Below are 130,786 nucleotides of genomic sequence, written 5' to 3' on the forward strand. Positions count from 1 at the left end.
TTCCAAAGAAACGCATTTTAAGTTCAGAGGCGGTCCTAGTCTCAAAGGTGGTACTGAGTCGGTCTAGGATCTGCTCAGCGGTCTTCCGCTCTGACTGGGGCCAGGACTTGACTTCCCGGAGCGCAGCTCCCTGTAACTGGCAAATCAGGATTTCCACTTTCTGATCCTGTGATACAGGATATAGCTTAAACGTGGCTAGCATTCTATCACGGAATTCCCTGTGAATGGGGTTCTCCTTAGTAACTTGGGGGCCAGGTGGCATAGTGAGAGGCATGATGCAGGTGGCTGCCGCTGCTGCTGGTGGATCGCTGCAGTCCAAGTGGGTGCTATCTTCGTTGTCAGACATGGCCCTTGATACCCAGTACCAGATTAGAGGAATTAGTACTGGCTACAATGCAATTTAGATGCAGGTTGCTATGAGTGACTGCAGCAGAATTGGTGCGTGGCTCCTTTAAGAGTCGCTGCAACTGCTCAATTTCGGGAAGTAGGGTGCTCTGGCAGACAGATTATAACTCTTTAGCAAGGTTATTTGCACAGTAGTACTCACTCAGATCCAAGAGCTGGTGCTTCTCCAACATCCAATGCAGAAAAGACTATTTTCCCTTTTTCAAGATGGCCGCCGCTTCACTTCCTGTATGGGCAGCGATTTCTTTGTCCTCCTGGGAACTTGTATTCAGCACTTTTGTTCCTGCTACTGTAGGAATGCTTTATCTGTGGAGGCGGGCTGTCTGGTAGGGTTGCCACCTTTTCTTCAAGCCAAACACTTTAGCACCTCGCGGCAATTTTTTGGTATGTATATTTTTTTGTAAGTATACACTATGCACATATTTTGTAATGAAATAATAGATGCCCCCCACAAAAGATGTTACTGGTTACCTGTGGCATTTTTTTATGGGGGCATATTTTATGTGCAATAATAACAAGTGCCTTGCTCGGGGCAGGCAAGGCACTTGTTCGTATTGCACCTAAAACATGGCCCCATAAAAAAATGCCACAGGTAACCAGTAACATCTTTTGTGGGGGGCATCTTTTATGTGCATTAATACATATCATCCAATACAGACATCCAAATTTCATGTTAGTGCAAAATCCATTTTATTGATAGTTGTCGTCCAATCAATTAATATTTTTTATTAAAGGGTTTCTGTCATCAGAAAAAACGTTGTTATGTAGCTGACTGACATTAGCGATGTGCTGATGTCAGCAGTACATAACTGCCTGCTTGCCGCCGTTCTATTAAAATAAAGACTTATAATATGCTAATGAGCCTCTAGGTGCTATGAGGGCGTTGCTGCAGCACCTAGAGGCTCCGTCTATTCACCCTTTGGCAGTGGCACGCCCATGTCCAGTTGATTGACGTCCGAGTTCTCCTCTTCGTCCCGTAAATCCCGCGCCTGCGCCGAATACTAAACGGGACGAGGATCGTTCCACTCTGAACGGCCATAACATTAAAACTATCTCTACCAATGATGCTGCCACCTGCTGGTGGACCTGTAAAATTACAAGGAAAATTTACATTTAACATGGTTTAGATGCACATTTGTGGAGACATAATGCAAATTATATCTGATGACCATATAAAAGCTCTTAAAGGGCAGTCGCGGGGTCGAGGCGTGTCGTAACACAACTCTGGGGTGTTACACACACGCGGTGTTCAGCCGAACACTGTTATGTGCCGAGCATCGTGATGCTCGAGTGAAATAAGTGTTCGGCCGAGCATGCTCGCCCAACACTGGTATTAATTAAACTTAAAATAAGAAGTCTGTAGTTAAGGTCCAGATGAGTATTACCAGTTGGAGCTGTGTCCCTGCACTGTCTGACACTGGCAGCACTGACTGGTTGCTGGCAATTAATTCATAAGCTTCTAGTAGGAATAATAGAGGAATGGTGCAACATACTGTAGAATCATAAGAATAGATGCTCCAAAATTTTTATTGCATGGGAGAAGGCAAGTAGTTACTAAAACTAAGGGACCTTGTTAGGGGGGATGGTGAGTGCCAGGGGAGAATGGGTGTATAACAAGCCACCCTTCTTTGACTAGGGTACTTCAATATACCAAGGTATGTACCATCTCCCTGTGCCAGTGGTCTGGCGGAAATATTGTTGCAAGTTTCATTTATATGCCAAAATTTACTTTCTTTTACTCCAGTTTTCTTTCTCTTTATTTTCAGTCTACGCACTCGGAATCCCAGAGGACACGCCTAATTTATGTGTACTCATCAACATGTATAAGGCCCATCCTCCGGCAGCACAGGGAATATCAGAGACTGACATAAAATACCGGTCTGTGATAACTCTCCCCCCCTATGGGTTTTGCTTCATGTCATTTCTTTCCATCTGTATTGGGACAGAAGCCATGGTGGCTGGTGGGTGCTAAATCTGTCAGAGAGGACCCTACAGCAATAAGATGCCGGTTCCTTACGAAGTCCATGTTCTCCCAGTGACACATTTTGTGAAAATCTCACCGTTATAATCAGCCAGTTCACTGTATAAAATGACAGCTTTAGAAAGGAATAGATTTCTAGAAGCTCATCCTGTACAGTCCTTATCAGGCTGCAAATCTTAAACTTTCTGGGACTTGTTGTTCCACAAGAGCCGCCCTCTGTGCAAAGCAAATAGTCTCAAAGCCCAAATTTTAGCAAGGAGGAAGTGTACCCCCTCCCACGTCAGGGATATGTTGTTGTAATCTCCGTCCTTATTCTTCACCCCTCCCCTGCTTCCTTCCTCCCGCTTCTTGTACAGACTTGGACACACTTTGGAGATACTGCTGATCATTTGCTGTTCTTTATTTATTTTATTATTATTATTATTATAATTATTATTGTCAGAATGGTAAAATCTTGTATTCCTTGTGCCTGGTCGCAGGAGCAGTGACAGTCTGGTTGCAATATAAACATGCAGATATACCGATTTTTTTCAATTCTGGACGTTTGTCCCTATTTCCCCTATGCGATGTTGTCAACTCCTGACTTTATTTCACTTTAAAGGGTTAATTTGCACTGACTTATACTGTTTAAAGGGCATCTGCCAGCAGATTTGTACCTATGACACCGGCTGACCTGTTACATGTGCGCTTGGCAGCTGAAGGCATCTGTGTCGGTCCCAGGTTCATATGTGCCCGCACTGCAGAGAAAAGTGATGTTTTAATGTATACAAATGAGCCTTTAGGAACAATGGGCTCAGCTCACTCTGCAATGACAACGCCCCCGTTGCTCCTGGAGGGTCATTTGTATATATTAAAACATAATTTTTCTCAGCAATGCGGGCACATATGAACATGGGACCAACACAGATGCCTTCAGCTGCCAAGCGCACATGTAACAGGTCAGCCAGTGTCATAGGTGCAAAACTGCTGACCAGGGCCGTCTTTAATATTGATTGGACCCTGGGCAAAAATTTACTTGGGCATCCTGGATCCCACCTTCCCACACCCTTGCATGCAATCACGGCCTCCACCACAACACACACACAAATAAATAAATCCACACACCTGGTAGAGTACAGTGAATGACTGTAAATACTTCCAGTTCTGAAGACTGCAGCGGCTCAGGGTCAGTGCTCTGGGCAGCTGGGCTCAGGGCTGTAAGTGGGCACCGCTCTGCAGAAAGGAGACCGGGGCTCGGCTCACCCTAGCGTTACAGTGCACCCCACAGTATGCAGTATAGCACCCTATAGTATACAGCACCCCTACAGTATGCAATCTGTATAGCACCCTATAGTATACAGCACCCCACAGTATGCAGTATAGCACCCTATAGTATACAGCACCCCACAGTATGCAATCTGTATAGCACCCTATAGTATACAGCACCCCACAGTATGCAGTATAGCACCCTATAGTATACAGCACCCCACAGTATGCAGTATAGCACCCTATAGTATACAGCAACCCACAGTATGCAGTATAGCACCCTATAGTATACAGCAACCCACAGTATGCAGTATAGCACCCTATAGTATACAGCAACCCACAGTATGCAGTATAGCACCCTATAGTATACAGCAACCCACAGTATGCAGTATAGCACCCTATAGTATACAGCAACCCACAGTATGCAGTACAGCACCCTATAGTATACAGCAACCCACAGTATGCAGTATAGCACCCTATAGTATACAGCAACCCACAGTATGCAGTATAGCACCCTATAGTATACAGCAACCCACAGTATGCAGTACAGCACCCTATAGTATACAGCAACCCACAGTATGCAGTATAGCACCCTATAGTATACAGCAACCCACAGTATGCAGTACAGCACCCTATAGTATACAGCAACCCACAGTATGCAGTATAGCACCCTATAGTGTACAGCACCCCACACTATACAGTAAACAGCACCCCACAGTATACAGCACCCCATACTATACAGTAAACAGCACCCCACAGTATACAGCACCCCATACTATACAGTATACAACACCCCACAGTATATAGTAGAGCAGTATAGCACCCCGCAGTATACAGCACCCAACAGTATACAGTAGAGCAGTACAGCACACCGCAGTATACAGCACCTCACAGTATACAGCACCCCATACTATACAGTATACAGCACCTCACAGTATACAGTAGAGCAGTATAGCACCCCACAATATACAGCACCCCACAATATACAGCACCTCACAGTATATAGCACCCAAAACTATACAGTATACAGCACCTCACAGTATGCAGTATAGCACCCCACACTATACAGCACCCCATAGTATACTGTAGAGCAGTATAGCACCCCACAGTATACAGCACCCCACAGTATACAGCACCCCACAATATACAGCCCCCCACAATATACAGGACCCCAAAGTATACAGTAGAGCAGTATAGCACACCAGAATATGCAGCACCCCACCGTATACAGCACCCCACAGTATACAGTAGAGCAGTACAGCACCTCATAGTATGCAGTAGAGCAGTATAGCACCCCACAGTATACAGCACACCACAGTATACAGCACCCCACAGTATACAGCAGCTTACAGTATATTAGTATAACAGCCCCTGTCACCTTTTCCTGATGTAATCTTCACACAAAAAAGCTCCACAGTTAAGGCAAACTTCTCATGCAGCAACACTCCTGGTAGACAGGACCTTTGATGACCTCATAGACATGTGACCAGTAATATTGCTAGGTTACTGGTCACATGGTGATGATGTCATCTAAGGTCCTTTCTCCTAAGAGAATCACAGCTCTCACAGTTCGCTGCCTGAAGTGCCGGCAGGCAGGCATGGCATGGTAGCACCCCCTGTGCAGCTGACAGCCTGACACCCGGGGCAGTGGCCAGCAGGGCTCAAGAGGCAGCTGCCTTGGACCCCTCAGGAGCAAATGGGCCCAAAGCAGCTGCCCCTTGTTAAAGACGGCTCTGCTGCTGACAGATGCCCTTTAATACTGTGTACCTGCATTTTATATGTTTGCTGTGATATACACTCACCTAAAGAATTATTAGGAACACCTGTTCTATTTCTCATTAATGCAATTATCTAGTCAATCAATCACATGGCAGTTGCTTCAATGCATTTAGGGGGGTGGTCCTGGTCAAGACAATCTCCTGAACTCCAAACTGAATGTCAGAATGGGAAAGAAAGGTGATTTAAGCAATTTTGAGCGTGGCATGGTTGTTGGTGCCAGACGGGCCGGTCTGAGTATTTCACAATCTGCTCAGTTACTGGGATTTTCACGCACAACCATTTCTAGGGTTTACAAAGAATGGTGTGAAAAGGGAAAAACATCCAGTATGCGGCCGTCCTGTGGGCAAAAATGCCTTGTGGATGCTAGAGGTCAGAGGAGAATGGGCCGACTGATTCAAGCTGATAGAAGAGCAACGTTGACTGAAATAACCACTCGTTACAACCGAGGTATGCAGCAAAGCATTTGTGAAGCCACAACACGCACAACCTTGAGGCGGATGGGCTACAACAGCAGAAGACCCCACCGGGTACCACTCATCTCCACTACAAATAGGAAAAAGAGGCTACAATTTGCACGAGCTCACCAAAATTGGACTGTTGAAGACTGGAAAAATGTTGCCTGGTCTGATGAGTCTCGATTTCTGTTCAGACATTCAAATGGTAGAGTCCGAATTTTTGCGTAAACAGAATGAGAACATGTATCCATCCTCTGATGGCTACTTCCAGCAGGATAATGCACCATGTCACAAAGCTCAAATCATTTCAAATTGGTTTCTTGAACATGACAATGAGTTCACTGTACTAAAATGGCCCCCACAGTCACCAGATCTCAACCCAATAGAGCATCTTTGAGATGTGGTGGAACGGGAGCTTCGTGCCCTGGATGTGCATCCTTCAAATCTCCATCAATTGCAAGATGCTATCCAATCAATATTTCTAAAGAATGCTATCAGCACCTTGTTGAATCAATGCCACGTAGAATTAAGGCAGTTCTGAAGGCAAAAGGGGGTCCAACACCGTATTAGTATGGTGTTCCTAATAATTCTTTAGGTGAGTGTATATAGCCTGTTCATTTGCACTGTGTTTGCACGGCACTGCGGAAAGGTTTAGTTAATATTGAGAGACTTTTGGGATTTTCTAGCTAATAATGAGAAGCTGGTATTTTTCACAGTTACCATAAGAGTTAAGGGGTTATTTACATCTCAGACAATGGGGGCATATCACTAGGATATGCCCCCATCGTCTGATAGGTCTATCTTGCAAACACAACCAAAAACGAAGCCGGCAAAGTGGTGGCTGGCAGTGCAGGGTCCAGTCACCACCAAGTGTTCCTATTGGCCCGCCGAAAATAGCTGAGCAGCACGCTCGGCTATTTTCGTAATCCCATAGAAATGAATGGGAGTGCACCGCTCTTGCGCGGCCACTGCTTCCATTCTCTTCTATGGGGCCGACAGAAATAGCCGACGGCTATTTTCAGCGACCCCATAGAAATGAATGGAAGGAGGCCTTCATTTTGCTGACTGCATTTACGAGATAGGTGTGGGTCCCAGAGGTGGGACCTGCACTTATCAGACAGTGGTGGCATATCCTAGCGATATGCCCACATTGTCTGAGCTGGGAAAAAGCCGGACTTGTTTTCCTCCAAAACCAGACAGACTGACCTTTTGGATGTCTGGTCTACCTATGTTATTATGTCTTAAGACTTGTTTTTGTCTGGAAAAACTGCTGTGTCATTGCCATGAGGTATAATTAAAGTCGATGACAGATGGGAATATTAACTTTTTATTTGTTTGGGTTGTGTTTCTCCACTCCACCCACCCCACTAGAAAGGTCTAGTTTAGCTAGAAACTGTATATAAGAAGAGCAGTCAGAGCCCCTAGTGTTCTGCAGTTAGGGAACAGTGCTTTGAAGAAGAGACTCTGCCAGACTGCATGAGTGACCAGAAGAAGACACTGAGATGAGAATGCTGAGCTACAGATCATGGGTCACCAGCCCTGTGACCAAGGAGCCAGCTGGCCTACTGAGCCTCAGACCCTGGGCCACCAGCCTTTGGCCAGGATACCAGCCTTCTGAGAGGGACAGCTATCTCAGGCCTTTCCTCAGCATGAACCCTTCTTCTGCCAGGGAAGGACTGGAGAAGCCAGCTCAGTTCCTTGCCTGTATTGTTTAGTACTTGAGTTCCTCCAGTAAAGAAGCACACTGGTTTACTGCAGACCCTGACTCTCTGGACTTATTTCCCATTGGGGTGCACCATGCCTTACCATCCCTTCTGGAGAGCAGCAACATATGGTGACACCTTGACGATGCCTGGGGGACCCAGAGTAGCATTGGAGCCACCTCAAACCCGGTGTCACGGAAGTGCCAAGACATACGGACTTCCCGGAGACAGTGAGTGGCAGGAGATCTGTGAGACTGGCAACGCGTGGTTTGATCTGACAGGTTTTCCTTGTGAATCAATAGGTGTCTGTGTTGTTTCTGGTATGGCCACAGCCCTTGCCTCCAGGTGTTGCTTATGTGGTCATTTAACCTTCCTTATTCATAGCCCCTTTAAAGTTAAGTCTTTCCTTTCCATTTTGTATTTTGTTTGGGTTCTGTGTGTTGCATTTCCCTATAGTTTGTATTAGGCCTGAAGTAGACTCCTGTTCGTCCTTCCTTTTGGAGGAACAGGTAGTCTTGTCCCTGCCATTGGTACCAGGGTCGTATAGGGCTAGATAGGACTAGGTATTCCTGTGTATGAACTCACCTACCTTTGGGGTCTGTTCATACTGGTAGTCAGTCAGGATTTTGGTTAGGGTTTTCACTAGGAGGTGTCCATCTTCCTTCCCTAGTTCTCAGGCCTGATTCCCTGTTTCCCCCTTCCCTCCTATGCTCGGTGTGGTGTTTCCCTCCCACACCGAAGCATGACATCCAGCCACTGCAGTGACAAGGTGGCAATGAGGGTGCTAGTAGTCTTCACAGTGCCTAACCCTGCTCCATTTCTCCCCCAGGCCGGGCATGCAGTGGAGGGATGCAACCTTTCTTCCCGAGGGGTTCCTGCCTGATGGTGGCTGGGTTGCCCTTGGTGTTAGATAAGCAGCGGGTGCAATTTAGGAGAACAGGGCCCTGGGTCGAATGTGCAGACAAACAGACCAGGCAGGCTTGGTTAAAGCAAAATATAGTCTGAGTGGATGATGGATGGCACAATACAAGTAATGGGCACAGTAATCAGATATATCACAGGGAAAAACCATGTATAGGGCGGGGGTGGAAATGGCCCTCTCTGAGTCTTTCTCTAGCAAACAATACAATCTTCCCAAATGACCAAAGGTGTACAATTTTCTCTCAGTCACATGTACTACAATGTCCAACAGCGATGACCAGTCAATTTCAGTAGTGTGTCGGGTGCCTGAAGCAATATAACCCAAACCACGTGCAGTGAAGTCTGCAGCTGTAAACGTGCATTACCTTCACTGGCTTTCTTATCCATGCACTATTCCTTTTGATGGTCCTCAATGTTCTGTACAGCTTTAATGCTTCTTGTCCCTCAGAGGTTAGCTTTGAACACAGTTGCTTTTCTGGCAGCTTTTCACTAAGAGGGATGGCGTCTCCCTGGATAAGGATTCTCCATGAGTTCTATTACAGCAACACATACACAGGATTCTGCTCACACACCATTGTCTGCTACTTGGGCCTAAAACACTAGCAACAACCATACACAGCTTTTCACTAGCTTATTCAGCAGCAGCTCTCTTACCAGAGGGGTCGGGCCAGCCTACCACCTGGCAACTGTCTCCAATTAACTATTCTTTTCTCATATACATCCTTTTGAAATACTGGTGTATAACAAAGCCATATTATTAATTTGTACTGCTGAAAGTGCATAGTCAGCATACATTAGCAAAATTAGTAGTGTTGGAGATTTTAGCGGTAAACCACTGGGTCAATGCATATAGAGGGTAAAGCCTTCCCTTGTTGTGAATTACAATGATATTAGACATTACATAAACCCAACAGCATAAAGCCACATGCAAAGTGAATTATACAAGTCATGGAATCCATAATTTATGGTAAGGGGTATGTTATAATACACACCTCTGCTGCTGTAGAACCTCTTTTTGAGGGTAAGGGGGATGCCTGCCCATTAATGACTGATATGAAACTCCCTTAACTTTTCAATAAAGAATTTCTACAGCAGCTAAGGTGTGTATTATGATGTCCTGCAGCAGTTGATTGGTGTATTATGATCTGCATCAGCTGAGGTTTGTATTATGATGTTCTGCAGCAGCTGAGGAGTGTATTATGATGTTCTGCAGCAGCTGAGGTGTGTATTATGATGTCCTGCAGCCAGGGCCGGACTGGGAACTTGAAGTGGCCCTGGGAACAATATTAAAAGTGGCCCCGTTTTGGAGTCGGGTCCAAATTGATGGAAGGCAGGGCCAGCAATGCCATATTGTGGCACATTATACCACCCCAACAGAGCCAAATACCACAGTCCATCACAAAATACTTCGAGCAGCATAAAATACATTCCAAAAAACTTCCACTGAACAGCCATGAGGAGGGCTCAGGCGGCCCCCTGGGCATTGGCCCACTGGGAAATTTCCCTGTAAGGTCTATGGCCAATCCGCCCCTGCCTGAGGTGTGTATTATGATATTCTGCAGCAGCTGAGGTGTGTATTATGATATTCTGCAGCAGCTGATGTGTGTATTATGATGTTCTGCAGCAGCTGAGGTGTGTATTATGATGTCCTGCAGCAGCTAAGGTGTGTATTATGATGTTCTGCAGCAGCTGAGGTGTGTATTATGATGTTCTGCAGCAGCTTAGGTGTGCATTATGATGTTCTGCAGCACCTGAGGTGTGTATTATGAGGTTCTGCAGCAGCTGGGGTGTGTATTATGATGTTCTGCAGCAGCTGAAGGTTGTATTATGATGTTCTGCAGCAGCTGAAGTGTGTATTATGATGTTCCACAGAAGCTGAAGTGTGTATTATGAGGTTCTGTAGCAGCTATGGTGTGTATTATGAGGTTCTGTAGCAGCTATGGTGTGTATTATGAGGTTCTGTAGCAGCTATGGTGTGTATTATGAGGTTCTGCAGCAGTGTGCATTATGATTTGCTGCACCAGCTAGGGCAAAACCTGTATCATACACACTTCAGCACTTCAGGACAGGACTTCATGTCCGTCATTCAGTGTTGGGCACAGGGGAAGGAACTTCCTTAAAAAAATGATCTGTGACAGACAGCTTCTACAAAAAGAGGTAAGCAGTGTCTATGTAACCCCGCTCTACTCCATAAAACCTTTAAACTCTACAGATCCTAAAGCAAAAACTCTGCACGTGCTGCTTCTCCCGTCTTCTCGAGCTCCTCGTTCCTTGGCATGTGATCTAACAGATGGGATTCTCTCACTCCCTTATTTTACTAGTATACTCTGCCAGTTCCTACTGACACAGGAGGCGGCCATTTGTAAGCTTCTCCAGTGCTCACAAAATGCTTCATATTAACTCTTATTATAGGACGGATTTACATTTCTTGGGAATGAGGTAAACACTGGGAGGAGATGCGTTGTAAATCTTGTGACCACACACATACCAGACTTCTGCAGTTATAACTGGACCATGAATCCAATTTTCCATCTCCATTAACTTTTATGGGGGAAAATCGGCATCTGATGGAGAATTTTTTCATATGAAAGCAGGCTTGTACTGTGGGCTGAGGAAGGTCCTGGGGAATACTGTTGTTCTGAATGAAGACAGTGAGTTCCTTGCCAAGTTCAGTTAACGGAAGTCGTTTGAGGAGCGTATTTAGTCTGAAATTACAAACACAATATCCTGTGTGCCCTCACTCTGTGACTTCAACCAATATGCTGTGTGCCCACACTGAGGAACTGCAACCAATATGATGTGTGCCCTCACTGAGGAACTGAAACCAATATGCTGTGTGCCCTCACTGAGGAACTGCAACCAATATGATGTGTGCCCACACTGAGGAACTGCAACCAATATGATGTGTGCCCTCACTGAGGAACTGCAACCAATTTGATGTGTGCCCTCACTGAGGAACTGAAACAAATATGATGTGTGCCCTCACTGAGGAACTGCAACCAATATGATGTGTGCCCTCACTGAGGAACTGCAACCAATATGATGTGTGCCCTCACTGAGGAACTGCAACCAATATGATGTGTGCCCTCACTGAGAGGCCACAACCAGTACACTGTGTACTCTCACTGAGACACTGCAACCAATATGCTGTGTGCCCGCACTGAGAGACTGCAACCGATACCATGTGTGCCCTCACTGAGAGACTACAACCAATATGTTGTGTGCCCTCACTGAGGAGCTGCAACCAAAATGCTGTGTGGCCTCACTGAAGGACTCCAACCAATAACACGTGTGCCAATAACACCAAAATGCTGTGTGCCTTCACTGAGAGACTTCCACCAATACTCTGTGTGCTCTTTCGACGTGACCACAACCAGCACACTGTGAGCCTTCACTGAAAGACTGCAACCAGTATGCTGTGTACAGTGCCCTCACTGAGGGACTGCAACCGATACAAGGTGTGCCATCGCTGAGAGACTGTGCTGCATGCCCACTAAGAGAATTCTGGCCAATCCTCCTGGAATGGCCGTAAGGCTTCCAGAAGAGCTGACAGATCTCCTGAGCACGACATGGGCACTGCAACCAATATGTTGCAGCCGTCCACGAATAAAATTGGATGTGGTCACGAAATGGTGGCGTGATGTGTTATGAAGAGAGTGGTCTATGAAAGTGAATGTGGTCAGAAAAAAGGAGCATGGCACTCTCCTGCTTCCTGTGCCACTTCTAAGGCCTCTTTCACACTTGCGTTGTTGGGATCCGGCATGCACTTCCGTTGCCGGAGGTGCCTGCCGGATCCGGAAAAACGCAAGTGTACTGAAAGCATTTGAAGACGGAACCGTCTTCCAAATGCTTTCAGTGTTACTATGGCACCCAGGACGCTATTAAGGTCCTGGTTGCCATAGTAGGAGCGGGGAGCGGTATACTTACAGTCCGTGCGGCTCCCGGGGCGCTCCAGAATGACGTCAGAGCGCCCCATGCGCATGGATGACGTGATCACATGGATCACGTGATCCATGCGCTTGGGGCGCCCTGACGTCACTCTGGAGCGCCCGGGGAGCCGCACGGACGGTAAGTACACTGCTCCCCCGCTCCCCACTACACTTACCATGGCTGTCAGGACTTTAGCGTCCCGGCAGCCATGGTAACCACTCTGAAAAAGCTAAATGTCGGCTCCGGCAATGCGCCGAAACGACGTTTAGCTTAAGGCCGGATCCGGATCAATGCCTTCCAATGGGCATTAATTCCGGATCCGGCCTTGCGGCAAGTGTTCCGGATCTTTGGCCGGAGCAAAAAGCGCAGCATGCTGCGGTATTTTCTCCGGCCAACAAACGTTCCGTACCGGAACTGAAGACGTCCTGATGCATCCTGAACGGATTACTCTCCATTCAGAATGCATTAGGATAATCCTGATCAGGATTCTTCCGGCATAGAGCCCCGACGACGGAACTCTATGCCGGAAGACAAGAACGCATGTGTGAAAGAGCCCTAATTGTAACTACCAAGCTCTGCACCTTCAAGAGACTATGTAACCACCAAGCCTGGTACCACTAATACTTTGTTTGTAACTGCAGCGCATGGGGGTCAACATCCATGGGATCCCTTTAAGATGAGATAAATGTTTGTCGTGACGCTAGTTGCATTGAAGCAAAAAGGGCACAAGGCCCTTTTTAGTGATATGGTGGTACCCAGGGTAGAAATGCCAGAGGGGTGTAGGGTGGCCTAAATGTCCCTTAATGGTGTTGCATGTGTCACGGTGTTCCTACATGACGTGGTCGTGCAAAGAAAATCAAGGGGTGATTGATGGAAGGGATGGAGAAAGAAATGGAGTCCAGATTTTGTATAACGTTGAACAGCAGCTTTACTTTGGTAAACGTTCATAAGAAACAATCTTCCAACTTTGTCTTGGTTACCAGCAGGCTTTGGCATTAGTTCTGGCAGGAAAACACACTCAGCTCTGCTACATCTGTTGCTCTCTGGCTCTGCTGTGCTGACAGGATTAAATAGGAATCTTTTCCTTTCCGCTGTACTTAACTTTCTGTAGTCTGGTCTGTCTCTAACTTTATCCAGGGAACTTTCTTCCTGGCTTCTGAAGCTCTTGTACTGTGGCCTCCACATCCAGCAGAGCTGAAGGTACTCTGCCGGCTTGGACACAGCCTTTCCCTAGCAGGGGGTACTCTAGACTCGACCTCTCCCCTAGAAGGGGTAGGCTAGACAAGCTGACTAACTAAACTCCTCCCTCTCTCAGAGAGAGCTAGAATGGAAAGAGGGGTTCCATTCCAGGTAAACTAACTCTGCCGTTATGCCGCCATCTGCTGGTGAATCAGGTATATTACACTTAAACAGTTACATAACATTATTATGAAGGCACATTTTGCAGGATCTAGAAATGAATACCTATGATGACATTATGTTAACCATAGGAGATAGTATGGAGGTACAGAAGGTGGTAATGCACCTCTGGGGCGTTATATAAACACCACTTGTTGTGCCCCTGCTGGAGTAAAGTTATTCAAGTTCTCCGCCATGTTTCCACCTCTTTACTGTATCAAAGTCATTCTTGAGCGGGATCCCGAAATAGGATCAAGGGCCACACACAGACCTGACCCTCTTACACAATACTTTCACTACCGGCATTTCGATGCTAGAGGAACAATGCAGCGGCATATGGAGACCCAATATCGTGGCCCAATGGGGCTGAGGGACTAAATGCATGAAGACTGTGGTGAGCAATCATATGCTCATTCTTAAAAAAGAAAAATGTGCTCGCTCTGTAATTCATTGAAAACCAGGTGGATTGTGAGAAGAGAATTTGATGCCTCCATACACACTAGATGCTAATCACCTCCACTCTGGTGTCACTTTCAATGACAAATATTAACTAACCCTATTAGTGTGAACTTTTACCAACTGCGGGGGCGAGTGTAATGTATGCAACAACTCTTTCCGAAATGCAACGTTTATGCTCTTTTTGTGATCTCTGCTGGGTCTACTTAATGAGACATTACAGTTTGATCGTTTAGTTCTGCCGGCACCAAAAATCATGGTTCCTGCACAGCAGATCGCGCTGTCTAAACGACGTTCTGCTGCTCAGGAACAATCGTTTTCTATGGTCTATGGAGACAAGCGATCACTGTATATATATCGCTCGTCCCCATAGATTTTTAGGTGATTGATGCATGTAAATGTTGCCCTCATCTCCGCTGATGATCAGGCAATTATGGGGAAAGTTTGCTTCGTTCCCGATAATCTGCCAGATCATTGATCGGTGTCAAAAGACTATTAGGCCTTATGCACATGACACAGTTTTGGTCCACGTCCGATCCTCATTTTTTGCGGGTCGGATGTGCAGACCCATTCATTTCAATGGAGCCGCAAAAGATTCAGCTCCATCTGCTGTCTGCATCCGTATTTCCATTCCGTGTTCTATTCTTGTCAGAATAGCCATTTCTAACAGAGCTCAGGATGTACCGATCCGAAAAATGCAGAACGCACTGAGGCAGTATCCGTGTTTTGTGGATCTGTGATTTGCGGACCACAAAAACACATACGGTCGTGTGCAGGAGGAAAATGCACCGTTTGGCTTCCGCGTCCGTCATCCGTTTTTCCAGTCCGTGAAAAAAATAGGACCTGTCCTATTTTTTTCACGGACAACGGTTCATGGACCCATTCAAGTCAATGGGTCCGTGAAAAATCACGGATGCACACAAGATAGTCATCCGCGTCCGTGATCCGTGTCCGTTTTTCCTATCATTTTCAATGCAAACTTGACTTAGTTTTTTTTTTCACTTTTCATGTCCGTGGATCCTCCAAAAATCAAGGAAGACCCACGGAAGAAAAAACGGTCACAGATCACAGAACAACGGAAATCCGTTTTGCGGACCGCCAAAAAAAACGGTCGTGTGCATGGGGCCAAAGACAAAAAAAACACCACCTAATAAAGCAAACCGGCAGTAGAATTTTAAAAAACACTTGTGTGTCCTGCATTTCATATTTCCCATAGACCTTCAGCTAACATCTGGAGCTAAAAAAAAAAACACCAAAAAATGCAAAGGGTCAGAAAAATGCCAGCAGAAATCTACATGTGCACCCACCCAGCTATTTTGCAGGACCACGTCTTTGCGCTCTGTTTCAGAATAAGGCTAGGTCTACATGACGACATTTTGTCGCACCAATGTCGCGCGACAATTTTTATAATGGCAGTCTATGGTGTCGCGCTGCAACATGCGACATGCTGCGACTGCGACGCGACAGACGCAAAAAATCCATTCGAGATGGATTTTTCCGCGACTGTCGCGTCGCAGTCGCAGCATGTCGCATTGCGACACCATAGACTGCCATTATAAAAATTGTTGCGCAACATGTAGTTGTGCATTATCTGTCGCGCGACAAATGTCGTCGTGTAGACCTGGCCTAAGAATGGCGTGTGGTCATTAAGGGGTTAAATAGGCAATCCTAGGCTTTGGCTGGAAAAAATAATTGCATCAAAAACTGCATCTGTGAACCGGTTATACTGGTTCCTAACCATGCAAACGATGACTTTTAATAAACCGCTCGCGACTTTTTTTTTCACCTCGTGATGCATTGGCGGTGTAAAAGTTGCACATATACGTGCGACACAATGTGTTCGTATGAGATCTACAGAAAAAAAGAAAAAAAAGTCTGTGTCTAGCCCCAGCCCAAACTCTGTGACTCCTCTCCTGCCTCACTAGCTGCTAGACACCACCCCACTCTCTCCCTCTCTCCAATCCGCACAGTCTACCACCACCCCCAGCTCTGGTGCTGTCTCTTCCTGCCTCAGCCACAGAGCCAACCCTCCTGCAGCCACTTCCCACCCCACCCGTCTCTAAAGCACCAGCCAGCACCCATTCACACTGCACTCTCTGGATCTTTCCCCTACTGCAAAACTTTTTATTTCCTTCGTGGACTGTGCGCGAGGCAGAAATCTTAAAGATGTCAGAGCAGGCTGATGTGGAGCTCTTTGTGAAGGTGAGGACTTCCAGTGGTCTCTTTTAATGGTATCTGATCTTGTGACTAGTCCTCGTTCTTTTGCAGCAGGTGACAATAGCTGAGTGATGATGAATATGTCTGTATAGCATTGTAGATAAGATCCGAGTGGTCGCAACCCAACTTTACTAGAGTCCTGAAAAGCCCAATCTAATCTGTTCCCTTACCGTCACCATATCTCTTCTGTTCTGTCCATTTGGAAACTTCTTGAGGAGCAGTAACGTTTACTGATGTTCACCCAGCTTTCCCAAAAACTTTAAATTTTAGCAATTTTTAGAGAAGGAAAGTCCACGACTTTGCCCCATTTTTTTTATTTTAAACTAGCTGGCGTTAATTCTTGTCCCGTAATGTATGTCCATGGGTGTACAGATATCTATCTACTGTACTGATTCATTGTTATACTGTTTGGTGACATTTTTGTTCGTTCGTTACGTTTGCGATGGGCATGTAGGAGATAATGTGGCGATTACAGACGTACACATTCTCCCCAAATCTGAGCCAATGCCAGGGCCTAAGGGGCTTGGTGGTGGACCTATGCTGGAAAACAAAAAACAAAAACAAAAAACCGCCTAGCTGTTGGGGGACCCATTGCAATGATACGATCCTATGGCCCACGTCTCCCTTGGGCCAGTTAGGTCATCTTTCAGCTTTCCTTCACCCTAGGACACTTGTTGTCCTAGCTCTGTATCTAAAAAGCCTGGCGATCGTGGCATGTCCCTCGGCAGCTGGCTCCTACTCCAGTTGCATTGTCCCAAAATACTGTCTTATGTGAAGGTTTATATAGTAGTATGTATAAAATTTTTAGATTATGCATTATTTTGGCGCGTGCGCGTGTCAATAGCTCCAGAAGATGCAAACTGAGATGCAAATGGATTCTTTTTGTATGTAAAATAGAACCAAAAATGGGTAAAAAAGAAAGAAATTTGGATGCAGCCCGGAGTGTCCTTGCGGATCCTGGGCAAGATGATTACTAGGAGTGTAGAGGAACAGGTTTAGGTTGTAAGCGGAGGGGGATGGGAGATGGTAGATCATGGTAAATATTGAAGAAGCAGAGTGCACTTCTTTCTTCGCTTCTCCATAGGACCCAGCAGGTTAGGTTGAAGGCCTCGTACGCGGAGCTGCTGTCGTATTCCAGAGGGACTGTATTTACAGTAAATATTCTGTTAGGTGTTGTACGTAGTTCGGTCAATTTCATGAGCTTGTAATGGTTAGTGGAAAATCATAAATGTCAGAACAACCAGTGTGACGGGTGTTCGGGTTGTATTGGCAGGTTGCGGTTAGATCAAGGTTTTTGAAATGATTTATTGACATCTGCAGCAATACCTGGTGTGACCGTAATTCGTCACTGCCTCAAAAACGGTGCTAGAAATCTGCCGTCGAGCGTTTTATGACTGGTCTGTCGCGTCACTGACGTTTTGTTGAAATTGCCTACAGTCATGGATGATGACCATCGTAGACTAAATTTGAATTGCCTTTGCGTCTTGAGTAGGTCTTCTGCTCCCAGGGGCAATGTGCTATGAGGTCCAGCAGTTGAAGGAGTTCTTCTCCGCTAATAGGCCTGGGGCTACATGGTGATAGCACGACTCGCAAGCAGTGGCGACCGTGACCTCAGAATATCAAAAAAATCCACACCTGCTTCCTTTTTATTTTTTTTCCCGCGATACTGGGGTTGCAGGAGCTAGCGAGTTGCGCTGTTTCTAGAGCTACACAGCAATCCTTGGTTGCACAATGGGCATCACGACCAAGATCTCCATGTAGCACCAGCCTTAGGCCCCTTTCACACGAGCGAGTTTTCCGCGCGGGTGCAATGCGTGACGTGAACTCATAGCACCCGCACTGATTCCTGACCCATTTATTTCAATGGGTCTGTGTACATGAGCCGTTTTTTTTCACCCATCAGTTCTGCGTTGCGTTAAAAAACGCAACATGTTCTATATTCCGCGTTTTTCACGCAGCCCTGGCCCCATAGAAGTGATTGGGGGCTTCCGTGAAAAAATCTGCATTCGCTTCTGGATGCAATGCGGTTTTCACTGATGGTTGCTAGGAGATATTGTTTGATAACCTTCCTTTTTTTATCACGAGCATGAAAAACGCATCAAAACACATTGCACTCGCGTGGAAACAGCTGAACGCAATCGCAGACAAAACTGACTGAACTTGCTTGCAAAATGGTGCGAGTTTCACTGAACACACCCTGAACGCATCCGGACCTAATCCGTCACGCTCGTGTGACCCCCACCAATCTGACGCTGATGACCTATCCAGATGGATAGGTCATCCGTTAGACATAGACCTCATGCACACGACCATAGTTATGGTCTGCATCGGAGCCACAGTTTTTGCGGCTCGGATGCGGACTCATTCACTTCAATGGGGCCGCAAAAGATGCGGACAGCAATCCGTGTGCTGTCCGCATCCGTTGCTCCGTTCCGAGGCCTCGCAAAAAAAAAATATAGCATGTCCTATTCTTGTCCGTTTTGCGGACAAGAATAGGCATGTCTACAATGAACCATCCGTTCCGCAAATTGCGGAAGGCACACGGGCAGCTTCTGTTGTTTGCGGACCGCAAAAAAACGACACGGTTGTGTGCATGAGGCCATAGTCAGATAACCCCCTTTGTTGGTAGAAATTCTCCATCCTACAGTACTTAAAGGCCAACTGTGCCATCTTTACCTCTGCCATACATGGCCAGCTGTAATGACTGGGTGAGAATCAGTTGTTCCTAGAAGGTCAGATGCGATGATTGACCAAGAATGATCTTGACTCTTGACTTGATCTTGACTTGATGATTGACTTTCCAATATAAAAAGAAGCATGGTGTTTATGGCTAGAAAGTCCTTGAGTGGACAGAGAAGTCTGCAAGCTAAGATGTTGGCTAGCTACGGCATCACAGGTCTCCAAATTGTCCAAACTACAACTCCCAGGTGAAGGCTCTTTGGACATGCTTGGTAATCACTGTTCTAAATGGTTTGAACCCTCAGAAGTCTGTCTAGGAAATTGTGAATGGTTATTTCATCTCTTACCTCCTGATAAGTTACTGTGATATTTCCCTATTTGTCTTGCTTGGATACCAGTAGGTTGAGCTTGTCTACTTACTGCAATGTGGTGGTAATCATAGGTGAAGCTACACGAAGCCAAATGTCCCACTGACTGTAGGGAGGTGGGGCGCACAATGACGCTTCTCTAGTTTTTATACTCGAGGCCTAGTCTTGGGTATATCCTTGTGAAAGTCATGGAAAAACTTTGCATGACCAAAATATGAGCGAAATTTGCAAGTAGTAATGGATAAAGGGTGGAGGGTAGATGAAGAAAGTGAGGACCCGAGATGGAGATCTGGAGTATGAGATTGTGAGTGTGGGCGATTTCAAGTAGCCTTTTATTTTCTTCATAAGCCATTCCAGGCTCAGGAAGCTGACTGTCATGTTCATTAAAGAGAATCTGTCACGTCCATAGTGCCCCCCCCCCCCCTCCCCCCCCCAAAGCCCACTGTACCTTAAAGCTAGGCTTCAGAGGCTCATTGAGCAGGTGAGATTCACAGGTGTGCTCGCTCCCAGGAGTCTACACTTGTGCAAAATGAGCCTCTGAAGCCAAGTACAATACAGCTGGGAGCACTGCGCAGGTGCGGAAAACTATATCATCGCGGGCATCACGCCCAAAGAAAGAAAAAAGAGCTGTCGATCTAGAGTGAAGGAGGCAGGAAGGTGGAGTGGGAAGCTTGACTTGAAGCCTGAAGGTCGCTGCCCCTTGACTTCAAGCTGCTCACTTAGTACACAGGGCGAGGGGAGGGGGATAAAAAAAAACTTGCTGCAAATTTAGCCATCAGATCAAATAGCAAAAAACAGCATTGGAGACAAGATGCCTTGAGCTTTAGGGTACTGCAGGCAGTTGATGGGGCTTATTGCGAGTGACCAGTTCCCTTTAATGGCGATGACTAACATGAAGTCCAGAAAAATCTCTGCCCCCTACTACTCTCTTAGGCCCCTTTTACACGGGCGAGTTTTCCGCGTGGGTGCAATGCGTGATGTGAACGCATTGCACCCGCACTGAATACCGACCCATTCATTTCTATGGGGCTGTGCACACGAGCTGTGATTTTCACGCATCACTTGTGCGCTGCGTGAAAATCGCAGCATGCTCTATTTTGTGTGTTTTTCATGCAACGCAGGCCCCATAGAAGTGAATGGGACTGCGTGAAAATCGCAAGCAAGTGCGGATGCGGTGCGGTTTTCACGCACGGTTGCTAGGAGGCGATCGGGATGGAGACCCGATCATTATTATTTTCCCTTATAACATGGTTATAAGGGAAAATAATAGCATTCTTAATACAGAATGCATAGTACAATAGGACTGGAGGGGTTAAAAGGGGTCTTTCTTCAGGACCTGGGTAAAGGACCTGTGATGACGTCACTGCGCTCATCACATGGTCCGTCACATGATCCATCCCCATGGTAAAAGATCATGTGATGGACCATGTGATGAGCGCAGTGAAGTCATCACAGGTCCTTTACCCAGGTCCTGAAGAAAGAAGACAGAAGTAAAGCCGGGCTGCGCGAACAAGTGGATTAAGATGAGTTAAATTATTTTTAATTTTTTTTAACCCCTCCAGCCCTATTGTACTATCCCTTATAACATGGTTATAAGGGAAAATAATAGCAATCTACAGAACACCTAACCCACACCCAAACTTCTGTGAAGAAGTTCGGGTTTGGGTACCAAACATGCAGATTTTTCTCACGCGCGTGCAAAACGCATTACAATGTTTTGCACTCGCGCGGAAAAATCGCACATTTTCCCGCCACGCACCCGCATCTTATCCGGGCAAAAAACATGACTCCCGTGTGAAAGAGGCCTTACTCTCCAGTTTTGATGACCTACAACAGTGGTTGTCACTACATGAATAGTATTCCCAGGCTACTGGGAATTGTAGTTGCACAGCAGCTGGAGGGCCACAGGATGGAGACCATGAACCGAGAGGAGCATTTATGTTCATATTTGAGAATGGTGTCACCAGCTTACACGTTTTTCAAATTTTGGTTCAGTGGGCCTTCATACTCTAGTGAAAGTGCCTCCAACCTGTTGGGAAACTACAACTCCTGGCAAGCTCTGGAAGGTCTTGCTGGAAGCTGTAGTTTCCCAATAGCTTGAGAGCCACAGGTAGGAGACCTCTACTTTGGGGTCTCCGGACTGTATCGCACTTGCATTATTCAAGACATGGAGATTTGCAGCGTTATTGGAGAAGAGGTGATTCCCACTATGTCATATCCTTCTGGTCACGTCACGACTATATCAGGCTGCTTCACATTCGTGTTTATTTTTTGCCACATTTTTTACTTTACCACTTATCTAAGTGGATTGGACAGCCAGTGATAACATTTAGCATGGGTGTTCATTTCATTCATTCACCATTGTACGTCTCATTACCTGTGAAAGGAGGTATTTTCAGAGTACATTTGGGACTCTCGTCAATTAGCCAGGAGAGAGTGACCACAAAGTGTGCGTTTCTCTCTGGAGGACCCGGCATATCTGTATTTCATCCAGTTCACCCATTGATTTCAGTGAACACCATGCAATACTTAATCTCACCTGTGGTGGTGCTGCAGTAAAACCTAGCACTTTATCTTGAGGATTACAGTCGATCACTGGGGTCCTAAGAGCTTGATGACCAGTTTTTTTTGTTGGCTGACCTGTGCCAACTATTTTAATAATTGATTGCACAGTGGCACTGTAAAAACTGAGCCGCTGATCACTTATTCCAAGGCTAAAAAACTCTATATTTTAATGTAAAGGCAGCTTAAAGAGGAACTACAGCTCCCAGCATCTTATGACAACCTGTAGGATTGCACATGCATGGATCGTGGCTTTTTCTGCATTTTTTTTATTTTATTTTTTTAGTACTGCACATGGGGCCTGGATTTTGGACTCTGTTTCCTCACCAATAACACGCTCTGTGCACACAGAATGTGCTGTTGTGTTACAGGCATACTCCCCTTCAACAAATATTAACTTGCAAAACCTACAGTGGTGCAGCAGATCATGGTCATGGTATACAGCAGGGATGGACAAGTTACAGGAGCCTGTTTGACCTCTCCAGGGCTCAGATTTTATTTTTTATTATTGACGGGTCAATAAGCAGTTTCATACCCATAAACGGCATACAACCCCTACTCTGAGGATGGGTCTGGTCCTGGTATACAGGGCTGCAAAACTTTACTATGATGATCTTCCATGGTGCTTGGAAGGGCCTGTACCCTGGGAAGGAAGCATATTGTTCCTGAATGACACAATTTATAAGTAGGGGGGGGGGGGGGTCTTGTGGCTTGAGTAATGGAAATCTATGGGGGGAGATAATGGGACCACTTCCTGTGAGAACAGCTGCCTGAATCCTGCAGGAAGTGTGATTTATCTATAAACATCCTGTGCTTGCATACCAAGACCACTGTCTGAGCAAAGTACTGCAGCCACGGAGCTCATTGTGCCCTTTATTCTATGGTTGCGTACATTGCATACATTTTTCTGAAATTTTGACCATTTTTAGGCCACTTTGTTGCTTATTGCAATGTTTTTAAAGCTCCACATTCCCCTATTTATATGATAAAAAATTGGGCTACCTGAAACCTCCACTAGGGGGAGTTTACTGTATTGCATTAGATTCATTCTTTGTAAGCTCCCCCTAGGGGTGGCTTCATGAAGACAGAATTTTATCATCTAGCTTTATAGCTAAGAGAAGCGGAGCGGGGGGATTTGGAGCTTTGTAACAGAAAAGCAAACCTCCCAACTCCTATAAAGATTCATTGGCACAGAGGTTTGGACCTATTTAGATAAGGTGGTGGTAAAGGTTGTATGTTCATTTTTAGCTTTGGACATGTAAGGCTTTCTTAGTTATGTTCATAATGGAAGCCCCGACTCTGGGCCCAAGCCATCCTACAATGGATCCCAGTGGTGCACACTGGATCCTATCGAGATATTGTGGGGTCTGTTGAGGTTCCATCTTTTTGATAGTGCTGTTCTTGCTATCAAGCATGATGGAATTGCCACCAGAGCCTCCTGAAAAGAACAGTGGGGCCGAACTGCAGTTCTAGACACGGTCCATGGACAGGTGTGGCACTAAGAAGAAGCAGCCATGTTTTTTCTAAGCCTGGACAACCCCAATAATCTTCAGCTTGAGCTCTATGTCAGGTCCATAAACACTTAAAGGGGTTCTCCAGGCTGCAGATATTGATGACCTATGGCCTAGAAACCTAGATCATCAATATCAGATTGGTGAGGGTCCAACACTCGGTACCCCCACTGATCAGTTGTGTTGGGCTGCCTATGGTGCCAGAAACAGATCACACTGTGTCGTTTCTGGGAAGCCGGAGACACTGATCAGGATTGAGAAAAATAAGTGGAAACTATGAGTCTTTCAAAGTGTTTTAATGATGTATATTTTAAAATTACACCACCCTTACGGCCTATTATGCTATATTATGTGGATATGCTATTAATGTACTACCCTGGAGGAGCCCGTGTAGTCTGGACTGCTGTAGGTGCACAGGTTATAATCAGCCGGTGACCTCAGGTTATATCGGAGAGTATTCCACCAGAGTTATTAGTGACTCCTGGGAGTTTCTCTTGGAACAGAATCTGGGCTGGTACAGTCATGACACAATTCGAGAGATTTATATTAGTCACCAGGGGTGTAACTAAAAATGACTGGGGCCCTATAGCTTATTTTTAACCGGGCCCCCTCCCAGCAACTTCTCCGCAACACCCCTCTTCCCATGCAGCCAGTCATTGCCTCTAGCGGTCACATGCCCCAAGTCAAAATGGATGTTTATGCAAGGAGACCCTGGACCTGCAGTGCCGGTGATGGAGCTGAAACTCAGCGCGGAGGATCAGGTATGTATGATCACCACGGTGGCCAGACTCTGCATTGGTGCTGTGCTCCTCTTCTGGTCCCAAACTGTTTCCAGATGGGGCGGGTGCTGAACAGGTAAAGAACTTCATTACGCTGGTTAGCATCATGACATGGTTTACCAGGTCCTCCTCCTCTTGCGGTGTAGCAGATACCATCGAGCAGGTCCTGGTCTGTAGTCACTGCTATTATGTCTGGGCTCAGAATTCCTACTAAACCAAATATTGTATCTGTATAGCGCTACCTGCTGTTTGGTCTTTTCCATATTTCTCCTTCCACCTCATTTAAGCAGGCAATACACGTTATACATGTGTCAGACGAACCTTCGGAGAATGGTGGGTTCAGCTGACACACTAATGTGTGTAGAGCGCTTTGGACTCTCCCGATAGATGTCGGGGGGGGGGGGGGGGAAAAAAAGTTTTGGGCAAAATGAATATTTTCGCCCAGTTCTTTTGTTCTCCGGGAAGATAAGAACTCTCTGGCAGTGGTTTTCTCTGCTCTCCCCATAGCATACACAGACACATTCGGCCAAGCTGAACATGTACGTGGATGATGGGGGAGATGGGAGAGGTAGCTCAAATATTCAGCCAACAGTTATTGAATGTGTATGGTCAGCTTAACATTGCTGAGGTGGTCGCACATGCTCAGTTCATTCTTTCAAATGCCACCAGCCGGGTCTACTGTTAGAAGCTGTGGGAGTTGCAGCCGAAAGGACACACACCCTGAGCTGTGATAGGGAGAGAGCTGTAGAAGAGAAGACACACCCGCTGAGCTGTGATAGGGAGAGAGCTTGTCACGGAACCATGAACCAGACGTACAACAAGAGATAAGTGAAAATAAGAAGGCTTTATTGAAAATAAAGCTGTAAAGCAAAAGTCCAAACGAATGGTGAAACCGAAGCAGAGTCTTGAGAGGCCAGAGATCAGGAACCAGAAGGGTAGTCAGACGAAGCCAGGATCAGGAACCAGCAGGGTAGTCAGACGAAGCCAGGATCAGGAACCAGCAGGGTAGTCAGACAAAGCCAGGATCAGGAACCAGAAGCAGCAGCAGTCTTAGAAGCATGTGAACACAGGAGGACCAAGCAAGGAACTGAAGCCACAGACCTCCTATATATATATGAGCTAGGCATCCAGCTCCTCCCAGTGGGAAGGAGGAGCCGCAGGGTGGAAGGCTACAAGAAACCCAGAAACCAAGATGGCCGCCAGCACATGTCAAACGAAGGAGAACAGCAAGAAGGTAAGACCATGACAGAGCTGTAGCAGAGAAGACACACACCCTGAGCTGTGATAGGGAGAAAGCTGTAGCAGAGAAGACACACCCCCTGAGCTGTGATGGGGAGAGAGCTGTAGCAGAGAAGACACACCCCCTGAGCTGTGATAGGGAGAGAGCTGTAGCAGAGAAGACACACCCCCTGAGCTGTGAGAGGGAGAGAGCTGTAGCAGAGAAGACACACCCCCTGAGCTGTGATAGGGAGAGAGCTGTAGCAGAGAAGACACTTTAGCTTTGTTAGAAATAGATTGTCACGTATTATATGATGTCTGATTTTTACCTTTTCACGTTAATCATGGCATTATCCCTCTAAAATATTCTCAGTCGTTGTGTAAACCTTCTTAAGGCACCTGAAAATCCAACTTATAAGAAGGGGCTATTTCTTTCTCCTTGTATTGATTGGAGATTCCAGGTTGCAGGGGTTTCTTTTTTTTTTTCTTGGAGCTTTTGGTGCCTGTGTGTGTGCAGTACATGCTATGGAAATGATCCCGTGCAAGGGGATTATGGGAAATTCCTATGCCGTGCCTGTGAGCGGCCAGGTTGTGGCCAAAGCTTCCTGATATGTTGATCATTTTACTTTTTCCTTAAGGACTCTTTCACACGACCCTACGGGCTCTGTGTCCGTGCTGTGGACCAATGCACAAATCGCGGTCCGCAATGCACAGGTACCGGCCGTGTGAATCCCATATTGCGGTGCAGACTCATTGACTTGAATGGGTCCGTGATCCGCGAAAGATGGGACATATCCTATCTTTTGCGGTGCGGAGGCATGGACCCGAAAGCCCACAGAAGAGATTCCTATTTGTGCCTCCGCTTCGCAAAAGATAGGACATGTCCTATCTTTGGCCGTATCTTGTTGATCGCGGACCCACATCTGCAGCACGGAGTGAACACAGCCAGTGCCTGTATATTGCGGACCCGCCATTTTCAGTCCGTAATACGGGCATGGAGCCCTTACGTTCGTGTGAATGGGGCCTTAACTATTTCAGTTCCATAAAATGAGATACTGATCTGCCTTTTATGATCCCTAGCATTTGGATCCCAAATCAACTGGAACATCTTAAAGGTGCTGACTCATAAAGACGGCTCAGTTCGATATGCTGAATTGGGGAACATGAATATCAAAGAAGGCGTTGTCCTCTCAGGACCCAGAGAGCCCCTCACATGCTCAAGTCATACATTTATTACGTGGGCAAGCATTCATCTGAATGGCCACCATCGCCTGACCCTCAGAAGCTTCCCATGGAAAATTCAGCTGTTTCCAGGGACATTGGAAGCTGGACCAGTGGTGATCAGCAGATCAGTCACACCGCCTATATGAAAGTGTCTGTCCCTCATGGTGCAACCCTTTTTTGCCCATTTGAATAGACTTTTTTGACCACATGCTTTTGGATGTGTGTTTTTTTTTACACTGCAGTTTCTGAATTCTGTGTTCCAGAGCAGAATGTGTTTATGCATTTTATTTTTTTGACCACATATAAAGAGGTTTTCCTGAAATGTCTGTTTTAGTAACTACTTGCATTCCCCACGTTCTAACAAATCTGGAGTATCTATTCCTCTATTATTCTAGACTTATATACAAAAAATGTATCTCCATGCACCAGGTATGTGTGTGCAGAGATATGTCACACCTGTTATAAACTTATTTACCACATAATCCATTTGCAGTAAAGGTTGTCTGTGCATGGACACACCGCCAAATGGTAACTCCCAGCTGGAACTTCAGTGCAAACTGCTAGTAATTCATTTATAACTTCTAGCAGAAATTACAGAGAAGTAGCATCAGGTTTTGATTAAGAATATCCCTGACCAGTCTCCTTGTCCCAGCCACTGAAAAACACCCCCACAGTATGATGCTGCTACCACCATGCTTCACCGTAAGGCCTATTGCACACGACCGTATGGCTTTTTCAGTGTTTTGCGATCCGTTTTTCACGGATCCGTTGTTCCGTTTTTTGTTTCCGTTGTGTTTCCGTTTCTGTTCCGTTTTTCCGTTCCGTTTTTCCGTATGGCATATACAGTATACAGTAATTACATAGATAAAATTGGGCTGGGCATAACATTTTCAATAGATGGTTCAGCAAAAAACGGAACGGAAACGGAATACATACGGATGCATTTCCGTATGTGTTCCGTTTTTTTGCGGACCCATTGACTTGAATAGAGCCACGGACTGTGATTTGCGGGCAATAATAGGACATGTTCTATGTTAAAACGGAACAGAAAAACGGAAATACGGAAACGGAATGCATACGGAGTACATTCAATTTTTTTTTGCGGAACCATTAAAATGAATGGTTCCGTATACGGACCGTATACGGAACGCAAAAAACGTCCAGTAAACGGAAAAAAAAAACGTCCGTGTGCAATAGGCCTAAGGATGTTATTGGGCAGTTGATGAGTAATGCCTGGTTTTCTCCAGACATGATGCTTCAAATTAAGGCCAAAAAGATAAGTCTTGGTTCCATCAGACCAGAGAATGTTGTTTCTCACAGTATTTGAGTCCTTTAGGTGCTTTTTTTTTGAAAACTTCATTTGGGCTTTCATGTGTCTTTTCCTGGGGAGAGGCTTGTTTCTGGCCACCCTGCCATAAAGCCCAGATTGGTTGAGTGTTGCAGTAATGGTTGACCTTCTGGAAGTTTACTCCCATCTGCACACAGGATCTTTGGAGCTCAGCCAGAGTGACCATTAGTTTCTTGGTCACCTCTCTTACGAAGGCTCTTCTCCCCTAATTACTTAGTTTGGGGGGGGGGTGGCCAGCTCTAGGAAGAGTCCTTGTTGTCCCAAATGTCTTCAATTTTTAAGAACTATGGAGGCCATTGTGCTCTTGGAAACTTTCAATGCAGCAGAATTTTTGTACCCTTCTCCAGATCTGTGCCTCCACTTAATCCCATCTAGGAGCTCTACAGGCAGTTCTTTTCTCCTCATGGTTTGGTTTTTGCTCTCATATAAATTGTCAGCTGTAAGACCTGTCAGCTCATGTCCTATCAACTGAATTTACCACAAGTGGACTTCAATCAAGGTGTGGAAACATCTCAATGATGATGAAGAAAAATGGGAGGCCCCAGAGCTAAATTTTAAGTGTCATAGTAAAGGGTCTGGATACTTCTGTCCATGCAAAATAAAAAAAAAATATTTCTGTTTTAATACATTTTCAAAAAATTCCAGCATTCTGTTTTCACTTTCTCATTATGGGGTAATGATGGGGAAAAACTCGATGATTATTATTTTTTTTATTCTAGTACAAGGCTACAACATAACAAAATGTGAATACAGTGAAAGTGTCTCAAGACTTTCCGAATGTGCTGTATATACAGTACACAGAACCGTTGTTGTAGAAGTGATGACACATCACTGCTTCAAACACTATAGCCTTCTACGGATTTATTCACATGTCTCCTCCAGGACCTCCTCCACTCCATTAGAATGCCCTCGGGTTACACCAGGTCTCCTATGCCTAGATAAGTCACTTGGTATTTATGACTTGGTCCATGTGGGTTGTCTGGAGTTGTCCTTGTGATGTAGTCTGACTCATAGCCTTACTGCGAAGCAGTTATCAATGTGATAAAGAACCTGCATCCCTTGCACTGCCATAAATGCCTCTGATATTACTGTACCTCTATGGGTGTTTCCAGTCATTAGTGCAAACTTACGGTATGTGTAGGAGTCTGCTTCTTACTCAACCATAATGCTTATACACACCCTCATTGTCTCTAACTACTGTGACAACCTCCCTGATTGTTTATCAGCACTTCCTTTTTTGACTCTGGCTCCTAGGGAACTATACATATGTAATATGATGTCATATGTAGGCACCATACAGTGACACAAGGATACCTGAGCAGGTATGAGCACCAAAGTATTGTTTCTGTTGGTGGTTCATGTACATAGAGGTGACCACCTTAAAGGGTTCTCCGCTTTGGGCACTCCCTATTTGTTAAGGCCCCTTTATAGGAGTTAACAATCTGGGCAATTATCGGGAAGGAGCATTACTAGGAACACTTGTTCTTGATAACTGATCCATCTAAAGGTGTCGCCGTTCACCCAATAAACAAGCAAACGCTCACTCGTTGCCATCCTTGTTTCTGGGCAGCATCTCATCCCCATACAGAGACTATGATTGTTGCATGTACTGTAAATGCAGCTTTCACTACTTCTGACCAGCGGTCACTTATTGGGAGCAAATGGTTCATTTCTGAATTGCTTGTCTGCAGAATCGGTCCATGTAAACGGTCCTTTAAAAGGATCTCTTGATTGCTCGGGCCCTTAGTGATCATTCCTAATCTGTGGGGAAATCTACTGGAAGGTATTCAGCGCCTCTACAGGAGAAATACAGCATTAAACAGTGTCCATTTCAATCAATGGGTTGCCTATGTAATGTAGGACAGGTTTTCCAGAGCAATAGATGCTCTTTGTAACTGCTCTCCACTCTGGCCAAGAGATGATGGACCTCAACAGACCTCCATCAACTCGGAATTCACAAATTGGGTATAAAAGCACGGGTTTTCTCAATCGGACACCCCCTGTTAACATCAGCCAAGGGCTACATTTTAAGACTTTGTTGACCATCCGATGATCTCTAATACCCTCGTTTGGTTTCTGTAGAAACTCCCCTTGACTCAACGGCTCATTTTTGGTGGGGTTATTTTATACTGAGGGGAAGAAATTCTAGCAGCATGTGTTAACTGGTCTCTTTATGCACAGGTGGCATTCAACTAGCATTTCACATTTGTACATCCGACTAGGTGTAAACCTTGGTGTGATATGTTACCATATCGAAAGGGTTGAGTTTCGCGTAGATCTGCGCAGGGTTCATGCAGCAGGACAATATGTACCAAACTGATCACATCGAAACGTTGGACAGAAATGTGTCGGCTTCTTTGGTGAACAAGTCAACAACCGATTTGGTGCAGCTCGGCCACATCATGTGATCCACCTACATGGGTGGTAAGGTTGTTCACTGATCTGGTGGGAACATAAGCCTCTGTATAGACAAGGTCTACCTTGGCACACTGCTATGTCATGGATTAATTTTGTTCAGATTTGTAATATGATGCCCATGGTCTTATCTGTGCAGGGTATTGCCGTATGTGTACTTATAGCTAATAACCTGGATCGATCTTGCAATGGGATATTTATTATCTGGATGCAGTGTTGGCATTGGCACCATTAGTCTATTTGCATTGTGGCACTATTTATCTGGGTGGGTGCTTAATGGAACTCTCTATCTGGACTCTCTGGATTAGACCTCATGCATGTAGGCCATCTATGCCCTTATTGCGGTCCACAATGCACAGACACCATCCATGTGCCCGCCATTTGCAGATGCGGACCCATTGACTTAAATGGGTCCGCGATCCGCAAGATACGGTCCGCCGCACCACAAAAAAATAGGACAATACGGGCACGGGCGGCCTACATTCGTGTGCATGAGGCCTTGGACATAGATCCAGTTTTTCTAAATGTACAGCCTCCTAATGGTTCATGGGGTTATGTTCACACATTCCAATAGGGTATGTACTGCATAGGGTTGTTTTGATACCAAAATCTTGATTCGGTTTCGATACCATAAAAAAGTATTGCGATACTCGATACCACGCGAAAAAAATAAAACTCCAAAAAAAGCCGCGTGCATTCCGCATTTTAAGGAACGTCCGGCCCATAATAGAACAGTCCGATCCTATTTTTTGGGGGGACAAGGGGACTAAAAATAATGGAGGAATCGCGCAGGTTTTTATTAATTTATTTTTCTGTTACGGTGCTCACCGCATAGGACATTTTTTAAAAATATTTTAATAGTTTGGACTTTTCAGACGTGGTGATATGTTTATTTATTGTTTATATATTTAATATTTATTTTAACGTTTTTTTTTTTACTTTTTAATAATTTGCCCCCTTAGGTGCCAGAACCTGGGATCTTTTAATCCCTTGTCCTATTAACCCTGATAGAGATCTATTAGGGTGAATAGGATCTCACACTCTCCCTGCTGCCCTGTGCATAGTGCACACAGCAGCAGGGAGCCGACTATGGCAGCCAGGGCTTCGGTAGCGTCCTGGCTGCCATGATAACCGATCGGAGCACCAGGATTACACTGCTGGGGCTCGGATCGGAACATCCACTGCACCACTAATGAGGAGGAGGGGAGGGGACCCTGTAGCCACTGCCACCAATGATTTTAATACTGGGGGGGCGCACTGCGCCACCAATGATAATATAATAATAACATTTAATACAGGAGGCGGGTGCGGCACCTGAGGGGTTAACTGCCGCTAATCGCAGCTCCCCGCCTCCGGAATTCTACTTTCATTGGTGGCGCAGTGCCCACGCCCCTCTCTCCTCATTGGTGGCAGCGGCACAGGGGTGAGGGAGAGAAGGCTTCCTTCTCCCCTGTGCTGCTGAGGAGAACACGGAACGCGCTGAGAGCAGCGCGCTCCTTGTTCTCTGATACTAGACTGCGCAATATCGAAGCCTAGTGTCGAAAAAAGTCAAATCCTGGTATTGAGGTCGATACAAGGCAAAAGTATCGATTGGGTATTGAAAATTCCCGAAACAACCCTAGTACTGCACAAAGACTGGTGATCCACAATTCTATGCCTTGGTGTCATTATGTTTTTTTTTTTTTAAGTAGTTTTAGGGAAAATGTTACTGCCTCTGTGGAAAACCACATTACAGTAGCACTGGCTTAGTCTTCCCAAATTGAAGTCAATCTGGAACCAACCACAACAAAAATGTGATTAATCTGTTTGCTGTGATTTTAATGAACACTCTTCGATCGCAGTTGTGTATTTTTGTTGTAATAGGGCTGTTCATTTCTTGTATAATTTGACTTCGTGATTAAAGGGAACCTGCCATCAAGTTCATGCCGCCCAAACCACGGGCCACATGAAATCCCAAGAGGGTCCTTCATGACAGACGGCTATGTTTTTACTTTGGAACGCTGGGGTGTTCCAGGGACAGCATAGTTTAAAAATGATATTGGAACAGGAGATGAGCCTGCTGTGCGGCTTCTTACTACCACCCCCGATCAGCTTCACTGACCGTCTCTTCCGATACACAACCAGGGAGAGAACTACCACAATTAGGCGGGGCAGGGAGAACCGTAGACTGGGCTCGCCTCTCCTTACCTGGGCTCGCCTCCCCTACTATTTTTTTTTTTCCCAAAATGTTTGAGTCTTTCAAAATAAAACTGTTCAGACATGAGGAACCCTGTTGGGATTTCAGGTTCACTTTAGTGTCATCAAAACCATTGCCTACCTAGTAGTGTGTGTGTGTGTGGTGTGTGTGTGTGTGGTATATATATATATATATATATATATATATATATATATATATATATATCTCAAATCTGAAAAAATAATATTGAGGGCAATGGAAGCCAATGCCGACCCAGTGACAGAACTTGTCCATGTGGTCGCTTCGAGGACACTTCAATGAGGCAATGTTGCATGTGGGCTGAATCAGGGTGTGTCAATTGTTACCAGCGTTGCTCTAGGTAGAGGCCCTCGGGCAGCATAGCAGTCCCTGTGTTTGCACAGTAACGCGTCGTCACCTTCTGTCATGCACAAATGTTTACTAAACCTCATCACTGGTTGCTCAGATTGATATCCGATTCAAGAAGGACAGTTTATTTGTGCTAATCCCAGCCTGTTTATTTTTTATTTTCGACATCTCGTAGTTGTCAGTTATCCCTAATTTCCTAGGGCGATCAGATGTCTTTTGGGGGTTTTTAGTTCGTGGAACCATCTGAAAAACTTACACAGGAACTTTTTGTAGCAAAATTCTGTAAAAAAAAACAAAACAAACTATAATGTAACACTATTTGTGACTTCCGTTTTTTTTTTTTTTTTTAAATCTGAACTTGTTTTTTGAGTGAGCTGAGTTACAATTGTGGTCTTTGTCCATAAATTGCTAGAACCCCTCAATAACTTGGTTGTAGTGATGGTTGGATGTCTTGGAGCACTGATTACCTTCACCTCCATGTCATATCAGAAGATATTAGAAAAAAAATCTGCACCTAAGGATCCTTGCCGGTATAGAGAGTCCATGTTGTGTATTTGTGTGCCACCAAAAAATGACTGGTGGCCTGCTCCATTGTATGGCACATTAGAGGGGTTCTCCCCTAGGAATATCACAGGGGCGCTATAGGGTGGCATGGGGGTGCCTAGAACACCTGCAGATATATGTAGATTCATGCCTCTTTCTCCCAGCAGTCCAAAGAGACTTGAATCTATAGGGTCACACATGGAGTCCGTTCCAAGGGCCATGGGTCCATCAGATGAAACTGTATGGACTCCATGTGTGACCGTATAGGTTCCCATCCCCTTGGACTGCTTTGAACAAGAGGTATGAATCTACATATATTAGCAGGTGGGTTTTGTATTCGATTTTGCCCATTACAATGGGGGAAATCTGAGACCTTTCTGTGTGACCGAGCCTGCTGAGGAATTTAAAGGATGAGAGACAGAACCTGCTTTTTCCCCGTTACCGCACCTCATCAGTTGCATTGGTTGTGTTCAACCTCAATCATTTGCTTTTTTATCGGATCCCAGCTAGTTCTGCTTTGTTCTGATCACTTTTTGAGTAAAATCCCTCGCCTACCAGAATTAGATTTGTTATATTGTAAGGGAGGCGCAGATCTTCCTGTTTGCAGCTCATTTCCTGACCCAACTGACTATTGCTCGTTGCCTTACACTAGGCTTTTACCAGCCCACCTCTCTCCCACCACCCACCATTGACGTCTAGAAGTTGCAAAAAGTGTTGATCGGTTCTACTTGCATCACTATAGAATGATAATCTAGTCCTCATATTGCCGGATTATTGGATATTGCTTACCTTCATGGCCATGTAGTGTTGATTTGGTGGGGCTCATACCGTTATCATAGGTTCCTTGGAGGCGGACTACACTCTGGCCTCTATTGCCTGCTTTCTCCTGAAGACTGGCTCTGTGACCCAGTGTCTCTACAGATCAGCGTCCCCATGCTGGCCACTGAAGCTACCACGCTCTCTTCCCCTGTAGCCGACAGAGCCACATTTATGAGGGACCAGTATGTGCTCGACCACAACTACCCCGCTGGAGAGCGCACTGTCTTGACCTTTCAGTACATGTGAGCCACAGGCTACCTACCGCAAGATACTGTACCGCCGCCCCATATATACAATGCAGGAAAAGAAAACCTATCAAAAATACACTTTCCACCCTCCTTACATCTATATAAAGTACTGTGCCAAACCATATTACAACAATGTACCTGAGTTGAGATAAATTAAACTTATTAAACTAGCTATATTGCCTGCTATGGCTGACCCTGATGAATAAGAACCTTCCGATCCGTTGCTGCGTTTAGGAGAAATGTGTCTTTAAAATATGCAAATTATGGATTAAGTGCACCAAGGGTGGGGCCAGACCATTCAGTGCACCTTAGCTCCTCATCACTGCTTCCCTGGACACTCCCCTCTCCACCTGGCTGCCTGGCCCTGTCAATTAAATGGAGGATGAGTGTCCAGAAAAGCAGTGGGGAGGAGCTAAGGTGTGTGGAGTGGCTAGTGCCCGCCCTCAGTGCACTTAAGCCCTTATTTCTCCTGGGGGGGGGGGGTACTGTATGCTTTTAACCAGTCAAGTCTAGTCCTACTAGGCATTATGGCACGTTTAATGTGGTTGATCCTTCTTTCAGATGTTCTTTAGTGATGACCTTATAGAGATTGACACTATATATATATATATATATATATATATATATATATATATATTGCAAAAATTAGGGCATTCAAATTTAATATATATCTATTAGATATCATGATGAGCAATTAATCATGTAATAATTACTACGAACCACCAGTGGGTAAAAAAGTAGAAAACATTGTTCCTTGGATCCCAGACGTGGTTGTCCGTTGCAGTGCAAAATGGGTAGTTAACTTGGATAATGGAGGAATAATTGAGTCCAGACTTTGCATGTATTTCCAAAAACGGCTTTACTTGTGTAAACGGTAATCCAAACAGTATACAGACTTGGTCTTGGTCTCCAGCAAGCTTTGGCATGAAGTTCTGGCAGGCAAACACTCTCAGCTCTGCTACATCTGAACTCCTTCAGCTCTGCTATGTTGGCTGGCTTAAATAGGAACTTTTAGGAACTTAGCTTTCTGTAGTCTGACTCTCACTGTATGGGTCCATTCACACGTCCGTTGTGTATTGCAGATCCGCAATACACCCGGCTGGCACCCCCATAGAACTGCCTATTCTTGTCCGCAATTGCGGACAGGTTCTATATTTATTAAATTTTTTTCCGGAGCCGCGGACCGGAAGATTAAGTGCGCGCTCCAGAAATGCAGATGCGGACAGCACACTGTGTGCTGTCCGTATCCATTCCTGCCCCACAGAGAATGAATGGGTCCGCACCTGTTCCGCAATTTGCAGAATGGATGCGGACCCATTCTACGGCCGTGTGAATGGACCCTAATCCTAGGAACTTCTTCCTGGCTTCAAGCTTCTTTAGCTTGGCTTTTAGTCAATGAAAGCCCAGGAGGGGACATGCAACCATGTATAAACTCACAGGCAAGGCCTGTCCAAACAGGACAAGGCCTGCTTCCTTCCCCAGCAGGGGACAAGCTGGACCTACAACCTCTCCTCCTGAGGGATAGGTTACACTGACCTACACTAGCTAAAACTCCTCCCTCTAGAGGGGGATAGAATGGAAGAAGAGTTCCATTCTATATAGTACAGCTCTGCCAACAATGCCGCCACCTTGTGGTAAACCAGGTAACTGCATGAACAAGAACAGTTTCATAGGAATAAATATGCACATTATTCAGGGATGATGTAAAATACATTCTGGTGACATAGGTTAGCGCGTTGGAGACAGTAGCAAGGTGCAAAAGAGTGGTAATGGCACTCTGGGTCATTACAAAAGCGCTGCTGGTAGTTTCCAACTGACTACGTCCCGTGTCTTTTGTGGTTTTGGCAGACGTTGCCTTACAGAAAACAGATGCCGTTCTCAATATCTGCCAGGCTTAAAGGGGATTTCTGCATATCATTTCACTCTGCCATAAACCTGTCATTGATTGGGTCTGACTACTGCTAATAGTGATGGTTCCCAGACCCCCAGTCTTGCAAAGTATGTTACCATCATCGTTTTTAAGTAATTACTGTGAAAAGCTGATCCATTGGGCCACATGGTTTGCCCATTATCCCTAACCATGTGAGACTGAGAAATTTCAATGACCATGGGTTGATTGGTAACTGTGTAGAACTTGGAGAGATGGGTCAACACAACAAAATCCTTACATTTTTGTATTCTTCATCCATTCTCCACCATTTGGTGATCCAGTTACTTTTAGCCTGCCATAGCTTTTATCCATGAAGATACTTTAAGGGAATAAGCCTTGGTCAGATGCCTCCGGCTTCTCTCCCATATGAACCAAGGACCATTCATGTTAAAATCCATCATGGTCAATGTGTTTTTCCCATAACACTTCATAACGTTGGCCGATCCAGCTGAAATATGGGCAGGTTTGGCTGTCTTTTGAATAGTATATGGGCGCCTTTTGTGCACTTGAACACTATCCACTGCTGGCTCATTCCAACCATTTGGTGATGTAGTTGCTTTGACCACTTGGGTAAAGAGAGTTTTTGTTGAATGAAGTTCAGAAATTGAACGGAACCCCTTATTCATTCTGACTGAGGAGATCTTGGGACTTTATTGACTTCTGTGTTGATCTTGAGCAGGTGTGGACTTCTTAAACCGTGACTCATAAGATACTGTTGAAGACACTTGTGTAGACCTTGGCAGCCAAGGAGAGGCTTGCTTTTGATGGTTTTGGCATTCAGCTGTCCAACTGTTAGGTGATCTCCATGAATAACCCTGCACATCATAGTCTGTCGATACCCGTAATGGTCCCTGATATACCCTGCAGTACAAGAAGAGAAGGTCTTTTTTTACTTTGCTCTCTCATGATCTCGAATGAAAGGAGGTACATTTGGCTCGGGGGCCAGGAAAGGTGTAATAAGTCTCTTCTTGTGGGAGGGGGAGTCCCTTTTTAAGAACTTTAAGCACTGACTTGCCCATGCCTATGGGAGGAACCGGGTGATTTGGTGGGACACCACCCAATTCAAGATTTACTCAGTGACCTCATCTCTTTGTAGGGTCTAGGTGTGGTGTGTGTACTTTCTGGCTCACAGCTATTTCTGTACGCAGATGATTATTTTTGTAGAGCACAGAAGGCATTTCTACGTCTCTATGTCTCGGAGCTATAATACCATTAAGATGGCACTGCGTCCTCCTAAAATCCTCTTAGTAAAAGATATTCGATATAAACTCATGGCAAACCTCCAACTCCACTGGCGACTGTTCTCTTCCACGGTGGACACGACTGAGTGACGTCTATGTGAAGCCCCACAGATCTGGATGCTGGCTTGGTCCGGTTAGGTCACTTTTGCATGTCACGCAAATAAACCTAACCCTGTGAGTTAACCAAGGTGTGTCCAACTAAAATAGCTGCATTCCTTTCCCTGAGATTAATGACCGGACACGTGTAAGAAAATATTTCTCCATACAAAATGTTGGAATTTATTAGACGTTCGGAGCGGATCCGTCTGATGTTTCATCAGACGGATCCTCTCCGATAATGCAGACGTTCGCATCCGTTCAGAACGGATCCGTCTGCATTAAAACTTAGAAAATGTTCTAAGTGTGAAAGTAGCCTGAGCGGATCCGTTCAGACTTTACATTGTAAGTCAATGGGGAACGGATCCGCTTGAAGATTGAGCCATATTGTGTCATCTTCAAGCGGATCCGCCCCCATTGACTTCCATTGTAAGTCTGGACGGATCCGCTCGCCTCCGCACGGCCAGGCGGACACCCGAACGCTGCAAGCAGCGTTCAGGTGTCCGCTCACTGAGCGGAGCGGAGGCTGAGCGCTGGCAGGCGGATGCATTCTCAGTGGATCCGCCTCCATTGAGAATGCATTTGGGCCAGACGAACGCTAGTGTGAAAGTAGCCTTACTTTTACAGTCCATAAAAGCTATTTCTTCATAAAATGAGACGTTTTACGGTTTCTAAATATACTTTCTGAATTGGGGCACGTTCACATGCTGTGGATTTTTCACGGCAAAAATTGCGGGTGAAAAATCCACCAGCAAAGTGGATGAGATTTTGCAGCAGAAACGCAGGAAAATCCACCTGTCCTGCAGAAAATAAATCTGCTTTGTGTTGGCCATACCTTGCAGTTCTCAAGGTTTTTAGGATCTCTGCTTGCTGTCATTCATGGATAGAACTCTGTCCTGGTCATGTGGCAGACACACGGGTCCACCGCTCTGATAACTGTACGAGCCTCGCACCTGTGTGTCCATCACATGAAGCTGGTGGGCCTATGAAGAAGACACAAGTCCCTTGAAATATCAGGCAAGAGTCCACATATCTGAGGACAATGTCAACTGCATTGTGCGAGAAGAACTTCTAGTAGGTTCTACTTTCCACATGTAGCAGAGCTGGATTTGTTAACCATCTTTTTGGGTGCTGCTTTGCGCATCATCGTTACTCTCTGATTAAAGATAATGAAGTGGATCGCCCTGCAGTCCTGTGTAAACCACTTGATGTGCCTGAGGGTTACCCAGCTCTGCTACATCTGTTCTTTACAGTCCCTGCCTGCAGTTTTAATTTAAATCCTGTTAATGTTTGCCCGCAGTCTGTATTCTTTCTTGACGGATTCTCCACACCCTTTGTGATCCTGCTTGCCTTCATCTCTGGTCGTTCTCCATTTAAAGGGAGTGTGTCGCCACTAGACCTAGAATATGTAGAGACCTCCTGTCTTTTGAGATGGTCCATAGACACAATGGTCAGGAGGAGACCTTATTGACTTCTATTGGAGAGTTTACTACTAGGCATGCTCCGTGACCTGTGCAGAGGTCAGGAGGGAATAGATAAGCTGTCGTATCACCTATTGTCAATGCTGGATCTATACATAGAGGTGTTACTTGTCATTGTAATTCTGCCTCTGGTGATAATGATAATAGCTACTGAAAAGTTACCTGCATGAATCAAGACCTCTAATTGGGCCTAGTGGCCAGTATGAAAATTTATTTTATATACATAAAAAAAAAAAAATGGATGACAAGGAAAAGATTTTTAAAAGTCAAAAAGAATTCTAAAAATTCTATGTTTAATATAAAAAGGTAATTTTCTGATGACCCGTTCCCTTTAAGCCTGCACCCTGTTCTGCCCAGAACTTGCATTGGCACTTTCCCAGCTCTGCTAGGTGTCCTCTCTCCAGCCCTGGGGCCTGAATTATTTCTTATTGTGGCTGCTCCGTGCCAGGGTTAGTAAGACATGGGTGTGCCCCCTTTAAAGCTGAGGAATTTACTAGGATGCATGTGCCAAGTTAATGGAGATGGGACTAGAGCTCGCCTACTCCATGTTCTCCGCACCCTCCTCAGCAGACGCCTTACCCTCCACTTTAAATAATCCACTTCTCCACTCCTTGCTCTTCATTCATTCTTCCTCATTATTTGCTCTGTCTCTGGCTCGGTTCCTCTTCTCCCCCCCCCCCTCCCTCTCCCGCAGCCGCTGACTTTCTCTGCCTTGTTCTTCTCTTGCACAACATGTGTATTGTTAATGTTTAACGTAGAGATGAGACGCCCATCGATGTGCTGTGTGCTCCTCTCCCTGTTTTACCTTTTATATAAAACCCCAAATTTATTTTTATTTTTTTCCCCCCTCCAGGCGGGCTCTGATGGACAGACCATTGGGAATTGCCCCTTTTCCCAGCGCCTCTTCATGGTCCTCTGGTTGAAAGGAGTCACATTTAATGTCACCACGGTTGATATGAAAAGGTGAGGAACGGTTGGTAACTAATTTACCACGGACCTAATGTATTCTTTACAGGGATGGATTATACGGAGGTCATGGAGGGCCTAAGGGGTCCCCACCACCCACCCCTGTGGCCCAAGGGTCAACGATGACTGTTTGGTGATCTATCTAGCCGAAAAGAGGTGGAGAGGTGGTCGCTTCTGTGAGGATCTGCGGCAGAAATCTGAAGGCCTCAGATTTCTTCTGTGGATCCTGCAGTAGATACCAGAAGGATTTGCAATATGCTTGGTTATGTTGAGATCCCATAGATAAGTGAAGAAAGTGACATGCATGCGCAGCAACCTTTCCTATAGGTAGCTGAATTGGGGTTATACGAGGTCCAAGTATCATAGGTAAAATGGAAGCCTCCACCAAAATTTTTGCCCCGGGGTCTCCAACGACCTTAATCCAGCTCCGATTTGTTTCTGTGCTGGGCATCCAGATTTTTTACTTACAGCACCTGGAGTTCAGTATATGTTCTAATTACTTATTGCTGGTTTCAATGCCTTCATTTCCTGATGAGCGGTGCTGCAGTGTAAAGCATAGAGAAACTAGGCAAGAGCCTTGGCCATTGATCAGACAGAGGCCACAAATATTGCAGGAGCTGGAGTAGCAAGAGGTGCCAGAATAAAGTAACATTTCAATAGTTGCTTGACAAACACCCGCCTGACTCCCCTGTACACATGGATGCTTGGCGGGAAGGGGGCTGTGGCGCACCCATACACATTGGACAGTGGGCCGCTCTTGCCAGAATTATAATTATTATTATTTTATTTTTTTAATTCCGCAACTCTTTAAGGAAGACTTTAAAGAGCCATCAATTTAAAGGGATGTTCTCAGGAAATTTGTTAAAAATAACGGAGATGCTTCCCCCGCCCATCCCCATCCCCCAAGTGATTTCCCCTACCTCTGCAGTTCGGTGCTCACTAAATTAGGCTGGATCCTCTGCACTTTCAGTCCCACTTCAACACATCAGAAACACTAGGGAAGACCAAAAACTGGCAGATCACTGATAAGTGATTGGCAGAGAAGGCCTTTCCTAGTGTGGAGGCGGGACAGGAAGTGCAGAGTGGTGAGGACTGGAGCAGCAGTGGTGGGGGATCGGCGGAGGAGAGTAGAGATTAGTTGATATTTTCAACATGTTCTGGCCCGATTGTGTTTTTTTTTTTTCTTTCTTTTTAAGCTTAGCTACACATACACATTACACGTATCTAATAGCTGATGTCTGGGGAGATGAGTATGGAGCAGATTCAATGGGAACGATGTTGTCCGAGTAGTACACCGCTTTTACAGGATGACAATAATACGCACAAAACCGAAGATAAAATCAAGTTTAGACAGAGGAAAACTTGTTAGGAAACATTCTTTCCTGTATATTTACTTGTATATAAAGTGCAAGTGCTGCCAAAAATTACAAGGAAGAGGCACTCCGATACAACCTGTATATCACATAAAGGAGGGCCTCATTCACATTGTGGTACAATTGTTCAGGTAGTGGGACTCCTACACCAGGGGAGCACCCAGGAATTTTGTCTAGGGGGGGTCCGAAAGGCAAAGAAATGTGGCATGTGTAGTGCGGGAAGGGGGGGGGTGTGGGTGTAGTGTGTTGCGCTGATTCTTTTTACTTGGCCATTTCTAACAATGCCGCCATTTTTAGCCCCGCCCATTATTAAAAGCCCCTCCTACATATAATAGGCCACTCCCAACAAACACTGTACAGCTGACATTCTATAGTTGCGGCCTGTCTCTACACATCATACGGAGAGGGGAGGTCTGTCCTGGCTGCACTGCCTGCTTATATAACAAGCTACAGCCAGGAAGCTCCTCCGCTCTCCTCCCTCCCCAGATCCTGCTCAAGGCTTGTGGTTCCCCCCCACCATCTGCCACCCGCCCGTGGCCTGCTGCCCCTTTGGCCGTCCTCACCCAGCTCTGAATCCTCCTTCTGCAAATTGCAGGGAGAGGAGCCGGAGCATCTCCTCTCCTACATAGCGCCCCATACCTCTTACATCCAGTGATGTCACCTTTGTTGTAGACGTTCTCTTTCTTTATATTCTCCATTCAGACCAGACCGCCATGAAGATTTTTCTGCCATCTCCCGTCTCTGCAGAGATTGACAAACAGACATTAGTTTCCCACATTTCCATCATCTTCTGAACACCCTTTCCTGCAACCCCCAATACTATACTGCAGAGAAAGTCCCCCTGGAAATACTGCTACCACACAGATAGTTCCCCCAATACTGTGCCCGCTGTGCCCCCAATACTATACTGCAGAAACAGTCCCCCTGGAAATACTGCTACCACACAGATAGTGCCCCCTTCAACAATTATTGGCACACAGTGCTCTAAAAAATAACTGCGCCCAGACACTAATAGTATAAAGATAATGTCCCCCAAAAATTATGATACTGTGCCAGGGTGCCCCCCAAAGTAACAGTGCTCCCCAAAATCCCACCAATAGAAATAATTCTCTGCCAGAGCACACTTAGTAGTAATAATACCCCTATAGTACCCATACTAGTAATCATGTTCCTCATAGACCCCCAGTAGTAGTAAAGCTAATACCCCCTAGTAGTAATAATTCTCCCTATAATATGACAGTACATGAAATACCCCCGCTTAGTGCCCGCAGTTGAGCTAATGTCCCAGTATAAAATACCCCTATATAGTGCCCCAGTAAATGCCCTCATAGTTCTCCTCTCCCCCTTCCCCATAGTGCCCCCATAATATGCCAGTAAAAAATGCCCCTTCCAAGTGCTACCATATGCCCCAATAGTGCTCCACTCCCCCATAGTGCCCCCAAATAATGCCCCATAGTGCCGCTCTCCCCTATAGTGCCAGTAAAAAATGCCCCCTTAGTGCCACCAGATGCCATAATGCCCCCCATAATGTGCCAATAAGAAAAAAGGCCCCTTTAGAGCCCCAACTTCCCCATAGTGCCCCTAAATAATGCCCCTATAGTGCCACCAGATGCCCCATAGTGCCGTTCTCCCCTATAGTGCCCCCCATAATGTGTCAATAAAAAAAAGCCCCTTTAGAGCCCCCAGATGCCCCTATAGTGCTCCTCTCCCCCATGGTGCCCCCCCCCATAATGTGCCAGTAAAAAATGCCCCCTTAGTGCCACCAGATGCCATAATGCCCCCCATAATGTGCCAATAAGAAAAAAAGTCCCCTTTAGAACCCCCACTTCCCCCATAGTGCCCCCAAATAATGCCCCTATAGTGCCACCAGATGCCCCATAGTTCTGTTTTCTCCTATAGTGCCTCCCATAATGTGTCAATTAAATAAAAAGCCCCTTTAGAGCCCCCAGATGCCCCCCATAGTGCTCCTCTCCCCCATGGTGGCCCCCCCATAATGTGCCAGTAAGAAATGCCCCCAGAGTGCCACCCCCAAAAAAAATTGGGCTGTAAGAATTGTCAGATGCCCCCATAGTGCCAGCTTCCCCCCCCCCCCCCCCCCTCTCCAAAAGAAAAAAAAATAGAAAACACTGATATTTACCTCCATCAGCAGCGATGCGATGCAGGCTCTTCCGGCCTGTGTCCCTGCTGTGTGCTGCCCGGCTCAGGCGGCGCGATGATGACGTCATCGCGCCGCCTGAGCCGGCCTCTGATAGGCTGCAGGCATTAGTGCCTGCGGCCTATCAGAAGAACAGGGGAGGGACACGCCTCTCCCTCCCCTGCCGCAGCACAGGATGGATATGGAGATGAACGCTTCCACAATGGAAGCACAGCGCTCATCTCCTACTGCCCGCCGCCGCCACCACCGCCGCTGCCGCAATTAAATCCAGGGCCGCGCCGCCTGTGGTGATCGGCGGTGCGGCCCTGAGGGATAAAAAAAAAATTGTCTGGTTGTTCTAGGGGGGGTCCAGACCCGCTGGACCCCCCCCTGTAGGTGCGCCACTGTCCTACACTCATAAAGCCTATGCACTAAGTGAAAGGGCTGCCAAAAATTACAAGGAACCGGCACTCCAATACACCCTTTATTACACCTAAAGGAGGGCATCATACACAGTCTTGAAAAATTGATTGACAGCCTGCTGGTGACCCTCCAAAAACATTTGGAGCAAGGGCCTGCTGATCGGACCATCTAAAACCTTAGGGGCGAGGGCCTGCTGCTGCTGCATTGGTGACTCTAGATAACCTGGGGCCGATCACACGTGCCCGTGACGGCAACGATCCATTTGGATGTCTGCCCTATCAACTTTCAAAGTTATTTTCAGCGAGAACCACGATCACCACAAGTAGCAGGGAATCGGGGTTTGATTCCGGAGAGGGAGCCTGAGAAACAGATACGGCTACCACATCCAAGCAAGGCAGCATGCGCACAAATTACCTATTAGGTATAATTAGGTGAAGGCCTGCAGGTGAGCTGACCCTGTAAACTATTATATTCGAGGGCCTGCTGGTGAGCTGACCATTGAAAAAATTGACAGTGTTCAAAGCCGGGTCGCCTGAATACTTCTTCAGCTAGGAATAATGGAATAGGACTTGGGTTCTATTTTGTTGGATTTCGGAACTAGGGCCAAGATTAAGAGGGACGACCGGGGCCATCCATATTGCGCCACTAGAGGTGAAATTCTTGGACCGGCGCAATGTTTTCATTGATCAAAAACGAATGTCGGAGGTTCGAAGACTATCAGATACCGTCGTAGTTCCGAACATAAACTATGACCACTGGCGATCTGGCGACGTTATTTGCATGACTCGCTGAGCAGCTTCAGGGAAACTGGGTTCCGGGGGGGAGTATGGCTGCAAAGTTGACAAAATACACTGTATGTCACAGATACATTTTTGAAGCGCACATGGTACACAGGAGATGTGGCGCAGCTAATGTCACTGTCCGCAGCGGACACAGTCTACGGAAAAAGTGCACTGGATGTCACAGATTTTTTGGATGCGTACACTTTACACAGGAGATGTGGCGCGGATGATTTAACTGTCCACAGCAGCCTATTAGACGCTATTTAGCGCAGGATGCGCTAAAAACATATATTGCTGCTGTCGCACACAATAGTCCTTAAAAGGACTTTTGAGTCTCTGAAAAGTTTTTCTAATAAAAATCTCCCAATAAAACTCCCTACACTGTCTATCCCTTCCTATTCTCAGCTCTCCCAAGACTGAGCCGAACACGTGTCATCGGGTACTATATAGCACCCGATGACGCGTTCCGGCCAGCCAATCACTGTAATGCCAGTAGCCAACATGACTACGGCATTACAGTGCATGCCAGTACCTCCACGGAACGTTTATTGGGTGCTATGCAGCCAAGAAACGTGCGGGAAAGAGACTCGAGCATTGCGCTTGAGCACATGCGGTACTCGGCCGAGTACCGCCATGTGCCGAGCATCGAGATGCACGAGCCGAACAGGTGTTCGGCTGAGCATGCTCAATCATGACTACTGACGGCCAAACAAGTATTCGGCCAACAGTTTTCTCAGGTGTATGAGTTCCCCCATTAAGATGACTTATCCAAAGGAGTCTGACCGCTGCGGCCCCTGACAGTCACTAGAATGGGGACCCATGCTCCATGTTTAAATGCATCAGCAGACACGCATGCATGCCCGCCGCTCCATTCAACTCTCTATGGGACTGCTGGAGATGCCAAGTACAAGCGCTCTCCAGCATCCCCGAAGAGCTGAATAGAGTGCCAATGTCCGTGCGTGACTGCCCCTCCATTCAGCTGGGGAAAACAGGCTCCCATGCTGCGGATAGGGGATAAGTTGACTCAATTGGACAACCCCTTTAAATCTCTTCTATCCATTTTCTAAGTTGTTGCATACAGTCTAGTGTTCCCTGTTATCAGCCTTTTTCGGGCACCGTAAAATCAGTGTATAGACAGGGTGGACTGTATGTGATGAGACCTCTGTGAGTCACCGCTGTCCCTGCCCCACCACGTCTTACGTCTTGATAGAACGTGGCGTCCTGCCATAAGGAGAACATTTCTGGCATTGCTGTTTTCCTTTCCACACCCAGCTTGCAAAATGCAGGACGTAATAGATGTTAAGTCAAGGGTGTGTCCACTTTTGCATCCTTTTTTGTGTGTGTTGCTCCAATGCATCTAAAATGAAGAAGCTTTGATAAAAAAAAAAAAAGATAAAAACCATGTTGCGTTGACAGCTCCTGTGCAGACCTAGGGGTCACCATGGTTACAGACTACAAACAAGCAAAACTGTAGTCGTGCCACTGCCCCTCGTGATGCTAATCTACAGACTGTAGAAAAGAGGGCAGAATGTCTGTTCCCTGGGGAGATAAGCATTCAGTAGTTTCTGGCGTCCGCTTATCTCCCTCTCATCGCAAAAATAATCATATGTGATCATGGAAAAGTCAGGGGAGATAGCTATTGGTTGAATCTTATGTGTATGGCGGGATTTACCCTCTGTCCGTTGCTCCCCAACCATATGGAGAGGTGACTGCGCGTGACTCTCTCCATTCAAATCTATGGCGTTGTAGTAGGTACCTCCCCAGGCAGGGACCCCAGTTCTCCCAGTAGGTGGGGGCTCAGAGATAAAACCCCCCATCTATTGGCCATTTCATTGATCTGGTCAATGTTGGCGGTCACTTTCAGTGTCATTGAACTCACGAGATGCGGTATTTCCGGTTCCGGAGCCTGTACGAGGCTTGGGCTGATATCCTCTCCAGTACTTCTGCTCTAATTATTCTAATTTGCCTATTTTTTTTAGGAGGCCAACAACCCTGTTGGCTATCGCCCCTGGAGCTCAGCCCCCTTTCCTCTTATTCCGAGGAGAGGTCCGAACAGATACCAATAAGATCGAGGAATTTCTGGAAGAGACTCTGTGCCCCCCAAAGTAAGTGCAAAGTTCACAAATGGTTGTGTTCTCACAGTTACAATCTGACACAATGAAATGATATTCGGGAGCCTGTATTATTCTCCAGAGCTGCATTCACAATTCTTTAGGCTCCAGAGCTGAAATCATCCAGCATTCTCTGTGTTCATTGGCAGACGTTTAGTCTTTTACATCAAGGACTACTGTACAGTAATCTAATGGTGGTAAAACTAACGGTCTCATTGCATTACTAGAGCTTAGCAAAGGGTACTTTCACACTAGCGTTAAAGTTTTCCGGTATTGAGTTCCGTCCTAGGGGCTCAATACCGGAAAAAAAACGCTTCAGTTTTATCCCCATGCATTCTGAATGGAGAGCAATCCGCTCAGTGTGCATCAGGATGTCTTCAGTTCAGTCCCTCTTACGGTATTTGGCCGGAGAAAATACCGCAGCATGCTGCAGTATTTTCTCCCGCTAAAATTCCGGAACACTTGCCGGAATGGCGGATCTGGCATTAATTTCCTTTGAAATGTATTAATGCCGGATCCGGTACCAAGTGTTCCAGAAAACTGGATCCAGTTTCCCGGTATGCGCATGCGCAGACCCTTTTTAAAAATGTGAAAAAAATAAATACCGGATCCAGCATTTCAATGCATTTGTCAGATGGATCCAGATCCAGAAACAAATCCAAATGGATCCGGCAGGCGGTTCCGGCAAGTGTGAAAGTACCCTAAGTTGTTAGGGTCGTAACTACCAACCAACTTGCTGACCGTTTTCAATGACAATTGTGAATGCAGCACTGCGGAGTCATATAGGATGAAAATCGGGATAAGACCGGTATTTGTAGCTCAGCCACCCCCCCACTGTATGGCAGGGGTACAGCTAGTGGCGATGGCAGGACGTGCCGCAGGTGCTGAGTGTCGGGGTCACCAACGAGCCAGGGCCAGAGGATTTAGATCTAGAATAAGGGCAAGGGACTGAATCTTTGTCCCAGGTGCAGGAAAGCTTAATTAAAGGGGCTATACCAGACATGACATCGTATCTACAGGATAGGTGACCAGTGGGACCCCCATAACATGTACCCCTACAACATGAGACCCCAGTTTAAACTATAACTTCCATACGCCCTGACAAGCCATGCAGAAAGGGGTTGTATAGCGGTATAGAAACCCCTTTAATAATGCTAGCAAACTCCATGCATAATCTACAGATGTAGCAGGGTTAATAGCGTCACCCACTGTTAACTAGATGTGATAACTCAGCAAGTGTGACTGTTAACTATGCTACATCTGTATAACTGCAGCAGACCTGCCATTATGTGACAAACATGCCAGTTTTGTGCATAACCCTGGAATATTTGCCAGTTTAAAGGATAAAGGGCTAAAAAAAAACAACCCCATCAGCTGAAACATATGCACAGCCCCAGCAGACAAAACCCAACGAAGCCCCCTAATGTGCTTACTCAGCCATAACGATTTTAATTTGCATCTGACCTATTGTATATCTCTTGCTCAGATACCCAAAGCTGGCCGCCAAAAACCCGGAATCCAACACGGCCGGACTTGACGTCTTTGCCAAATTTTCTGCCTACATCAAGAATTCCAACCCTGGTTTGAACCAAAGTAAGTGCAAAATGCTGGAAGACCGGGGGGACGCCATTTATCTGGTGCCCCCAGCCTGGGTGGGCGGCATCACTAATTTTAAAGGACCCCCCCTGCCTGATGCAATAGCAGTAGACAGGCAGCAGTCCGGAAAGCTTCACACTTTGTGCACGTAGAAGATATGGAAGCCCCGCCGCTGTCAGTCCCAACCACAGCTTCCTCCCTCTGCTGGTGTTTGCTGACTGCACACCACTTCCGAGGATTGTGTGAAGCATGAGCTCATATCTAGCTTGAGGGAGTTTCCTCCATTGCAGAAGCACCGAGAAAAGAGGCAATACTTTAGGCCACATTCATACAGTGCAGATTAAGTGCAGTTTTTGATGCTTTTTTTTTTTTTTTTTTTCAGCCAAAACCAGGAGTGGATGGTATAAGGGGGCAAGGTATAAATCCTTCCTCCATACTGTACTATTTTAAAGACCCATTCCTGGTTTTGACAGTTACACAGTTGTACTTAAAAGGGTGTATAATTCTCCCCTGGTTCTACATGTAGGGTATATAATTCACCCCCTGGATCTACTTGTAGGGTATATAATTCACCCCCTGGATCTACTTGTAGGGTATATAATTCTCCCCTGGATCTACTTGTAGGGTATATAATTCTTCCCTGGTTCTACTTGTAGGGTATATAATTCTCCTCTGGATCTACTTGTAGGGTATATAATTCTCCCCTGGTTCTACTTGTAGGGTATATAATTCTCCTCTGGATCTACTTGTAGGGTATATAATTCTCCCCTGGTTCTACTTGTAGGGTATATAATTCACCCCCTGGATCTACTTGTAGGGTATATAATTCTCCTCTGGATCTACTTGTAGGGTATATAATTCTCCCCTGGATCTACTTGTAGGGTATATAATTCTCCCCTGGTTCTACTTGTAGGGTATATAATTCTCCCCTGGTTCTACTTGTAGGGTATATAATTCTCCCCTGGTTCTACTTGTAGGGTATATAATTCTCCCCTGGATCTACTTGTAGGGTATATAACTCTCCCCCTAGTTGTCCTGATAGGGTATATAATCTGCCCGCTGGGTATGCCCTCCTTTCCCAGGACCTTTTTTATGCTCCATTGTATCTAAAATAAAGAAAAAATTAAGCAGCTTTCTGATAGCCTTGCGGCAAAATTTCCTGTATACAGCTCCTAAGCAGATTGGGTCTCCATGGCTACAGACTACAAACAAAGCCTGTGTAGTCTGATTGTGCCGTCATCTTTTACGCCAGGCCTCCTTTCTAAACTGCAGACAATGGAAGAGAGTGAAGAAGTGGGAAGAGGGCAAATGGAGTAACACATGCTAGTAGGATCGGACTACAAAGTCTTTGTCTGTAACCATGGAGACACATGGGTCAGCATAGGAGCTGCATACATGGGGAAGTGTTGTTTTTTTTTTTTAGTAAATTTTATTTCTAATTGCTACTGTCTAAGTAAAATATCAAGTATTGCTGGAAGTATAAAATCATTCTGTGCTTGTAATGGAAATCATCTCTTTCTGGTGCGCTTTTACGTACTGTATATAGACAGCATCCAATCTGAACAAGCAGAGCTGCAGTGTAAAGCATGGTAATGGGACCATGCAGTAGGGTTTTAGACTAGCTCGTACTCCCTGGTTACTGATCATGGCTTTTATAGTGTGTCTTGATATGTTTTGTATTCGCCCTTCTGCTCACCGTGGTCTGATATGTAGTGTAACCCCGGCTCCTCTCTATCCCTCAGCTCTGGAGAAAGGCCTCGGGAAGGCTCTGAGCATTTTGGACAATTACCTGAACACTCCTCTTCCGGAAGAAATAGATGAGAACAGCGCGGAGGACGAGACGGTGTCTCACCGCAAGTTCCTGGACGGTGACGAGCTGACGCTAGCCGACTGCAACCTCCTCCCCAAGCTGCACATAGTACAGGTGAGAGGCGTCCATGTTCCGGAGGCACAAATCACTTACATGTGGATATTGGCAGAGCCGGATGTAAGAAAGTGGGCAGTTGCCTAGGGTCTGCATCCCGAGAGGCAAATTAAAACCGCACAGTACTGTGTTGCAGTGCGTAGTGGTATTATCTAGGAACTGACCTGCCGTATTTTATGGGAGCTACAGGATATAGCATTATTTTGTGGTGTCTTTAAGAGATTATCGGGGAACTATATGGTGGTATTATATGGATTATATATGATAGTATCACATTGGCACCATATGACAGTATTGTATATATGGGCTAAAATTACTAGTCAAGCGGAGTGGATGTAGGGATTGCAAAGACTTGCCCAGGGCCCCAAGTAGGGCAAAGTATACACTGGTGACTGGGAGAGAGCACAATATGGCGGTACTATAAATGCGGGTGGCACTGAGGTGTGCAAGTAATGTAGTTTAATAATCATTCAGTCCTTTCTCGAATGAAAACCTTCTGATATGCACTGACTTCTCATTGAGCTTGTGCTTGTGTATATATAGATAAATATTTGAGCAAGCAGAGCTGCAGTTTAAAGTACGGTGGAGGGAAAGGGCCACAGCACAAGCTTCGGATTAAGCAGAGCATTTGAAAATGTCTTAGATCCCCGTTTACCATGCAACTAAATGTGGAATAGAGCTAAAAAGCATCCTAGAAAATAAATGGCAAGTAAATGTCCTGATGTTGCTCCCCCTTCCCCTCTCGCAGCGTGCTGTATCATAGAGAAACTGCAGCTCCATCCCCCTCCTCCCCCACCAGATGGAGGAGGTTATCTGTACAACTATACATCGCTTATATCCGTGATTGTCGACCTCTGAAGTCTTACCGCTCTCCTCCTCCCCCCATTTTTTGTTTTGCAGGTGGTCTGTGAGAAGTACCGAGGCTTTAAGATCCCCGAAACGTTCACCGGAATCCATCGCTATCTCGCAAACGCCTACAAGCGGGAAGAATTTGTTAGCACGTGCCCGGCCAAAGTCGAAATTGAACTTGCATACGCCCTGGTGGCCAAACCCGTCAACTAACCGGCCAGCTCTTAACCAGAAAGAGGAACCCTCCTATTTAAGCTCCTTTTATAATACACACAAAATAGCAAGAAAAAAATAAAAATGCAAAAAAAAATGCCCTCGCTTCTGTTCCTTTAAGAAGGACAGAGCGTCAATTGGCCTGTCGAACTGCCACTCAATAAATCCTGGGGAGACCCCCCTCGTCTAAATTAGGCCGCGGTTACAGTAGACCGGGATCAGTGTAGTTCCTAAACGCTGTCTCTAGGTGGCAGTGCATATGGTAAATTTCTGTTTTCGGCTGTGACTCTCGTCTATGGGACGATACGTGTTCTATACAGATCAAGGAGGAGGATTCATTTCTGCTGTGCATTAAAGCTCCTTTTTTTTTTTTTATGTTTTTTTAATGTGTATTTTATGTTTTTCTAATGGAAGCCATTATACCACTAGACAATCGACATGTTAAATTCCTGCTACATCTTCCTGGGAGAGCATTCTATAATATACAGCATTCTATAAGACTATGGGATGATATGCCGAGGCTGGTCTCAAATCCCCCCCCCTGTGCCACAAGTGCCTTTTTGATACCCTCTAGCTGTAAATATGATGAAGGTCATGGACCCCCCAAATATATATATTCTGATGCATAAAACCCCCCGCAGCAACTTGTACCGTGTTTGCCCTTCTTTTAAAAAGATAGTTAAAGGGCTTGTTTGAGTTAATGGCTCTGGAGGACCCAACATGTCATTGATATCAATGGGAGTGGTGTAATACCTTATTTCTCCTGCGGTGGTGCTGCAGGGAAACGGAACACTTGCTACTAGGCTCCCGGCAGAGATCACAGCTGATGGCTTCAGGGTACCAGCTGAGGAAAAGCATGTTTATAGCCTATGGTGACTCTCTAATGAAAAATAGATCATCCAAAGTGGGCAACCCCTTTAAATTTCTGCCTTTTTAGATAGCGAGACCCTCGAAGGTTGGCGAGATTAAGGCTGAAATTCACAGCGCAGTAGTAATAGGTAGACCATACATTCCATGTAAATTAGTTATTAAAGGGGCACCCCTGCTTTATTTTCTTCAGACGCCTTTTTATATCGCATAGTTTTACTGTATATATTCACAAATCTGAATCAAGAGGGGTTTGATTATAGGGGGGGGGCTCTTTTTCCAGTGCACCCCACTTCCTGTTATCAATGCTGAGCTCTCTATGCTGCCGCCTTCAAGTACCTTGCAGCAGAAGACATCAAGGGTCTACACCCTGACATTTATAGACCTCTTTTTGTTTAGTTGGGCTCTGCAGGATTACAAAAACAGCGCCACATCTGTCCACAGGTTGTGTGGGGTATTGCAATTAAGCTGCATTCACTTTAATGAAACTGAGCTGCAATACCTCACACAACCACCCAGGCAGGTGTGGCGCTAGAGGAATGCACCCCTTTTAAGATGCCTTTCTTTTTATTTTTGATTAACACACAACCATACATAGCCCTCTAATACTAGACACTGACCTTTTTTAGTTTTGATTAGAAGACTGCAATGACGCCCCCTAGAGTCTCCCCCCTGTCAGCTGCAAGTACCTTGTTTATTGCAATCATTTAGGCAGGACTCATTCTCACTAGACCTAGAAGTTGTATATTTAATATTCTGAAGAAATCAGCCTGAATATTCACATTTATATTAAAAACTTAACCTGAAAACCACCTATTGGAGTTCTTTCTATGTATAAGTGTGTGATTGTGTGGAAACTGTCAGCAAGGAGTGTGTTGTTTTTTTTTTACCCAAGAAGGGAAATTTGGGGTTAAAGGTTAATTACCTTTAGGGGTGTGTGACGCAGGGCATATCACTGGTCCCTGGGCTCCTGGACCTTGCACCCCTGACTCCACTCTTGGTGACAGGCCTGTGGATATTGTTTGGGCATTGTTATTTGGGCCCTGTATTGATGTGGCCACTTGTATACTATAGAACAGTATTATATGGGCACTAATGTAAGTTATTGGTCAGTCCTATGCCCATTAAACAAGGGAAGTGCTGCCAACATAATCTAAAAATTTGGGCATGAACGATCACAGTAGCGATCATTCATCCCCCCCCCCTTAAGCCTTTTTAAATGAGCTTTGATCGTCTGGTTTTATAATGTATCGGGGCCAGGGGCATAAACACAGGTCTCATAGGGCCGCATAGCAAGACTTACTACGGGTCCCTTGCCCCGAGTTTCCAAGTGCACATGTGTTGATCACCCCCCCCCCCCCCCCCCCCCCCCCCGCCCCAGATTTCTGACAAATTTATGTTTTTGTTTTTTTTTTCATGTGGAAGAAATTTTAATTAAACACAATTTGTAATAAAAAAAAAAAGTTGCTTTTGGCCTCAACCATTTTATCAGACTTTTATGTCGGAAAAGTGGAACCGATGCTTCAAATATGACGCTCATTCTGAACCCCATATTTACAGAAAACGGACATAAATACATTGATAAATCCCTCGTCTCTTCATTGCAAAGCTAGCTGCCAGCAGCCACCACTAGGGGGAGCTCAGTGAATAGGAATTAATACAACTTCTATGGAAGCTGTAATAATCTTTGTATTCAGCTCCCCCTAGTGGTGGCTGCATGAAAATGCAGTGTTTTCACACATTGAAGAGAAGGGCCAATTCTGAGGGTCCTGGCCTTCCCCCTGGGCCCCATAGCAGTCGCGTGGTCTTCCTCTATTGCAGGTACGCCACTGATTGGGCTCATTATGGCTCATCTAAAAGGACCCTGACGTGCGCTGTAGTTGCTATGGGACAGGCGGTACTTAGCTCCAGAGCGCTTTATGGTTTTTCTCAGTTGGGGCTGCTATAGTGTGCGGTCTACAGGGCGAGCGCTTGTATAATCCCACCTCTCCTCCTGACAAGAGCAAGAATTTAACGTGGCAACACCAAAAGTGGTCCCTGGGGGCCATCCCTCCCTTCATTTGGTATTCTGACCTGTGGTCCCGAAAGTCCGACTGTTGAATATTATGATGTGCTACCCAGTAGACCGCGCTATAGTAGCACCAATCAGTCCGTGGACATGTCGGAGCACAAGAGGCGGACAATTCGTAAACAAAGGGTGTAGAATAATAGGGCGATTATGGGTTTTGGGTGGAGTTCCCCTTTGAGTAAATCCCGCTGACGATGCTTTGAGGTTTTGCATCACATGTTGAGAAATAATTTTCTAGCAGAAACCTGCAGTGCTGTGAACGTGCCGCCGCACGCTGCTGATTCCTCGGTGAGGGAGACCCGCGGGGCATGAACCGAGAAGGAAATAGAATAGGGCATCATCAGTGAGTCCAGAATGGAGGGCCCCCGCTCACACACAACGATTCCCTCTGTTCTAGTTCGTTCTCCTTCACTAATCGCACAAACGTTGCACAGATGTAGCAGAGTTGAGTTTGTCATGTCGGATTGCGTTATTAGGGTATTGCGATCTCTTTATCAATCTGCAGTCCTATGCAAAACGCATAATCCTAAAAAAAACTGTTGTGCCAAATGACAAACCCAACTCTGCCACATCTATAGGCATCTATGGTCTGTCTATTGGGGGGGTCTTACATGAAGGACAACCACTTTCAAAGGAAGCCGCAGGGATGTAGGACAGGGGTGCTCAACCTGGGGCCCTCCAGCTGTTGCAAAACTACAACTCCCAGCATGCGCTAATAGCTGTAGTAGCAGCATCCCTGATCTAGGCATTTCCCCCCTGTAGCGCCTGCTGGTGGAGAGATGTGGTATCACAGGGTGGCCATTCAGGTCCACCAGAATAGGAGCTGCTCTCAAGTCTGGTTTATTAAGTGGGGTACTGTGATCTCCACATGTCCTAATAGGGCATATCAATCCACATGCAGCTAGCTCCCTCTGGTGGTGGTTTCAGGTAGACACCATTTAAACAAATTTAAAAGACCTCTCCAGATGGGAATCCTTTTTATTGCTCCTATCACATGTTCTTCCTTACACAAGATCATATACCAGTGGATATATATATACACTAGGGGCCAGATTTATCATTCCTCTGACAGCTCACTCCACTTTCACATATGGCTAAAGTCAGTTTTAGCCAAGTCAGATTTATGATCGGCCCTTTAAGACTGTAATAAATGTGGTTTGACGGTAGCAGTTTATCCGTCAGTAAGCAGCTTTACAAAAGTCGCACGTCTTTACGAAAAAGTCGCACGTTTTTATGAAAAAGTCGCATGTTCTATTAAAAAGTCTCATAAGATAAGCATGGTCCTCACTGGAGTGAAATTGGGACTTTTTTGCGACTTTTTTGCGACTTTTTTAAATAGTCCCAATAGTAAATCTGTCTAGAGATTCATTTACATAAGAAAACACGCCCACTTTCAGAAAACTGGCGAGCATAGTGCAGAGCAGAAAAAAGTCGCAAATTTGTGCGCAGTTTTAGCGTTTGGGACTTTTTTGGGACTTTTTCACTCCATTATTCTGACCTGAGCTAATGATAAATCTGGCCCTAGGTGTCTGTATAACATGCATGCAGAACAGTGGGTGCTGAGCAGTGCAGCTCTAGAACAGGAGGAGAAGAGGAGGCAGCAGCAGAGCGATGCTGAGGGATGATTTGGCGGCGGAGTTGCAGAGGTCGGTATCGCAGCAGGTATTGTGGTAGGTGACGTTGATCCCCAGCGTGCTCTTTTCACCGCTGATCCCACACAGACTGTTCACAGCGCAGCTCATCTCGTGCAGGATAAAGGGAAAGTTCTCTGTGGGAGATAAAGATGCGTCAGTGTACGGAGGTCTGCAGCCTGCCATTCCCACACTCGCCACCAGGTGGCTTCTTGCATCCTCAATTATTCCATAGACCTTACCGCCTGATCCACGATCGGTGGATTTTCAGTTTGCATCCAGTTCAGACAACCTCAACCTTCGCCTCATGCACGCAACCGTATGAATCCACAAAATACAGATACCGGCTGTGTGTAGGGTGGCCACCTTTCCCAACCAAATATACCGGCCAAATAAAGCCACACCCAAAGGGGGGGCGTTATGTGGTGTTAAGTCGCTATGTCATAATGTGGCTCCCAGTATTAATAGTGCCACCATCAGTGCCCCCAGTAATAGTAATGCCTCCATCAGTGCCCCCAGTAATAGTAATGCCTCCATCAGTGCCCCCAGTAATAGTAATGCCTCCATTAGTGCCCCCCAGAAAATGCCCCTATTAGTGCCTCCAGTAATGGTAATACCTCCATTAGTGCCCCAGAAGTAATGATGCCCGATTAGCACCCCCCAATAATATTAATAATATGGCTCCCTCTATTAATAGTGCCTCCATTAGTGCCCCCAAAATAAATAGTGCCCCCAGTAATAGTAGTGCCCCCAGAATAAATAGTGCCCCCAGTAATAGTAATGCCTTCATTAGTGCCCCCCATGCCCCTATTAGTGCCCCCAGAATAAATAATGCCCCATCAGTGCCCCCAGTAATAGTAATGCCTCCATTAGTGCCCCCCAGAAAATGCCCCTATTAGTGCCCCCAGTAATAGTAATACCTCCATTAGTGCCCCCAGAATTAATGATGCCCCATTAGCACCCCCCAATAATATTAACAATATGGCACCCAGTATTAATAGTGCCTCCATTAGTGCCCCCAGTAATAGTAATGCCCCTATTAGTGCCTCCAGAATAAATAATGCCCCAATTAGTGCCCCCACTCCAGTAATAGTAATACCTCCATTAGTGCCCCAGAAGTAATGATGCCCCATTAGCACCCCCAATAATATTAATAATATGGCTCCCAGTATTAATAGTGCCTCCATTAGTGCCCCCAGTAATAGTAATGCCCCTATTAGTGCCCCCAGAATAAATAGTGCCCCCAGTAATAGTAATGCCTTCATTAGTGCCCCCCATGCCCCTATTAGTGCCCCCAGAATACATAATCCCCCATCAGTGCCCCCAGTAATAGTAATGCCTCCATTAGTGCCCCCCAGAAAATGCCCCTATTAGTGCCCCCAGTAATAGTAATACCTCCATTAGTGCCCCCAGAATTAATGATGCCCCATTAGCACCCCCCAATAATATTAACAATATGGCACCCAGTATTAATAGTGCCTCCATTAGTGCCCCCAGTAATAGTAATGCCCCTATTAGTGCCTCCAGAATAAATAATGCCCCAATTAGTGCCCCCCAATAATATTAATGCCCCCATTAGTGCCCCCAGTAATAGTAATGCCTCCATTAGCACCCCCTAGAATTAATAGTGCCCCATTAGAGCCCTTATAGGAAAATACCGCCAATTATTATTGGGTGTAGCAAAAAATCACCAACACCAGCAGGGCCACTAAAATAATGGCCTGTGAGATACTGGCCGGGTGGCAACCCTGTGTGCGAATGTCACATTTTTTGGGATCCCAGTAGTAGAAATGGCTGTCCGCTGGGTCTGACCATTGCAACCCCAGCGATCCCAAGAACAAAGGGTGCCCAAGCATTTTTTGCGGTCCAATAGAAATGAATGGGTCCGAGCTGCAAAAAAATGTGGTTTTTGGCTACTGCGTTTTTACAGGTGTTTCGGCGAACACCACAATGTGTAAGCCCAGCCTGAGGAACAATGGGGGAGATTTATCAAACTGGTGTACAGTAGAACTGGCTTAGTTGCCCATAGCAGCCAATCAGATTCCACCTTTCATTTTCCAAAGGAGCTGTGAAAAATGAAAGGTGGAATCTGATTGGTTGCTATGGGCAACCGAGCCAGTTCTACTTTACACCAGTTTGATAAATCTCCCCCAATGTTTTCAGGCTCTGACAGCAAGCAGAGATCTTGAAAATTCACACGAACACCATTTTAGGATATCCCTCCAAAAGTTGTACTACCTTTTGTGGAAAGGACATAAATGACTTCTATGTGCTTTCCGCGTTCATATGTCCGCTCCGCAAGAGATTGGAACATGTCCTATACTTGTCCGCAAAATGCGGACCTGTTGACTTCACACGGACCACAGCTGTGGTTTGCCGACCACAAAACGGAGACGGCCGTGTGTATGAGGCCTAATTACTGGGTCAGTCCAATGTTGAACTGTCATGCACACACTGACCACCAGGGGGCCGGCACTTACTGGTCTTTCCAGTGGCTGTAGAGTAGAGGCATCGCTGGTTGGGGGGGCATCTCACTGGGAATTTAATGCAGTCTATTGGAGAGAGGGTCGGAAACAGGCAGGTGTAGCATCTCAAGCAGTCCCCTAAAGGGTTAAACACAGCGTTACTGCTCAATAATCCATCTGTGTCCTCCTCAGGTATGTCGCTGCAGGTCACGCCGATTTACACGAGAAGAGTGCTATCTGCACTGAAGTTAACCTAACACCCCTCCCCCCATCCCCAAGGGGGGGAATAAAACTATCTTCAGGAGCCAAAGTATATATAGATTTTAATTTTATATATTATATCTTAATATATTTTATTTTTTTGATCAGTGATATTTTTAGCACATATAATTCATTTATTAATTTGCAGACTATTTTTTTGGTTCCTGCGTCCGTACATTTTGAACCCTTTGTGGTGGATGTGTCTTGTGATCACCAGCGGGACCATCAGTCCAGAGCTTGTTCTCCTGTGTAGCTCAGCCGCGTTAAAGGGGTTGTCCCACAGAACATATTCTACATTTTTCAATTCAGCCCCTGGATCTGAATACTTTTGTAATTGCATGTAATTAAAAATTTTGTATGGGCACTGAGTTATTCAATAAAATGTATCTGTATAGCGCCACCTGCTGTTTATTATTGTTCTTGTTTCTCTGACCACCTCAGTGAGGTCATTGAGGTGGTCGCGCATGCTCAATTGCATACTACAACTTCCACCATCCATGTCTACTTTTAGAAGCTGTGACAGTTTAAAGGAGAGAGCTGCAACATAAAGGACATGCCCCCTGAGAAGGGATAAGGAGAGAGCTGCAGCAGAAAGGACATGCCTGCTGAGCTGTAATAAGGAGAGACCTGCAGCAAAAATAATATGACCCCTGATCTGTGATAGGGAGAGAGCAGCAGCAGAAAAGACATGCCCCATGAGCTGTGATAGGGAGAGAGTTGTAGCAGAAAGGACACGCCCTTTGATCTGTAATAGGGAAAGTGCTGCAGCAAAAAGGAAATGCCCCCAGATATGTGATAGGGAGAGAGCAGAAGCAGAAAGGATATGCGCCTTGGGCTGTGAGAGGGAGAGAGCAGCAGGAGAAAGGACATGCCACATGAGCTGTGATAGGGAGAGAGGTTCAGCACAAAGGACACTCCCCCTGAGCTGTGATATTGAAAAGCTGCAGCAAAAAGGACATGCCTGCTGAGCTGTGAATAGGAGAGACCAAAAGCAAAAATAATATGACCCCTGATCTGTGATAGGGAGAGAGCAGCAGCAGAAAAGACATGCCTGACATGCCCCATGAGCTGTGCTAGGGAGAGAGTTGTAGCAGAAAGGACACACCCTCTGATCTGTAATAGGGAAAGTGCTGCAGCAAAAAGGAAATGCCCCCAGATATGTGATAGGGAGAGAGCAGAAGCAGAAAGGACATGCGCCTTGGGCTGTGAGAGGGAGAGAGCAGCAGGAGAAAGGACATGCCACATGAGCTGTGATAGGGAGAGAGGTTCAGCACAAAGGACACTCCCGCTGAGCTGTGATATTAAAAAGCTGCAGCAAAAAGAACATGCCCCCTGAGCTGTCATAGGGAGAGATCTTCAGCAGAAAAACCACGCCCCTGAGAAAGGACACACCCCCTGAGCTGTCAGCAGGAAATAAATCTAGCAGAGCAATTGGAGCGAAGAATGGGGAGATATCTGGATCCATGTGTCGTACGGGGCTGGTTCTATATTCTACTATATGATGTCTGATTTTCATTTTTCACATTAGTCATCAAGTCAACGGGGCTGAACTGCAATACCAGATCTACCAGTCTGATTTGCTAAATAACTTTATTCTTTGTGCAATATTGATTTCCCAATAACTCTATAGTGTCCCGTACCTCTGTTATTAGTACTAGAAGTTAATTAACGTTTCTACAGGTGGCGTGTGTCACACACCCCAATTGCAGATTTATTAAACATTTCTAGTAGTAATAACTGAGGAACAGAAGAACATAGAGTTATAAGAATAGATGCTCCAGAATTTGTATTACACGGGTAATGCAAGTAGTTATAATTTAAGCTATAGTAGAACGGACCTATAGAGGCATTATGGGTAAATATACATACACTCTCTGTTTGCCATGTCCTAACACCGGCTTTATGTCCACAATGATTTATATAAGGGGTAGGGGGTGTCCGCCAATACAGTATATAATACATCACGTATGCCTAGGGGGTAACTGGTGGGGCACGTCCCCCAGCCGTTTGGGTGTCAGGGAGTTGGGAACAAACCTATTTGCTTTGTTCAGGATATTTAGATACAGGGCTAAATCATTGCCTCCTGATGAAGGAAAGTCTTGCTACATCTCAGAAGACCTGAACATACATGGTGCCGTAGCTGTAGGGCTCATTGATCCCTACAGTTTATGATGACTTGAGTCCATAACTCAATCCTTATAATATCTCCTCCAGTTTACAATTATAACGTAGTCTTTCACTTACCATATTGTATGAGGAAGACCAAGGTCGTAGCCACAATGAAGATCTTCATGGTCAGTCCCTTCCTTCTGTATGTCCTGCACCCCTTCTTCTGCCTCTTTTATCCGCTTCCTCCTTTATTACCGACATCCTTCTCTTAATTAACTCTAATTTCATTTTTTTTTTTCTCTTGCTTTAGCATCTCCAGCTTTGGTTGAGCAGTTACTGTCCCAGAGCCATGAAACCTAGTGATGACAGGAACTATCTGGTGATACTTCCTAATACACAATATATTGGGTTTAAGTCTATCTACATCCGCATGTTACATAATTTGTCCTCTTTAAAACATCCTATAGTCTGGCACGGTCAGGGCAACTCCAGTCATATTAATGCAGTTCATGACTTTTGGGCTTGTAACCTCAAAGAATCTCCATGGTGGTTGGAGTAGAGTACCTTTGGATCGAGAAGAAGTCATCATTATGATGACCTTAGAGCTTCTTCAAAGTCAAATTCTGATGGAATCTCAAGAACCTTATAATAAGCCCACCACAGGATCCTCTAGTCCTCTGGTAGGTTATTCCAACAATGATGATAGATGATCTCCAGTCTATTTCCAGCTATTGTCCTAGCTGATCTTCCATGCATAGAACCCTTAAAGTTCTACATCTACTGTAGATTTTAGACCGGGCAATTTGTAAAGGACCTTATGGATATTTCTTATCAGTGGAATAACCGTGACCTGTCTACCAGTTAGGAGCATAACTGCAGACTATTGATGATCCAAAAGTCCTAGTGAAGATTTGGAGATGGCAGGGGATTGGTGTGACGATTACCAACTTGTGCAGATATCAAGGACCACAGATGCTGCTGGAAGACGGTAACTTCCATGATGGTCATGCACAGCGGTTCAGACTGGGATATATTAGAGCTAAGTTCTGTAACATCCAGTCTATGGGATGATCATGTACAGCCCAGCCACAAGCATATGGACAACTTCTCAATCCTTAGAGACCAAAGTTTAGGAACATACATGAGGAATCTCTGAGACTTTAACTCTATTTTACCTGTTAAAGGGTCGGACATTGGCTAAAGTAGGTGTCAGTGACCTCCAGTGTTATGAAACTACAACTCCCAGCATGCACATTTGCCTGGCTGTTCTCCCACAGAACTTTCATAGAAGTGAATTGAGCTGAACATCAAGAGAATTTGCTGACCCAAGGTCTACACGATAGACACCCCCACTGGATAGCACCACCGAGACATCTTTATCTTGGAAGAAAGCTAATCTGCATATTTCTTTTCCCAGGGATCATTGCATGTCCAGTTCTGGTGCTCTCCACAAGGAGAAACATTAACCTCCCAAGTCTAGAGAACCACTTGAAGACTTTTTAGCTTTCAGGGAAAATATGACCTATGTCTAGTAGGACAGAAATGGACTGTAAGATTCTAATAATAAGTTGCTGTCTTCGCTCCCTACATAACTACTCAGTGACTCACAATAACTGTGTGTGGACATCCTCGTGATTATCACAAGCGATGGGACCTCCCTTTATAAGTTGTGCGGAGGGGGCAGTGGGGTTGCCATACAATGTCTCTTTGTCAAGCTGCTCGGCTTCTCCTCTGTTCATTTCTCTTCCTAAGAATTTGAGGTTTCTTCATAGAAATTGGGCACAATAAAAATGAAGCCCCTTTCAGGAGCTTATTGACATTAGCACACCAGTAGCGCCTGGTGCCCCATGCTGTTGTGCACTTTCCACGTCTTTGCACCTCTGGAGATCACATCCCTGTGCTGGCTCTCACAAAAAAATGGGAGTGAGTGAGACCGACCTTGAATGGACCCCCACTTTCTAAGGACCCCATATCAGCTCCATACTTTGCCTCTATGTATGTACGCACTTGGTGTTAAGGTTTCCCCAGAACCTGAATGGTTGCAGTTAAGACTCCATCTACATGGACAATGGATCTTGTAACCTCAGGGTACGTCCACACGTACCGGAAATTATTGTGGAAAAGCCAGCAGCTTTTTTTTGACAGAAACAACAGAAACTGCTACAAAAACCGTAAGTACTACATGCGTTTTTTGCCGCATGAAAAGCCTGCGACCTTCACCCTCTCTCATGCAAAGGGTGAAACCTGCAGAATAAATTGACACCCTGCAGCTCGATTTATGCCACAGTTTGGATGAGTCTTCTTAAAATCTCGTCCACTTTCCAATACAGTGCAACGCTGCAGATTTGCAGCACAGAAGTCCGCGTTGGCAAATCCGCAGCTATTCAGTCACGTGTGAACCAGGCCTCTGAGTCCTGGTTTCCAATCTGACCAGGGTGACATCTGCTTCTTCTGGATTCCTCACTCTTACAAAATTCACTTCTATGTATATCTAAGAGCCAGCCATGAGCCAAGCTATAGACAGGAACCCTGGCGGACAAGTACAGCACTGCTGAATATGTTGTGGCCATACAAACAACACATAGTTATAACCTGGGCTGTGTTCCTCCAACCCACCCCCACTTGTCATCTGCATTTCATTACGTTCAATAATGAGTAAAACCGGCAAAGGAAACATGTGATAGCATTTTATTTCCTTCATGCAGAGCATACATGTGATCCTGTATCGAAAGAACTGCAAATCTATACCAAAAGTAGTGCAAGAAGCAAGCCCACTGCTCCGTCCTCGGGTGAGGCCCTGTCCTGAGCTGAAGGATAAACTGCTGCAAGAGAGGAGACGGGTCATAGGTGTCTTTGGGTATGACCGCGGCCTTGCTGTGTTCGAGCACCACGCGGCCAAATATAATACCATGCGGCCATTAACAATGCAGACCGGCTAAACAGTGTGGCCTCAGCTTAATTAGGGTGCAGTGTGGCCTATTTGGCCATGCAGTTCTTCATCGCAGCACGTCCCGAATGCCACACAACCAATATACATATTCAGTACAAGGCATGGGGTAATGGGGATATTGGCGGCTTACTTCTTTCCCATCCAGGTCCTCTCTGGACAGCCCCGCCACTCCTGTCCTGCAAATGGTGGCTAAAAGAGGGGCACATGACACAATCCAGTCCAACGAGCTGCGGGTGTGCAGTTTCCAAATTTTTTCAGTGAGAGCGGCAGATGGATGGGGTCACGTGCCCCTCCATCTGCCACCATTTGTAGGACAGGGCTGCCAGGAGAGAAGTCAAGGATGGGAAAGGGCCAGAGCCATAGAAATCGCAGAAGAACTTCTGAAGAGTACATATTAGTAATTTACCAGTATCCCAATCTCTTGTACTGATTATATTGTAAGGTGAACAACCCCTTTAAAGGGCTACTCCCATCTTAAGTATTTATGGCACAAACATAGGAAAATCTAATGTAACAGCAAGAACATCGGGAAGACATTAGGGATGACGGAACTTGTATTTCAAGTTCGGCGTACAAGGTTCGGGTTATCTAAGAATTCCGGTATGGATTTATGGTCCGTGGTAGCGGAATCCATAACAAAATTCTTAGATAACCCAAACCTTGAACGCCGAACTTGAAACACAAGTTCCGTCATCCCTAGAAGACACTAAATATACAGACTTCCTTCTAACAACTCAGTCAGATCGTAAAGGTCTCATCAGTGGGAGTCTCAGACTCCCGACACCCCACTGATGTTGACAGTGATATAATCTCAGTCCATAATTTCATTGGCTTGGTTGTCTTCTTTTTTATTTAAATGAGTAGATGTTACTGAAGTTGTGGTCTCCACTTTTGGCTTTTTTGCTCTCTCACCCTGCTTCCTTTTTTTCCCACCGCATTCACACCTCTGCACCCACATAACTTGGTGGGTGATTTTCCTGTTGAGTTTGGCACATTGAAATGACACTGGGCGCGTGTGGGTCAGCGAAGGTTTGCATAAACGGCCATCTGAGCAAAGCCCACAGAATTTAGGGAGCAGAGGTCGGCTCGAGAGACAGTCACGATAACGGACGTGCATGGGATGGGACCAGTGCATGACACGACTGCAGACGTTAGTTGCCTTAAGGACCTGCCGAAAAGACAAGACAGATAATGATTAGAGTGGACACGTCCCACAACCCGTTGCTACATCCTAGATGTTTATGATTTGACAGGATGGTTCCTGGAAGCCTACTGAGCATGCTCCTGCCAGTGCATGCTCACAAATCGTCAGCTTCAAGTGTATATATCAGAGATGTGAGCAGTATCCATGTATGACAGAACCATAAGGGACAATCCAAAATAAATACTCCACATTTTGGGGCCATGGGACCATGATACTAGGGGAACTGATGGGCACAATATCAATAGCTCCTTCTCAGACTTGATTTGTTCACGAGATTGTCCTCTTGACAAGGGCAACACAGCCTAGAATCCTAACTTTCTATTGTTCTTTTTGAGTCACTATCTGGCAAGCTCGGCGGGATTATTTCAAAGAGAGCTCTGAAATTCTTCTGGGAACCAATCATCTGACAGATGTCCCTAAATATTAGTATAATTAATATTATATTAATCTGTTCAAGAATCTAAAGTATGTAGAAACATTGAAAATCCCTTTAAATGCTGGGAAAGAACTGGAAATGCAGAACCTTAAATGTGAGCGTTCCTTCTTCTTACCGTATAGTTAGCATTGGGGTATTGTCCCTTGCAGGGTCTGATCATGCATAGCCTCTTCTCAGCTTTAGGTATACAACTTTCCTTCTCGTAAACTATTCGCAGTGAAGTCCCAAATCCACAAGTGCGTGAGCATGGGGTCCATTCTGTATCGGGTCTGCAGGGGGCTGGTTCTTCCAGTGGCTCCTCATCCTGTTCTGTATCTGTGAACCCTAATGAAGATGAGACGTCCTTATGATATTGTAGTCAGTTAAAGCCTCACACAGTTGGGTTTCTATCTAGTCTGACCACCCTGTACACTATTTGGGGTTTGTAGGGTTTTGGGAGCTCATTTAACCAGAAGAAAGCTCAAGGATTTTTGTGTGGAAGAAAGGTATTCACAGCATTTCCCTACTGGGAGGCTACAGATAGATGTCTTATCGACATTGTCCTCATCCTCTGACCAAATTGGGTGGAAAAGAACCCAATGTTCTTAGTCCTTACACCGAAATTCTCCTTTTACTCATTTTCTGCTTTCCTTCATCTCATTTTGAGATTGTTTTTTGCAGGATTTTGTGGCTGGCAATTTTTTTTTATCCCTTCAATGGGTCCTTTTGTGTTATGGCCTCTTACAGATGCCCTTGTACAGGGGTTGTCCATGATTTTTAAAATAACTATCTACTATTTTTCTCCAGGGTCAGCACCACCTCTGTCCATTGTCTGTGTCTGGTACTGCAGATCATCCCCATTTACTTAAATTTGTGTCAACTATTATGGATGATGGTTTCCTTGAAAGTCACGTTCACTTGTTGCTTCTGCCACCACCACCCAAAGCTCTGTCCCTCTACCCCATACAGATCTCCACACTCAGCTTTATCTCACCTCCAAAATCAGGGGCTTCTCGTCTTGTCCTGATCATTGCCTCTGCACCCGTAGACACATCATCTACAGCTGGGTAAGTATCATAGGGTTCATCCGAGTCTTCAGACCCACTTGACACCTCCAGACATTTCCATTGGGCGCAGCACTCACCTGGAGCTGAAGTTGGAACAATTCATATGAAATCAATATCAATACCATGACCTAAATATGACTTATGGAGAACCCCATAAAAAGCATGATGTAATGTTGTAGAAGAGCATTTATAGGAGGAGGGAGGTCTAACCCGAAGCTCCTGAGCCCCAGTGAAAAATCTGTTAAAAGGTCCCTTCTTCTGTAGCAGAGAGGCCTTTAGACCCCTCAAACTTCTACCCCTGCATCTCCTAAAGCTGCACCCCTGTACATAGACCATACACGTTCTTACCAGTGACTAGTTGCATTTCCTTGCAATCGGGGATGAGGGGTTTCTCCGGTTCGGGACACAGGGGGACACAACGGATATTCCCATTCTCACATTTACAGCGACTTTCACAGTTTATTTCAAACTCTTGTTCATGGAGAACCTCATTGCCGTCATGGTAGCAAGACTGATGCTCGTAATGGACTGAAGAAAGGGAGGAGAAGGGGTTAAAAACAAGTTTTAGGTAGAAACGAAGACGGTGAAGATGACGGGAACAATATTACTGTAATTTCTATTCACTTCAATGGGTGTGCATAAAAACGGAATAGACTCCGCGTGCATTCAGATTCCGTATGTCCACATGGCCTTTCCGAAAAAATATCGTCCATATTACGGACAAGGATAGGACTGTTCTATTAGAAACTGGCCGTTCTGTTCTTCAAAATGTGACATATACGCCCAGTATTTGTGTTTTGCGGATGCGCAATTTGCAGAACGCAAAACAGGCAATGGTCGCGTGCATGAGCCCTACGGAGAACATTCCCGGATCTAAATGTTCTCCTTCTGATAGGTAGCACTGTCTGCCATATTAGGGTATGTTCACATGGAGCTTTTTGTGTGCTGCTAAGAAAATAAAGAAAAAACTGATGCGGAATCCGCTTCAGTATTCCTCGCGGGTTTTTGGATGCGGTCTTTGGCATGTTTTTTATGCAGTTTGGATGCAGATTTGATTCTGAATTCGCACCAAGAAGGAACGTGTCACTTCTTTTTTTAAAACCACAAGAGGAAAAGAAAAGTTCAGTGTAAATTAACAAGCGCTTTTTGCATTAAAATCAGTGTTGTTGATTTCAAACTTTTTGGGCGCGGTTTCTGGGTGAGGAATGCGCACTACTTAAAAAAAAAAAACGTAGGCTACATTCACAAGACGTTTTTTAGAAATGGGTGTCAAAAATAGTCCTCTTCAACTGTATGGTGACTGTCGGTCCGTGAAAAAGGACTAAGGGCTCATGCTCATGCACGTGTGTCGCCTGTTCCGTGAAAATGCACAGGCACTCTCCGTCGGTGCGGCTTGCACAGACGAATGACGACCCATTCAACTTGAATTGGTCCGTGATCTGTCCGCACTGCAAAAAAATAGAACAAGTTCTATTTTTTTGCAGTGCGGAGGCACGGATAGAAAACCCAAACGGCCGATGCCCGTATATTGCGGACCAGCTGTTTTCAGGCCGCAATATGGGCACTGGCCAATAATGCCCCCATCCCTCTAAGAGCTCATGCTCATATTTTGTTTCCAAGTCCTTACCGTTTTTTTTTTTTGCGTATGTGAAACCATTCACTTCAATGGGTCCACAAAAAAAAAAAACGGAAATGACTCAGTGTGCATTCTGTTTCCATATGTACGTTCCGCAAAAAAATAGAACATGTCCTATTATTGTCGGCATTACTGGCAAGGATAGGATTGTTGTATTAGGGGCCGGCTGTTCCGTTCCGCAAAATACGTAATGCACACGGACGTCATCCGGATTTTTTGAGGATCCGTGTTTTGCGGACAGCAAGATACATATGGTCGTGTGCTAAGCCCTAGGGGCTCATGCACACGAGTGCCCATGCAAATAGTAGTCCGCAATGCACGGGCCATGTGCACTCCGTTTGCGGAGAAGGACATATTGACTTGAATGGGTCCGCGATCCGCAAGTTATGGACAAAGATAGAACATGTTCTTTTTGCGGTGTGGAGGCACAGACCCAAAAGCCCACGGCAGCGCTTTGTAATGCTTCCAATCCGTGCCTCTGCTCCGCAAAAGAAAGATGAAGTCCTATCTTCAGTCGTATGATGCGGAACGCGGATCCATTCAAGTCACAGATTGCATATGGCCAGTGCCTGTATATTGTGGACTCGCCGTTTACAGTCCGCAATACGGGCACTGAGCCATGATGCTCGTGTGAATGAGCCCTTACTGTATTGTAGCTAAACCACATTCAGTGGAAAGCTGCAGTACCAGACACAGCCCATGGAGGAGAGTGGCGCTGTTCCTGGAAGGAAGCAGACATGCAGTCTCATACAACAAGGGGTATTCCGATTACATACAATGGGGGCATCTCACTAGGATATGCCCCTATTGTCGGATAGGCGCGCGTCCCTCTGGGACCCGGAGCAGGGAGAGCTGTGGCTGGAGGACCGTCCACCACCAAGCGCTGCTCCCCGCTGCTCCCCTACAAGTTAATGGGTCCCTGCTCCCCTTCACTTCTATGGGGCAGACAGAAATAGCTGAGCCGGCGCTCGTCTATTTTCGTCGGCCCCATTAAAATGAATGGAGGGCGGCTGCGCATGTGCAGTGCCGGCTCCATTCATTCCCCCGCTCGTTTAGGTGCGGGTCCCAGCGGTGGCTTGGCTGTTCTTGGTGCGCCCATAGAAATAAATGGAGCATGCTGGGAGTTGTAGTTTCACAACAACTGGAGTGCCGGAGGTTACTGACCCCCGCAGTATATATATAGATCAGGGATCAGCAGCCTCCAGGACTCGCCTGTTCTGAAACTACAACTCCCAGAATCCTCAATTCACTTCTATGGGGAGTTACAAGAACATCTGAGTAAGGCCTCATGCACACGACCGTTCCGTTTTTTTTGCGGTCTGCAAACTGCGGATCCGCAAAGCACGGAAGCCGCCCGTGTGCCTTCCGCAATTTGCGCAACGGAACAGGCGGCCCATTATAGAAATGCTTATTCTTGTCCGCAAAACGGACAAGAATAGGACATGCTATATATTTTTTTTCGGGGCCACGGAACGGGGCAACGGAGTGCTGTCTGCGTCTTTTGCGGCCCCATTGAAGTGAATGGGTCCACACCCGAGCCGCAAAAACGTACAGAGCTAACAGTATACAAACACTTCTCACAGCTGAGCATTTGCTACAATTGTATCCATTTTAGATTCAAATCAGCAGCACAATGTGCTACAATGTATCGAGTCAGGCTGCGTAACCCATAGAACATAGGCTGCCACCGATACACAGTAGCAAACCCTCAGAAGAGGAGTCTCTACATTACAGGGTTCCAGAACCAACAATGTTCTCATTCCGAAACAGCAAGCAGAGATCTTGAAAATGGTGAAAAAAAATGAAATGCGACGTACATTAGAAAGTTAGTGAACTTTTCATTCATTGACTCAGGGTACTTTACTTTCACACTTGCGTTTTTCTTTTCCGGCGCTGAGTTCCATCCTAGGGACTCAATACCGGAAAAGAACTGATCAGCTTTATCCTAATACATTCTGAATGGAGAGCAATCTGTTCATGATGCATCAGGATGTCTTCAGTTCAGTCGTTTTGAAGGACGGAGATAATACCGCAGCATGCTACGGTTTAATCTCCGGCCAAAGATCCGGAACATTTGCCGGAATTCCGGCATTTTTTTCCATAGGAATGTATTAGTGCCGGATTCAAAATACCGCAATGCCGGATCCGTCCTTCCATGTGCAGACCGAAAAAAATGTGAAAAAAAATAAATGCCAGATCCGTTTTTCCGGATGACACCGGAAAGACAGATCCGGCATTTCAATGCATTTTTAAGACTGATACGGATCCTGACCAGTCTTACAAATGCCATCAGTTGGCATACGTTTTGCCGGATTCCTCTGCCGCAAGTGTGAAAGTCCCCTAAAAACCTAAAAATCCCCCTTTCGACTTACAGGCCAGTTTTAGTCTCATGCAAATCACGGTAAAATTGCGTAGGGGGTCATTTACAAAGACCGGCATTGATTCCTCCCCCCTGCGCTGACAGAGAATGCGAATAATTTACTATGGGGTGTGCGCTTTGTCATAAATTCGGCGCATCTACAGCAGTCCGTGCGCCTGGAGTGATATATGACTCCACTCCCTAAGGCCTATTGCACACGACCGTATGGCTTTTTCAGTGTTTTGCGATCCGTTTTTCACGGATCCGTTGTTCCGTTTTTTGTTTCCGTTGTGTTTCCGTTTCTGTTCCGTTTTTCCGTTCCGTTTTTCCGTATGGCATATACAGTATACAGTAATTACATAGATAAAATTGGGCTGGGCATAACATTTTCAATAGATGGTTCAGCAAAAAACGGAACGGAAACGGAAGACATACGGATGCATTTCCGTATGTGTTCCGTTTTTTTGCGGACCCATTGACTTGAATGGAGCCACGGACTGTGATTTGCGGGCAATAATAGGACATGTTCTATGTTAAAACGGAACGGAAAAACGGAAATACGGAAACGGAATGCATACGGAGTACATTCCGTTTTTTTTGCAGACCCATTGAAATGAATGGTTCCGTATACGGACCGTATACGGAACGCAAAAAACGGCCAGTAAACGGGAAAAAAAAACGTCCGTGTGCAATAGGCCTAAGTCTTTTGCCTGGTACGCCTAAGGCCTCCTGCACACGACCGTATGGCTTTTTCAGTGTTTTGCGGTCCGTTTTTCACTGAGCCGTTGTACCGTTTTTTGTTTCCGTTGTGTTTCCTTTTCTGTTCCGTTTTTCCGTTCCGTTTTTCCATATGACATATACAGTATACAGTAATTACATAGATAAAATTAGGCTGGGCATAACATTTTCAATAGATGGTTCCGCAAAAAACGGAACGGAAACGGAAGACATACGGATGCATTTCCGTATGTGTTCCGTTTTTTTGCGGACCCATTGACTTGAATGGAGCCACAGAACGTGATTTGCGGGAAATAATAGGACATGTTCTATCTTTAAACGGAACGGAAAAACGGAAATACGGAAATGGAATGCATACGGAGTACATTCCGTTTTTTTTGCGGAACCATTGAAATGAATGGTTCCGTATACGGACCGTATCCGGAACGCAAAAAACGGCCAGTAAACGGGGGAAAAAAACTGTCGTGTGCAGGAGGCCTTAATGTTAGTAAATTTGCCAGGGCCGATGATCACGCCACCGCCACGTCACCGCCACCGTCACGCCACCGCCACTCCCAAGCGGTGAGGACTGTGGCAACATTTCAGATTGTGACACTGAAGGTGCATCGTGATGGTTATTTTATGGCACTTTACATGTAAAAGTCACCATGGAGCCATCCAGCCTTAGGTCTCATGCACACGACCGCGTCCACTTTGCAGTCCAGAAACCACGGATCCGCAAAATACGGATGCTCTCCGCGCGCTTTCCGCACTTTTCTCATTACTAGAAATGACTAGTCTTGTCTGCAATACGCACAAGGAACGGATATACGGATGCTGACAGCAAATGTCATTTATTTTTTTTTATTTTTTTGTGGATCCGTATTTTACTGTGTCCATGTGCCATCCGCAAAATAAAATGCAGCTCGGACACGGTTTTGTGCATGAGCCCTTAATCTGCGGAAAGGTATCAAATGTTAAAGTTGCCTGAAGGTGACCAACCCACTGGATGTGATAGGAATAGAAGTTACTTATGACAAACCCTTGCACACTCCTTGTTGGCCGGCCGAGTCTCCCGCGTAGTCGCAGAGTAGATTTCGGGTACCGTCACACGGTCTGAATCCATCACAAGCAGAGTTCAGGCCATGGACGCAAACCGTGCACCCACAACCGCAGGTGTCCGGCGCCGGAGCTGCTCCCGGGGGGCATGAGAAGAGGATCTCCGGGCACTTGCACGTTGGCGGACATCCCTTAGAGGCAGAGACAAGAAAGCGCGTTAGATGAGTGTTAAACGTGCAGAGGAAATGAAGCGCAGAGAAGAATCTTACCGGCCTGTCCGCTAACGTCCACGTCGCACACAATAACATCAAGCAGGCTTCCATATATGACCCCATTTCCATGCGTTAGCAGAGACGTCTCCAAGGATTCCCACAAGAAGCTGCCACTTTATATAAATCAACATGGGCGCCTGCCATTGGCCGCCAAGATGCGTGAGTCATAATGTATGGGGCCTGAGGTTGAGTATCGGACGCCTGGGCTCGGAGATAGCGGCAGAAAGGAAGCGCGATGGTCATGACTCACTTATTATTTTCAGACCTTCTTGTCCTGAAGTTATTTTTAAGTGTTTCGGCCGAGCGCAATGTGCCCCACTGTCAGGAACCCCAACAACCTACTGCAGTGTGCGGGAGAACCTGGCAGCAAGAGCTCAACTTCCCTGCAGCTCCCCCACAGGAGAGGAGGAGCATTACACATTGCTCCGGTATGATGGCTTATTTCACTCTCCTTAAAGCCTCTGTGCGCCCCGTTGCCTAGTGTGGATCCGCAATACACGGGTGCCGTTCCGTGGGCATTCCAGACGGGGACGGGCACTACTTTGATCCATGATGCGGACCCAGCACACCCATTGAAAATGACGGACACAACGCGGATGGAATCCGTGGTGCATCCGTTTTTAGCTGAAGACTAATAGGAGATTCGTTGGATCCTTCGCCGACATCTTCACGGATGAAGCCCATACGCTTTTTTTCACGGACGTGTCACTGACACGGAAACGTGGACAAGGCCTTAAAGGGGTTGCCCAGAATTAGAAAAACATGGCTTTTCTCTTCCAAAAACAGGGATTGTGTCTTGTGTTGCAGATCGGCTCCACTGTATTCAACAGGCAAAGCTGCACTACCGCTCACATCCTGTGGACGGGGTTGGTGCTGTTTTTTGAAGAAAGTAGCCATGTTTTCCTAATCCTGGACAACCCCTTTAATTACACAGCTTCATCCATTGTGTAGCGGACAAGACTGGTTACTGCAGCCCTGGTCCCCTTCACAATAGATGCTCCCACTACACAATGGACTCCGACACCGGAGCTACTGCCGACCAGCGCGTGCCGTGTCAGACTCCAGACAGTCTCATCATGAAGATAGGCTATCATTTGTAAAATCCTGAACAACCCCTTTAAGGCACATGCATGCTTAGCTGAGCCAAGCATGCATGTATATGGGGGGAGGGGGTGTCAGGAGGAATAAACTGTATGCAGTGCTGGGTGTTCAATGATAGGACAGGTTCATAGCCGCATGAACATTGGCGCGGGGGCCACGTTATGTCCTAGAACACGTGAGGAAGACGCAGCGAAACACGACTGCAGCATCTAATCATAGAAAATGTCCTTGGTTTATTAATATACAACCGCAAATGATAAAGCTTTAAAAATGGAAAGTGCAAACCCTTGTTATGAAGGGAAATCTGTCATTTACAGATAGGAGGCATCACGTGGCGGCACAATGTCATACGTGAACCTGCTCCGTGGATACAGGTAGGTATAGAGGTGGGTAGCTGCTATCCTCTGGTGTGGGTACAAGCTCATTTTTTTTTACCTGAAGATCCGCTCAGGTAGCTCCTGTGGAGCAAGCCTTTGCCATAGACTAGTGCAGGCTTGTTTAGCAGTGGAGGGGTTAATTATATTCACCACTCCCTAAATGACAGGCTAGGTAGGTTATAAGGTGAGTGAGCCTATGGCTGTGTGTGTGGAGATCTGCATGGGGTGGAAGGTAAAATTTGGGGGGGGGGTTTATGTTTGCGGCAGGACCTACATAGACCTGTCTCCATGTGTGACAGCTTCTGTGGGCACAGCCTGGTCAGACGTGGACCCCATGGCATGACTGAAGATCGGGGACCTCTAACGCTGAATGCAGGTTGTGTCAAAGTTACCGTATGTAGGGTTGTATGATAGGTGACTGCAGGACATGAGCGGTGAGAGGGCGGTATGGGCTCTCTGATCTATATGACCTGTAAATATGTATAGGGGAGGAGAGGTGTATATAGAGGGGGAGCAGGGTGTGGGTGTCCTATGTGTATGCAGAGGGGGAGCAGGGTGTGGGTGTCCTATGTGTATATAGAGGGAAGCAGGGTGCGGGTGTCCTATGTGTATATAGAGGGGGAGAAGGCTGCGGGTGTCCTATGTGTATATAGAGGGAAGCAGGGTGCGGGTGTCCTATGGGTATATAGAGGGGGAGAAGGCTGCGGGTGTCCTATGTGTATATAGAGGGGGAGAAGGCTGCGGGTGTCCTATGGGTATATAGAGGGGGAGAAGGCTGCGGGTGTCCTACGTGTATACAGAGGGGGAGAAGGCTGCGGGTGTCCTACGTGTATACAGAGGGGGAGAAGGCTGCGGGTGTCCTACGTGTATACAGAGGGGGAGAAGGCTGCGGGTGTCCTATGTGTATACAGAGGGGGAGAAGGCTGCGGGTGTACTACGTGTATACAGAGGGGGAGAAGGCTGCGGGTGTCCTATGGGTATATAGAGGGGGAGAAGGCTGCGGGTGTCCTATGTGTATATAGAGGGGGAGAAGGCTGCGGGTGTCCTATGTGTATATAGAGGGGGAGAAGGCTGCGGGTGTCCTATGTGTATATAGAGGGGGAGAAGGCTGCAGGTGTCCTATGTGTATATAGAGGGGGAGAAGGCTGCGGGTGTCCTACGTGTATACAGAGGGGGAGAAGGCTGCGGGTGTCCTACGTGTATACAGAGGGGGAGAAGGCTGCGGGTGTCCTACGTGTATATAGAGGGGGAGAAGGCTGCGGGTGTCCTACGTGTATATAGAGGGGGAGAAGGCTGCGGGTGTCCTACGTGTATACAGAGGGGGAGAAGGCTGCGGGTGTCCTACGTGTATACAGAGGGGGAGAAGGCTGCGGGTGTCCTATGTGTATATAGAGGGGGAGAAGGCTGCGGGTGTCCTATGTGTATAGATTGTGTACACAGGGTCCTGTACATGTGTTTATACAGAGGGATGCATTTTGTTTGTAGAGGGGATGTGTCATCGGTATATATGATAAGTATAGCTGTATGTCATCCGTGTGTTTAGAGAGTCCTCGTGTGTATGTTGAGTGGGAGAGGGGTGCATGTCCTGTGTATGTGCTGCGCCTGCACATGGAGGAGATGGGTGTGTATTTAGGAGAGGGGTGCATGTCCTGTGTATGTGTGTGTGTATTGGGGGAGAGGGGTGCATGTCCTGTGTATGTGCTGCACATGGAGGAGGAGGGTGTATATTGGGGGAGAGGGGTGCATGTCCTGTGTATGTGCTGCGCCTGCACATGGAGGAGATAGGTGTGTATTTAGGGGAGGGGTGCATGTCCTGTGTATGTGCTGCGCCTGCACATGGAGGAGATGGGTGTGTATTTTGGAGAGGGGTACATCTGTGTCTGTCCCCTCTCACTCTGCCTCTCCAGAGCTGTAGGAGGAGGGAGCTGGAGGGAGGGATGGAGGGACGGGGGGAGGGATGAAGGGGGAGATGAGGGGAGGGATAAGGGGGGAGACAGCAGGGTGCTCTGACTGGGTGACCCCCAGCTTTCTGCGGTTTGGGGACAAGGACTTATGTGTGGACCCTGCGCTCCCTGTGGTGAGTGACTCTGCCCTCCCTGTACCCAGGCCCTGCTGTGTGCCTCGCCCTCCTCCCTGCAGCCCCTGTCACAGCCCTCGCCCCTCAGCCCTGCTGCATGTCACCCCCTGCACACAGCCCATGTCCTCCTCTCATCCCCCCGGTGGATGTGACCGACTTGTGTCCTCCTGGGTCTCTCCGCCCTGTGACTTCATGTCTCCTCCAGTGCATGGTGTCTCCCATCCCTCCATCCATCCCTCTTTTCTCTCCATCTCCTCCAAATTCACTTGTCTATCTGTCCTCTGAAGGGTTAAAATGAGCAGCCCAGCGCAATCCCCAGTATCCCTGCGAGCCCGTGGGCCCGTCACGTGCAATGCCGGTGTAGGACCACCCTTACCTATTGTTATAGAGCCCCTATTATAACACGTCCCACTGAACGTACGGCGGCCGCTTCATAAGAATGCCTAATAATCATATTATTAGACCTTGTATGGCCTCAATTAACCCCTTCAGCTCTGGGGGAGGGGAAGACTGGGGGGGGGGGCAGCGTGACAGCACAGCGTCCTGCAGGCTACTAATTGAGCTTGAACATCACTAATTGGGCACTGCGCCTTTAAGCTATTCCCAGTCACTAATGGGAGGAGGGCTGCATGTAACCCCTCCAGCAGTGAATGGGTTGAAAGACTCAAACGGAATCTGAAGAGTAATTTAACCCACTTAGTTCTAGACGGGGCTCAGAGCAGGATCCTCATATTTAGCTGCAGATGTAGCAGAGCTCACATGGCTTCTGAGGGTAACACTAGGGTCAGATTGGCCCAGGTTCAGACATATTGAGGCCGCGAGGTCCAGAAGTAGCCTGCTGTCTTATTACAGGGTGATTTCCCACTTGCAATGTTATCTAGTAACTTGCCAAGACCCAAGGGCCGGTCCGTCCTCTATTGCTGTCTGCTTCCATCATGGCGGGGGAATGTCTCGATACTTCAGAGGCTTTGCTGTTACCCATGGGCTTTATTACCATCCTCCAGGGAACAAGTTTTGGGACCAAATTTAGAAGTGTGGATGAGCTGCTGCTCAGTCGTTGCCGGGGTCTTCACACGATGGGTTTATTGTCCACTTGTCGCCCACATGGTGACCGCTGTGTTTGTGTTGGGTGTATACGTCTCTGAACATAGTTGTCATTCCTTTTTCTTGCAGGATGTGAAGTCAGGAAGGAAACCAGAGGAGAGGAACTCGTCCAGGCAGGAGACAAGAGAATTAGGAATAATTGAGGGGAGAAGACTGGTACAGTAGAAGACGGGCGGTGACTTCCAGATCTCAGTAACGTTTGAAGGTTTTGTAAGGTTCCTTGACTTTGGTTCCCCTACCTGGGGCATAAGAAATGACTGGTAGATACACTCATGCTGTGGTCAGAGGGGTGCCCTCCTCTCTGGCACAGGAGGCCGATGGGAAGGTGGACCTTGCAAGGGCTCAGAGAGAAAGTGGAGTCTTCTGTGGCATCTTACGACAGAAACTAGGACTTCAAGTGATGGAGCTTCCACCAAATGAAGATCTACCCCAAGGGCAACTTATTGGTGACATGGCAGTGGTAATAGCAGACACAGCTTTAATCACCCGCCCGTCAAACCCTGCAAGGAGAAAAGAGGTGAGCAGTAATGTCTGGCAGTCTGGGGATGATTATGTATTCAGCCCATCTTTGTTTCATAATCTGCCATCTGTTCGTTCCTCCTCACTCTCTGCTCTTTTTTCCATCTTCCTCTCAGACAGAAGGTTTACAGAAGTTGTTTGAAGAGTTGAAGTTTCGAGTTTGTGAACTTACAGATGAAAGTGCCACCTTGGATGCCAGTGACATACTCTTCACAGGTGAGTGGTTGACCAGAGCTTCTCATACGGTCTAGCTCAGGAACATTCAGCGGCAGGAGGTTGCCGTAAGTGTTTTAGAGAAGATGTGCAGCATGGGTTCAGAGAAGGTGTGGTGGCCATGTTTGTAGATTAATGGGAGATACTTTAGGACCAATGTAGGTAAATGCTTCTGTGGGCTTACATATCTATATAGGTGCAAGATGAATAATTGAGTTCTGAAAAGTGGTGGAGCTCCGTGCATGCTGGAGGTCTACACTGGCATTACTACGTTGCATGGCTTCTATACTTTGTAATTTTTACCCATGGGACATGGACAAAACTCTTTGTACCTGTAGATTCTGCCGTCTTGTAGAAAAGTCAAAGGCTAGATCTGGCCATATACTTTGGGCCCAAGTTGCTGATGATCAAATGTGTATGGAGGCCTTCTGACTGTCCCCTGATGGCAGAAGCTGAAGAGAAAAGGGGGACTGGGCCTTCTGGAGCTTTACCATACCCGATCCTGTGTTGGTATTAATCCATGCCAGAATGGTCTAACAGTGTCTTACCTCCCTATCCACACTGGCCTGTAAACTTTCAGCTTGGCCGAGCATGCATGTTTGGAGAGAGTCCTGTCAACCTACTGCTATCTTAGACAGAGTGGAGAGCAGTCACACAGAGCGTCTCTTGCTCTGTCTGTGTACTGCAGGACAGGTCCTCCAATCTGCTGACTTGGATGGACATTGTGTAATACCTAATTTCCCCTGTGGTGGCGCTATAGGGAAATTGAATACTTACTGCTGAGTTTTCCCACAGATTACAGGTGATTTCTGAGGATCCCAGAAGGAGGACACTTTATGATCAGCTTAGTGTCGAGGGATCCTTTTAAAGAAAAGTAGGGATTGTCCAAAGCAGAGAACCCCTTTAATGGCTTCCTTGTTAAGTAAGGCAGAGGAGTTCAAGTGTGTTAACCAAATTGTCCTCCTCACAATCATGTTGGTGTAGAAGGAAAGATTTTTAGAGACTATAGAGCTGCAGTCAGTAGCTTTTTCTATCTGCCTCCTCTACTACTGTCTGCGGGTTGAGAGGAACACGACTGGAGAATCGGACTACACAGGGTTTGTTTGTAGTCTGTTACCATGGAGATGCCTAGGTCTCCATAGGACTAGTATAAACAGAATGATGGTCTACCTTTGCTTCATTTGTTTTATTGGCTATTGAAACAATAACTAACAAAATGGTTGCACAAGTATACTTGCACTTTAGGCCCCATGCACACGACCATATTTTCCATACAGATCTTATTAATTTAAATAGGGCCACAAAACTTGTGGACACCACACTGTGTGTTGTCCACATCCGTTTGACGCTCAGCAAATGGATCTAACGTGTCCTAATGGTCAGGATCCACAGTTTGCGGACCACAAAACCTATAGGGCCTAAAGGGAAGAGAAACCAAATCTAAAATTGGTCTCCTAAAGAGATCTGAGGTCAGTCATGACAAAAATTCCAGAAACAGCACCACTCTTATGCCCTGGATTTGCCTAGTATTGCAGCTCACTGGATGCCTGGTACATTATTTCTATTGTTCTTATTGCAGGTACAGAAATCTTTGTGGGTTTGTCCAAGTGGACCAATCTCCGAGGTGCCGAGATGGTGGCGAAAACTTACCAGGTACTAATCCACTGTTCACTTCTCTAGTGCGAGTCTGCGACCTCCATATTAATGTATACACAGCCCAGACGGCCATACCGTTGAGACTCGTTCACTGCCTTGAAGTGGCCTTAACTGGGTGAACCTTCTTGAGACTTCCTATGGTGGGCTATCGAGGCTCCACTTGGTAAGACGCAAGTTCTAGTGAAGTGCATGGGATGACCTTCATGATCCTTCACCTGGAACCACAAAGTTCTCTACAGACTTAAAACAAGTTTACTAGTGCTCTTACTTAAAAATGTTGAGTGTGCTGCAAGGAAGGTCAGTGCCGCAATGACAATTAGAAGATGTAAAAGAAAAATTCCTCTCCTCGAAGTTGTAATAAGTATATACTGTATGTGACATCGTCACGCCTACCTGAACTTGTAGAGGAGAGTCCGTGATGTTGATGTGTAGTGGTGAATACTTCGAAACGCGTCAGATATTTGGTCCACAACAGCTCCTGTAGCTGTAAGCCAGCGTGACGTCACTGGCGCTCTGATTAGGAGCACAAGCTTTTTTGCATGGGCAACGTGCTGCCGTCCAGGTGCACGTTTTCAAACTACACAGCCGGACTGCTTCCGCCGGACTGGAGGATCGGGAAAAATATCAAGTAGTCACCACTACACATCAACATCACGGACTCTCCTCTACGAGTTCAGGTAGGCGTGACGATGTCAAATATAGATACTTATTACCAGGGGTGGGATTCAAATTTTTAACGGGTTCCCTACTCAACGGCAGGCGTGCGGCGTCAAGATACAGGTTTATATATACATACACCATATATATGCAACACACATACACATAAATTCACCATATAAATGGTACAACTACATTAATACACCATATATACACTGCACACACATACCACCCAACTTTAAAAAAGCCCAAGGAGCTAAACTCCTTTTTAAAGCGCAGGCCCACACCTCTAACTCCACATAATGTCTATCTGCCTAGTCTCCATTGTGCCCCCCCCCCCCCCCACAGTAGTTATGCCAGATCTGGGATGGTTGGGCGGTATGCATTATCTTAACAGACTATATAGACACTACACTCACATAATCACATATACAATAATACTACAGAAACTGTACACCTGAAAATGCCAGTACCACACAGATGGTGCCCCCAGTACTGTGCCCGCTGTGCTCCCCAATATTAACCAGCAGAAACAGATAAACCCCCTGATAACACTAGTACCACACAGATAGTGCCCTTCAAATAACTGCGCCCAGCAAATAGTGCCCCTGACACTAAAGGTGTAAAACATTATGTCCCCCTGTTACCACTGGGGGACTATGGGGAATATTACTTCTGGGGCACAGTGGGGACATTATTACTACTAAGTGCACTCTGGCAGAGAATTAATACTATTGGTGAAACTTTGGAGCAGTATTACTCTGGGCCCTGGGGGGCAAACTGGCCACTTAAAATGAGCACCAGTACAAAGAATGTCCCTTGTAATGTGCCCCAGTACAAAAAATTCCCCCTAATAATGTGCACTAGTTCAAAAATGCTCCCGTTCTGTGTGCCAGTACAAAAAATGCCCCCTGTTGAGCTAATATCCTTATAGTGCCCCCATAATGTGTGCAAGTATAAAATACCCCTATATAATGCTCACATAGTGCTCCTCTCCCCTTACCCATAGTGTCACCCAGTATAAAATGCTCCTATATAGTGCCCCAAGTAGATGCCACCATAGCACTCCTTCCCTTTCCCCATAATGTGCCTATATAATATGCCCCCATAGTGCTTCCATAATGTTCCAGTATAGATTCCCCCATGATGTGCCAGTGCAGATGCCCCCCATGAAGTGCCAGTATAAATACCCCCATAGTGTCCCCATGATGTCCCAGTGTAAATGCCCCCATAATGTGCCCCCGAGTAGATACCCCAGATGTGTTTAGTATAAATACCCCCAGTAGATTCCCCCATGATGTGCCAATGTAAATGCTCCCAGTAGATGCCCCATAGTGTCCCCCATGATGTGCCAGTAATGCCTGTATAGTGTGCCCCATGATGTGCCAGTAGATGCCCCCATAATGTGCCAGTAGATGCCCCAATAGTGTCCACTAGGATGTGGCAGTAGATGCTTCCATAGGGTTCCCCATGTGCCGGTAATGCCCCCAGTTGATGCCCCCATAGCGCATCACATAAAAGAAGAAAAACGAATACTTGCCTCCATGCTGGCAGCAATGCAGGCCTCTTTCGGCCTGTGTCCCGCGCAGTACTAATCTCGGCTCAGGCGGATGCGATGTCATCGCTCCGCCTGCGCCAGCCTCTGATAGGCTGCAAGCCTAGTGCCAGAAGTAGGAAAGGGAGACGCCTCCTCCTTGCTCCGCTGCTGCCGAGCTCCGGATCGGGATTCAGCCAGCAACACGGTTCTCCGATCCAGCTATAATTTTAACCACCTCCGGACCGCTGTACGCACAGACGCGTCCTGGAGGTGGTTGATTCATTCCGCCTGGACGCATATACGCGTCATCTCGCGAGACGCGAGATTTCCTGTGAACGCGCGCTCACAGGAACGGAAGGTAAGAGAGTTGATCTCCAGCCTGCCAGCGGCGATCGTTCGCTGGCAGGCTGGAGATGTGTTTTTTTTTAACCCCTAACAGGTATATTAGACGCTGTTTTGATAACAGCGTCTAATATACCTGCTACCTGGTCCTCTGGTGGTCCCCTTTGTTTGGATCGACCACCAGAGGACACAGGTAGCTCAGTAAAGTAGCACCAAGCACCACTACACTACACTACACCCCCCCCGTCACTTATTAACCCCTTATTAGCCCCTGATCACCCCTGATCACCCCATATAGACCCCCTGTCATTGATTTCCCCCCTGTCATTGATTTCCCCCCTGTCATTGATTTCCCCCCTGTCATTGATTTCCCCCCTGTCATTGATTTCCCCCCTGTCATTGATTTCCCCCCTGTCATTGATTTCCCCCCTGTCATTGATTTCCCCCCTGTCATTGATTTCCCCCCTGTCATTGATTTCCCCCCTGTCATTGATTTCCCCCCTGTCATTGATTTCCCCCCTGTCATTGATTTCCCCCCTGTCATTGATTTCCCCCCTGTCATTGATTTCCCCCCTGTCATTGATTTCCCCCCTGTCATTGATTTCCCCCCTGTCATTGATTTCCCCCCTGTCATTGATTTCCCCCCTGTCATTGATTTCCCCCCTGTCATTGATTTCCCCCCTGTCATTGATTTCCCCCCTGTCATTGATCTCCCCCCTGTCATTGATCACCCCCCTGTAAAGCTCCATTCAGACGTCCGCATGATTTTTACGGATGCACTGATAGATGGATCGGATCCGCAAAACGCATCCGGACGTCTGAATGAAGCCTTACAGGGGTGTGATCAATGACTGTGGTGATCACCCCATATAGACTCCCTGATCACCCCCCTGTCATTGATTACCCCCCCTGTCATTGATTACCCCCCTGTAAAGCTCCATTCAGACGTCCGCATGATTTTTACGGATCCACTGATAGATGGATCGGATCCGCAAACTGCATCCGGACGTCTGAATGAAGCCTTACACGGGCGTGATCAATGACTGTGGTGATCACCCCATATAGACTCCCTGATCACCCCCCTGTCATTGATTACCCCCCTGTAAAGCTCCATTCAGACGTCCGCATGATTTTTACGGATGCACTGATAGATGGATCGGATCCGCAAAACGCATCCGGACGTCTGAATGAAGCCTTACACGGGCGTGATCAATGACTGTGGTGATCACCCCATATAGACTCTCTGATCACCCCCCTGTCATTGATCACTCCCCCTGTCATTGATCACCCTCTGTAAGGCTCCAGACATTTTTTTGGCCCAAGTTAGCGGAATTATTATTATTTTTTTTCTTACAAAGTCTCATATTCCACTAACTTGTGTCAAAAAATAAAATCTCACATGAACTCACCATATCCCTCACGGAATCCAAATGCGTAAAATTTTTTAGACATTTATATTCCAGACTTCTTCTCACGCTTTAGGGCCCCTAGAATGCCAGGGCAGTATAAATACCCCACATGTGACCCCATTTCGGAAAGAAGACACCCCCAGGTATTCCGTGAGGGGCATATTGAGTCCATGAAAGATTGAAATTTTTGTCCCAAGTTAGCGGAACGGGAGACTTTGTGAGAAAAAAATATCAATTTCCGCTAACTTGTGCCAAAAAAAAAAAAATTCTATGAACTCGCCATGCCCCTCATTGAATACCTTGGGGTGTCTTCTTTCCAAAATGGGGTCACATGTGGGGTATTTATACTGCCCTGGCATTCTAGGGGCCCCAAAGCGTGAGAAGAAGTCTGGTATCCAAATGTCTAAAAATGCCCTCCTAAAAGGAATTTGGGCACCTTTGCGCATCTAGGCTGCAAAAAAGTGTCACACATCTGGTATCGCCGTACTCAGGAGAAGTTGGGGAATGTGTTTTGGGGTGTCATTTTACATATACCCATGCTGGGTGAGAGAAATATCTTGGTCAAATGCCAACTTTGTATAAAAAAAATGGGAAAAGTTGTCTTTTGTCAAGATATTTCTCTCACCCAGCAAGGGTATATGTAAAATGACACCCCAAAACACATTCCCCAACTTCTCCTGAATACGGCGATACCACATGTGTGACACTTTTTTGCAGCCTAGGTGGGCAAAGGGGCCCATATTCCAAAGAGCACCTTTCGGATTTCACTGGTCATTTACCTACTTACCACACATTAGGGCCCCTGGAAAATGCCAGGGCAGTATAACTACCCCACAAGTGACCCCATTTTGGAAAGAAGACACCCCAAGGTATTCCGTGAGGGGCATGGCGAGTTCCTAGAATTTTTTATTTTTTGTCACAAGTTAGTGGAAAATGCTGATTTTTTTTTTTTTTTTTTTTTTCATACAAAGTCTCATATTCCACTAACTTGTGACAAAAAATAAAAACTTCCAGGAACTCACTATGCCCATCAGCGAATACCTTGGTGTCTCTTCTTTCCAAAATGGGGTCTCTTGTGGGGTAGTTATACTGCCCTGGCATTCTAGGGGCCCAAATGTGTGGTAAGGGGTTTGAAATCAAATTCTGTAAAAAATGACCTGTGAAATCCGAAAGGTGCTCTTTGGAATATGGGCCCCTTTGCCCACCTAGGCTGCAAAAAAGTGTCACACATCTGGTATCTCCGTACTCAGGAGAAGTTGGGGAATGTGTTTTGGGGTGTCATTTTACATATACCCATGCTGGGTGAGAGAAATATCTTGGCAAAAGACAACTTTTCCCATTTTTTTTTTTTATACAAAGTTGGCATTTGACCAAGATATTTCTCTCACCCAGCATGGGTATATGTAAAATGACACCCCAAAACACATTCCCCACCTTCTTCTGAGTACGGAGATACCAGATGTGTGACACTTTTTTGCAGCCTAGGTGGGCAAAGGGGCCCATATTCCAAAGAGCACCTTTCGGATTTCACTCGTCATTTTTTACAGAATTTCATTTCAAACTCCTTACCACACATTTGGGCCCCTAGAATGCCAGGGCAGTATAACCACCCCACAAGTGACCCCATTTTGGAAAGAAGAGACCCCAAGGTATTTCGTGATGGGCATAGTGAGTTCATAGAAGTTTTTATTTTTTGTCACAAGTTAGTGGAATATGAGACTTTGTAAGAAAAAAAAAAAAAAAAAAATCATCATTTTCCGCTAACTTGTGACAAAAAATAAAAAGTTCTATGAACTCACTATGCCCATCAGCGAATACCTTAGGGTGTGTACTTTCCGAAATGGGGTCATTTGTGGGGTGTTTGTACTGTCTGGGCATTGTAGAACCTCAGGAAACATGACAGGTGCTCAGAAAGTCAGAGCTGCTTCAAAAAGCGGAAATTCACATTTTTGTACCATAGTTTGTAAACGCTATAACTTTTACCCAAACCATTTTTTTTTTTACCCAAACATTTTTTTTTTATCAAAGACATGTAGAACAATAAATTTAGAGCAAAATTTATATATGGATGTCGTTTTTTTTGCAAAATTTTACAACTGAAAGTGAAAAATGTCATTTTTTTGCAAAAAAATCGTTAAATTTCGATTAATAACAAAAAAAGTAAAAATGTCAGCAGCAATGAAATACCACCAAATGAAAGCTCTATTAGTGAGAAGAAAAGGAGGTAAAATTCATTTGGGTGGTAAGTTGCATGACCGAGCAATAAACGGTGAAAGTAGTGTAGGTCAGAAGTGTAAAAAGTGGCCTGGTCTTTCAGGGTGTTTAAGCTAAGGGGGCTGAGGTGGTTAACAACCGGTATATGGAGAACCGGCTGAATCCCATACCTGCTTATTACAACTTGGGCTACTTTCACACTCCTTTGGATCTGCAAAAACGGATCAGTTACAATAATACAACAGCACGCATCCGTCATGAACGGATCGGTTTGTATTATCTGTAACATAACAAAGACGGATCCGTCATGAACTTTATTGCAGGTCAATGGGAGACGGATCCGTTTTCTATTGTGCCAGGACGGATCCGTTTAACGCAGTTTCGTCAGTTTGCAGGCAGCGTTTTGGCGTCCACTTCCAGAGTGGCATGGAGACTGATCGGAGGCAAACTGATGCATTCTGAGCGGATCCTTATCCATTCAGAATGCATTAGGGCAAAACTGATCAGTTTTGGACCGCTTGTGAGAGCCCTGAAGGGATCTCGCAAACGGAAACCAAAACGCCGGTGTGACAGTAGCCTTAAAAGACAGCAGACGTGGTAGAACCCGCTTCTAGTCACTAGTACTTGGGTACAGTCAGAGTAAGCGCAGGAATTCTTCTCTACAGACTTCAGACATGACCAAGAACTGGTGCTGGCCACCAAAAATGGCAGATGGGACCATATCTTATGCTGAACATGAGTTGCACCTTCTCCTTTCACATCTTGTGCTGCTTCCTTCCCGATGGCTCTCGAGGAAGCTCCAAACTGATATGGATTATATTAAAAAGTGTTAAAAAAAATAATACAAAATTTGCAGGAAAATACCCTTATAAAAATAATTACCGGTATCAAAGGCTGTACACCAGGTCTGTGGTATGCGTCTCAATATTATTTTTTTTTTGTAGATGTGGCCCCTAACCTCCCACATGATTACTATTTACACTCAATTTATTGCAATTATTAATAGAATTGTGAATGTAGCTTTGGGTGTGAACAGAGAAGATGTAACTGTAGATCGGCAGATGAAAGAAGTAAAGTAACTAAAAATTATTTGTAGATTTAAAATGATAACGAAAATGTGTCTGTGCCGCTGTACAGACTTGGCAGATGCGTTGGAAATACTTGTATGGACTTTACAGCCTTCTGGAAGGGGCACCAAGAGATCGGTGCTCTGCTGATCTAAAGGGCATCTGTCAGCAGTTTTGTACCTCTGACACTGGCTGACCTGTTACATGTGCTCTTGGCAGCTGAAGGCATCTGTGTTGGCCCCATGTTCATATGTGTCCGCACTGCTGAGAAAAATGAACTTTTAATATATGCAAATGAGCCTCTAGGAGCAACGGGGGCGTTACCATTACACCTAGAGGCTCTGCTCTCTCTGCGACTGCCGCACCCTCTGCACTTTGACCGGACCAGGTATGATGGCTCTTTCATTTCCTGGCCCTGTCAATCAGTGCAGCAGTTGCAGAGAGAGCAGAGCCTCTAGGTGTAATGTCAACGCCCCCGTTGCTCCTAGAGGCTCATTTGCATATATTAAGACATTATTTTTCTCAGCAGTGTGGGCATATAGGAACATGGGACCAACACAGATGCCTTCAGCTGCCAAGAGCACATGTAACAGGTCAGCCAGTGTCAGAGGTACAAAACTGCTGACAGATGCCCTTTTAAAGGCTGTGTCCTCCTTTGCAACCAATGTTTAATTCTGGCAATGAAGGAGTTTTGCAACAGATCTGGTTTAGCTGTTCATTTCTGTTTTGTGCACACAGCTCCTATGCAAACCTACTGTATGTGTCTCCTTGGTAACAGACAACAAACAAATATCTGTCGTCTGATCCTCTTTTCTAACCTTAAGCTTCAAGAACTATAAAAACACTTTAAAACAATGTCTGTACTGTAACAGACTTCTTTTTTTTTTTTTTTTTAGTTCTTCACCGAAGTCTCGTAGAATTTTGCCTCCGCGCAGCACATACATTTTAATGCTGTATGGAGACAGGTCTTCGTACAGCATTAAAACGAAGTTGGGGAATGAATCCTCTTTGGATCTTGGATCCGAAGCGCGATTCGCTCACCCCCCTAATCAAGACTATAGGCTAAGTTTTTCTGTCTTTTTATTTCTTTTTTTTCTTTTTCTTTTTAGATGCATTATAGCAGTAGAAAATGGTTTGCAAAAGTATTCATACCCTTTTAAAAAGACTTCATTTCATGGTATATCAGTGCCGTCAGCCTGCTGTTGCGGATGATGCCTTTAAGGAGTTGTCTGTTTGATCGCTGGGGTCCCGCCAATTGCAAGAATGGAGGTCGTGTTGCTGTTCGAATGGAGCGATGCTCACGCAGGCGTGTTACCACTCCATTTGTTTTCTATTGGGCGGACTACTGAACCCAGCCATCTGTCGGTCCCATAGAGGATGCATAGAGTAGTAGCACGCCCGGGTGACCCTGGCGGCATTCAAAGAGGGGACACACAGGACCCCTGTTCTTGTGATCATTGGGGGCACAGTGGTGCAACCTCCCCCAGCCATCGATCACTTACCTTGCGGATAGGTGTTATGATGGGACAACCCCTTTAAATATTCCAAACCTTGCTTCCCCTAGGATTATGCAGTCTCCACTGTACCGGTCGCAGGAGATTTACACCTAAAGAGTTTCTGCAGCATGGCCGGCCCTGACACCCTGGTTATCGGCAGCAGCGACACTGCTAAAAAAGCACTCAAGGTATGACTAATAAGGGGGTGGAAACCATCAGCAATGCTGCATTACAAGCGTAGGAGCATCCATTTCCCTGTGTGTATTGCTTTACCTCTATAAATTATGCAATGGGAATGTAAAAGCCGGATACATATCCTTCACTTCATCAGATGATGGAGCAGCTGACGGACCACCATTACGAGACGCTGACTGTGCCCGACGACCCCGCCGCCAACTGCATCTACGCTCGCGTGGGTCCAAAATCCAGCATCCTGGTTCATCGCAGTGCAGAGGAATATCCAAACAGTGTCCAGGTGACTATATCCGACTGAGGGGTCTCCTACAGATGTAGTCATGACCCTTCCGAGGGTGTATGTGCCATAGATGCCTTTCAGGCTGGTCTGGTCCTCATCTTGGACGCTTTTTCTGGGCGATGGGAACCTGGTGGTTTAATTTGTATCTTTTGCTATAGGGCCCCTTGTTCTCTCCCCTGTAATGTTTCTAAATCTCCCAGAATGCTCTGCAGCATCCCAAATTTTCAGTTTGGGGTCCAAAACTCTGTTCTTATTTGATACAAAGCTCTGAATCCCCTGCTTTGCATAGCCAATTCCTTCATCAGCCACTAGGGGGAGCAGTGTGCTTTATGTGTATTTATTCAGGTCGCTTTGCGTTCAGTGGGTGCTGTGTGCAGTGATCTCCCCCTAGTGGTGGCTTCAGACCGGAAAAAACTTTCACATGCACTATGGCAGGCATGGCCAACCTGAGGCTCTCCAGCAGCGCCGTCTTAAATATTGATTGGATCCCGTCTTCCCACACCTTAGCAGGCAATCACGGCCTCCACCACAACACACACACAAAAAATCCACACACCTGGTAGAGTCCAGTGAATGACTGTAAATACTTCCAGTTCTGAAGACTCCAGCAGCTCAGGATCAGTGCTCTGGGCAGCTGGGCTCAGGCTGGAAGTGGGCACCGCTCTGCAGAAAGGAGACCGGGGCTCGGCTCACCCTAGTGTTACAGTGCACCCCAGCACCCCACAGTATGCAGTATAGCACCCCACACTATACAGTACCCCACAGTATATAGTAGAGCAGTATAGCAGCCCACAGTATACAACACCTCACAGTATACAGTAGAGCAGTATAGCACCTCACCGTATACAGCACCCCAAACTATACACGATAAAGCACCCCACACTATACAGCCCCCACACTATACAGTACAGCAGTATAGCACTCCACAATATACAGCACACACAGTTTACAGCCCCCCACAGTATACAGTATAGCACTCCACACTATACAGCCCCCCCCCCACACTATACAGGCCCCCACTATACAGTAGTTTACAGTATATTAGCATAACAGCCCCTGTCACCTTTTTCTGATGTAATCTTCACAAAAAAAGCTGCACAGTTAAGGCAAACTTCTACAGCAACACTCCTGGTAGGACCTTGATGACCTCATAGCCATGTGACCAGTAATATTTCTAGGTTACTGGTCACATGGTGGTGATGTCATCTAAGGTCCTAGAGAATCACAGCTCTCACAGTACGCTGCCTGGAGTGCTGGAAGGCATGGCAGCACCCCCTGTGTAGCTGACAGCCTGACACCCAGGGCAGTGGCTAGCAGGGCTCAAGAGGCAGCTGCCCCTTTTGCCCCTTGTTAAAGACAGCCCTGCTCTCCAGCTGTTGTAAAACTACAACTCCCACCATGCCCTGCTGTAGGCTGATAGCTGTAAGTAGCCTGGGCATGCTGGGAGTTGTAGTTTTGCCTCAGCTGGAGAGCCCCAGGTTGGCCATCCCTGTACTATGGGGTTTTGGTGCTTCAACTTCTATTTAAAAAAAAAAAAAACTATATAAAATATAATTTCTGAAACTACCAGTAACGATACCAAATTTTGAACCTAAAAATAAGTGTTAAGACATTTAGCTGCCTTTATATTCTATAGAGTCCATGGCCGCTTTTGGCAGCCAACGACCCATTGTTAGGTCTCCGGGGTTCACTGCAGCAGCCAGAATAGTGACCCCCTATAGAAGTGTGGTTGCGCCTGGTACTGCAGCTACGTCCTGTTTACCCTAATGGGCTGAGTTGGAGTATTCGACACAGCCACACGTATATTATACATTGATGGGCTAAGGAGAAGTAGAAACCCCCTTTAAACGTAGTGCTAGACTATTGGCTGTGAACCCCCCCCCCCCCCCCCCTCTCCCCTCCCGTGCCAATTTCTTAACCTAACCTCTTTGCCACAATGAAAGCGCTCATTGCCCATGGCCATTCTGCTGCCTCGCCTCATTGGTGGTGTGCCCCTGACTAAAACCCCTTCCATGTACTACGTTTGGTTGTGGCCCAGCTCAGACTATACCCTTTTATAATGTACAGTTTATCTGCTTTCTCTTCATCCAGGTCTTTCAGAAGCTGACAGATTATACGCTGGTCCCTGCGTCTTGCACCGAGGTCTCGAAGATCGGAGGCTGTCTGACCGCCTGCTCTATACTGATAAATCGCAAGCTAGAGATCTGAGTTGTCGACCACCTTGAGGCTAGTTGTCGGACCACCCAAACTGACACGGGGTTGTTAGTATACAGGCAGCAGCCGTCCCTCTCGTATCTCGCCGTACAGCAGACATGTCAGTCTATGGGTTTATAATGGTATCATACATATTTTACAGTAATGCACAGTGCGTATATACAGATCTAGGATCAGGCTGCCTGTAGATTTCCGTAGTTATCTGGAATTAGACTTTTTTTTTTCTCACATCTTCCTATAGGTGAGAGGATCTAGCCCGACCTGGTTAAGATAATGGAGTTTAGTTATCGTAGGCTGTCGACTGCAATTTTTAGTGGCTTATATAGTTTATTACTAATCCATAACTGAATGACACTTCAGCAGGCGCAAGCCTATTTGAATGATTGTTGCTGTAATGTCTCATGTGGCCACTAGATGGTGCTGACATGCACCTAGAAAATGCTGTTTACTTTATGGTTACAACTGTTGGTATAAAAAAAAATCTGATTACTAATGCAGGCTTTGACAGGGAATGGCATAACTGCTCCAAGAGGTTTATTTTTCCCCATCACTGCTGCCCCCCCCCCCCCCCCCCCCCCCAGTGACAATACATCTTTTAATTCATTGGGGAAGCAGATAGCTTTGTCAGCACTCTTCTAGATCTTGGCCATATTTTCTCTACCTCTTCCATCTACTACAATCATTTCTCTCCTGTTTTCCTGTGCTGGCTTAACGTCCCTCATTTGTCACTCCATCTGGATGTATTGCAGGGAAAAATCTGATTAGTAATGCAAACTGGCATGGTCTGGCTTCTCCCCTTCTACCTGCTTGGTGCCAGTCAAGTTATGAGCTCAGCTGATCTAGTTTGACAGGTCTGTTGCTAGGGATACACTGCCTGACAACCATCATCGCCTCAATGTGATTGTCGGGTAGCTGGTCCATTGCAGCCTGGTTCGGATGGCTTTGTTATCAGCTTGTGAATGAAATGGCGCTGGGCAGAGGGCGGCGAAGAGGCCTAGCAGAACCCAACTGTTACTTTTCCTTACCACTGCTTTATTAATCAGATTTTTGCAATATAGAAGGAGGTGGAATTAGTAGATGTGATTACATTCTGAGTTATCAATTTGAACTTTTTTGTAATATTCAGTACAGAATGAAAGGGCATCTATGGAAATATGTCCAAAGGGGGAAAAATAGCAGACTTTTCCAACCAATCAGATGTTTGCATCCATGTTGGGCCTAGAATTTTTTGTAAGTGTAATGCTATTGTCTGCGCCGATAAGGGCAATGGTGGTGTTCATAGCAATAGATCAGGTGCAATCACTGCTTCTCTCCAGCTGCTGCAAACTACGTCAGCCTTCAGGGCATGCTGGGGTTTGTAGTTCTGCACCAGCTGGATAATGACTGGTTAGAGAACACTTCTCTACAGCGATGCACACCAAGACTGCCAAAGGGCGACATGGCTATTTCTACCTTGTACTGCCTTACCACTTGTCACAGTTGTCACCGTCTGCGGTCATTCTGAATGTAGCAGTCATGATTGTCGACGGCACATCCTGGCAGTCCTATCTTAGCCGGCGGTATTCTGATGTTGCCTTCTGGTGCTATTTTTTGGTTGAATGGGTGTTTTGGAGGGGATCGACCTCCCCTGGTTTCAGAGAGTGGATCTTCATTTCTTTGTTTATCTCGTCCCATGCCGTTTGTACCCTCTCTATTCTCTAGAGCAGGGATCAGCAACCTTCGGCCCTCCAGCTGTTGTAAAACTACAACTCCCACAATGCCCTGCTGTAGGTTGACAGCTGTAGGCTGTCCGAGAATGCTGGGAGTTGTAGTTTTGGAACAGCTGGAGGGCCGCAGGTTGAGCATGCCTGCTCTAGAGCATCATTAAGGTACAGTAGACCACCCCCTGTTCTGTCTCATCTACGATATGCTGGAAACTGGTTTTGGTTTTTTAACCCTTTGACTTTATAAATAAAAGGCTTCAAGACAACGCGACCTGTTTGATTTCTACTGATCTCTGAAATGATGGACACTGGATGGCAGGGATAGCCAATTAATACTCCAAGTACTTATATCCCATATTTTACAGATGGAACAGTTTCCAGCTTGACTATGGTAGTACATTGCAAAAGCCGTGGAAAAAGTTCAGCGTTAAGATAATGATTGCTACAGAAGTAGTCCAGAGCTGCACTCACTTTTCTGCTGGTGGAGTCATTATGTACGTACATTACTGATCCTGGGCTACATCCTGTATTATACTCCAGAGCTGCACTCACTTTTCTGCTGGTGCAGTCACTGTGTACATACATTACTTATCCTGTACTGATCCTGAGTTACATCCTGTATTATACTCCAGAGCTGCACTCACTTTTCTGCTGGTGGAGTCATTATGTATGTACATTACTGATCCTGGGCTACATCCTGTATTATACTCCAGAGCTGCACTCACTTTTCTGCTGGTGCAGTCACTGTGTACATACATTACTTATCCTGTACTGATCCTGAGTTACATCCTGTATTATACTCCAGAGCTGCACTCACTTTTCTGCTGGTGCAGTCACTGTGTACATACATTACTTATCCTGTACTGATCCTGAGTTACATCCTGTATTATACTCCAGAGCTGCACTCACTATTCTGCTGCTGGAGTCCGTCAGCAACATTGTTATTATAAACTCCCCCCTACCACCACAAAAGTGGGGGGAGGAAGAGAGAATCACCTTTAATGTCCGGTCAGGAGGAGCAGTTGGTAATTCTTACATTAGTTTACTGTACAGAACAGGTTTAAAGATGTCATTCATATAATGCAGAGCTTTGTGCACTTCAGCCAGCAAGGAAAGCTGGGAGATCTCTGCTCTGAAGCTTGCGGGATTGTGAATTCAGTTCCTAACTGTCCTCCAGACTATAACCTGAGATCGGCACAAGTCATGCATTTGAATTTCTTGCTGTGGATGAATTCTATATCTGGAGGGGATCTGATCCATTAACCATTTCCTGTGTCTACGTGAGAAGTGCTCCGGGCGCCAAGCCTTCTGTAGTTTATTATTCACTTACATTTCACACATTGTGAATAATTTATCCTCAAGAAAACCTGAAACGCATTAGTCTTAAGTCATACAGTAAAAGATACACCCTGGGATGATGAAAGAAAGCCATGTTTTACCCCCCCCCCCCCCAGAGATAAGCGTCTCCATGCACATAAAGCGCCGCTTATCTTAATGGTAAGGGACTGGGAAAATCCAACTGGTCAGTTCTGCTCAGCTGATGGCCGGTCGGGTCCCATAGACTAAGAATGGTGGATGGGCCTAAAAAATGGTGGATATGGAGATATACTGTATATATGTATGTGCAGCTTTATAGTCTAAAAGTTTAATAAATCTGCAGTCTATTGCTCCCTGTTATCAGCCGTCTCAGGCTGGAGAGAGGAAGACTGTGGGGTTCTTTATCTTCGCAATCCTGAAATCCTACACATACTCGATCTGCTTAGTCGCCTCTTCTGGTCACATGATGTTGGCATATATTGTATTATGACTCTTGGAAGGTTTTCGGAAAGGATCCCGTATGATCTCCAGCTCCACGTAAGATACTTCAGTGTCCTGGAAAATTTAGCCACAACGAGAGCTCATGAATATCGGCATGCAATTCCCTATATCCCCAGCAGAGGGAGGCACTGCGGCCACTGATACTCACAGGCTCCAGTTTAGGGTGGCCGGGGTCAGAGCTGATATTTTCAGTGAGCGGGAAGTTGTCAGATCTCTTTCTGTCTGTAATGCAAAAAAAAAAAGCTAATTCCCGAAGGTGAGGACATGCGCACTACGGTCAGGTTCACACGTAGCAAAAGCATAACCCCCTTTAAGGGTATTTTGGCAACAGCAGCAAATGTCGCCAGTTTTACATTTTACCGGATGGTAAGTATGAAAACCATTTACTGGGCAAGTGAACCCGGCCTAAAGCCCCAAGAAAGGTCTCTCTTTTCTGTTCCTCTCCATAGCCGCTTTCAGAATTCTGCTAGTTGCTCTGGGAAACCGTCAGCAGTTTGGCTCCGCCCTGCTGTCAGACACGTGACCAACTGCCACCTGAGGTCCCACAACGAACTGCACTCTGGGGCCAAGTTCTAAATGTAGCTTTAGTCACGAGGGGAGAAGAAGGCGTCACGCAATTCAAGTAAATCTAAACATTTACAAAAGTATGTGAACCCCTTAGGATTTTAGAAAATCTCTTACCTTGGCGATGTTGATGGGGCGCGGATGTTCTTCTAAAAAAAAAATAATGTTAGAACGTGGTTAGATCTGAGTAATATTTGAATATTTCTCTTATCTGTTAGAAAGTATCCCTAAGGCAATCCCAGGGATAATTTTCTGACCCTGGTGTTGGCTAAGCAGCTTCCCAAATGTTCTGCCCATTGTTTAGGTTCTTTTTCTGGTGAATGTTACCATAGAAACAGGTCAAAGGGCCAACAATGATCTGATTCCTGCAAAAACATAGCAGCTACAGTACCTGCAATCACCACTAGATGGAGCTCCCTTTCAGTTTACGGCCAGCTAAATAAATTCATATGCAGTTAGCTCCCCCTAGTGGTGGCTGCATGCAGACAGAATTATATCAGTTACAGGAAAAAGTCACAATTAGATTAACAGAAGCAATTCAATAAAAATTTAGACTGTGTGGCTTTACAGCCGTCAGAATGAGGCCTACATGTGTACAGCTTTCAAACATAAGCAAGCAGAGATCTTTACTTACATAAAACCAGGGGAAAAAAAACATTAGGTAAACACCACAATGAAAATGACAAATCCAGCTCTGCTACATCTGTATTCCTGTTACCTTGATATGATCACCTACCTGCGTTTCATTATTAGGATGCCCGAGGTCAAGCAGATCACGATAGTGAGCATTATCAGTAGAAGCGCTGCAGTCATGATGGTCAGCAGGATTCTTGTCGACATGGCGGAGGCGATGGGAGCAGAGGCCTCTTCTTATATGTGAATGACAAGGAAATATTCAATGACCGAGGACTGTAATGCTGGCAGTGAGACATAGGGGGCAGCGCAATGACAGCAGGCGTATGGGAAATTAGACTGTAAACTGTACTGGGGCAGAAACTGAATCGGTCTATGCTCTGTGAGGGGCTGCGGGGTTCGGAGGGAGGTGGCGGGGTTATACATTTACTGTTATATAGCGCCATCATATGTCATTACCACACTGTAACAGTCACCCAACAGAGCTTCTATCGCCCTACAGGGGGAGGGGCCTGTTCATACTGCTCTACTACATGTCACATTATCACCCTACAGGGGGAGCGGCAGGTTCATGTCTCGCTACTACAGTCATGGCCAAAAGTTTTGAGAATTACATAAATATTGGAAAAGTTGCTGCTTAAGTTTTTATAATAGCAATTTGCATATACTCCAGAATGTTATGAAGAGTGATCAGATGAATTGCATAGTCCTTCTTTGCCATGAAAATTAACTTAATCCCAAAAAAACCTTTCCACTGCATTTCATTGCTGTCATTAAAGGACCTGCTGAGATCATTTCAGTAATCGTCTTGTTAACTGTTGACGAGCACAAGGCTGGAGATCATTATGTCAGGCTGATTGGGTTAAAATGGCAGACTTGACATGTTAAAAGGAGGGTGATGCTTGAAATCATTGTTCTTCCATTGTTAACCATGGTGACCTGCAAAGAAACGCGTGCAGCCATCATTGCGTTGCATAAAAATGGCTTCACAGGCAAGGATATTGTGGCTACTAAGATTGCACCTCAATCAACAATTTATAGGATCATCAAGAACTTCAAGGAAAGAGGTTCAATTCTTATTAAGAAGGGTTCAGGGCGTCCAAGAAAGTCCAGCAAGCACCAGGATCATCTCCTAAATAGGATTCAGCTGCGGGATCGGAGTGCCACCAGTGCAGAGCTTGCTCAGGAATGGCAGCAGGCAGGTGTGAGCGCATCTGCACGCACAGTGAGGCGAAGACTTTTGGAAGATGGCCTGGTGTCAAGAAGGGCAGCAAAGAAGCCACTTCTCTAAAAAAAAAACCATCAGGGACAGATTGATCTTCTGCAGAAAGTTTGGTGAATGGACTGCTGAGGACTGGGGCAAAGTCATATTCTCCGATGAAGCCTCTTTCCGATTGTTTGGGGCATCTGGAAAAAGGCTTGTCCGGAGAAGAAAAGGTGAGCGCTCCCATCAGTCCTGTGTCATGCCAACAGTAAAGCATCCTGAGACCATTCATGTGTGGGGTTGCTTCTCATCCAAGGGAGTGGGCTCACTCACAATTTTGCCCAAAAACACAGCCATGAATAAAGAATGGCACCAAAACACCCTCCAACAGCAACTTCTTCCCACAATCCAACAACATTTGGTGAAGAACAATGCATTTTCCAGCACGATGGAGCACCGTGCCATAAGGCAAAAGTGATAACGAAGTGGCTCGGGGACCAAAACGTTGACATTTTGGGTCCATGGCCTGGAAACTCCCCAGATCTTAATCCCATTGAGAACTTGTGGTCAATCCTCAAGAGGCGGGTGGACAAACAAAAACCCACTAATTCTGACAAACTCCAAGAAGTGATTATGAAAGAATGGGTGGCTATCAGTCAGGAATTGGTCCAGAAGTTGATTGAGAGCATGCCCAGTCGAATTGCAGAGGTCCTGAAAAAGAAGGGCCAACACTGCAAATACTGACTCTTTGCATAAATGTCATGTAATTGTCGATAAAAGCCTTTGAAACGTATGAAGTGCGTGTAATTATATTTCACTACATCACAGAAACAACTGAAACAAAGATCTAAAATCAGTTTAGCAGCAAACTTTGTGAAAACTAATATTTGTGTCATTCTCAAAACTTTTGGCCACGACTGTATATCTTTCACACTATCACCCTACAGTGGGAGGGGCCTGCTCATACCGCTCTGTTTTATGTGTCACTTTATCACCCTACAAAGGGAGGGGCAGGTTCATACTGCTCTGCTATACATGCAGTGGGGTGGGGAAGCGGTCCGCCCCGGGTGCCGGTTCTCAGGTGGGTGCCAGAACAGAAGCAATGAGCGCTTCCATCAATACAGATGGAAGCGCTCATTGCTTTTCCCTTTATAAGATGCAGTGCAGAATACTAGTGAGCACTTCCATAATAAAGGAGGAGGGGGGAGAAGCGATGTGAGCGCTGCACAGTACTTACCTCTCCTCCTGCTCGCTCTTCTCAGGGCCCGCACTGCTGTGTCCTGGCTGCCTGCAGCGTCAGGATGTACAGAGCGCACTCTGACCTGACGCTGCAGGAGGTGAGGTGACTGCAGTGCGGGCCCTGAGAAGAGAAGACAGCCAGGACAGGGAGAGTGGCGGCAGGAGAGGTAAGTTACTTTACAGTCTGATCTCAGGTCTGATATGGAGGTCTGACTGGGGGGGTCTGGAGTGGTCTGACCCGGTGGTTTGGGGGTCTGGAGGTCTAATGGTCTGATTGGGGGTCTGGAGGTCTAATGGAGGTATGGAGGTCTGACTGGGGGGTCTGGAGGTCTTATGTGGGTCAGATATGGGGGTCTGGAGGTCTAGTGGGAGTCTGGAGGTCTGATATGGGGTCTGGTGTGAGGTCTGTTATGGGGGTCTGGAGTTCTAATAGGGGTCTTATATGGGGGTCTTATCTGAGGTCTGATATTGGGTCGGGGTCTTACATGGAGGTCTAATGGGGGTCTGATCTGAGGTTTAAAACTAGGGTCTGACATAGCGGTCTAAAGGGGGTTTGGTCTAAGATGGGGGGTCTCATTTAGGGTTTTATATGGGGGTCTGATCTTAAAGGAAGGGGGAATTTTTTTATTACTAGCGCACAATATAAAGGGGTGTTTTTGTACTGACGCACTATCTGTGTGGTACCAGTATTTTCAGGGGGACTGTTTCTGCAGGAAAGTATTGGGAAGCACAGTGGACACAGTATTGGGGGTGGTAGGATCAGTGGCGTCGCCAGGGTGGGGGCCAGAAGGGGCCACGGCCCCTCCTACATCATGCTGTGCCCCCCCATGTGCCCCCTCAACTAAAATCCCCCCCCCAAGTGAGCCGCTGCAGCCGGGCACACGGAGATGAGCGCTTCCATTGCGCTCATCTCCATAGTCATCTGCCTGCCTGTGCTGTGGCGGTGCAGGGGAGGGAGAGGCGTGTCCCTTCCCCTTCCTCTCATAGGCTGCAGGCACTAGGCCGGCAGCCTATCAGAGGCCGGCGCAGGCGGCACGATGACATCATCGCGCCGCCTGAGCCATACAGCGCAGGACACAGGCCGGAAGAGGCCTGCATCGCATCGCTGACATGGAGGGAAGTATGAGTGTTTTTTTTTACAATAGTGTTACTGGCACATTGGCGGGGGGGGGGGGGGGGGGGGGCTTGTTACTGGCACATTGGGGGGGCTTATTACTGGCACATGATGGTGGGCTTATTACTGGCACCTTGGGGGGCTTATTACTGGCACATTGGGCGGGCTTATTAGTGGCACATGATGGGGGGGCTTATTAGTGGCACATGATGGGGGGGCTTATTAGTGGCACATGATGGGGGGCTTATTAGTGGCACATGATGGGGGGCTTATTAGTGGCACATGATGGTGGGCTTATTACTGGCACATTGGGGGCTCTTGTTACTGGCACGTGATGGGGGGGGTCTTATTACTGGCACGTGATGGGGGGCACTTGTTACTGGCACGTGATGGGGGGGCACTTGTTACTGGCACGTGATGGGGGGGCACTTGTTACTGGCACGTGATGGGGGGGCACTTGTTACTGGTACGTTATTGGGGGCACTTGATACTGGCAAGTTATTGGTGGGCACTATAGGGGCATCTACTGAGGCCACAAAGAAGGGGTATTTTATATGGGGGGCTCTGTACAGTAGCATTTTATACTGGGACACATTATGATGGGTACTATGGAGAAGGGGGGAGAGGAGTACTATGGAGTCATCTACGGGGGGCACTAAGAAGGGGTATTTTATACTTGCAAATTATGGGGGACACTGAGGGCATCTACTGGGGCAAGATATATGGGGCATTTTATACTGGTACATTATGGGGGGCACTAGGAGGAAGGGGGGAGAGGAGCACTATGGCGGCATTTACTGGGGGCACTATATAGGTGTATTTTATACTGGCACATTATGGGGGACATTAGCTCAACTAGGGGCATTACAAGGGGGTATTTTTTGCACTGTCACATTATAAGGAGAATTATTTCTACTGGGGGGGCATTATGGTGGGCTTTATTACTCCCCCATGGTATGACCCCCTAGTAGCAGCACCAGACTCTCCCTGCTCTGCTATCCCTCTGCCCTTTCTCCAAATCCTTATTATGAAATCTTTCTCATTAGGATGAAACACAACATCAGCTCCGCCGAGCCCCCGACCAAGTGTTGAAGTGGCGTCCGAGATCCCCAAGGGTCAAGCCAAGTAACTAAGTTTTCATGTGAAATATGTTTGTTATACACATATAGCATACACTGTGCCACACAATATACAGTATACCGCTACACTGTGCCACACAATATACAGTATACCGCTACACTGTGCCACACAATGTACGGTATACCGCTACACTGTGCCACACAATATACAGTATACCGCTACACTGTGCCATACAGTATACCTCTACACTGTGCCCCACAATATACAGTATACCTCTACACTGTGCCACACAATATACAGTATACCGCTACACTGTGCCACACAATATACAGTATACCGCTACACTGTGCCACACAATATACAGTATACCGCTACACTGTGCCACACAATGTACAGTATACCGCTACACTGTGCCACACAATATACAGTATACCGCTACACTGTGCCACACAATATACAGTATACCTCTACACTGTGCCCCACAATATACAGTATACCTCTACACTGTGCCACACAATATACAGTATACCTCTACACTGTGGAGTCTTGTGGCGGCGGACAGAAAATAATCTGGAAGTGCCCCTCCCGAGACCAGGATCTGGATCCGCCACTGGACCGCTCACAGGAGTGTACATTTCTTCTAAACTGTAATCCGTATGCTCTGACCTGCAGAAATTAGCGCTCGCTCGGTAACAACTAACAGGCAGTACCTGTAGGCTGTAGCCTGGCCCTGTTACCGAAGCTAGCTGAGTGGTGTAAGGTTAAGGTACTAGCGGAGATTAATCCTGATTTAAAGTTAAAGTTACTACAGGATATGGATTACAGTTTAGAAATGTCAAATGTACACTCCTGTGAGTGGCGGGGAGGGGGATCTGTGGATGACACTGTTATAGAGGGGGGAATGGGGATGACATTGTTATAGGGAGGGGGGTCTGTGGATGACACTGTCATGGGGTGGATCTGTGGATGACACGTGTTAAGGCTGGCCGCAGGCTAGCCTGGATTTGTGGGAGGGGCCGGTACCTGTCTTAAGCAGTCTGGCTCTCCCAGGCAGCCTGGATTTGTGGGAGGGGCCGGTACCTGTCTTAAGCAGTCTGGCTCTCCCAGGCAGCACGTCGGCATTCGGACGTCTGCTACTTCCGGGTGTGACGTCATCAGCAAGCGTCCTGCACGAGTCGGATCTCAGAGAAGCGGGTGTACCTTTCACTTCAGTCTGCAAGCTGTTCAGGTCGTTTTCCATGATAACTGCTTTGTTTGGGGAGCGTGGCATCGTGGAGGAGGGTAGGAGGGTGTGTAGAGAGGGGGAAGTGTGCCGGAGGATCGTTTCTCCTCACTGCGTTCAGGCACATGCAATTCAAGTTTTGGCACCAATGGGCAGCATTGTCACATAGTCTCAGCATAACCTGTATCTAAGTTCATACAGGGGCTGCGAGTCATCTGGGCTCAGCAGGTTAAACTCTGGCAGCTGGGTGCTGGTGCCATTACTGAGTTGATTACTTACAAGGTTGCTGCTTGTGCACATGTTTGACACTCATCACATACACTACATACATACCTTAGACACATAGTTCGCACATCAGGCAGTTTGACGAAAAAAAAAAAAAAAAAAAGGGTACAAGTGGATTGTTAAATAAAGTAAAAAAAAAAAAAAAGTGGGTTGTTCAAATAAAGAAAGAAAAAAAAAAAAAAAAACTTTATCCACCAAGCTGCATCCATACACCTCTAGCACAGGTTCATCCACCAACACAGCTACACGCTCGCACGACATACACACCCCGTTTCATCTCGTAGACTAGTGTCATACGTCATACGGTCTGTTTTCCACAAATCCTATACTTACATACATCACCTACCACGTCTGTAGGTTCTTTAGCCCGCAGTATTCGTTTTAATTAATCTGCCACGTCACAGATTCACACAAACTCGGGCTCGCTTCATACGTCAGTGGAAACGACTATCATACTCCCTGTCAGCCTCGAAGGCTTTTCGTTCAATCGTTTCACGCTGCTGGGGGGGGGGGGAAGGGGAGGGGCTTAGATTCCGTCATCTTGTTTGTCAGCTTACGGGCAGCAGGTCGTAGGGTTAACAGGTTGTTTTGTTTTTTTTTTTCCCTTTTCTTTTTTCTTTCCCCTCTTCTTTCTTTCCACGTTTTTTTTTATTTTTTATTTTATTTGTTGTTTGTTTGTTTGGTGTTTTCTTTCTTTTGTTGTGTCTTTAGTCATGGGCACACATTGACTTCACGTACATATACCACCTACTTACCCCATACAGGTAGTCTGCACATATGACAGCGGCGTAAAAAAAAAAAAAAAAAAAAAAAATGAAATGAAAGTTCTTCCTTTAGGGGGCGTGGTTACTATTAATTAAAAAAAAAAAAAAAAAAAAAAAGGGGGGCTTTCTAAAGGAAGGATTTTCATGTTGTCCTGGTGGTAATCTTTCCACTAGCCTTTTGCATACACCACTAGCATAGATACATTCACCAACCACTGTCACACTCTCGCACGACAGTCAGAGACACTTCGTTTCATCTCGTAGTATAGTGTCATACGTCATACGGTCTGTTTTCCACGACTCCTATTCTTACATACATTCACCTACCACGTCTGTAGGTTCGTTAGCCCGCAGTATTCGTTTTTAATCAGTCTGCCACGCCACAGATTCAGTTAAACTCGGGCTCGCTTCATCCGTCAGTGGAAACGACTATCATACTTCACGTGAGCCTCATCGACCGCTCCTCATACGTTCATACTGTCGGGGGAGGGGGGTTGGCTTCTGTCAGTTGTCTGTCGGCTTAAACGGGCTGCCCTGTCACGGTCTGCATCGTGAAGCCGGCATGACTGAGCCGGGTGAATGTCGAGGTCCTTGACCGCCTGCTGCGGCTTCATCCCGTTCAGCCGTTCCGCGCTTTTCTGGTGGAAGGTTTCCTACGGGGATTCCACACTGGGCTCATAGCCTTGCCTCAGCAGACACACGAGTGCCCCAATCAAATCAGGTGTCCGTTCCTTGCTCATGTCTCAGGTTTGCACCAAGAGAGAATTGCAGTCTCTGTTGGGCATGTTATACTTTGCCATGAGGATCATTCCTCAGGGTAGATCATTCATTTCAAGATTGCTAGTCTTATTACAACAGACCAGTGATTTGGACGCATCAGTGCATCTTAATGCTAACGCCCGAGAAGATCTGTTCATGTGGGACAGATTTCTCAGTGGGTGGAACGGCATTTCCATGTTTATTCCGAGGGCCACTTCTGATTCTCCACACGTATTTTCAGACGCAGCTGCCTCGGTAGGTTTCGCGGCCATATCTGCTCACATTGGTTCGCCGGCTCATGGCCCACACACGTGCTACAGTTGCCGGGGTTTTCTCAGATGTCGGCATTGTTCGAGATCTATCCTATCGTAGCAGCTGCTATAGTCTGGGGGCATAGGTGGTCGGGTCACACGGTGGTTTCCACACTGACAACATGGCGACCGCAGAGATCTTCAACAAGGGCAGATCTAAATCGTTACTTATCATGTCTTTCATGCGTAGATTGACCTGGATAGCTCTGGAACAGGGGTTTCATTTTCATGCCCGGTTTTTGGACGGGGTCAGCAACGTTGCAGCTGATGCTTTATCTCGTTTTGATTTTTCTCGCTTTTTCTTACAGAACCCAGAAGCAGACTCAGTGGGCACCCCGGTACCGGACTGGCGGCTGCTGGTCTTGGATTAGACTCTCTGATGATGGTCGCCAGTTCACTCATTACCAAGTCTTTGTCGGCCAGTACGTTGCGGTCGTACCGCCGAGCGTGGGTGTTTTTTTTTTTTTTTTTTTTTTTTTTTTTTTCGAACTTTAAGTTGGCATATCCTAGAGGTGACACAGGTCAGGTCAAGTATATGGTGGCTTTCGTGCCTTATTGTCATTCGGTATTGGCTTTATCCTACAACACCATTAGGCTATATTTGGCTGGGGTGCTGCATTTTTTGGCACTTCAAGAGCCAGACAGACCCTCTATATTTTCAGCTCACCCGATCAAGGCCATCCTCAGAGGCATTCAAAAGAGCCAGGTCACGGTCAAGTCGGTCCGTCGACCTATTAAGGGGGACACGTTTCTTAGCCTGTCGGAAGTTCTCACATTCTCACCATTCAGAGTCCTTCCCAGCCTGGTGATCAAGGCGGCGATGTACTTGGCGTTTTACGGGTTTTAAGACCAGGTGAAGTGACACAGGCCAGACAAGGGGCGGTGGCTCTCCGCAAGGGAGATTTAGTCAGGATGGGCAGTAACTCATTGCAGTTGCCTCACAACAAAACAAGGCAGGTAGGTCCCGGCCATGTAGTTAAGTTCTTCCAGACCACAAACGCATGGTGTCCAGTGACAGTCTTGGACAACCTCTTGCTGGCCCTTAGTCTTCACAGCCCCACCGACCCATTACTTCCATTCCCTGTTGGTCCACTGACGTCCAGCCAGTTCATCAAACATATTCGCATCCTGTTGACCAGTGTAGGATTGAATCTGGCTCAATTCTCGGGGCATTCTTTCCGCATCGGTGCGGCATCCGCAGCGTCCAAGCATGGAGTCCCTGTGCATATCATTAAACACTTGGGGCGCTGGCGCTCGGGGTGCTTTGTACGGTATATCCCGGAGCCACAAGCGGAGCTGGTCCAAGCATTCAGCACCTAGCACCTCAGGCCTATCCTTCCCTCACTGGTGGGTTTTGCCCCCTTTTTCAGGCATACCGACCTAGTGAGGCCAAGGCACACCTCAGGCCAATTAGGTAGGGGGGTGGTGGTTGGGCATCTTCCACTCGTTTAGGTCCTGACCACAAATATAGCATAAGATGCTATATACGGTATGTGTCATCCACAGATCCCCCCCCCCCCATAGCAGTGTCCTCCACAGATCCCCCTCCCTATAAAAGTGTCATCCACAGGCAGCTAGGACATGTTGAAATCTGAGTGATTTTTTTATATATTTTTTTAAACCACAGACAGCTGGACTTTTCTTCCCTGTTGCGGTTTTAGGTATTGGGTAAAGTATCGCAGCATTTCTAAGCGTACTTGTGTAAATGTATCGTTGTTATAGCTGCCCCCCCCCCTACTTTTGTCCTGGCCCCCAGTGTGCCCCCCCCCCCCCCCCCCACAAAATTTGAAAGCTAGAGAAGCCACTGGGTAGGATGGGGTGTTGAGAAGGTGGGAGGATGATGGAAAAGTAGGAAAGTAAGATGTTTGTTTGTTAAACTCTGCAGAGACGAGGCGCGGCTGAAAGAAGTCACCATGGCGGTCTGGTCTGACAGGAGAAGAAGAGGAAAGAGAATATCTACATCAGAGAAGAGAAGTCACTGGATGGAAGAGGTATGTGGGGCTGTATGACCCTGTATGTTCTGTAGCTCCGTATGTAATGTTTTCCAAGTATGTCTTTAAAGGGGTTGTCCGCTTTCTTTTGTATGAGCGCTGCCTTCTCTGCTCTGTTTACCGGCTCATCACTGCAAATGCTACGGCGAGCAGAGCAGAGAAAGCAGCTCTCGTATGAGCTCTGCCCTCTCTTCAAACAGCTGGGGGCACAGAGGGCAATACTACTATGGAGGGGGCACAGAGGGCATTACTACTATGGAGGGGGCACAGAGGGCATTACTGTGAAGGGGGCACAATGGGCATTATTACTGTGAAGGGGGCACAATGGGGATTTTTACTATGGAGAGGGCACAGAGGGCATTACTACTATTAAGGGGGCACAATGGGCATTATTACTGTGAAAGGGGCAAAATGGGCATTATTACTGTGAAGGGGGCACAATGGGGATTATTACTGTGAAGGGGGCACAGAGTGCATTACAACTGTGAAAGGGGCACAGAGAGGGCATAACTACTGTGAAGGTTGTACAATGAGGGCAATACTACTGTGAGGGAGTACCATATTTTTTTTTAAAGTATTGGAGCCCCCCTCCAGAGACAGGACCCACCCCGGGTGCCAAACCACATGTTACACTATACATGCTCTGCTATACATGTATCACCCTGTAGGGGGCAGAATAGTCTTTATGCGCTCTCAGTACTGCTTTAAGACTTGAGCAAATTAAATCAGGTGACTGAAAGGTTCTTAAGGGGATTTTCCGAGATTTTGATACTGATGACCTATCCTCTGCCTTCTCTGACAGCTGATCGGCGGGGGGCTTAAGTGTCGGACCCCCCCTGTTCAGATACTGATGACCTATCCGGAGGATAGCGCATCAGTATTAAAATCTCGGAAAACCCCTTTAAGCATCCACACATCCTACTGGCCCAGAATAGCTACGCGTTACACTGGGAAGACAGGGAGTCATGAAATGTTCCCGAATTCTCACAGGGTTCTATAATAAATCTGTAGACCGCCTGTCTAAAAGTGTAAGGTGACTTTTAGTTGTCTTACTTTCTTTCAGATTTTTTATGACAGAAAATGTAGCACTTTAGGCACTGCCTCTGTCCCCGCTAAGCCATATACAGTTGCAAGAAAAAGTATGTGAACCCTTTGGAATGATATGGATTTCTGCACAAATTGGTCATAAAATGTGATCTGATCTTCATCTAAGTCACAACAATAGACAATCACAGTCTGCTTAAACTAATAACACCCAAAGAATTAAATGTTACCATGTTTTTATTGCACACACCATGTAAACGTTCACAGTGCAGGTGGAAAAAGTATGTGAACCCTTGGATTTAATAACTGGTTGAACCTCTTTTGGCAGCAATAACTTCAACCAAACGTTTCCTGTAGTTGCAGATCAGACGTGCACAACGGTCAGGAGTAATTCTTGACCATTCCTCTTTACAGAACTGTTTCAGTTCAGCAATATTCTTGGGATGTCTGGTGTGAATCGCTTTCTTGAGGTCATGCCACAGCATCTCAATCGGGTTGAGGTCAGGACTCTGACTGGGCCACTCCAGAAGGCGTATTTTCTTCTGTTTAAGCCATTCTGTTGTTGATTTACTTCTATGCTTTGGGTCGTTGTCCTGTTGCAACACCCATCTTCTGTTGAGCTTCAGCTGGTGGACAGATGGCCTTAAGTTCTCCTGCAAAATGTCTTGATAAACTTGGGAATTCATTTTTCCTTCGAGGATAGCAATCCGTCCAGGCCCTGACGCAGCAAAGCAGCCCCAAACCATGATGCCCCCACCACCATACTTCCCAGTTGGGATGAGGTTTTGGTGTTGGTGTGCTGTGCCTCTTTTTCTCCACACATAGTGTTGTGTGTTTCTTCCAAACAACTCAACTTTGGTTTCATCTGTCCACAGAATATTTTGCCAGTACTGCTGTGGAACATCCAGGTGCTCTTGTGCAAACTGTAAACGTGCAGCAATGTTTTTTTGGACAGCAGTGGCTTCCTCTGTGGTATCCTCCCATGAAATCCATTCTTGTTTAGTGTTTTACGTATCGTAGATTCGCTAACAGGGATGTTAGCATATGCCAGAGACTTTTGTAAGTCTTTAGCTGACACTCTAGGATTCTTCTTCACCTCATTGAGCAGTCTGCGCTGTGCTCTTGCAGTCATCTTTATAGGACAGCCACTCCTAGGGAGAGTAGCAGCAGTGCTGAACTTTCTCCATTTATAGACAATTTGTCTTACCGTGGACTGATGAACAGCAAGGCTTTTGGAGATACTTTTATAACCCTTTCCAGCTTTATGCAAGTCAACAATTCTTAATCGTAGGTCTTCTGAGAGCTCTTTTGTGCGAGGCATCATTCACATCAGGCAATGCTTCTTGTGAAAAGTAAACCCTGAACTGGTGTGTGTTTTTTATAGGGCAGGGCAGCTGTAACCAACACCTCCAATCTCATCTCATTGATTGGATTCCAGTTGGCTGACACCTCACTCCAATTAGCTCTTGGAGATGTCATTAGTCTAGGGGTTCACATACTTTTTCCACCTGCACTGTGAATGTTTACATGGTGTGTTCAATAAAAACATGGTAACATTTAATTCTTTGTGTGTTATTAGTTTAAGCAGACTGTGATTGTCTATTGTTGTGACTTAGATGAAGATCAGATCACATTTTATGACCAATTTGTGCAGAAATCCATATCATTCCAAAGGGTTCACATTCTTTTTCTTGCAACTGTATATGCAAAAAGTACACTTGGAAATGGGGCACACCAGAGAGGTGAATATCTACAAATATAAGTTTTATTATGGCGCTACAAAATGAATGGCCCACTCCATTTCCGCTGAGCTAGACACTTTGTAGAGCTTGTTGTCAGGAGAGTCTAAAACATAGGATGAGACATTCTTTTAACAAAACGCTCCAAAACTGTAGCCAAAATCGAGGCAGAAAGTCATTAGGGAATCTGGGCCATCTTCCAACAGTAATAATACAATTGGCCAGTAGATGGCAGCATCATCTCAGTGTTTCCACCACATACATTAATGCCTGGGTAAAACGAGGACTGATTGTGTTTAACTATTAAATGACAGCTGCAGTCCACAAGATTGAATTCATTTTAACTCTCTAACTATACCTGCAGTCCAAATCAGTCAGTCGCGCTACAAAAAGTCGCAGTGTAGCCTCACCTTTACAGTACGGTGCAATACATTTGTACCACAGTGCAGTACATTCATAGGACGTTTCCCCCTGTCCCCGTTGTAGCTCACCTACAACGTCCATCACATCCTTCCCCAGATATATGACTCACCCAGAGTGACTGTCATAGGGTACCTTCAGCATTTCCCACCATTAGACAGCTATGTCCAAGGCCTGTGCACACACGACGTATCCCCTTCCTTGTGGTACCCCATCATTGCCCTATGAGAGGAGGGAAAAGCCCACACCTCTCATATCTGTATCACATTATTGCACTACAAGAAGTGGGACTTGCTCATACCTCCAGACCGTCATATTATCACCCTAAAAGGGCCAACAGGTTCTTACTGGTTTACCATTTATCACAGTATTGGCTTTCAGGGTGAAGGTCAGGTTCATACCTCTAATACCTGCCCTGTGACACATCTGCCCGGGTTACAATATTGTCCTAAATGTGCACGGCCATCCTCTAGTATCGAACGGTGTCCCCTGCATTGTCCCACGCAGTCTTACCCTCTACCTGCCTACCTGAGTCTGCCTTCTTTAGTCCTGGGGGGTCAGGTGTGGGGGCCCCCACATAATACTCTGCCCTGAGGTCAGGAAACTCCTGCACATTACATCCCCACAGGCCGGTGTTGTTCTTCTTGTTGTCCAGCGGATACCATATTTTCCGGCCCATCACCTGGCTGAATTTCACCGCTTTTCCATTCTTGGTGAGGGTGAAGGTGTAATTGTGCCGAGAAAAGGCTTTCCTGTCCAGGCAGAGGAGGCACTGCAGGGAGTTAAGTGTCCTGCGCCCACTCAATAGGGACAGAGAGAGGGAGGGAGACGGGGGGACGGAGCAACCTGAGGAAGAAAGGAGGATGAGAAAACAAGAAGGTTTCTGTTCTCGGACAGCAAACAGTGGCCTTCTATTAGAAAGTTGCAGAGCTTTTCATTAGATACTGATGAAGCTACAGAGATGTCCACTAGTCATCATCAATAGTACGGCTCAGTTATAATGTATCCTGTCATTATGATAGTCATATACACAATAGTTAGAATGTATGGATTCTCAGGTGAGATCTCCCATAGGTTATACTCTCATCATCACGAGATGATTCTCAGAAGATACAGTAGACATGATATCGGGGTATGTATACTGTGCCGTCCGCCTCACCTTCCACTCCACAGGTCACCACAAGAGCGAGCGCCAAGACGACCCGAAAATCCATTGTGTCAGGTGGACGTCTGTTCTTCAGATTAAGACCTGACTGCCTCCCGTGTGCCAGTCGCTGAGTCTATACTACCTGTGTGCCAGTCGCTGAGTCTATACTACCCGTGTGCCAGTCGCTGAGTCTATACTACCCGTGTGCCAGTCGCTGAGTCTATACTACCCGTGTGCCAGTCGCTGAGTCTATACTACCCGTGTGCCAGTCGCTGAGTCTTTACTACCCGTGTGCCAGTCAATGATTCTGTAATACCCATGTGCCAGTCACTGAGTCTTTACTACCCGTGTGCCAGTCATTGAGTCTATACTACTTGTGTGCCAGTCTCTTTCTCTATAACACCTGTCCAGGCATTACTGTACCTACGCAATCTATGTGCCAGCCACTGTCTCTACCACTTGTATGCTATTCACTTATATCCCCTATGTGTCAGTCTCTGTCTTTTTACCACCTGTCTAAGCGTCTAATGCTATGTCTATAATTCTTGGGTGCCAGTCTTTGTAACTTTACTCCCTGTCTGAACATTGTCTATCCCACCTGTGTGCCAGTCTCTGTGTCTCTACCACCTGTGTGCCAGTCTCTGTGTCTCTACCACCTGTGTGCCAGTTTTTGTCTCTACCACCTGTGTGCCGGTCTCTGTGTCTCTGCCACCTGTGTGCCAATCTTTGTGTCTCTACCACTTGTGTGCTAGTCTCTGTGTCTATACCACCTGCGTGCCCGTCTCTGTGTCTCTACCACCTGTGTGCCAGTCTCTGTGTCTCTGCCACCTGTGTGCCAATCTTTGTGTCTCTACCACTTGTGTGCCAGTCTCTGTGTCTATACCACCTGCGTGCCAGTCTCTGTGTCTATACCACCTGCGTGCCAGTCTCTGTGTCTATACCACCTGCGTGCCAGTCTCTGTGTCTATACCACCTGTGTGCCAGTCTCTGTGTCTATACCACCTGCGTGCCAGTCTCTGTGTCTATACCACCTGCGTGCCAGTCTCTGTGTCTCAGGCGGTGCCTGGGTCAGTCTGTCCATGTCTCGCTGTCCCATTTTCCATCATCCAGCATCAGGAGGAGATGAGGAAGTGGAGTTTCAGCTTTATCTGTGACATGCAGCCCTGACATGTTATGTCCGCCATCTCCGGGGGGGGGCCAGCCTGGCTATACATGGGTATAAACCAAGACATAGAAGAAGAGGCGGAAACATCCTCGATGACTTGTCATTCCTTAATATAGTCTGTAAGTGGATTATCTGCGAACAACATTTAATGGGCCCAACTGGATGGCCGTATGGCTTTGCAAACTGTTACTATAAAAGACAATTCAGAACCAGAAAGGAACAGTCTTCTCCTTATTCACTTCCACATGTTTCTCCATAGGTGGCGGCATTACAATAGTGCATAACAATCTACTAATAGAGCACCAACATATTCCGCAGCGCTTTACAGAGGATACATGCACCAACAAATCAGACAATACATAGTAACAAACTAATCAGCAATTTACATAGCTGTGAGGGCCCTGACCTCAAGAGCTTACAATCATTTAGGAAAGTTAAAGTGCTTGCTTTGTGTAATTACAGTACCCAGCAGCAGGGGGTATCTGCAAATGTTTGTTGTTGTGCTATGTAATGTAATGTTAAGCTATACAGAACATAGAGCAAGGCAGATGATAGATAAGAGATGATGGAGGAGGCGCAGCACTTGAGAGAAAGTAACACGTTTAAATTATATTCTGTATATTCTGGTGGAAGCGTTGGTGCAGTGATTGGCACAGGTTGGAGGGACCAATGCAGTGACTGGCACAGGGTGAAGGTATCAGTGCAGTGAGCAAAGTCATTAACTTCTTAATTTATTTCACTTTAAAGGTTTATACTGTTACTGTTATACTGTTTAATACAGTGTAGCTGCATTTTGTATGTATGTGGTGATATATATATATATATATATATATATATATATATATATATATATCCTGTTCATTTGCATTGTATTTGCGAGGCTCTGTCTCTCAGGGCTCTGAGAGACTTTTGGGAATTTGAATAAGAAGCTTGTAATTCTCCATAGCTGCCATAGGGTTTACGAAAGAGCATGTTTTGGAGGGAAAAGGTCAGACTAGTTTACCACCAAAACCAGACAGACTGACCTTTTGAATGTCTGGTTTAGCTATGTTGTTATGTCTGAAGACTTGTTTGTGTCTGGAAAAACAGCTGTGTCACTGCCATTGAGTAGCATTAAAGCTGTAATGTAAGTCTATGAGAGACGGGAGTTGTAACATTGTATCTGTTTGTGCTGAGTTTCTCCACTCCTCACACTAGAAGGTTCTAGTTCAGACAGAAACTGTATATAAGGAGAGCAGGCAGAGCCCCACTCTTCTTAGGGAACAGTGGTTAGAAGAGGAGACTCTGACAGACTATTGAGTGACCAGAAAAAGACGCTGAGACAGGGATACTCTGCTACAGCCTCTGGGCCTCCAGCCTTAAACCAGGGTACCAGCCTTCTGAAGAGAGAGATGGACAGCTAGCTCAGGCCTTTCCTCAGCATAAAACCCTTCTTCTGCCAGGGAGGAGACTGGAGAAGCCAGCCCTATGCCTCACCTGAATTCCTCCAGTAAAGAAGGACCCTGGTTTACTGAAGACCCTGGACTTAATTCCTATTGGGGTGCATCAAGCTTTACCATCCTTTCCAGAGAGCAGCAACACATGGTGATACCTCAATGGTGTCCAGGAGACCCAGTGTAGCATTGGGTCCACCCCAAAGCCCGGCCAATAGACAGTGACTGGCACAGGATAGATTCTTTAGATTATGGATGTGCCTAGAGCTCGATAAGAAAGGTGCACAATAGGGTAGTACGTTCTGAGACGTATGTGCAAAATAAACAATGTACAATGGAGGCTCACCTTTTGGGGTTGTGCTAACATAGGCACAACCCTATTGTAGACTTATTAGACAAGGAAATGTCTAACGGGTGTGCTGCGGCAGGTCAGGGTTCCTTTTCCGAGGGATGTCCAGTCCATCCAGAAAGGGTGCTTTAACAAAGAGTTCAGATTCCTGCTTCGGAGCTTCAAAACCCGGTCAAGACAATCTTGTGTTATAAAATCTTCTTTATTTCGTTAAAAATCATGCCAGGTGAAAACAACATGTTTTGGAGAATTATGATCTCCTTCATCAGGTTAGCATGTATAAATGTACATGCTAATCTGATGAAGGGGATCATAATTCCCCGAAACGCTTTGTTTTTACCTGGCATAATTTTTAACGAAATAAGGCCTCATGCACACAACTGTTGTTTTGGTCCAAAACTGCGGCTCGGATGCGGACCCGCAAAAGATTGGTCCGCAAAAGATGCGGACAGCACTGTTCACTTGAATGGAGCTTAGCCCTGCCCAGGTCAGTTGATACTAGTCGTGACGTCACTGGGCCTGCAGTAAGCAGTGAGAAGGCCACGGCGCTACTGGAGCGCCGCTGCCTTCTCAAACAGCTGATCGGCGGGGGTGTCGGACCCCCACCGATCAGGTGCTGATGATCTATCCAGAGGATAGATCATCAGTTTAAACAAACTGCAGAACCCCTTTAATACTGTAATTTGTTGTTAAAGTATTACTTTTCTTTATTCTATGGAAACAGTAAAGTATTGGCAATCATGAGGTTAATTTAGGTTGCCAGGCTGATGGACTAAAGTACACCCCTAGTTAGTGAGTCTAGTGCGTGCAGACTTTGAGAGAGGATGTGTTTGAAGAAGCTCTGCAGACCAGCCCTGGAGTTCCAGAGAACTGCTATCTCTTAGACCCCCAACTGCTTACAGAACAACTTCTACACTGGAGTATTCCTAAGAGGATGACAGACATCTTGAGAAGATCAAGAGTCATCAAGGACATTCAAGTTACTGTAACACCAGGAAGATGCAGACTGTTTAAGGCAAAGGACTTTGCTACTGTGAGGGGTATACATTGCTCAGGTACCTACCACACTATGATATGGGTTACCAAGAACAGAGTAGAACACCTATGGTTACTGAGAGAGACTGCAAAGTGCAAAGGGAGAGAGGCTGAGAGTACTACTTCTGCCACCTTTCTTGCTGCCTACACCTGGCCCTTAATAACAGAAACCTCTGTAAACTACTTCTGGACTGAATCTTTGCTGCTAAAACTATAAGGAAAAAAATAGAATATGTAAAAGAGAAATATAAGCAGCACAACTGGAGACAGAGAGATTCATTGCCAAAGAGTGTAACACTAACCCTTAATTCTCTTAGGATACGGAGGTGTATGCCATCTGGTCCCGATGATTTGTCTATTTTAATCTTTTTAAGACGCCACTGTACTTCTTCCTGGGTCAGACAGGACACTTTTAATGGGGAATTTACTTTTACATTCTGCATTTCATATGACAGTTAGCCGGATTTTCCTCAGTGAATACAGAGGAGAAAAAAATATTAAATTAATAGCTTTGCTTTCTCCTAATCGCTGTCTGCTACTCCCCCCTCATTACTCCCTTCAGATTTATACTTTTTACCATTTATCAGTGCAGTGAGCAAAGTAATCAACGCTTTACTTTATTTCACTTTAAGGGGTTAACTTAAATTGACTTATACTGTTTAACCCCTTAAGGACCCGTGCTGTGCATGTACGGCGCTGGTGGCCGTGACTTAAGGACCAGCGCCGTACATGTAAGGCGGGCTTATCGGGCGGGTGCAGGAGCTGCGCCCACCCGATCAGTTGGACAGACCGGGCAGTTACTGACATCCGGGCCTCTGCTGCAGATGCCGGCATCGGTGAAAACACAGATGCCAGCTTGTTAACTCCTTGTATGCTTTGACTGCGGCATGTAGAGGGTTTGCGGAGGGTACGGGTGCCCTCCGCATCTCCATCGGGTTCCCGCTCTGCAGTGGCGGGAATACGATGGCAGAGAAGGCAAGCCCGATGCCTTCCATAGGCATCGGAGCTTGCGTTATACAGAAGCCTGTGAGATCCAGCCCTTAGGCTGGGTCTCACAGGCAGGCTGTCAGCAAAAAAGCTGACAGCCAATGCATTACAATACCAGTTGTATTGTAATGCATTGCAGAGGGGATCAGACCCCAGAAGTTGAAGTCCCAGAGTTAAAAACATTTTTTAAAGTGTTTTTCATAATAAAAAAAAGTGTGCTAAAACAATATATATTTTTTGTCACCTTACATCACAAAAAGTGCAACACCAAGCAATTCAAAAAGGTGTATGCCCCCCAAAATAGTGCCAAGCAAACCATCACCTCATCCCGCACAAAATGAGCCCTTACATAAAACAACCAGGCAAAAAAATAAAAATAAACTATGGCTCTCAGAATATGGAGACACTAAAACATTGTTTTTTTTTGTTTCAAAAATGCATTTATTGTGTAAAACTTAAATAAATGTAAAAAAAGTATACATATTAGGTATTGCCGCGTCCATAACTATCTATAAAACTATCACATGAACTAACCCTTAGGTGAAAACCGTAAAAAAAATTAAATAAAAACTGTGTAAAAAAGCAATTTTTTGTCACCTTACATCACAAAAAGTATAATACCAAGCGATGCAAAGTCATATGCAACCTAAAATAGTACCAATTAAACCGTCTCATACCAAAAAAATTTAGACCCTATGTAAAACTGAAACAAGGTCTTCAGTGGTATGAAAACCGCTGATGGGAATACCCCTTTAAGTGGGGAAAATTGGCTTCTACCTCACAGAGTTTTTTTTTTGCCTTCCTCTGGATCTACTTGCAGGATGACAGGCCGAACTGGATGGACAAATGTCTTTTTTCAGCCTTATGTACTATGTTACTAAAACAGTAATTAGTTATATTGACCCCATAAAATGTTCCTGCCGGGGACCCCTATACAGTGCCATGGAGAAAATGCCTCCATCGCCAGTGTCTGCTGGAGACTTCCCTTTCACACAGTGCCAGTGCCAGATTGCAGTGTCTGTCAGAGATTGTCTCAAGCAGGACACCAGGAACATATCCACATGACAACGTCTGAATCGACACCATTCGGACGTCCGTAGTGTTTTGCGTAGAGGATTCCTATTCTTGTCGGCAGCTGCAGACAAGAATAGGACTTGCTCTATTTTTTTTTTCCAGAGCCTTGGACCGGAAGTTCGGCGCCGCGGACCGGAAATGTGGATGCGGACAGCACACTGTGTGCTGTCCGCATCTTTTCCAGCCCCATTAAAAATGAATGGGTCCGCACCCGTTCCGCACCCATTCTACGGACGTCTGAATGTTGTTAAGAAGTAACCTTGAAGCTATGCATCACTAGAAGCTTTGTATAATGGGAATCTGTCACCGATCAATATAATAGTAATTGTCTGATTACTGCCGGAGCGTGTCCTCCAGATCCCCGTTACACAATATTTCTTTCTTATCCTATTTTATGCTTCTGTGAACAATACATTGCAGTATAGACAGGGCATATAAAATGGTTGCATTTCCTTATCCATCCCGTATCTATATAACGGTATTATTTACTGAAGGATGTTGTGTAACCTCAGCCCTGATTTACATACGAGTGAGATCCACGCTGTCCTATTAATCAGAATGTCAACTGCTGACTACAGATTTGCATATTGTCCAAGTTACTTTATCAGCGCACATAGTGACGGTATATACTTTGTACATTTTATTGTTATTTACCCACTGACTGTTAGAGTCACACGCATGAACTTGTCTCTTGTTCCCGGTTCAGTAAATACTGATACGGGACACTTATAGGTTACCCACACTTCCCCCCTTTACATACCATTGCCTTTATGAAATCCTTTCCTTTTGTGTCTAGATACTACCGCCATACACTAACTAATTAATACCACTATATACTTACTGAATAATACCACTATACATTGACTAGATAATACCGCCATACACTAACTAATACCACTATATACTTACTGAATAATACCACTATACAGTGACTAGATAATACCGCCATACACTAAATAATTATTACTACTATATACTTACTGAATACCACTATACAGTGACTAGATAATACCGCCATACACTAACTAATTAATACCACCATATACTTACTGAATAATACCACGATACAGTGACTAGATAATACCGCCATACACTAACTAAATAATACCACCATATACTTACTGAATAATACCACTATACAGTGACTAGATAATACCGCCATACACTGACTAAATAATACCACCATATACTTACTGAATAATACCACTATACAGTGACTAGATAATGCCGCCATACACTAACTAAATAATACCGCCATACACTAACTAAATAATACCACCATATACTTACTGAATAATACCACTATACAGTGACTAGATAATACCGCCATACACTAACTAATACCACTATACAGTGACTAGATACTACCGCCATACACTAACTAATTAATACCATTATATACTTACTGAATAATACCACTATACATTGACTAGATAATACCGCCATACACTAACTAATACCACTATATACTTACTGAATAATACCACTATACAGTGACTAGATAATACCGCCATACACTAACTAATTAATACCACTATATGCTTACTGAATAATACCACTATACAGTGACTAGATAATACCGCCATACACTAACTAATTAATACCACTATATGCTTACTGAATAATACCACTATACAGTGACTAGATAATACCGCCATACACTGACTAAATAATACCACCATATACTTACTGAATAATACCACTATACAGTGACTAGATAATACCGCCATGCACTAACTAATACCACTATACAGTGACTAGATACTACCGCCATACACTAACTAATTAATACCACTATATACTTACTGAATAATACCACTATACAGTGACTAGATAATACCGCCATACACTAACTAATACCACTATATACTTACTGAATAATACCACTATACAGTGACTAGATAATACCGCCATACACTAACTAATTAATACCACTATAAGCTTACTGAATAATACCACTATACAGTGACTAGATAATACCGCCATACACTGACTAAATAATACCACCATATACTTACTGAATAATACCACTATACAGTGACTAGATAATACCACCATGCACTAACTAATACCACTATACAGTGACTAGATACTACCGCCATACACTAACTAATTAATACCACTATATACTTACTGAATAATACCACTATACATTGACTAGATAATACCGCCATACACTAACTAATACCACTATATACTTACTGAATAATACCACTATACAGTGACTAGATAATACCGCCATACACTAACTAATTAATACCACTATATGCTTACTGAATAATACCACTATACAGTGACTAGATAATACCGCCATACACTGACTAAATAATACCACCATATACTTACTGAATAATACCACTATACAGTGACTAGATAATACCACCGTGCAGTGACTGAAAACACCATCATACATTAACTGACTAATGCCACATACACAACACTAACATACAGTGATTGAATAACACCACCATACCGTTACTAAATAATTACACCATACAGTGACTGAAAACATCACCACCATACAATAACTGAATAATACCGACATACACTGACTGTATATAAGGCAGTGTACGAATGGCCAGGACGCAGGCGGCAGGTGTCTCAGGCCACAGACCCGTTAAAGGCCTGTGGCTTGCCCAAAAGATGGTGGTGTTGAATGGGACTCAGTTGAGCTTTACATTTTTTGGGGGCCACTTGGGGAGCATACTATAGTGCCTTTAAAAAGTATTCATACCCCTTGAACCTTTTCCACATTTTTTTATGTTACATCCACAAACTTAAATGTATTTTATTGGGATTTATGTGAAAGACCAGCACAAAGTAGCAAGTATGCATGAGGTGAATAGAAAATGATATGTGGTTTTCAACATTTTTAATAAATAAAACTCTGCAAAGTGTGGTGTGCATTTGTATTCAGCCCCCCTGAGTCAGTATGTCTCTACCAGCTTTGCACATCTAGAGGCTGAAATTTTTGCCTTCTTTGCAAAGTAGCTCATGCTCCGTCAGATTGGATGGAGAGCGTCTGTGAATGGGAATTTTCAAGTCTTTCCACAGATTCTCAAGGGGATTTAGTTCTGGACTGTGACTGGGCCATTCTAACACCTGGATATGCTTTGATCTAAACCAGGGATGCTCAACCTGCAGCCCTCCAGCTGTTGTAAAACTACAACTCCCACCATGCCCTGCTGTAGGCTGATAGCTGTAGGCTGTTCAGGGATGCTGGGAGTTGTAGTCTTGCAACAGCTGGAGGGCCGCATGTTGAGCATGCCTGATCTAAACCATTCCATTGTAGCTCTGGCTGTATTTTTAAGGTCGTTGTCCTGCTGGAAGGTCAACCTCCGCCAAGTCTCAAGTCTTTTGCAGCCTCTACCAGGTTTTCCTTCAGGATTGCCCTGTATTTAGCTCCATCCATCTTCCCATCAACTTTGACCAGCTTCCATGACCCTTGCTGAAGAATAGCACCCCCACAACATGATGCTGCCACCACCATGTCTCATGGTGGGGATGGTGTGCCATACTCCTTTCATTTTCAAATAATGGATTGAACAGTGCTCTGTGAGATCTTCAGAGCTTGGGATATTTTTTATAACCTATCCCTGCTTTACACTTCTCCAAAACTTTATCCCTGACCTGTCTGGTGTGTTCCTTGGTTTTCATGATTCTGTTTGACCACTAATATTCACTAACAAACCTCTGGGGCCTTCATAGAACAGCTTTAGTTTTACTGAGAATAAATTACACACAGATGGACTATATTTACTAATTAGGTGACTTCTGAAGACATTTGGTCACACTGGATGTTATTTAGGGGTATCAAAGTACAGGAGCTGAATACAAATGCACGCCACACTTTTCAGATTTGTATATATATTTTTTTAACCTAACCCTGCTTCACACTTCTCTACAACTTTATCCCTGACCTGTCTGGTGTGTTCCTTGGTTTTCATGATGCTGTTTGAACACTAAGGTTCACTAACAAACCTCTGAGGCCTTCACAGAACAGCTGTAGTTATACTGAGAATAAATTACACACAGGTGGATTCTATTTACCAATTACTAATTATATTCTAAAGGCAATTGGTCACACTGGATTTTATTTAGAGGTATCAGAGTACAGGGGGCTGAATACAAATGCACGCCACACTTTCCAGATTTTTATATATTAAAAATTTTTAAAACCATGTATCATTTTCTTTTCACTTCACACATACTTGTTACTTTGTGTTGGTCTATCACATAAAATCCCAATAAAATACATTTATGGGTGCATCCTGAAAAAATGTGAAAAAGTTCAAGGGAGTATGAATACTTTTTCAATTCACTGTATAGAGTGTAGTACTGTGGAAGCTCATTGTCCTCTTTTGTACCCCTTATTTATTCTACCTAGAAAATTCAATTTGATGCAGATTCATTGTGAAATCATGAGGCATTCAATACCGTAAATGCAAATGACATCACAATCAGATAAGAGGCAAACATAAAGGTATAGGTAAGCTGCTGTAAACGTGGCATATACAGTATAAATATAAAAAAAAACCACAGGCATTCCTTATTACTGTAATCTATGCAGGCAAAGCAAACAGCACTGAACTGTATGTATATGGGTGTGACAAGTAACGTTGAAGCCAGCAGAATGGAGCCTTGTACAGGACTGTACATGAACAAAGAAGAAGATATGGTCTAACGCAAGATCACCAAGAGCAAAGTGTTTGATAATCACTCAACAGTTTACTAAATGCGGATATAAATCTAGTTGCATCTTCCGCTTTGGCAGCGATGATAGATAAAGCTAGTTTCTGTCCCTTTAAATTCTGCATTTAAAGAGGACCCGTCGGCAAGATCATCCCTATTAAACCAGGCACACTACATGGTAGGGTTGATCCTGATGATTAAACAGGTTTTCCAGGATTTACATTTTGATTTCCTATCCTCATGATAGGTCATCAATATGAGATCAGCAGGGGTCCCGGAGTTGGACTGCTGTATGAAGAGGCAGCAGCGATCCGTGAGAGCTTAGGCCTCTTCCTATGCTAAGGGCACATGTGTAACACCCCAGAGTGGTGTTACCACTCCTGCACCCTGCTACTAATGGGCTAAACTGAATGTCATCTTATGTATTTTGTTCCAGGTCCTCTCCATATTGTGCATTAATAATCTTGTTATGTAACTGTTTATGACATGTAATGTGCCTGGTTCACCAGCAGGTGGCATCTTTTCAGGCAGAGCTGTACTTAGGTAGAATGGAGCTCTCCATTCCATTCTAACCCCCCTCTGAAGAGAAGTGGGCTAGCCCTACTTCCTGCAGGAAGGGTGGGGACCAGTCAGAGTCAGTCTAGTTTACCCCAGCAAGAGGAAGGGTGTACAGGGTGTACAGGGGCACGTCTCTGCTGGACGTGCCCATGCCAGCCAGAGCACTTTAAGCTCTGCTGGCCATGGAGGCAGAATCTTGTAAGCCTCAGGAGCCAGGAGATTAGTTCATTGGCCGAACATAAGTCAGACTACAAAGTGAAGTGCAGCATCAAGAATTTGTTCAGTCAGCTTGTCAGTACAGCAGAGAGAGAGAGAGAGATAAAGCTGAGTTGAGTTTGCCTGCCAGTTTATGCAAAAGCCTGCTGGAACCAAGACAAAAAAGCCTGAAAACTGTTTGAAGAAATGTTTATTCAAGTAAAGCTGCCATTGAACTTCATTTCAAGGTCTGGACTCAAGTAATTCTTTCAAATCTCTCAATTATTCCCCCTTTTTATTGCTTTGGAGCCAAAGCCTGGGGTCCAGCGGTATCCAGGTAGGAGCACCGTGACACACATAAAGAGACATTTAGGCCGCACTACACCATTCGGCATTCCTACTACACCTGGGTCACGATAGAGGGGCCCTGGGGGGAGGCGTCTCGTTGCACATGGCCTAAGCTCAGCTCAGTCTGATTCAAGTAAATGGGGCTGAGCTGCGATGCCAAGTACAGCCACTATCAAATGGTAGGCATTGTGCTTGGTGGGCTGCAACAGCTGATAGGCGGGAGAGCCATGAGTCGGACCCCCACCAATCTCATATTAAAATACCATACGATCTCTTTAAAATGATACCCGTCTTGTCAAAATAGGTTGCCGTGTTCCTGAGAAAAAATACTTTTATTCTTCATATAATTGAGCGCTTCAGTGCACCGAGGGTCAGGGCCTAGCCCCTCAGTGCACCTCATACCCCTTTGTGAAGAAAATAATTCATTGGAATAAAGAATAAAAGTCTCAATCCTGTCTGGTTTAATAGGGTTGACCCTGCTGACAGGTGCTCTTTAAATGAAGAGAACAGCCACATGCTCATGGTTTTAAGACAGCAAAATCTGATTGAATGAGGCTGGAGTCAGGGGTGCACCTAGCATTTCTTCTGCCTGAAGCAAAAGCTGAAAAGGCGCCCCTAAATATCCCCCCAACAATTCCAATTTCTCAACCTAACCCCTTCCCTTCACCACTTCTGGTAAAGACATACTTGGAAAACATTATATACAGCACTTTAAAACATGCAGGGTAATACAGCACCACATACCTCTTACATCCAGTGATGTCTCCTCTGATGTAGACGTTCTCTTTCTTTATCTTCTCCATTCAGACCAGACCACCATGATTATTTTTTCCGCCTTCTCTTGTCTCTCTGGACTTTGACAACTACTTTTCCATCCTCTTCCCCACCTTCTGAACACCCCATCTTGCCACCTCTAATACTGTGCCCACTGTGCTTCCCAATACTATACTGCTCCTATCAATAATTATTGGCACACAGTGTCCTAAAAAATAACTGTGCCCAGCAAATAGTGTCCCTGACACTAATAGTGCCATAAACATAGTGTATCCCAAAATAATTGTGCTAAGTTAATACTGTGCCATGGTACCTCCCAATGTAACAGTCCTCCCAAAAGTCCCACCAATAGTAATAATTCTCTGCTAGAGTGCACTATGTGGTAACAGTGCACCTAATAGTAATAATGTCCCTCATTTTGCCCCCAGAAGTAATAATGCCCCCATAGTGCCCCCAGTAGTAATAATTCCCCCTATAATGTGTGCCTGTACAAAAAATGACCCCTTATAATGTTTGCCAGTAAAATTATCCCCCCTTGCAATGTGTGCCAGTACAAAAATGCTCCCTTATAATGTGTGGCAATACAAAAATACCCTCTTATGTATGCCAATACAAAAAAAAAGCTCCCTTATGATGTGTACCAGTACAAAAAAAAAATTTTTTTAGTGCCCCATGTAGAATAAATGTCCCCATAGTGGCCACCTTTGAATGTGTGCCAGTACAAAAAATGCTCCTTTACAATGTGCGTTAAGTACAAAAAAAATGCTCCTTATGTGCCAGCACAAAAAATGCTCTGTTATAATGTGTTTCAGTACAAAAAACGACCCCCTTTTAGCGCCCCCAGTACAACGAATGTCCCCATACTGGCTGCCTTATAATGTGTGCCAGTACAAAAATGCTCCTTTTTACAGCCGCAATGTCCCCATAGTACTTTCTCCAATTCCAAAAAATAAACTCAAATACTTACCTCCATTCTGCTGTCAGCGATGCAGTGCAAGATACAGACCTCTTCTAGTCGGTGCCCTGAGCTCTATGCAGCCCGGCTCAGGCAGTGTGATAACGATGACACCGGCCTCTGATAGGCTACAGGAACTAGGACTAAAGCCTAATAGAGGAAATGGTGGGCCAGGGAGACATCGCTCCAGCTCCCCGTTGCATCATTCAACTATATTGCTGTCCTGAGTACAGCGATGCAGTTCAATATGTAGAGATGAGCGTTTCTACAATGGAAGCGCTCATTGCCCATGGCCCTTCCGCTGCCCCCCTCTTGCCCCTACCTGGTGCTGCCTGAGGTGATCGCCTCACCTGGCCTCATTGGTGGTGCACACTGGCTGGAGTCTACATTTTCGGATTATGTTGTCAGTGTTGGTAATAGGTGAAGTGGCCATGCTGACCATCGCTGTAGTTCAGCAATCATCGAGACCCTTAGATCCATATTGTAATTCTGTATGCTTTTAATTTTATATGTGTTGGACTCGGCGTAGAACTGAAATTAATTCTTGAAATTCTTCATGGATAAATGTTTATTTCTTGAGATAAACGACAGAGCAGGATACAGAGTAGATTGGAAATTCTGGCAGACTGGTAAAATACAAAAATAGTCTGGAATGGAATGGTGGATTGGCGAAAATGGCAATGAATACGTCTCTCTCAAACCATAGATTTGTATACCCCGGATGACGAAGGCATAACATTAACATAGCGTAACATGCCGCAGTCTACCGCAGTGCATAAACATCAATGTCTTTCATACATGAGATCATCAATACATTATTATTTATTCACATGATGTCCTCAGCACATTATTATGCATAAGGGAGGTTACAACTCATAATATACTTTGTAATTCTTCATTGGTTAAAAGTTCTCCAGCACGTACAACTCCTGCGTACCTAATATGTTCTGACTTTTGACCCATCTTCCTCTTAGCTCATTTTGTTTGTCATAAAATCTAGAAGATGCCAATTACACAATACTCATACATGGTCATAAATAGTATGCAGGAGGCATGGGGAGCGGTGACTATAGTGCTTGCTGTACTCAATGCTCCCTGGTCTTCAGGGCACCGTGCTGCTCTGTGTCCTGACTGCATATGGTGTCAGGACGTAGTGCATGAAGGCTGGTCGAAAACCAGAGAGCAGTGAGTGTGAGAAGAGCCATCCAGAGCCGGAGAGGTAAGTTCATTTATTTATTTAATGTCTGATCTGAGGTCAAATGAGGATTGGGGGTCTGATCTGAGGTCTGAATTGGGGGTCTGATCTGAGGTCTGAATTGGGGGTCTGATCTGAGACCTGATACAAACTGGGAGTCTGATCTGAGGCATGATACTAACTGGGGGTCTGATCTGAGGCCTGATACAGATTGGGGGTCTGATCTGAGGCCTGATACAAACTGGGGGTCTGATCTGAGGCCTGATACAAACTGGTTGTCTGATCTGAGGCCTGATACAAACTAGGGGTCTGATCTGAGGCCTGATACAGATTGGGGGTCTGATCTGAGGTCTGATACAGATTGGGGGTCTGATCTGAGGTCTGATACAGATTGGGGGTCTGATCTGAGGTCTGATACAGATTGGGGTCTGTTCTGACGTCGAATACAGATTGGGGGTCTAATTGGAGGGTCTGATCTGAAGCCTAATAAAGATTGGGGGTCTGATCTGAGGTCTCATGAAGATTGTGGTCTGATCTTAGGTATTATGAAGATTGGGGTCTGATGAAAAATATGAAAAAAAAAAATCTGATTCTGATTCTAAAACCAAAGGTGACTTTTATAAAATGAAAATTGCAGTATGTTTCAATTGATTACCTAGAAAATTATTTTCTTTACCAAAACATATGACACCAATAGAGAAATAACTCTTTGCTAACTTCTTTGAGATAGAAATACTAGATGTCCGACTGAAACAACATGGGAAATTGCATATAAGGCCCAATGTACCCAACAATATTGAGTCATAAAGAGGATTTTCTCATGGAGTTATACAGAGGAACAATATGGCTTCACACAGACTGCTTATGGTTTTGAAGTCTCTGTGCCACCTGGATCGGGGTGGGTAATTCTAGTATAGAATTCCCATCTGATCAACAAATTTGCAATCAATAAAACTAAAAGCTGACCCTGAATCCACAAAGGCATTTCGTGACCCTTTTAAGACCTCAAAGGTAATAGACACCAGCAGCAATAGTTTACTTCTTACCACCTCCGGGAGTACCTTGTCCTTGAATCCCTCCGACTTGGATGATTTTCCAGAAGGCGGAGCTTTAGGACACTGACGGATCCAGTGTTCGGGATCCCCACAATAAAAACAAGAGCCGCGACGACGATGTAGTTCTCTTCGCGTCATCCCGAGTTGCATGGGCTCGTCCGAGTGGGCTTCCATCCTGGGTTCAGGGGGGGGGGGAGTCTCAGGTTGAAGGAGGGTATGAGGAGAAAACAAATGTTCCCGCTGTCTCTCTCTGACCCGTCTATCTAGTCTGATGGCTAGCGTCATGGTCTCCTCTAAAGAGTCAGGACAGGGATAACAAACCAACATATCCTTTAACTTTTCAGTCAAGCCTGCCCTAAATTGACATTTGAGCGCTGGTTCGTTCCAGCCCGAAGGAACGCACCACTTGCGAAACTGCGTACATTAATCCTCCACAGAACGATTTCCCTGAGTGAGGGCCTTAAGATTGGATTCTGCCACAGAGGCTCGGTCTGGTTCATCATAAAGAACCCCTAAAGCCAGGAAAAAGAGGTCCACAAAGCTAAGACAAGGGGAATCTGGTGGTAAAGAAAAGGCCCATTCCTGGGGGTCCCCTTGAAGCAAGGAAATGATAATACCAACCCTCTGTGGGTCAGGGCCGGAGGAGTGGGGTCGTAGTCGAAAATAAAGTTTACAGCTTTCCTTGAAAGCTAAAAAACTTCGGCGGTCACCCGAAAACCGATCGGGCAATTTAATGTGAGGTTCCACCTGAACGGTGGCGGGAGCAAGAATAGGGGGAGTTCGGACTGTCTCCTGAACTTGTAGTCTCTCCCCAAGTTCCTGTACTATTTGAGCAAGACCGGGCACATGTTCGGTGACGCTCTGTATAGGGTCCATGCTGAATTTGGGCCTGTGATTCTGTCACGGGTAGAGTCACGGGTATCAAGATAGAGCGGAGGTGCACCCCCTGAGCTGCCACCCGGTCCCCTGTCCCTGCCTACTTGCACCACCCGCCCTAGGTGACGGAGCGCAACTGGGCGACAGTCCCTAACCTACTAAGTGCAAGCAGAGAGAAAGAGACAGCAGGGAAGAGGACAGCCACTGAGAAGTTACAATAAGCGGACAAGAGGTAGAACAAAAACGGAAGGCGAGGCAGGTCAACTAGCCGAGGTAAGTCCAGGAGGTCACGTCAGAACAAGGGAAGAGGCAAAGACAAATCCGTAAACAAGTCGAGGTCAAAATCCGAGAGGTAGAATCAAGATACAGGGAGCAGGCAGAAGAAGTGTCAAGAGGCGGATCGAGGTTCAATTCCAGAGGTAGCTTAATAACAATAAAGTACACAGCCTATAGGACGAAAATCACAGGCAACCTGTAGCCAGCAGGCCGCCTCTATTTATAGTGGGGAGTGAGGGACATGTGACATGGCCAGCACCTTAGGTGCCCCGTTACATGCACTTTATTGATGGACTGTAACATCTGCTTTGAGACTATTGATTCAAGTAAATGTTCAATTGTTTTAGAACAACTGACTCTTCACTACTACTACTACACTCAACATTTGCACCTTACGGTGCTGGCGTCACGAACACAGGGGCCCAGCCACCAATGCACCTTAAACACCTGTACCATCAAGGGCACCTCAACTTCCATCTGGCTGGTGTTCCCTGCAATAGAGAGTGCCCCGGAGGATCTAGTGCTGTCTTTCCCATCACTGCACGCCAGCCCAGGGAGTCTCTGCTAACTGTGAGTAAATGAACTACTACCCCCATCGGCCCACCGTGAGCCTCACGTGTTTCCCCTGCAGACTCGGTTCTCTGTGTCTGGAGGAAAGAAGGTTTGTACACAAACATAGAAGAGGATTCTTTACGGTAAGAGCAGTGAGACTATGGAACTTTTTTTTTTGCCTTCCTCTGGATCAACTTGCAGGATAACAGGCAGAACTGGATGGGACAAATGTCTTTTTTCAGCCTTATATACTATGTTATTGTATTGACACTGTAATTTGATGTCAGCATAGCGTCAGTGAACGGAGTGGGCACAACTGGGGACGTTCCTCATCATCCTCTATTGTCTTCCTTGCCCCCACATCGCAATAATTTCACAGGAATCGCCCCAACATTAGGGTCCATTCACACGTCCATAGAATGGGTCTGCATCCGCGGGTGCGGACCCATTCATTCTCAATGGGGATGGAAAGGATGCGAACAGCACACATTGTGCTGTCCGCATCCGCATTTCCGGTCCGCAGCTCAGTACTTCCGGTCCGCGGCTCCCGAAAAAAATAAAACATGTCCTATTCTTATCCACAATAGCGGACAAGAATAGGCATTTCTATAGGGGTGCCGGCCCGGTGTATTGCGGATCCCCAATACACTACGGACGTGTGTATGGACCCTTAAAGAGATTTTTCAGCATCAAAATATTGATGACCTATCATCGGAATTGTCCAGCAATACCTGATCATCAATCAGCTATTTGAAGAGGCTGCAGTGCTCAGGTGATCAGTGCGGCCTCCTTACAGCCTACCAAGCACAGCGCCGTACATTGTATAGTGGCTGTGCTTGGTATTGCAACTCAGCCCCATTTACTTCAATGGGGCTCAGCTATGCCTGACTAGGCTATGTGATCGATGAATGTGACATCACATTGCCTAGGAAGACACCTAAGCACTCACGGAGCGCCACGGCCTCTTTATACAGCTGATCGGCTGGGGTCCCAGAAGTTGGACCCCCGCCGATCTCATACTGATGACCTATTCTGAGGATAGGCCATCAATATGTAAATCCTGGAAAACCCCTTTAAGCTGGTTGCCAGCAAATGACTTAATCTATGTTTATCTTGGCGAGTGATTGCTGTGTAGACGTTTAATAGGCGACTTTACCCATAATACATAATCTCCCTATTGTGTATTTATTTCTTTTGATTGTTATTTTTTGCTGCTGATTTCCTGCTCTCTCAGTTCTTATACTAACACTTATATACTGTAAATTAAAGGTGAAGATTAACAAGTAGCCTGATGCGATGTCTCTTTTTACAGGAGGGACGGTCCATTTGTCAATGTTGAGGTGTCTGGTCATTGAAGGCCATGTCTACAAGTTCCAAGAACTATGGGTCAAAGGCCACCCTCAGCAGAACCCTTTTTATATTAGGGCTGCTCCTATGGCCCATACACCCTTTTTGTAATAATTGATAAAGATGACATTGATCCTTAGTTAAAACTCAAAGCTCATAGATGTTCCATTTTTAGTCCTAACAGCTCAATCGGTGTCCAGCAGGCTGATCAGAAATAACCTTCTAGATCTAAAGTCTCCAGAGGAAGCTCACACAAGTCATCTGCCTATCACCGATGAGTCCGTTTTTATCAACGTAACTGTTCTGGTCTCCATATCTCCATCTGAGATCAGGAACGCACAGATTGTGTCCTCAGATAGGACCACACCTGAAAAGATCCCATCACCAAGCTTCTTCACCACTATAGCTGACGAGATATGTAAGAAATCTTCTAACATCACCGTTCCCTGCACATCACTTAATAAGGAGCCAGAACTGACAGTATTACTGGTTGGTGTAGTAAACCATGAAATACACTGCTCAAAAAAATAAAGGGAACACTTAAACAACACAATGTAACTCCAAGTCAATCACACTTCTGTGAAATCAAACTGTCCACTTAGGAAGCAACACTGAGTGACAATCAATTTCACATGCTGTTGTGCAAATGGGATAGACAACAGGTGGAAATTATAGGCAATTAGCAAGACACCCCTAATAAAGGAGTGGTTCTGCAGGTGGTGACCACAGACCACTTCTCAGTTCCTATGCTTCCTGGCTGATGTTTTGGTCACTTTTGAATGCTGGCGGTGCTTTCACTCTAGTGGTAGCATGAGACGGAGTCTACAACCCACAGAAGTGGCTCAGGTAGTGCAGCTTATCCAGGATGGCACATCAATGCGAGCTGTGGCAAGAAGGTTTGCTGTGTCTGTCAGCGTAGTGTCCAGAGCATGGAGGCGCTTCCAGGAGACAGGCCAGTACATCAGGAGACGTGGAGGAGGCCGTAGGACTGCAACAACCCAGCAGCAGGACCGCTACCTCCGCCTTTGTGCAAGGAGGAACAGGAGGAGCACTGCCAGAGCCCTGCAAAATGATCTCCAGCAGGCCACAAATGTGCATGTGTCTGCTCAAACGGTCAGAAACAGACTCCATGAGGGTGATATGAGGGCCCGACGTCCACAGGTGGGGGTTGTGCTTACAGCCCAACACCGTGCAGGACGTTTGGCATTTGCCAGAGAACACCAAGATTGGCAAATTCGCCACTGGCGCCCTGTGCTCTTCACAGATGAAAGCAGGTTCACACTGAGCACATGTGACAGACGTGACAGAGTCTTGAGACGCTGTGGAGAACGTTCTGCTGCCTGCAACATCCTCCAGCATGACCGGTTTGGCATTGGGTCAGTAATGGTGTGGGGTGGCATTTCTTTGGAGGGCCGCACAGCCCTCCATGTGCTCGCCAGATGTAGCCTGACTGCCATTA

At 45.8% G+C, this 130,786-nt stretch overlaps 5 protein-coding genes across 11 annotated transcripts; 2 read left to right on the plus strand and 3 right to left on the minus strand.

Annotated features, from left to right (window-relative positions):
- The first annotated feature begins 16,295 nt into the window (after window positions 1–16,295).
- On the plus strand, window positions 16,296–52,554 carry CLIC1 (chloride intracellular channel 1). The gene is made up of 6 exons (XM_040442011.1): window positions 16,296–16,475; window positions 40,369–40,478; window positions 47,173–47,298; window positions 48,791–48,897; window positions 50,643–50,824; window positions 51,725–52,554. Exons 1-6 carry the CDS (start codon window positions 16,440–16,442, stop codon window positions 51,884–51,886), a joined length of 723 nt encoding a protein of 240 aa, XP_040297945.1. The 5' UTR covers window positions 16,296–16,439; the 3' UTR covers window positions 51,887–52,554.
- A 3,680-nt stretch (window positions 52,555–56,234) lies between these two features.
- Window positions 56,235–61,530, minus strand: LY6G6C (lymphocyte antigen 6 family member G6C). Its single transcript, XM_040442837.1, has 3 exons — window positions 61,423–61,530; window positions 58,933–59,055; window positions 56,235–56,589 (listed from the first exon to the last, which is right to left on the minus strand). The coding sequence occupies exons 1-3, from the start codon at window positions 61,469–61,471 to the stop codon at window positions 56,396–56,398; spliced, it is 366 nt and encodes a 121-aa protein (XP_040298771.1). The 5' UTR covers window positions 61,472–61,530; the 3' UTR covers window positions 56,235–56,395.
- Window positions 61,531–63,076: 1,546 nt separating this feature from the next.
- Window positions 63,077–93,126, plus strand: DDAH2 (dimethylarginine dimethylaminohydrolase 2). 5 transcript variants are annotated; one of them, XM_040406224.1, is made up of 7 exons: window positions 63,077–63,458; window positions 77,695–78,142; window positions 78,261–78,360; window positions 79,937–80,010; window positions 88,804–88,923; window positions 89,067–89,210; window positions 91,302–93,126. In XM_040406224.1, exons 2-7 carry the CDS (start codon window positions 77,879–77,881, stop codon window positions 91,416–91,418), a joined length of 819 nt encoding a protein of 272 aa, XP_040262158.1. In that variant the 5' UTR covers window positions 63,077–63,458; window positions 77,695–77,878; the 3' UTR covers window positions 91,419–93,126. The 5 variants fall into 5 exon arrangements, with proteins under 5 accessions (XP_040262158.1, XP_040262159.1, XP_040262155.1 ...); XM_040406225.1 differs by lacking the exon at window positions 63,077–63,458 and adding an exon at window positions 74,651–74,676; XM_040406221.1 differs by lacking the exon at window positions 63,077–63,458 and adding an exon at window positions 74,695–74,820.
- Window positions 64,850–73,124, minus strand: LOC120978002 (CCN family member 1-like). Its single transcript, XM_040406220.1, has 6 exons — window positions 72,964–73,124; window positions 72,678–72,885; window positions 67,272–67,451; window positions 66,851–67,006; window positions 65,993–66,201; window positions 64,850–65,405 (listed from the first exon to the last, which is right to left on the minus strand). The coding sequence occupies exons 1-6, from the start codon at window positions 73,033–73,035 to the stop codon at window positions 65,049–65,051; spliced, it is 1,182 nt and encodes a 393-aa protein (XP_040262154.1). The 5' UTR covers window positions 73,036–73,124; the 3' UTR covers window positions 64,850–65,048.
- Window positions 93,127–94,425: 1,299 nt separating the features above from the next.
- On the minus strand, window positions 94,426–111,636 carry LOC120977664. Of its 3 annotated transcripts, none has more exons than XM_040405695.1 (7): window positions 111,493–111,636; window positions 110,474–110,603; window positions 109,843–110,160; window positions 96,246–96,378; window positions 95,627–95,658; window positions 95,094–95,167; window positions 94,426–94,999 (listed from the first exon to the last, which is right to left on the minus strand). In XM_040405695.1, the coding sequence occupies exons 2-7, from the start codon at window positions 110,526–110,528 to the stop codon at window positions 94,904–94,906; spliced, it is 708 nt and encodes a 235-aa protein (XP_040261629.1). In that variant the 5' UTR covers window positions 110,529–110,603; window positions 111,493–111,636; the 3' UTR covers window positions 94,426–94,903. The 3 variants fall into 3 exon arrangements, with proteins under 3 accessions (XP_040261629.1, XP_040261628.1, XP_040261627.1); XM_040405694.1 differs by lacking the exon at window positions 111,493–111,636 and adding an exon at window positions 111,290–111,484 and having other exon boundaries at window positions 110,474–111,117; XM_040405693.1 differs by lacking the exon at window positions 111,493–111,636 and having other exon boundaries at window positions 110,474–111,484.
- Between the last annotated feature and the right edge of the window lie 19,150 nt (window positions 111,637–130,786).

Source organism: Bufo bufo, chromosome 8, assembly GCF_905171765.1.
Source record: "Bufo bufo chromosome 8, aBufBuf1.1, whole genome shotgun sequence".
Classification (NCBI taxonomy): Eukaryota; Metazoa; Chordata; class Amphibia; order Anura; family Bufonidae; genus Bufo; species Bufo bufo.

Bases quoted from the DNA above. Each gene is read 5' to 3' on its own strand.
- DDAH2 (XM_040406224.1), top strand. From the start codon at position 77,879: ATGACTGGTAGATACACTCATGCTGTGGTCAGAGGGGTGCCCTCCTCT. The intron at 78,143-78,260 runs GTGAGCAGTAAT...TCTTCCTCTCAG, and splicing joins ACCCTGCAAGGAGAAAAGAG to ACAGAAGGTTTACAGAAGTT. The intron at 89,211-91,301 runs GTGACTATATCC...CTCTTCATCCAG, and splicing joins AATATCCAAACAGTGTCCAG to GTCTTTCAGAAGCTGACAGA.
- LOC120978002 (XM_040406220.1), bottom strand. From the start codon at position 73,035: ATGGAAATGGGGTCATATATGGAAGCCTGCTTGATGTTATTGTGTGCG. The intron at 72,886-72,963 runs GTAAGATTCTTC...TCTGCCTCTAAG, and splicing joins GGACGTTAGCGGACAGGCCG to GGATGTCCGCCAACGTGCAA. The intron at 65,406-65,992 runs GTAAGAAGAAGG...TCTTTTCGGCAG, and splicing joins ACCCCAATGCTAACTATACG to GTCCTTAAGGCAACTAACGT.
- LY6G6C (XM_040442837.1), bottom strand. From the start codon at position 61,471: ATGAAGATCTTCATTGTGGCTACGACCTTGGTCTTCCTCATACAATAT. The intron at 59,056-61,422 runs GTAAGTGAAAGA...TTAACCCTTTAG, and splicing joins GGTCTTCCTCATACAATATG to GGGACTGCTTGAGATGCTAC. The intron at 56,590-58,932 runs GTAAGTGCCGGC...TATCTCCCACAG, and splicing joins TACAGCCACTGGAAAGACCA to AGAACTTTCCCTTTATCCTG.
- LOC120977664 (XM_040405695.1), bottom strand. From the start codon at position 110,528: ATGGATTTTCGGGTCGTCTTGGCGCTCGCTCTTGTGGTGACCTGTGGA. The intron at 96,379-109,842 runs GTAGGCAGGTAG...TTCACATATAAG, and splicing joins ACTAAAGAAGGCAGACTCAG to AAGAGGCCTCTGCTCCCATC. The intron at 95,000-95,093 runs GTGAGTATCAGT...TAAATTTTCCAG, and splicing joins GCCACCCTAAACTGGAGCCT to GACACTGAAGTATCTTACGT.
- CLIC1 (XM_040442011.1), top strand. From the start codon at position 16,440: ATGTCAGAGCAGGCTGATGTGGAGCTCTTTGTGAAG. The intron at 16,476-40,368 runs GTGAGGACTTCC...TCCCCCCTCCAG, and splicing joins ATGTGGAGCTCTTTGTGAAG to GCGGGCTCTGATGGACAGAC. The intron at 40,479-47,172 runs GTGAGGAACGGT...TATTTTTTTTAG, and splicing joins ACCACGGTTGATATGAAAAG to GAGGCCAACAACCCTGTTGG.